Source organism: Sylvia atricapilla, chromosome 2 (assembly GCF_009819655.1).
Source record: "Sylvia atricapilla isolate bSylAtr1 chromosome 2, bSylAtr1.pri, whole genome shotgun sequence".
Taxonomy (NCBI): Eukaryota; Metazoa; Chordata; class Aves; order Passeriformes; family Sylviidae; genus Sylvia; species Sylvia atricapilla.
Window position 1 is genome coordinate 46,476,282 of NC_089141.1, and position 135,363 is coordinate 46,611,644.

Below are 135,363 nucleotides of genomic sequence, written 5' to 3' on the forward strand. Positions count from 1 at the left end.
TTTCCATCCAGCAGGGCAAATCAAGTGTCAAACTCTTCAGTGTATTATCAGACCAACGTACAGGCTGACCCTGCAAAGACTTAGCTTTAATCTTTTTGGGCTGCTAGTATCCACTTTACTCCAATCAAAGTAGAAGAGAAGCATATGCATGAGCTTTAGCAAGGCTGGGAAATGTGGGATTAAGAGCTACTGCTTTTGTTTTGGCAAATACACAAACCACAAAACAAAGCACACAAGGAAAAAAGCACACATCTTTTATCAATCCCCCTGCCCCAGTTTTCCGCCCACCTCACACCACAACAGAAATGCTCTTCCAAGGGCAGAACTCTGACAATTGGTGGGAAAATTCAGGCAAACTGTTCTATCCACTTTCTGCAGGAGCCATTTTGGCATGCTTTAAATGCCAGGCAGTATTTAAGGATTTGCTTGGACCTGTGCATGCATGCATCTTCTTCACCTTAACAAAAGAGAACTCTGCATACTTTGTTACAGAACCTCACCAAATACTTTAAGTAGATGTTTCTGGATTTTCAGGTATTGGTTCTGTATTCAGTACCTGGCTACTCTTTCGAACCAGGACTACATCTCATGCATTCTTTTTTTCATTTCTTTTTCAAAATCAATGCATTTGAAAGACTTGTTTAACTAACTGAGCCTGTCCTGTCTCAGACCATTTCTTTTTCTTGTGCTGTCACAGCCATTTCCCATCTAAGTCTGGGTTACCTGGGTGGCAGCATTTTGGAAAAGGGAAGTCTATCACATTTTTGTCTTTTTAAAGAAAAAGGTCTGTGTCACTACAGTTTCTCATTTACCCACCACACTGCAGAGCAGAAGGAAAAGCCCCCTCCCAAGATGCATTTTGATAGTGAGCACATAATGGTGTCACCTCATTTCCCAGCACCTCAAGGGGTATGTGCATGCTCTCTGCTACCAGTAAATGAAGACTGCAAAATCTCACTGTAGGAGCACAGGGCTCCTGTGAGGGACACAAGGGTGTGACACAGCTGCGCATTTGCAACTGCTCATGCTCACATTCCTGTTCAACAGAAAAAAGATTTCCAGGTCACTTATGAAGTGAAAAGAAAACAAATACTGAAGTGATAAATCCCATTAGCGTTTTCCAGCAGGCTTTGTGCCCCTCCTTTTTGTAAAATAAGTAAAATGGAGTCCTTACTTAATTTCCAGATTAAGAGATACTATTAAAAGCAGTTCAGACCCAATTACAACCCTTGAAACACCACTGAAATGCACTACAATATTCTTTTATTTAGTTTACAGAAGTGTCTATCAGTACAGGTTGCAGAAAGAAAATGTTTAGTGCTATTTACAATTTGTTTTAAAACTCTGCTCTATACAAATTTAATTCTGATCAGTATGAACAATATTTTTGTAAATCTACTGCATATAAAGCATTTCATCAAAGCAGTAACAATGAATAAAATAACCTGTTTACATTTGAATGATGCCAATCATTCGAAAAAACGATTACACAGAACATCTGTAAGAGTTGTGGACACTTAAGTACAGAACACAATGTCAACCTGTGACTCAGTTTTTTAAAGGCTAAAGCTATTTATATGGAATATTGTTCTATTATACTACACGCCAATCTATATTTAACTTCTATAGTTATGTATTTTATAAGATTTTTATTAAATATATTCTACACATATTTGTAATTTCACCCAGGAAGAATTCCTCCCCAGTGAAAAAATATAAAATCTTTTATATTTTTTAATTTTTATTTATTTTTATTTTTACAGGTTTAGATGAAACTAGCTCATGCTTTAGTGCTGTGCAAATTTCTTTAGCATATCAACATTTAAATTATTGATATGAAATAAAAGAATGGCATCCTTTTCAATTATGTATGCCTTCAAAAATCAGCTTCTGATTTTAATACCATTGCAAGCACTAATACCAAATGCAGATTACGTAAAGAAACAAAACTAGTACTATGGCAGAGGTTTTTCTTTTTGCTTTTTAAATTTTAATAATTCTTTTGAAATCTCTAATGAGTAAGCATGACACTGGAGTCTAAGGTACAGATGAGAAAAATGACTGAAAAACACCAATTGCCAATATTCAAATACATAAAATTGATTAGTAAATGATGTTTTCTAACGTTTATGCACAATAATAAAAGCCTATGAACTACAGGAAACTACCCCTCCCATATTAAGGCTAGGAAATGCACTCTCTGCACTTGTTTGTGCTGTCTGAATAAGCACTCAACTAACACACGATTGGAGTGCACACAGTAACAAAAAAATCAGTTTCATCAGCCCTCTACAGAGTGCTTTTAAATTACAGGCACATAGTATTTTTTCTTTGTTGCAATGAAAATATATATAGTTAGACTTGGTTTAGTTAGTATTCTGTGCCAGTTTGGCCACCGAGGTTGACTTAGGTAGAATTGAATTAACAGTTTTTCCTTTGATTTGGCCATAAGTGAGATTTGTTTTTATTAATATACTATTTTCCAGTGTTGCATTATATATTGTGGATTACTAGATGTCTCAAATATTGTTAGAGATTGTTGATGAGAAATATACTGTCAACCATATTTAGTGCAAATTGCATCTAGAAAGCTTGACTGGTTAGATCCGGTTAATGTAGATTTTTCTAGTAGCAAAAAGATTCCTGCTATGGAAAAGAACACAAACCTTTCTGGAGATTGAATTCTTTCAAGAAGTGATGTACTGTAAGATTATTCAACAAACAAAAAGGAAGAATTGAAAAAAATAAAGCAATTAAAGTGTTCATAGATCTTTCACTTTTTTAAAAAAAACGACTAATGAGACAGCGTTCGTGTATTATTTCAGTTCCATGGATTTACAGACAGGCTCTTCCTACAGGTGTTTGAAGCAAGGTAGGGCCTCTTCTATTCCAGCAGCATGAAAGACAAAGACTATATTACATCACACTTAGCAGGTAAAGCTAACAGGGTTTACAGGATTACACAGCAATTGCTTTCTCCAGTTTTTTCACGGTTCCTTTGACCTGCAAAGAAGACAGAAGTTTTACTTACATTCTATTTCTAAAGCAATGAGGCTGTGTTGTGAGAGTATGCTTAATACAAGTCTGTTCTTAATTATTTCCAGTAAGAAAATATTTATTGTTCTACACATGTATACATAACTGAAAAATAAATCAGGAGTTTTCACAATAAAAACAAACTTTTAAGGACTAAGTTTCTGCACTAGATAAAAATGCTAAACCAGAAAGCTATTTTCTTAGTTTTCTACAAACACATACAAAAGCATTCCATTACCTTCTTCACAGAAGAGCACAAGGACTTGACTTTTCTCGACTATGAAATACTCAAAAAGGCTGTAAGAGACCTGACCACTTTGCCATGTACTCAAGTAAGAAACTCCTCTATTGCCCAGCCTACCTTGAGAGTTTGGTTCTGGCAGTGTCTCTCTAGCCACCAAATGCATCACTGTTGTTTTGCCAAAAGGAAGTTTTAATGCTGCAAAAGGAGAAAGGGAGAGTTATTAACACATTATATTAGCCGTTTTTTCTCCAAAATACCCAGTTGAAACGAATTATAATTGCATTAGCACCCGTTCAAAAGTTCATACTGTTAGGTTTCAACTGCTTACTGGTTGAAGTTTGGTAAAACAGGGATTCAAGGCATGACAACAGTCACTTAGAACACTGCATTCTTAAAGACATGATACTCCTTCAAGAAACTTAGCCTTTCTCTTTTGAGTAAAAACTGAAGTGGGCCTTCAGGCCAAGACTTAAGTGTTAAGCACTCTTTAATGACAAGGATGCAAAGAAGCTACTAATGCAACCACCAAATTGTTATTTGTGAGATATCAAAACACTGGGCCTCTACTGCAAAACAGATTTTCCTAAAACATATTTTGATCCATGACACAGATTTTTCAAAATACAAAATGTCTGCATCTTGCCTTTTAATAATGATCTGTAACATCAGCTGCATGTGAAAAATATCACATTTAAAGTAGTAGTTCTCACAATGCTGCCTTTGTGAGCTTTAGCAACACAAAATTCTTACAAATGGTGCCTTCCACAATTCATTCTGATTGTGTCTGAAGCTAAAATGATATTTTTTACATTCCAATTTAAGTATACAAATACAATGTATACTTAGAGTATCTTCCTTGATTGTTTTTCTGAGAAATAGAAGGCAAAGATGATCGAAGTTCTGTCCTTCCCATCTTATAGTGGAAAAGAAAGTCAGTGATAAATTGAACAAGAATTTAATCCTTAATACACAAAAAATTCTGATTTGAGTAGACTTTGTCCTATCAAACTCAAATTACAGCCTTTATTTTCACATACAATGGCATTTTAAGTGAAATGGCATTTTAAGTGAATAAATTAAACAGGAATGGCCAATAAGCCTGAAAGCAACTGAAGCAAAAAATGCCTCTCTGTTTTAATCACTACAGTACAGATTAAAGACTCACTAATAAAAAGCCTCACTACAACACCGCTATTAAATCATGTTCGTTGCCTACATATTTATTTTTAAAAATGCAAATTATGATTAAAACACAGTTTCAAACACAGCTTTAGGCACACAAAGTGATACAGAACTGCTCAAGATTCTTTGAAGCAGCTGTACTTTGGGAAAAGCCATCGGAATGGAAAGGCAAATCTGAAAGTTGCTTAGTTTACTTGAAGCACTGCCTGTGCCTGCAGCTAGAAGCTATTGATAGCTTGAAGTCTGACAAAGATAATGTATTTTGGGTACTTGATACCATGATACAACTGAAAATTCCAAATGACTGTTCAGATGCTCATTGCAAACTCCACGGAAAAGGACTGTCTTCACAACATAAACTCTTGACTTACAAAATAATCACATTAGAAACATCTTTCATAATATCAACACAATTCAGGAGATTAGTGAGTTGTGGAGATTAACTATTTACAGTAACCAAGTAGATCTATGCTAATATTTATATTAATTAATTCCAGCTAGTAGTTTGCATAGTTTGCACAAATTCTTGCTAGAGATTTCCAGTTTCTTGCTTCGAGCACCTAAGCAGCCTAACCTAAACTCAGTAATCCTTTCTTGCTCTTATCTTTGTGCTCTCATCCGTTTCTCACACTTTAACCGAAATTGTATTTAAATGCTTTCCCAAGCACTCAAATCCATTGTTTTTCTGTATTTTCTATTGTCAGAACTTACTTTTCACCCCCTTTTGGAATGTGGATGGCACATGGTGATTTGACTTCCCTTCCCAAGTGAATAAGGAAGCAAATGCTGCTGATTACCATTATCTACCAAGAAATTGAGCACTGTTGATTATGTATTACTTCCCCAATTAATATTATTTGAAATGCAAACTGCAGAACAAATATTTAGCCAAAGGATTAAATTTCCTGTTGGAAGCTGAACAACAGACTTTGCCTTGCTAGTCAACTCCCCAGCCCTCTGCACAGGCAGGACACAACAAAACAGTGTGGCTCAAGCACTGCAGGCAAAAGCAGTGCAGCTTTACAGAGGTGTCTGTTCTACACTGCTTCCAGTGCCATTAGCTCTGCTGTTCCTGTAGTGACAGGCCATTCAGAGGAAGTATCAAAAGGGATGATTTCTTGAAAATAAAGTTTTTCACTCTAAAGCACTTCTTCCTATCAAGTTCTCATTTTTGAGGCATCTTAAGTTTATAGGAGTCTCAAATTCAAAAGCCACTACACAGACATGTAAGGTAAAAGTGAATAAAAATGGACTCCAGCTAAAAAAGAAAACAGCAAACTGTTTCCTTGGGAACTTCTGTTTCACTGGATGATAAGGCGATTTTCAGGAGGTCCAAGTTCCAGTCAATATTTCCTAGTCACCTCAAGCAAATATAACACTAAGTGTTATAACTCAGTCAAAGAAAACTTCAGCTAGAAAAGCTTAATGAAAGTGTATTATAATAGTATAAGAAATATAACACAAATATTGTGTTTAGTAAGAAACCTCCACCTCCCTTTTAAAGGTAACTAGTTCACTTAAGGTTACCTCTAATGAACAACATAAACTGAAGGAAGAGCCTTTCAGGCTGTTTCATGAATTCTTGTTCCTCTTTCAGCTGTGTAAACTTACTCCTGATAACTTCATTAGTGCTGAAGTTAAGCCAATGTTTAAGGGATTCTTTTTCTTAAAACAATACAGCAACAAAAATATTTTTGAAAAACACTAATATACATGTAAGATCCTTGGGGTAAAACATGATGATTAAATCGCAACGCATGAATGATTAAGAACGAACTAAAATGCCCTGAACCCAAGTAAGTGTTCAAAATTCATAGACCTAAGTTAATGCAAGAGTTAGCAGCATGCAGCTATTATTTTTCAGCTTAACTCATTAAATAATATATCATATATATTAAACAAATATTCAACATTTTTTCAGATTTAGACAAATGTCACTAAAGGGAAAAAATGCTGGTGGTAGAGAGCAACACTCAGAAGAATGGCAAAATAAATCCCAGTTAGCTATCCTTGCCTGGAAATGTAGGGTAAGACTAGCATCTTTAATTGCAGAGATGATCCAAGACTTAACATTTGTCTTTCAATTCTACTCCAACTGCTACTAGCTGCACTCACTGTCACCTGGTAAAAATACAAATTAAAGAGTAAATAAAAATTGTGGAGTTCTTCCAGCTGAGCTGCCAATGATCTTGTTTGTATATATATAGAAGCATTAAAGATTTATATATGTGGAGAGTAAATCTATAAGTACATCATTAGGCAACACTGGGAATGGTAGAAAGTGAATCAATAGCTATATCATCCCAGTTAATTCTTCATGGAACATCATCATAAGCAGTCCGGAAATATTATTTTCAGATTCCTCTTAACTTCAAAAACAATTAATTGGTGATTTTATATTCTATTCTATTCTCCTTTCTGTACTGCATTCAAGTACCAAACCATAAATAATTGGAACATACAAAGCAGAAGCATTAATTTGTTTTTAAATTGGCACAGAACGGAGAGTCTCATATTGTTTAGTCATTGATACCCTGATAATCCCATTGGCAAATGCTACCTACAAAATGCTCCTACAAAAGGAGAGATGACTTAACAAATGTGTGTCACACCTCTATCGAGGGTTCCCACCAAAATGTGTACTTGAGGGGAAACAGTTGCCACGAGGGGGCACAGTTGAATTGCATTTCCTTAGCAAACGAAGTGAAGCCATTTACTGTTGTTTTCGCATAACTATGCAATTGTATCCCTGGGAGAGCACTGGACAGCAAGAATGCTTCCCCTCATTCTCATTCATAGGGTGTCTTCCTGCGTTGCACTAAGATTTAAAGTATTGTTTGACCAATTATCATAAAGTTTACCGAGCATTTTAAAATGCTTCAGATATTTATTAAGTAGTTTGTCCTGCAAATGCAGTGTAAGAGAGGTGGAACAAAATATTCAGTTTAGAAAGACAACAAATAAAAGCAGCACTACAGTCTCTTTGTGTGAGAGGAGACTTGACTTAGCAGGTGGTACCTCACAAAGTTCACAGCTCGTGGTAACAAGATGGAAAAATATGCAATAAAGTATAATGTCACTCTATGCACAAGAAAACCAGTTTAAAGCAGGCCATCCTGTGATCTTGAACAGTAAAGTAGTACTCACAGAACTGTAAATATCCCCTTTGCCTAACTGTAACATGTATAATGAAAATTATTTTCATACCTCCTAATGTCACATTGCCATGAAGAAACCTCCCTTGATAAATAAGCCGCAAGATATTTGGACTGCTGACTTGCTCTTCTTCCCAATCTGAAGAGAGAGAATTTCCACGGTTACATTGTAATAAAAACATCTTTTGTTATTTCTCTCACCTTTACTAAAGAAGAAAATTGGGAACAGGACTCCTTTTCATAAAACACTAAAGAGAGAACTCAGGCTGAAGGTACAGGAAGATAATTCAAGGCCAGCACTGCTGAAGTCTTCTTGAATTTACCATTTGACACTGGGCATTGAAAGAGGTAATTTTATGTCTGCAAGTATAAATATTACTGATGTCACAGACTGCAGGATATATTTAGCACATACACAAGTCCTAAAATATTTCATACATGCAAATTGCTTCCTGATTCTTGATATCCAGGCCATTCTGAAGTTTCCCAAGCCATACTTCTCGTCACCAGCTAATTGACTAACTGGAGCTGTTCTCCAGCAACGGGAAGCCGCCACACACAGAGCGAGCGCGCATGTGATGGGTCACTTGAAACAGGACTCCGAGATCACAGCGCTGAAAAAAAAGCTCCGGAGGCAGCTCAGCGCCGTTCGATGATGGCCAGATCCAACCAGTTCCATGTCTGGAGGGGGCAGTGACCTGAGCAGCCCCTGACTGCCACCATAGAGCAGGAACAGAGACTCTCTCAGAGCAGACACCCACCAATACATTTTAAGGAGCTTCTCAAAGGCCCACCCGTGAACGTTTTTATGTGGCAAACAGTGGTTCAAAAAAACCAAGCCCGTGTTTTCCTATAATGCTTAAGCCATCATAAATAAATTATAAGCTTAAATGGTCTTTTCCTACTCTTTTTCCATTCCCTGTCACAATGTGAAGAACAAATAAATATGCACTCTGCTTTCAGAACAAGTATCATAAAGCCTTGAATGTTGAATTCAAATGGTCTCTCTGGGAATACAGTGTCTTCTGTTTCTTAGATGACCAGATATCTGGCAACAGTTGTTCACAAATGTTCTCTCTTTCTGTTTTTGTAGTGTTTATATAGCAAAATGAATATTCAGCAAGGGATCAGGACAAGCCACAGAAACCAACCTGTTCACTGGGAACATACAATTAACATACAGGCAATAGCAACTGGCACCACAAAAGGAGAAGAACTGAAAAGGGTAGAAGGGGAAGCATTTCAGACAAAAGCCACAGCTGCAGAGTGTATGGAGAGGCATCTGGTGCAAAAAGCAATCGGGCAGAGACTGGGCATCAGGAGCCATCTCAGCCCCAGACCACAGCAGGAGCAGGGCTGGTACCAACCGAACCTGCAACACTCCCAGGTGCTCCCATGTGCCTGGGTTATAAGATTAGATCAAATTAGGCAACCAAAGCTATTTGAATTTCAAGTATTTCCACTTAAGGTCTGATTCAATTGTCTTGCAATTCAAGCACATGCCTGTTCTGCTGTGCTGTGAAGTGGGCTACATCAAGGATCTGAACTATCACACTGCTACCATAACAGTTTTGTTTTGGTTTTTTTCACTCCATACAGTCTGAACTCCACTATAGTGGCTGTAAAGAGGAGAAATTCAGCCAGTTGACAGTGCCATAATGATGTAAAACCACAACCAAAAGAAGACAGACTAGATTTTGGCACAGGTATTTTCTCACTGTTAAGCTGCCAAGTTACCCATCCTTTTAATTTCTGCTTCTTGGCTGGAAGTCTGAAACATTTCTTTCTGACATGAATTCAAATTTTAATTTCCACTGATGACTAAATGAGCCAAGGACTCACTGAACCTACCTTTTTTTTTTTTTTTTTTTTTTTTTAAAGTTCAGATAATTGCTGTACAAGAAAGCAGTTAACATTACTGAGAAGAAAATGGGGAGGGGAAGAAGAGAACAGGTAACCTATCTAGATTATATGCATTTAAATAAATTTGGCATTTTCTACTGCAAGTTGAGAGATCCTTAATTAACAACTGTATTGCCAAAAGAGGTGGGGAGAGGTTTGCCTTAATCCTGCCAGCATGTGATGGAGGTTATTTCATTCCTTTTTTTCCCCACAAGATCATGATAAGTCAAAATGGTGGTAAAAACAACTGTAACATCTCTGTTTCAAGGCACTTTAGTCTTTATCAAGACTTCTCAGTCCTGAGGCAAAGAGGAGCACTCTCAGTCTGAAAACAGCTAATGGGCTAATGTTTGTGAAAATCTATATGCTATTCTGAAGTGAATTTTTTTTTATTTTAAATTGAGACTGTTCTTCTTTGCAAAAGCAATTAAATATTCATCAAAATTTAGAGCACTCCCTCAGGACAGCAGGTATTTGAACTGAGGTTTCCATGTCTGGTTCTACTTTTTATTTTAAAGAAGAGACTTTAAAGTCTGGGTTTCTTCCCAGAATCTGCAACTTTCAAGCTTTTCACAAGACTGCAGATATGACATCACATGTTCACAGGCATAAACTTGAGTAAGAAAAAAAATCCAGTTTTGCCTCTACCATTTCAGATGAATGTACACAAAAGAACATTTGGTTATGTCAACTACATTACAGGCACACATTAAAATAAGTACAGCATAGATGCTATGTTAACCTATTTTTTAAAGCCTGTTATTTACATTTGTATCTAATACTTCAGAAGATTTAAAACCTCCTCCTTCATTACATATTTTACTAAAGACATAATACTGTATCCCAGCAAATGAAACAGCAAACTGAACTTTTTTCCTGACCTCAAGGACCAGCTTAAGGCCTAAAATACCGATTATCACCATTAACTTTTTGGCATAAACTATCATTCACCATATGTCTTTGACAAAGGCACCACAGAAACAGATAGTGCAATGTTTTAATTTGTCTAAATAGTAGTCTTTTTAACATCAAAACAGTAACCTAAATGAAGTCCTGTACTAAAAGAAGCATTTTCTTTCATCGTATGTAATGCTATGTCTGTGTTTTGGCTATTTTCCCATGAAATCATAGTCGGGGAGAACAGAAGCACTTTGTTTTGGGGAACTATTCACATATGTGAATACACATCTCAAGTTCTTAAGTCTATTTTCCAGAGCCAGTATTCCTGTATGACACCAAGTATATTTATACAAACAACATCAGTCTTCTGATGTCTCTTAAAATGGGATTTTATATAGTTTTTCTTCCTTGAAAATTATCACTAATTACAGGTTCTTTCCAAGATAAGGCAGTAAGGAGAAAGTACTTCAGACTCAATTTCACTAATGCATTCCTGTGACTTCCCATGTTTTATTTTAGCTGTCCTCACATAAGAGGTTTTATACCTCCAGCATTTCCTCACACTTACTAGATCCTCTAACACGATCGATAAAGAAAAGTGTCTAAAGATAGGAGAAAAAAAGTACTTCAATTTGAGGAAGCAAATTTTTGAAATAAAGTAGGAAACAATCCTGACATCTAAAAATCTGCCCAACTGAAGGAACTGTGAAAAAGAAGGCAGGACACTTGTATTTCTATATAAATCTTTGTCCAGATAGTGAATAAACATACTTAATTTGAATGTTGAGCAAGAGATCAGTTTACTGACACTTTAGTCTGAAAATACAGGGAAGGTCTTTACTCACCAGTTAAAAAGCCAAAGCCACACTGCTACTCACCCATTGGCCAGTTGTCATACACATGTTTTGCAATATCTGCAGCAGAGTCATTTGGCGAAAACAGGAACTCTTTTGTTTTCCCGCTTACCAAGATGAGGCGCAAATTTATCTGGAAAAAACCCAAAACATCAGCGTTAGGAAAGCTCACAGAGACTACTTAAATTATTTATTTTTTACAGTTACTAAACTGTTGTTGGTTTTGGAATATTGATCCAAATTATTTGAGGAAACAGTTTAATATGTTAACATATGTTAAAAAGAGGGTCAAAGAGGTCAATAAAATGTTGTTCACATACCCATAATCTGGGAAGATTAAATTCTAACAGCTGGTATTTTTGATTATAAACACCAGAAGATTCTGTTAGTGATTGAATCAACTGTGCCAGTAAAAAATAGCTTTCAATAAGGTAGAAACATACTCTAGCAGTGACACATAAGCAACATAGCTCCTGAACAAAGAGGAAAAATATAAACCTGAAAAATTAATTTAAACAGAGAGAATTAAAATATCAAAATCTGCACCTGAATAGCCTGTGAGATTTAATAAAAGCCCTAGAAGGGTCCCTCCCAATCTCAGCCAGTGCCTCTTCTACAAAACACCAGGAGTCAGACAGCATCCTTCCTTGCTCCCAGCCGCCACAAAGGTGCTTCCTGAATCCCTCTGCCAGTCTTCTGAATCCAAAACTTTGTCTGGGACTGTTTCTCACCACCCACAAAGTGAGGTCCACACACAACACAGTAATAACATCACCCCATAATGTTTTCTTTCATTAATCTCCTCCATATAACCACCGGCACCTTAAGCCATAATTTTCCTCTTTTCTATTTGCAAATTACTGAATAGAATTTCTTTTCCATATAGCATTAAAATAATACATATAAAGAGCTCACTATGACATTATTTACAATGCAAAAGAGATTAAATTTTGGCTCCTCGAGCGACCGGTAGCAAGGTCACAAAACATATTTGGGTAGCTAGCACTCAGCAATGCCCATGGCAAGCAGGAGTCTAGCTGCTGTTGTACTTTGACCTACAAGCCCACATTTCATCAAGTTTCAGAGAAACTTTAGCAGACTAACTGCTTAGATACTTTCTTCCAAGTCACACTCTCAAACTGTGGCTCTCCCTTTAGGTAAGTTGCAACAAAGATGTCTTTGCTGGAATTCAGTAAACTGTTTTCTACATCAAATATCAAGTGAAAAATTTACAGCAATGTCCAAGTCTTCCAGACTTTTTGAAAAAAACTCAGTGTATCATAGCCACTGAACATAAGAGCCCTGCCTCAGCTGCCTACTATCCACTTATTTCAGAAGCTCTTTAGACAGATCATCTATTCCCTCTTGAATGCTTTGGCTTGTATTCATCCTACCTATCTTTAAGCACCTAATGGAGGTATCCAAATTACAATCTCTATCATCCAGCACACTTCAAGGTCAATGAAGGAAATGACCCTTCCTAAAAGCAATTCAGGGTCTATTTCAAAGTGTAGCAAATATAAAAAGAGTGAGCATAAAAGGCTAGGTTCTCCTCCCTGTCCTCCTACTAACACCCTTTGGAAAATACAAGTTCTCCCATTAGCCCAGGAAAGCAGCCAAGTGGTAGTTGTCTCGGAGAAAGCACCACAGCCACTCAAGGGACATCACTGCATACCAGGAAATCACAAAAAACTTGAAAGAGAGAAACTGATGGAAGGCTGTTTAGTCAAAGACAATTCTTCATAAAATTCAGAATACATTTCGCTATACACAATAAAGTTTTGTTTTCTTTGAAATTTCCAAAATGTTTAAGGAATTGTTTTCAAACTTCAGTAATATTTAGCAGAAAAACAGATCAAGTTCTACTGTTCCTGTTCACTCCAAAAACCTGACTTCTGTGATGAAACTACACCTTCAAAAAGTTGGACTCTATACAGGTGTTGTTTTCCTTACATTGTGTTTCAGTTTCAGTATTTTGCCTCCCTTTACTGTCTCCACCTGTGTAGGTATAGACAACACCCACATATACAGTTTCTTTAGCTGGGCTACCCTAGATAAGCCCTTTAAGCTTTCTCTAGTGAGACACTTATTTCTCTTTTCATCCTAGGAGCCTGTCTCTGCACAATTTCTTCTGGAAAAGCAATTTTCTCCTCAAACAAACGACAGTTTCTGAGGCATGCTACATGATGTCTCACCAGATGCTTGTACAACGCCATCAGCAATTTCCTCTGTCTACTGGAAACATCTTCTGCGACTGTGTCCCAAGAGCACATTTACCTTCTTCATAACTGCACCATGCTGTTTGCTCAGATACTCTGCACCCTCTTCTACTTTGATCCTTTCAATTATTCAACTTCCAAACTTTTTATCTTGGCTGTATCACCCTAAAACACACGGCTCCAAATTTCATCTCAATCCTATAACTCCAGCCCTCAGAGAGAAAGGAGGCTAGGTGTAAAGAAGTATTCTGCATCGCAAAGATGTTTCAGATTCCCCCCACGTCTGGGCACTGCACCTAACAAACCCCCTAAAGTTGTTATTCTCTGTACACTACAAGCACTTTTCAAACTTATGTCATCCATGAATTCTAGCAGCAAGACATCTTTACACTTACCTTTGTCATTAAATGAATCAGGAAACATCAAAATTGATTTGACAATTGTTTCATAATGAATTCAATAACAAGCTCTCTCTGAGCTGCCTCCCCACCCTCCCTCCTCCCTCAGCTAGGTCCTTTTTTTGAGGCTCACAGACACACAGTTTCTCTAATACTTTTTAATTTCTCCTGTTTAACCACCAGTTTGCAAAATAGCACCACATTAGTTACTAAGTATATTTTCAGAGGACAGTATAAAAATGTGCGCATAGAAAGTAAGTTCTTTTCATCAATTTGCCATGCTCCAGCTTTTGGAAGTGGGGTGTACTGCATTTGATTCCACTCTCTATATACCTCATTATTTTTAATGATTTTTTTTTAGCATTAATGCACCTCCTTACAATATCAACATACTCCAAAAATTTAGGAAGTTCTGACCACATCACAAACTGCTACTTGTGCTTGGAATCGGCTGCCTGTTTAAAAGAACAAATCAACCCCAAATTTTCAGCACCAGTGCCTACCTTAGCTTCTTGACCAGCAGCCCTTCTGCCTCTCATTCCAATTCTCCATATCCATCTCCTATACTCTAACTGGCTCACAAGACACCTCCCTTAGCTTCCTCCCTCTGTCTAAGGAGTTCCCAAACTCAGAATTTATTTAGTTTATCAAAAAATTTATTTTGCTTCATCTGTGTGTAGTTCAGCAGTGGTGAGGATTATCTGTTTGAAGACCATAGCACTTTCATAGGCAGTAGACATAACACCAAAACATCCACCCCCTAGAACTACCTGGTTTGGATCCTACAAGGAGTTGACTAAAACAACCCCCAAAAGATTAGCCCTGGCCAGCACTTAAAAGTACGATTATGGCACTGCATTAACACAGAAGTGAAATTATTATTCTTCTTCTACCATAACATTTCTTTTTATTCTCACTACTGAGTCACCAGACACACTAAGGTGATTACAGAAAGGAGATGAATATCACTAAAAAAATAACGAAAACTAACTTGGCTTCCTGGAACATTTGATTAAATCATACCTCTGCAGTAAATACACACCATTAAAATCAATATAAGGAATATGAGGGTGGGAAAAAAAGTGAAAAATGCTAGATCCTTCTTTCCTCCTACCTCCCTAAGCTGGATAATGTTCTTGTTGCTAAAGAGCATTTCTTATAGCCATACTATGAAATCTAAAAGGCACATTGAGATAAGATAATAAAACACAGGATGGATATTTTAATTAAAAAAAATTATCACATATCAGCAGAAGCCCAAAATGAATTCTCAAGTCAGTGAAGCAGTCAAGATGTTACATCAAGTGCAAGGAAATAGCTGTTCTAATGAAAGGTTCAAGTATTTTCTTATTTATAGTACAGCATGCCACCTACACATTCAGTTTGCATGTTTGTTTCTCTCTCTCTATATATATATATATTTATGTTTCTTAATCTTCGCTTGAAGGAATCTTAGTCTTGAGTTGTGTATCACACTACCCTAAAGGCTTTGAAGCAAATAATCCCAAAACTTGTCTCTAAATTTAAAGTCCAATTTCATTTCCCTCAAGAATACTGATAAATTTAACAACTTGCAACTGCTGTACTACTCAGTCTTGCAAACAAACTATGGGGGATCTGAAAAAATATTTCTGGCAAAATTCTAGAAGCCTCAGAACTAAAAGAAGAAAGAGAAAAAGTAAGAGCATAAGTGTATACACAAATACTCAAAGTGCAGAAAAAAGTCTTGTTTAGGTAGAGGAATTTTGACACAAAAACATCAAATTTTTACTTTTCAAGTTAAGAAAAAATTCTTAGTAATCTTATCTATCCTGTATCCTATTTCCTACATTTAAAGCTGCCAAGCAGGTTATATTGGTATTCCTTGTATGCTCAAAACCCCTCCACTTATTCCTGTCAAGTGTCTTGGTCACAAAAGACTTTTGCAATTCTTATGGTCCTGACAAGTTTGGCCTTCAACTGAGGATGCTACAACCACTGTCCTGACTATGGTTTTTCTTTTTTTCACAGTACCAAAGGCAGTTCCAGCCTTTTGCTACAGCAAAGCGATAGGGATCATATCCTCACACTTCTGCATTGTAGTACCAACGGCAACATTACTACTGAAAGCAGTCAAGGGCAGCCAGAGTATCAGAAGAAGGATTAAATACAATTTGCAGACTACATCCCCTCTGTACAGTTATGTAATAGCACATTCTGTTTGTGATCTTGAGCATGCAAACCCTCTCCCTCCCACCCCAATCTCATAATCACAGCTTCAGTAACTACCCCATCAGTTGCACTGCATACCAAATAAAAATTTTCAGTGTAGATTACATTCTGCAAACAATAACAACATACCCCACCACCAAACAGAAAACCATCCAAAAATAAAATCATATTTCTGAAAAGATTATAGTAACAACTGTGACTACAATTTTTGGAAGAGAAATATGCTGACATAGAGTAAGCTGTGTTTTCTTTGGTCTAGGCATCTGCTAAGTTTGTCCATTCTTTAAGGCATGCTTACAAAATGTCTTAGTGCCACAGTGCTTCTACTTTCACAGCTAATGTTAAATAACTTAGAAGTCACTGTAACATCAATAAACATTGTGTAGGTTGGAAATCTCATTTTCTTAATGTTTAAGTGACTCCTCATCTATGCAGTTCAACAAGCTAGTTGGTTATCAATTTTATGCTCCAGTAGCAGCTTAAGATTGCTCCCCAACTTACAATTAAAATGCAAAGAAGGAAAAGTGTCATATCACTACATCATATACAGTCCCAAGTTTAAACTAACTGCTTTTCTTTAGCCATTTTAAGATTGAAATATATACACTAAACAATTTTTTCCCTCAACATCCAATACACTTACTTTCTTGTTCAAGTTCATTATTGTAAGAAGTAAGTTGGTTCTGTAAAAACACTATAAAATTTCCTGATGACTCTAGGCCAAAGAAAACCTGCCAGCCCCACTTTAGTGACTGAATTCCACCAGATTTACATACGAGGTTGAACCAAGCAGAAATAACAGTCTAAGCATCACAGCAGCATCACACAGGCCAAATCAGCAGGGACCTGCAGACCCTGGACACCAGGTCACTCTTGGAATGCATCCACCTGAATATAATGAAGAACTTCAGTTTTTACATGCCCTAGAAGGTAGAACCTGAGCTGTTCCATTTAGTGCTTTCTTCTCATTCCCAGCTTAAGTTTACTCTTGAATACTTTACACTCACTGATGCCATATGCGCATCATGCTTTAGTCAAAAAAATCTTGGGGTTTTGATGGGTTTCTGCAGGCAATGATACACTTGGCTAAAATTAACAAGCAAAGGTTTTCCTCATTAAAAGGCTGGCCCTTGGTGAGAACACTGTCTTCTGAATTTCTGAAACACATCCATAGAGACTAAGGTAGGGTTGGTAGGCATGGAGGGAACCTATTAGCAGCCTTCCCATGCCTAAGGACCTCTTTACTGAGGTCCAAGACAAAAGACCAACAATGGTCAATAAATGGAAACAAGGGACTCTGAACTGTAATCAGGTAAAAAGTTTTCACCCTGAGTATCTCAAAACACTGGTCATGCAGATATGCTCTGGAAGCTCTTTCCTTGTGGATTTTCAAGGTCCAACCAACAAAGCCCCAAGCAATCTAGTCTGAATTCAGTGGTGACCCTGCTTCCAGCAGGAGTTTGGGCTAGAAAATCGCTCAACGTCCATTCCAAAGTGAACAATTCCACAATCCACTTTAATACATACTTGCTTCAGTTTTGTTTCAATTTTCTTAAGCATGCATAATTAGAATGATATACAGTATTTCAGAAATTTCTAAAATGATACTAGAACGTCCTAAAATTGACTGCAAAAACCTCTCCATTTTCAATTACAAACATCACAACTGTTTTACATTTGTAATGCAGTAATCTCACAATGCCCTTCTCTAACTCAGTTGTTTCTATGACAAACTTTCAAGCTTGCATTTCAAAATACAGCTTTTAGCCACCTGTGGGAACTGACAGTGGTCAGAAAATAGATTTTTAGGCTTCAAGCACTAGGTTGGGCCTGTGGGAAAGCCAAGTACGTAACTCTCACTCTGGCTTGGGAAATCATAAGGAGGAATCTAAACAATCCTTGTAGATATCCCTTTTCCTGACCTCTAGTGTTTTTCTAACTCATTGTTTACTTCTAAGAAACAGTCAAGAGGTGATGCTCTAAACGACCAATCATACTGACTGTACTGAAACACTGTATAAAAGAGTCTGTCTTTCAATAAATCTTTGCTATAAGACCTCCAAAGCAACCAGTTCACATTGTTATTTGAGCCATCCCAAATTGCAACAATAGCCACCCATAATGCACAGGATATTTTTATTTTAATTCAATTAATTCTGTTCCAATTAATTCAGTCTTTGAGATAATCCCATCTCCACATAACACCACAATCATCTTTTATACTATACATCATCAACAAATGTCATCAGCATACTGATTTTCCTTGTCCTAGTGGCATACACAAAAACATTACAAAGACAGCTGATCCCAAAATTATCTTTAAGGAATCCCACTAAGCATATCTGACAGCCTGACATTACATCCTGAACACTGTACCTGACCGTTTTCTCCACCTAAGTCATACACCAAATCAAACCCTGCTTTCCCTAACTGATTTCTTCCTACGCAACATCAACTACTCACTGAAGTCCAGGCAGATCATACCTCTTCTGCATTTCCCTCATGTGGAAAACACTCTCCTAGAGAAAATTGGCTGATGAATCTGTCATGATCTAATTTGGATAAATAAAAATCATGAATTTTATTCCATTATTTCTTCTACGCTCCTTCTCAGCATCCTTCCCGAGATGGTTACTCATCTGTCAAGTTCAAAATCTCTCTTCACATCTTTTCACTCATCTAGCACGCATATATTTTATAACTTAATTTCTTCAACCTGAAGAAGCATCAAGCATGCAAATTCCTCAGATATGGTCCTTATTACTAACTCAGTACATTTAGTTTAATCAGTATCTGCCTCCTTGAAATCCAAAGCCTTTACATACACGCCTGCTTTGTTCACTTTTCCATTTGATTTTAACTGTATCAGCTCATGGTCATTGAAACTAAATGATTTTCCCAAGCAGCCTTCTGAAGACTTCCAGAACTTTCTGGGAATTTGAGACACATTTAGAATAATAATATGAGCTCCTTCTCAGCCAAGAAACTAACTGGTAGAGGGACTGAAATGCCCAAGGTAAGAAAGTTAGAGAGCAAAAGTTTAAATTTGTACCAAACTGTGCAAGCATTTTCAGTGAGAGAGAAGAGATCCTTCATCCCAAACTCTTCTTCAAGATTAGCTTGGTAAAATAAATAAAACTACAGTTTCTCATGAATCACACTTCTAGACACTTATTTGCACCAGATACAGAAATACAGGTAACTTAGCCACACTTCCTCAATTGAAGTTTTGCCTAAAATTTATACTTGGCAACACTCAGAACCCCTGTATTTAGCTGTGCTTTACATCTACAGCACCTTGCAACACCTGTAATAAATTTCCTTTGTATCATGAAAAAGACATGTCAATACATGGAAAATGAGAAGAAACATAAATTGTTCACATGAATGAACAAAGCTCTGTAGTTTCATTGCCAGCTGCAATGAAACACTCCTTCAAAGCCACACCACTTGTGAAAGTAGGGCAATCCCAACACGACACCAGGTAAATGTGGCAGCACCCTGCGTCACTCTGTTCAAGGCTAAGGTGAACTTCACACCCGCTCCAATGACACACTCACCTTTAGATTACTACAAAGTGAAACAAATATGGTTTTACATGCAACTGCTTTCTCAAACAAGGAATGGCTAAGGCAGCTTTGCACTGCTAAAATTTAGTAACTTTCAGAAACTTGAAATGAAAAGAAAGAGAAAACCAAAGAAGAGCATAAATAAATTTTATTTAAAAGGGAGAAAAAAGCAAAATTCTACGGGCATTTAACTCAGTAGCTATGATAGAACTAGCTGTTTCTATGGAAACCATGTCACTCTCAAACTTAAAATCCTAGTGCTTGGTCACATTTCATCCATTTCCTCACTTCAGTTCAAGTAACACAGGAACAATGGCAATATCCTCCCATGAGTTCCAGGGTTGGGTTTTCAGAAGAAATATCTAGGAAACACTGTTCTTCAAAATAAATTAATATAGCCACTGTGATAAATAACCAGCAAAATACAATGGATTTTAGTCAAGTTTACATACTGTTTCCTTTACTATCCTTACTATTTGCATTCCTGAAACAATTCTGGATTGGTTTGGTTTTTGGGGTTTTGTGGAGAGGGATGATGTAAACAGCACACTAACGTGTCTGCTGGAGCTAATTAAGAACTACGACTTTTCACTGAAAATCAATTTTAACAAGTCATTAAAACCAGAAGAATAACTTTTTCTTCCAACATACTGGTTCTATTAGCAAAAAAATTTTTCATGATTTAATGAAATAAGACTCTACCACAGAATATTTGTGTCCCAGCAGCACAAGAAAACTGAGGCACTACTTTACCTGAAATAAGGCAAGTGATCAAGTACCTGGTGGTCTTCTCAGCTGAAGCGGAATTTTGGCTACTGTATCCCAAGTATACACTTGAGTCATAAACTGTCTTCTGCTGCCCCCCAGGAGAATTCACTCTGACAGAGATGACTCAAAGACCTACTCTGATTACTCATTAGCCATGGTCAGGGCAGTTTACCCTGAACATGTTATAATTGTCTTAGTCCATCGTGATCCTAATGTGCAAATTACAAGACACAGAAGACCTTTAACTTGTCTTTAACACATGCCAGAAGACCAGGAGACTTAATATAAATAGGTAGTAAAAAATGCAGAAAGTAAGCCATGTGGCATTCAAGTTTGCTATTTTCAAAGTTCATCCTTCCAACTCAGTGTTGGAATAAGTGTACTTTCACTGAGAAACAAAGTGACTAAAACACAAAACGGAGAACTTGAGATACTCAGATTAACATGAAATTTTGGTAGAGACCATTTTAGCAATCAGTATATCACACTGAGCCAGTTAATTCCAAACACCGGAGTGGGAACAGCAGTAAAATTGTATCAAATGTCAATGCCCACAAGGGAAGTTCATGCTTGCAGGCTGAACAAGTTAGCTCTAGTCAGCACAGCCACAGTAAGGTAGTTTGGAAACTACCGTGGTTTACAGCTCCTCTTCTCAGGAGGGACTCATAAAACAGGAATCAGGAATCAGGACATCCTGCTGTGACATATCCTGGGGTCCCTGGCCTGTAGTACATGGAGTTAGTGCTGAAGCTCCAACACAGGCATTTGTATGCCTTCTTCAGAACTTACATATAATAATAGCAGAGAAGAGTATTTCAGGGTTTCTTTCTGAAGTGGGAAAGAGTATGAGTAGGAGAGAGGGAAGAAGGTGTCTGTTTCTATATTTTCAATCTGTCTCCCTAAAAATATCTTTTAATGACACACATCCCAATGTTTGACTCCAGAATTTAAAAGTGAAATCAGTGTGTACCATCTTGTGTAACCATTCCACAATCTCTTCTCAAGAGCTGCCCTTGGATAAGCCCAACACCTTGTTTCCATCCTCTCCTATTAAGCTGATATTTGAAGCTTAGAAACCCACCCCACAAATATGACTGATGATAATTCTAGTCGCTTAAATTTGGATTTAATTCTGATGGAACTCAGTAATTGTTCTAATGTGTTCTGTAGAGAGAATATTTATGCATTATTTTAAAATATTATTTAGGACAGTTCAATGGCATCTTTTAAAAGACTGATGCATCACCACCAAATCTGTGAACACTGATGTTGTGCAATGCCTAACAACTCCAATTTGAAAGTGAATACTACTTGTGCTGCTAACAAAGGAGAACATACAATTCCATGGAGCCAGTTCCATACAGAGATACTTTTTCCAAGTGCAAGTGGCAGATAGATGCTCCCTATCCCTTCATAGTCACAAATCAATTATTTTTTTTACCTTTAACCAACTTTGTAGGGGTCAATTTGATTTAACCATGTATTTAGAAGATTACCTAGATTGAAAGGTATTACAGTTTCATAACCCACAGAGGTCAGACCATAGACAAAAGTCAAAGTAGTCTTCCAGTTATAGCCTGGATGAAAATAAACATCAGCTTCAATTTGACCAAAACTGAAACTCTTTGGGGGGAAAAAAGTGAACACAAAGAAAACATTAAAAGTGCCTGAAAAAAAAATGGACATTTCAAGCGAGCAGCTATTTACTGGAGCAATCAAAATAATTATAATCGTAAGCAGCACATATTCATGGATACCATCTAGTTCCACATCCTAATTTTCAGGAGAAAAGTTTGCGAGTTTTTTAATGTTTTTTGTTTGTTTATAAATGAAGTTTTAAAACATGATTTTTCATATTAAGTTACCTAAACATAATGAAGATGCATTGGGCTCTCTGCATTCCTGAGCTAGACTTTATTGCAGATGTCCAACTGCTCCTCCCTTTACTGCCACTTTCTACCACATGAGACAGGAACACCAACTAAGGGTCACTTCAGTGTACATTCAGGTTCATGAACATATACATAAAAAGGCACAAGTAACTAGCCAACTCAGAAAATCTCTTGGGAAATCTATAAATAAGAGGGGGGGAAAAAAGCATTTATTAAAAAAAAAAAAAAAAAAAAAAAAAAAAAAAAAAAAAAAAGAAACTTACATAAAAATCACCCTGCTGTCCTGGAAATGAATGATCTACTCCTTACATATAAGAGCAAAAAGATTCATGAGATCTTATTCATGAAGATTATAGCATGAGATTATTCTTTTCCTCAAAAAGAAACTGATCTCCAATGCAAAGCCTATATTTAAAATGTGGTACTCTTCAGGCCCCTAAAAAGGGACAATGACAACCAAGTACTAAAATAGCCTGATTTGGAGAAGAAAAAAAATACAAAAGCTAGGAAACAACCCGACCTTCTGAATCCAATTTTATTCACTCTTTTCTCTTGCAATTACTGTTGCATTATATGTTATTTAATACAGTTTACTGTGCAGTACAGAAAACACCACACTGTGACTAAGTCTGAGACTATAGCTAAAATAAATACTCTTTGCCATTTAAACTAAACACAGCTTGACAAAATCTTAGGGAAAAAAAGTTACTCCATGAAGACAAATAAAGAGTGACACAGTTCTGTGGAAGTCCCCTCATATCAACTCGGAGCTATTAATAAGTACATTGCGTGCATTAAAAAAAAAAAACTTCCCTAGGATTTTTCAGGACCTACATCCCAATGGAAATACCAGCAATATGAGGTCAAACTTGCAGCTTCTCACTTCAGAGTCACACTGGGACTCTGCTGACAGGTCCTTTAACTTGGTCAGCACCAAAGTATAAATTTTTTCAGGCCTTGAGAGTGTATGTCAAAAACAAGATGGAAAAAAAATCTTAAAAATCCTTTAAAACATGGAAGAGGCAAAGAGTTGCACCTTGACTTAGAGATGTATTTCAGATCACTTGGGTGGGCATACCATAAAATTAAGTTTTTATTAATAGCTACCAGTTCCTAGGTTCTCTGGGCTTCCTGTGTATCACGGCAGTCAGCCAAAGTTTTGCCATTCCGAAGCACTATAAATCACTGAGCTGTGATAATTAAAGGCAAGACACAGAGCATTATATATTTTTGTCTTTGATGCAAAATATAGTTCATATGTTAATCAAAATGGATGTTTCAGTGACCAGAAAGCTCACTTAATCTAGCAAAACCAAGCAACTCAGATATGAATAAGAATACCTTTTCTAATTGTTTTCCTCCTAAAATAGCCCAGAGAAGACACTGAATTATGTGATAAAAATCAAGGATTTTGATGCTGATGCCAAGTTATTCACAATACAACTCTTCAAGAGCAAACAGCTTGACTTTGACCTCTGCCTGAACACACTTTCTTTCCTTTTTTTTCCTTCCTCAATGAGTTGCCTTTAATGTCCAACAAAAATTTAAGCCATGTTTATAGAAAGCTTACATGTTTTTCTTCTATTTAAACATTATGGCACTAATGCATCCCCAAGCTAAGTTTGCTGAAGTCAACTGAGTGAAGTTAATGGAATGACATTACAAATAAAGCCTGATCCAGTTATTTGCTGTGCTCTGCATTCACTGTTGAATTCTAAAAGGCACAGCCAGTCAAGTGCTTGTGTTGTTTCAACCAGCTGTCAGTCTAAGAGTAATTCTTATCCTGTTTCCATCATGGAGAGCACTAGCACATCCAGAATGCCTTTTAATGACTTAAAGAGTTAAAGCTGCCCTTTCATTTTGGTCTCCTCCTTTTCCAGAATTGGTAACACTTCTATAGAGTCAGAAACATACAATTTACCAGCTGTTACCTTACCACTCAGCTTCCCTGGATGATGGAGTTCCTGATGCAGCATCCCTTTATGACTACCCTATGGCTTTGTGAAGTAATTGCCACCACACTAGGCAAGTCCTTCCAAAGCAGACTATGTCTACTAGGCAAGGTACCTTAACCTTTTTCATACACACAAGAGTTTCCTTCAAAGAAAACCAGATTATAGTGAAGATGAAAAAAAAAAAATCATTTATAAGAAAAGCTTTTCTATCATCATGTCTTATATGCCCATTCTACACAAAAGGCATCAAATTACATAAAAATGCTTTGTTCCACCTCTTCAGAAAAATCCATCTTCATACAAATAGCACAAATTTAAGACCCAATTGATATTCAGACATCTTCTAAGTATAAATATCCTCTTGGTCTACGATCTCACTAAATCCTTACCACGAGGAGACAACAGTGATGCCTTCTTGAAGGCAATACAGTCTTTTAATCAGTAGTGATTATAAGCAACACCAGTCACGGCTCTCAGTTCTTACTGCATCAACAACTACATTATAACAAGCCATCTGCTCTGTGTCAAAGCAGTGAGTAAGGTTGGCTTCTGTGAATCTGGGGCAACATGTGTTCTAGCTTGCATCTTAATTATGGTTTACAAAACACTATGTACGGACAACCACAGAGGTATATCATTGACAGCTCCCCAAGTAGCTATGATTCCTACCTTTAAAGCAAAAAGGAATTAGTATTACTTCCCTGAACAAATTTGTTTGAATCTATATACATAGGCATTGGGAGAATACATAGTTGAATATGCTTTTCTTCTCATGCATTGTGACTTTTGCTAGAACGAAATAATTTTAGACCTAAGTCATATTCCAGAATTCTAAATTTGCCTGTCCTCATGTTTCTGCACATGCGATTAATACAGCTAGCACACAGTACTCACCACTTTCACATGTCCAAGTCCTCCAAGACCCGGAGATGACCCAGTCAGAGATGACCTGACTCTCTCCTCATTTTTGTTTCTTGTGTACTCAGGCTGTTAAATTCTTTAGGATAGCTATTTGTTATGCTTGACATATAATATTATTTTCAGGCCACAGGACAGACACTGATTTAAAATTAAGAGTGTTTTAATAATAGTTCCACAAATGCTATGATAGGTTTCAAAGACCCTCTAACCCTCTGTTTTCATTAAGGAAAAGGCCTGACAGTTTAGAGTGATAGCATCAACTGACCATGTTATGAAAAATCTTACTGGCACCACTGGTTGTACCTAGATATAGCTAGAGAAGAATGATCGCCCAATTACTAAACTTTTGTATTTATCTCAAGTGAAGCATTACTTCGATGTTACGAGAAACAGAATAACTTCTCACAGAAACTAACAAGCCAGGAAGTTGTCTTTCTTATTGGGGTTCAACATGTTCAACTCAAGAGTTGTGGACAAACGTCCATGTCAGCAACAACGACCAATCTTTAACGCAAATAGTTTACATATATATAAAGGCATCTTTTCATTAGAGGGAAGAAAGATGCTATAGTTTTGCACTGCCTGTCATGACATAATAAAGTTAATGGAACCATGCTTTGGAGAGAAGAGGATAAGAATAGAATTTAGCAAGCTCTCTTGGTCAGGAGACACAACATCCATTATTATAAATATGTTTTTAGGGAAATATGTATGTATATTGGCCGAATGTCAATTCTGTACATACAACCTGAGACTAACAGTGTTATGGTTCAAAAGTTTTCAGTTAACAGGCAAATTATTTTCTAGCTAATTAACAAGTCAAAATTACAGCGCAATAGTAGCATTGTAGCTTTAACTACTTCTTAAAAGGGTCTGGCACATACACACAAGACGGTCTAGGAAAATACAGCTGCTCTGTAGGAAGAGAATGAAGGTCCACATAGTCAGATCTATTCCATTCTTCCCTATCAGTTTGGGAGACAAATAATTATACAAAGCTGAAAGGAAGATCTGGCATTTAGAAAGAAAAGTGTATTTGTCATACAAAACAGCTGTCAAGAAAACTATTGTCTAAATTTATGCAAGGCTTGGGCGACTATTCAGCAGAGAGTCAATCAGCATCAACCTGCGACAAGCAATACTGTCCCTTACTGGTGCCAGACACAGCTATGGCATCATCTGCTTTTCACATTCCCATTCTCATTCAGAAATTACTTTTCAGCAAATATAATGAATTCCCATGTGCATATAACTATTCCATTGATTATTTCAACAAGTAAGACTTGCAACAAACAGCCCATCGATCATACCAAATCAGTGTTATACAAACACGATGCAGTATTTACACAACAAATCAAGGCTCTGAGAAGCTGAATAAGCAAGCATATATGCTGGATACTGTCTAGGATCTAAACATCACCACATTACACAAACATTCAATCTTGTCATCTCAGGAACACATTTGTTAGTGTGTCAGCTATCTGACAGGTGAGTACCATGTGAGACAGTCCAGTTCTGTTTTAATCTGTACTGTAAGTGATGCTCAAAAACTTTTTTTAAATTCAAGATTTTTTAATAAAGCTTGGAACCACTATAAAGCAACAAGACAAGGCAGTGCAGAGAGGAAGAAGGAAGGAAATGTAGAAGTGGAACAAGATGACAGCTACAAAAACTTGTAGAACCTGGAAACTGTCTCCTTGGGAAAAAACCAAAACAAACAAATCAAAGCAAAACACAAACAGAAAATAACTACAAACAAAAGCCCCACAAAAACCCAAACCCAACTCAATTCCAGGCTGCAAAGAACACAGGAATAACATCAGCAAGGGAAACAGAACAGCAGCAAAAGGACAAAAATCAAGAAGAATGGTGATGAAGAGCATAGAACAAAACTGATGGACACCAGCTACAAACTCTGTAAAGCTATCTGAAGCCTATGAGGCTCTAAGCCAGGAAAAGTAACTGGCCACAAATATTCACAGCCAGGAAATGAAAAATAAGTAAAATCAAGGTAATAATCAATTGACTCTCCTGAGTTGCAAACCTTTCCAAAAAAGTAGGTGAATACACCTAACATGATATTCCCCAAATTAAAGCTTGGCCAAAGTACCTCTGAGGCAAATGTTTAGAAACTTCTAATAAAGTATCAAAGTTTATATTCTATCCTAGCAAAAACATATTTCACATTTTAATAACTGCAGCACAAAGAATTGTAACAGACCATAAGCAAAACCCCTCTCTTCAAAAGCCGTGGTATTTTGCACCTTTCCAATACATGCCTCAAAGGTAGGATTAAAAAGCTTAATTAGTTTTTTATGCAAGTACTGAATCAGCTGATCATATTCACCTTCCTCCCCAAGTGCGTCATCAGGGTACTATTTGCTCTCTGAAGGAGAGACCATTATCATCATTACCTGCCAACAGTCAAATCTCAAAAGCCTTGGAGTCATCTCAAAACAACATAGGAAAAGTCACATTATTGCTCTGTGTTATACAGCACAGACCTTGCACTCTTGTACCCATCCACACTCTGGAAAGGAGAACACACCTGGTCTCCATAATCCATCTTCCTTTCTTTACATGGGAATAAAATGGACTTCTTCCATAAGAAATTAAAATCTTTACATTAATGTATGAAACGTTACTTACATTACACACATTTATATACATTCTACCAAGAAATACAGTGTATTAACAAAACAGAACCAATCTTCAACACACAAGAAGATGGAAACAAGAATAAGCCTTCATAAAAGATAAGTCTCCATCAGGATATGATCTGAAACTTCAAAACAGGAGTGCACGTAAGAGAATAAATAAATAAAGAAGTGACCAGTGTTGCTAAAACCCACTAGTTTTCTAAGCATTACACATACACTGAGTCAATCTGGTTGCATTGCAAGAAAAATAACTCACATGCAATGTCACTGTGAAAAATTAAGATAAACTATCCACAGAATTTAGTTTCACTAATAGTGAGAATATTAATACATACAATATTAATAATTTGTGCTTTCACAAAGAAAATTGAGGCAGTATTTCAATCCTACATTCTAGAATGCTTGTCAGGTCACAAGTTTAAACTTCTTTTAAATTTCTGAGATATTCCTTTGCAACTCAAATATTATCAACATTTTTACAGAAGTCACCTCTAACTTTCCCCATTCAAAATTCTGCCAAATAAACAACAGTAAAGTCCATATACCAGTAAGCAGTTCCATAATTATTATTTATATTATTACTGCTCAGTATTAATTCTACCTGTGAAGAATATAAACTTGCAGATGGAGCCTTATTTTATCACAGACCTATTCTGGATATCTCAGAGAAAGGGGTAAAATTTTTATGGAAAGTCTCATTTTCATAGTGCCATTCATCAAGAATGTTTTCCTGCCTTCAATGACTAGTTTTGCTCTTGAAAATTAACAGCCCTGTTTGATGTAAATCAAGACAATCATTTTCATGATGATTTTTACTAAATTACATCTTTTGTCTCATTAAAACAATCTAGTAAATTCCACTGAAAACTTACCTTGCACATCCTCTGTGTTTTTAAATCTGACCATTAATCTCTAGACAATTTATATGGTTATTAACTCTTACAGCATTTTCCCATCTTTTTCTTACCTCAAAAGGGGGATTAAGCATGTTGTTCATACCCAAAAAGGAAGTAATTCAGTACATGGCATAGCAGCTAATTTTGGTCTATTTTTGAAACATTGTATTTAATCAAGAAAAAGTAACCTTTCACCCCCAAAACAGCATTTTTACTCTTGCATATACATGAACTTCTCACTTCTCTTCAAATTTAAGGGTTAATAACAATTCACAGCTACTCAGACTCCATTATCTTCTCAGTTAATGTTTAATAGTTAACTTAATTCATAATATGGTATTTCCACATATAGATAAAGTTGAAGTCAAATACAAGTGCACTAAGGTGCACACTGGGAGGTTTGAAAAAACATTAACTTTGATCTTTCTTTAAATAGTGATAATCATTACCAAAAAGTCCCATGCACATACATACAGAGAAAACACATTTCTAAAGAAGTCTGCAAATTGCAACATAAACCCAAATGTTTCTTCCCTACTAATTAATTCTTTTGTGGTTTGGTAACAAAGGAACTTGCACAGAGGGAAGGAAGCAAAATTACTATAGGGACATAAATCAAAAGAGTATTTCACCCTCCTGTGCTTCACAAGCTACATTCAGAGACACTCATCAGTTAAAGACTTCCAAACTTTCCAAAGGAAAACACAACAGTAAATAATACTTCCTTGTTATAATACTGTTTGTTTCATCAAGGAAGGAAGTGTTAACTGACATTAAAACCACAAGAGACAAAGTCATTATGACTCTTTAATTATTATTTTTTCCCCTCTCTTACCAAACTAAGCTCTGTATGGATGCTGAGTGTCCAACTGATGCTGATTTAACAGGAGAAGTTACAAGTGAGGCCTCTAGATCATTTCCATGTGCTTGTAGGTGCAAGGTGACCTGAAGTTTGACTTGCAGCTCCCCAGGCTGCTGCTTCTGCTGCCTCCTAACAACAGGCTGAAGCCAGAGTCTCCTACAGAGCTGTTACGGCTCTGTAGAAAAGCATTAAGAAGAAAACCAAAGAGAAATATTAAAGATGACAAGCTGCTAAATGGACCCCCTTCCATTCCCTTCTGTCTCTCCAAAACCACACACAGGCTGTCATATGATTTGTCTCCTGCACATAAACGAGTGCAGACAGAAACACTAGGAAATACATATGGGGGAAAATTATCCTATAGGCAAATCAGCAAGATTAACAGCTGGAAGCATAAGTTCATGACAACAGGCCAAAGGCATAAGCTTCAAATTGAGAAAGGTTTCTATTCCCATTTGAAAACTGTGCTGTACCTGTGCACACTTGAAATAGCTTTAGTTAGACATAATGTCCCTGGAAAGGGGAGTAAAAGTACCACCCTCAGTACACACTCTTAGTTGGAGTGTAAGAGAAAGAAAACATATATTTTTTACCCGTTCAAAAACTGCTTCCACAGGCAGCAATTCAATGTGCAGAGAATGGAGCTAAACAATCAGCTTCCGAAATTAACAGATTTTAAAGACCTTATGACTTCTGGTCCAGAGTGCTTAGTAAGGACAACAATTTCTAGTCTAGTCTTTCCAACAGTATTTCAAGAACTTCAGTATATTTTTGTGGGAGCTTCTTTTTTTTTTTTTTTCTTTTTTTTTTTTTTTTTGACACTTAAAAAGTGTGCTCTAGCATAGGAATTCTATTACTAACCAAAATGCTTTCCCCTTTGCCCATGATTCAAGTATGAAAGCAGTACAAAACACAGAACAAATATTTAGTTTCTTGAAATAACACTGATTGCTTCCCTTTCGAGAAAAGCATTAAGTGCTCGTGAATACATATCTTTTTAGAGATTAGATACTTCTATGTAAAATACAGGGTTAGAGTTGCTTGGGTTTTTAAACGGCCGCAGTTATTTTAACTGCTTCAGAAACAACACAATTACATTTTCTTTTGTATAAAACTGCAGGTTGTACATTGACTCCAATCTTTCCAGAAAAACATTTTTCAAGGCAAATAGGCCCACATTCACTGCATTACTAGCACATACAATGCTAGCAGCAAAGAGATAGTTAAAACTGTCTGAGTTTTTCCATTGAAACCTTCTGCACTGATCACATTTAATATTCTGAGACTTCCACCTGTGACACTGAGATTTTCTACACTAGTTTTCACTTAAGACTGGGCTTGCTCTGTATGTCCAGAAGGAGGGCCGGAATTAACTAACTGCTTCTGTAAAAGGCAAAGAAACAAGGGAAAAGGAGAAACACTTCCACTTATTTTTTAAAAAGCAACTTTTAAAATTTAAATTAAAGTTTGAAACAACTGTATTAACACAAATGGAAAGGAACCTAAAGGTCCAGTGGTAATGTTCAAGTGACGTGTACCACGTGCTCTACCCTGCTCTTATAAGACCCCACATGAGTACTGCCTACAGTTCTGCTATCCCCAACAGAAGGACATGGAGCTGTTGGAGCATGTCCAGAGGAGAGCCACAAAATTGATAAGAGGCCTGGAGCACCTCCCTCATGAAGACAGGCTGGGAAAGTTGGGGCTGTTCTGCCTGGAGAAGAGGAGGTTGTGTAGAGAGACTTCACAGCAACATTCCAGCATCTGAAAGGGGCCTACAGGGAAGCTGGAGAGGGACACTTCATCAGGAAATTATAGGACAAGGAGTTATGTATTCCAACTGAAAGAGGGGACACTTAAATTAGAGATTAGGGGGAAAATAATTCTACTGTGAGGGTAGTCAGACACTGGCACAGGTTGCCCAGAGAAGCTGTGAATGTCCCAACCCTGGCAGTGTTCAAGGCCAGGTTGGATAAAGCCTTGAGCAGCCTGGTCTGTTGGGAGGTGTCCCTGCCCATGGCAGGGGGTTGGGACTGGATCATCTTTAATGTCTATTCCAATCCCTTAATGTTTATTATCTAACATAGATACCTTCTAACTCAAGCAAAGAAAATCAATCTATTTTGTTATCTAGGAAACTGTATCAGAACACAACATTGAGTCTTTCCTGAAAGAGTTACATTTTAAAGGGAAGCTTTGCAACAAGTCATCCTTTGCAGATGTCATTTCAGCTGACAGTTTTCTGGTAATTAATTCATTGGCCCACATTGCTGTCTATAGTTTAGGCTTATTTCATAGCTCACAGATGCAACTAGATGAAGAAGTAGATACTATTCAAAAGACAAAGCATCCACAACAATACAGGTAAGTATGTAACACTGAGGAAATCTTTCTATAAGCATTCCATACCATATTCAGCTTCCCTCAGGAATCATCCTATACAATCAGCTTTACTTTTTCTAGGTGGTTGAGTTCTTGCTCCTTGGGAAAAACAGTATAAATCACTAGAAAACATGGATTACAGCACCTTTCCTGTTCGACTGGAACTTGTCAAGAAGCCAAAAACCAATTTACTCCCAGAAGGTGAACAAAACTAGCAAGAAACCACTCTGATGACTGTTCAATCCCTAGTCATCTGCTGTGATCCTGGATGCTTTTTGCTCTCTCCACCTCCTACAATACTTCAGCTTCCTATCAATTTTCTTACTTATTTTCCTAACTTTTCCCCCTTTCAGCACAGCACTGTTTTCTCATTATCTGCACCCTCATTAAGGTACCTTAAGGTGACTCATTTGTGTTCACACATTTATTTGACATTATACATTGAAGCACTTTCCCTCAATTTAGTCATGTACATATGTGACGGTTCATTTCATCTGCAGGTATCTTAGCCTCAGCATAATCCCAAGTAAGCTTGTGTTTTGCCTTCAAACTCTTTCCTACTTGTACTTATACTATTGTCTCATTTTTCTGACTGCTGTAAGTAGCTGCTGGCCAGGACTCACTCAGGAGCACCTAACAATTTTCATTCGCCCCTTACAAACATAGACAGACACTGTCCACCTTTTCCTTACTTGTCTGTATCACAGTATTGCCTAGAAATCCAAGTCTAGCACACTTAACTGTTACCAAAATAAACAAGCTGTCCGTTTTAACTCCAGGCTGACAAAAAAGTACAAAACCCCTACAGACAAACCACAAAGACAGCACCACTGACTATTATTATGCTCAGTGGTCTTAGAATAACACCTGTGCGTTGTCAAGATCCTTGCGGAAATTTGCAAAAGATGTTCAAGAAGAAGGAAAAAATGGAAAATATTAGTTTTGCAATAGACATATACAATGGTCTTTTTGAACAGAATGAGCAATATGGGATAAAGGTCAAGATGTACTCACTGGATCATTAAGTGCACGTGCAGCTGCTAGTGAGAGACAAACAATCCAGCAGCAAACAGAAGTGCATATATTGCTTATCAAAGATAAGCGATCTCTTTTTTCATGAACCAGGGAAGACAGAGACAGTGAATGGACATATTAAGAATGCAAACATTACATGTATTATCTTTGCAGATCATTCTGAAAGCTTATAAAATGAGTCAGAGAAAAGAATACTGCAGCAACCAGAAAGAAAAAGGAGAACCTGGATAGTACAAGCTGTAGGGACAAGAAAATGTAAGTTACTTAGAGCTGCTACGAAAGAAGGATCTGAAAGCTTTAGATGAAGATCTTATTAAGGACTTTCAATCACGCCCAATCAAAAATGCCACCATATTACAGGGCCAAGTGATGACCAGAAAGCTGATGCTGCTCATGTAACCAGAACAGAGGTAAAGGGAACAGCTTTAGGCCCAGTTCTTGTCAACCTGATAAAAGATGTATCAGAGGGGCAGAGATTTTAGCTACACCAAAAGACAAGCCTGGACTAGAGGCTTTCACACAAACCTGGCAGCAGATGGTTCTCTGTGAACAAGGAAGTGCTTGGGAAAGTTATAGCAAGGAGACACAGCAAAGATGGGTACACAAACACAACTGAGCAAAGTACCAAGGACAGTGTGTTTTGAAACCTCTACAAGACAGCCTGGAGTGAAAGAGTTTGAGCCATCCAAAGCAATAAAAACACTGCAGAGAAAAAAAAAAAAAAAGGAGAAAGAGAGAAAATATTGTTACAGTATCCCTGAGAGACAGACTTCCTGAAATGCACTAAAACTCCAAGGATGTAATTATGTAATTTATTGACAATAGCGAAATATATACATACATCTCATTTAGAGGTTAGTAATAAGTGTATTATTTAATGAATATTGGACAGAGATATAAGATGTAGTTGAAGATAACATTTCTCTCTAGGATTTACAGGCATTAGAGTGGGTACAGAAGTTGGAACAAGAAGTTTTAAGCCTTTTTGAGTTGTTCCTAGCTGGACAAAAACAATTGCAAATTGTACCAGATAAAATTGCAATTCCACCTTCAGGAAAGTACTACAGTACTTGTATTAACACAACAGAAGACATTGTCTGAAGTATATTTTAAGATGTTTCAAGGAAGTGATTAATACATACACAGCCTTCCAGGACCTAAAAGCCAGAGATTTTTAAAAAGAAAAAAAAAATTAAAAAGGCTCCAGAAGAAGCAACTACATATGGAACACAACACAAAAAGGCAGCATCCCTGTCAAGGTGGGTTTCCAGAAATAAAATATGGCAAACCATCTGGATACAAGAAGAAGGTATTCCAGATTCAATCTTAATGTAAATCAGCTGTAACTCTCTCTTTCATTTCTGTAATTGTCTTCTTTACATCATTTATGCTTCTTATTTGAAATATTATAAATAAAGTAAAGGGAGTTAAATTTTATCTAAACCTAGATTTAAGTAAAAATAATTTCAAAGTAAACCTGAACATTAGGGATGTGAAGCAAGCTTACAAGTGAGTCAAAAAATTTCACACAGATGAACACAAAAGTAAAAACAAGGAAAAACTATGCCACCAGTATTCCCTCATCCCTTAATTCAAAACCTTTGCTGTTCCCATTTATGACCACTGTCATTCGCTCAGTATTATTCTCTCACCCTTTTAATTCAGTAAAAAGCCTGGCTTCAGCTTTTAGACAGCCTCCTTTTAGATAGTAAGGTCTCCCCAAAGCCAGCTTTTCTCCAGGCTGAAGAAGACCTGTTTCCCCAGCCTCTCCTCACGGAAGTGCTCCACCTCAGTGCTCTCTGCTGAACATGCTGCAGTTGATGGAAAGCTGGTGGTTCCTCTTTCAGTGCAGTACAGGAAACAATGTTCAAAGCTGGCCACGGTACTCCTGATGCAGTCTACTGAGTGCCAAGTAAAGGTGAATGCTCACTTCCCCTAATTCCCTGGTTATGCTCCTCCTGGTATCAGCTGGGTGCTGTCAGCCTTCACTCCTACCAAGATGCTCTGGCAGCTCATGTCTGGCTGCCAGACAGTCAGTCCCCAACATGGATCACTTCTAGAGGTCAGTCCACCCTGAGTGCAAGACACCTGCTCTTGCTGAATTTTCTGAAGTTCCTGTTGGTCCCTTCCCTTAGCTGACTGGATCCCTCTGCAACTCAAGCAGGTCAACTGCACTTGCAGTTTGGTGTTCACAAGGCAGGAGTGTCTCCTCTTTCAGGTCACTGACAAAAGATATTAAATAATCTAGTCCAACAACAGAGCCCTGTGGGTCTGCTTGCACCCAACCTGCAGGATGGAAACCAGCTATTTGGTAAAGCCTCTAAAGTTTAATGATCCAACCATGAGTTCCCTGTTTAACCAACCCGCCCTATGGGCACTTTTCTTCATTTTCCCCATTCCTGGGATGGACTACCTCTGTGCTTAGAGGAATTAGAATCTGCAAAAAGCCCTGATGAAGAAGGTTCAGACAAGGGAAGCTTCAGTAGTTTGGCAAGGGGAATGGCACAGCTTCCAGCTGGCACTGTAGGATGCTGCAGTCTACAGGATCTCCACCATTATCTAATTAAAAAAAAAAAATCCTTCTGTTTCTTCTCCTACCATATGTCTGTCTACAGAATACCTGAATTAACATCATTTCCCCCACAATACCAGGGATGTTAGAACTTTCAGGCCCAGCAAAAGTACAGGAAGAAAGGCAGGCCTTAGAATATTTTCAATTGTTGGTATATAAACCTATTTATAAATTATTCTCATTTTATTCATAATCCTCCCTTGGCACTGAGAATTAAATGTACATTTAATATACCAGCCCTTGGATCTCTTTAGAAAGAAAAACATATTGCAGGAAATAAATATCTGTTCAGAAAGTAATTTAGGATTTGAAGGTATTTTTTGTGCTTTTTTATGATTTCTTCCTCTAACTATTATGACTATGAAAAGGTCATTTTTAATTCATTAAAACAGCATGAACTTTTCTCTTCATGGCCCATATTTGAAGGGAGGAAGAAAAATCCCATTATGTCATGCTCATTAAAATTAAGATATTAAGAAGCATCACTTTCCTAGAATATTACCCAAACTGTTTACAAAGCTTTAGAGGGTGGTTCAGGCATATTCTTAGATCTTAATTTTATTTCCAGTACTGAAATTCTTACTTTGAGTGACAGGCATGTATTTTTTTTCCCCTATATCTGAAAGGATCAAAACAGCCAGCAGGTATAAGCAGTCACTCACATTCCTTTGATATGCAAATGCTATAAACATGCTTTTCTTCACTGAGTCACTGCCTGTTCACACCTGGAATTGGAATGAGAGAGCAACACGAACACACACGAGCAATGACGGAGTGAAAACTACCCAGTATTAGGTCACACCACCTAAAATACTACACAACCTGCTGCAAGGATGGCACCGCTTGACAGCATTCAGATGAAGGTATTGTACATATAATGTGACATTATCCTGAGGGGCACAGCTCCCAGTGGCCCTGCAGGATTAAAATGCTGTGTTTTATCCCTTCAGAAAATGGAAAGGCTTCTCAGAAATAAAGCCAGGGCAATAGACACTGAAATGAAAAGGTTGTTATGTACAAATGGCAAGGTACAGCAACAGCGTGGACATTCAGGTGCAGCACAGGACAGTGAAACACACATCACATGTTTGACCAGACAGGGACAAGATCACTAACTGAGGCCCCTTTCTTAGCTGATAACAAAAGCAAAGAGCAATACTCTGATCCAGATCTCCCTCTTTTCCAGTAATTAGTACTAAATTCCACCAGAATGCATAGTTCAGAGATGACAACTCTTGCAACATCTGTTTTCAAAATTTATGAAACACGTGCAATAAAGCATTTCAGAGAACAACTTAAAACACAATTTCCACATTTTTCAGTACCACTGACACCATTTACATTAAACAAGGTATTTGCTGGTTCCTTTTTCCCCTTTGTTTCTTTCAGTAGTCTGAATGCTTAAAATAAAGTTTAAAACAAAACCAAAAGCAAGGAAGCAACCAAACGAAAACACTTTTCAACACATTAAATGAAGTATATAAGTGAACAAAACATAGGTTACTATATATGCAAGGAACAAAAGCTTAACTTCTGACCCAGATGACTGGATGGGAGAACATAACATTGTGCATACACTTTTAAAGCACTTTTCCCTGTTACAACCAGCAAAAAGAGAATAAACTTTTCCTTGTTTATTGTTTTTTGCCTCACAAAAATCTGATCAACTGCTCCTCTCCAAAACTGCACACACACAATAGCCTGTTTAGCATTTGGGAAGAATTCTTTTCTTTGTTTCTATTAAGCTATCTAGTTTCAATTGAAGTGTCTTGCTATTTTTAAGTCCCTCTTCACTCAAAAAAATAAATTTACTTTCTCTTTCCTACTTCTACCCAAGTAGCTGAGATTGCCTTTTTGGTTGGCATTTCAGGTAAACTTGATTTTCAATACAAATCTCTACAATCCCAACCATTCAATCTTTAGATGAGAGAAAACATTTAAATGAAGCAAGGAATGCAGAATGGTAGGCTATTATGGTAAAACTTCAGAGTTATACCTTCAAGCTCCTATGTACAGGCAAACTCCTTATCTGCTACAGATGCCAAGTCAATCACATATGGACTTTAAAATACAAGGAATTCTGATGTGGTTTGGTTTCCAAGAGCAAAGGTATCTAAGAGCATTTTTACTACCTCGATGGTGGCAAGCTGAAGCAAGGGAAATTCCCACTGCCCATGCAGATACAAACTTCCCAGGGAAGGCAGGTTAAGCCCTGGCCCTAAGAGGCAGCAGAATCAGCATATTTGGACACAGCCACCACTCAAATGCAAAAGGCTCAAGCAGCATGATCTAAGTCTGAGGTTATCCCTGCTCTGTAGCACCATCATAGCTACCCATGCTTTGGCCTACACACTTTCAGAGGTCTCTTCTGATCTTAAGACTCAATCATCTATAAATATAGATTTTCTTATTTTTATTTATCATTTGTATTAAATACATTGCATGTATCAAAGCACTGGTAAACTGAATAGAGCTTCAAAGTTTGTGTTTGGCAGCCTCACCAACAGATTTAAGCCCAGCTAGTAAGTTCTAGAAAAACGATTTATTATGAGTCTAGAAGTATATCTCTGCATAACAAACTCTGACTTACGAATTTTCTATGAGACTCCAAGCATTAAAAAGAAAAAAAAAAATCTTTTATTCTACCTTAACATTTTATACTACTACTTCACTACTACATCTGATAGCTGAAGGGCTAAACAAACAAACAAAAATTTACAGGAATAGGTGAACACCCCCAATGCCTCCCACACATGTGCACATTACAGTTTTATTAAAACCCATGTCCTCTCTCAGACCAATGGATTTCCATTGCTACAGATTCCTCACTGTTCCTCTGACTTACTTCCTCCCTGCTCGCCCAAAACAGAACCTGTTGGGAGATTGTCTGATAAATATGGCACCATGAGAAGAGACTGAGTAAATATTGTATTGAAAAGGTATTAAAATGAAAGAAGTTTATTTCCTAAATTCTCTTTTTGGTTATTCCATTCCATCAGAACTCTACAATAGCAATAACTACCTAAAATGAAGACTATTTAGATACTCATGCACCTTTCACTATTAATATATTCAGTTCATGAGATTAAAAAAATGAGAAGAGTGCTTCTGTTTTGCCTGACAAGCAACTAATCCTTTAAGCTATGTTCACTGCTATGATCCGACTTGGAGACTGGCATTGTCTCAGAACAGTGCTGGTTACATAAATGTAAGCAGGCTTGGATCTCTAACATTCAGCTTGCTGGTCTTTTCACTATGAGTGCTCATTCTCTGTTACCTCTCATGAGATAACATAGGCTATCAATAAAAGGCATGCCCCCACTCTCTTCCCTTTGCTGGGGTCAGATTTAATGACCTACTATCACCAGATGAGTGGGTTTAAGTTGGACCTACGGAAAAGCTTTGGGGGAATTTCTGGTAGATTACTGTTCCCTCAAATCACTCACTGGTTAACTCCTCTTGGAGTAGTAGGACCTCCAACTAAACCCTACTATAAGGATATGGTGGAAATATGGTCAGTGGAGGGCAAGTGTTACACGGTTAATCATGTACAGACATAATGACTAGATTGGAAGGTAGAGGGAGAAACAGAGCTTACAGCACAGTTCCGTCTGCTGGTTCATGTGGAGATGTTCAAAACACACCCAGATGTGTTCCTGTACAACCTGCACAAGGTGGCCCTGCTTTGGCTGCGGGCTGGACTAGATGATCTCCAGAGGTTCTCAGTTTGGCTGTCCACTTGCCAAGAAAACAGATAAATGGACCATCTTGCAATCATCTTACTCTGGTTTTAGCTACAAAGCTGACAGTAAGATTTTGAAGACAAGGGCTGGGGCAAAGGAGATTTTAAAAGCATAGATTTGAGGTCCTTGATCTTCCTAGAATAAGCCTCTGATGAGCTGGGCCAATAAAGTTAAGCCAAAGCAAACCATGTACAAACAGTAGAGACTGGATGCAATTAATTCTCAAGTTCAGTTTATCCAACTCACATATGCATAAACCCCCCCCACCCCCGGTATTTCAAGTATTTTGATACCATAGCTTGATTAGTAGTCCAGCTGTACTCCATACAATAACAACGAATTCTTGTTTTCATTTCACTTGCATGCACACTTTGGAGAAACAGCAAAATGCTGCTCCATCAAGCTGCACACAGACAGTGCTGCTGCTCCGGGAACATCAAACTCTGAAGCTGGACAGGGCAAGAATATATGGGGTATTCATACATAACACTGAATTGAGAGGTTCCATGCTTTTAAGTGGTGCAAACATGTCTAGCTAACACAGAGATGAAGAATGAACAAACGAGGACTGCCTTCTTTCCCAGCACAACAGTCTCATCCTGACTGAACAGAGTGAGCCAATGAAAGAAGCTTTGCCACTCCAAGTGATCAGACACAGCACACAATGTATTTCAGGGAAATCCAAATAAGAAAATACAGTGCATTGTCTCAGGTAGTTTGCCTTATTCTGCAATTTAAAGAGATCAAAATTCCTATGGAAGTCAGAAAATTAACTTCTAAAGCTATGTTTTAAAGCCAGCTCTAAATTGCAGTCAGGAAGAAGTTTTTAATTCTAAACCATTTGCTACAATTCATTATTTTTTTCCTGAATACAGGTTGTTTCGCTGCAAACTAAGCAACAGAATAGAATGATTACCTGACCTGCAATAACCTTCTTTCCAGGCTTTTGTAAATACTGACTTCTTTCCTTGTCTCATCATCCCTTATATAAATTATAATCAAGTACACAAACAGCACAATGCTAAAATCTGCCAGGTCACCCTGACACCATTACAGAATAGATCTTTTTTATGGTGGAGACAACACTCAAAACCAGAGAAGAATTTCAGCAAACTCTAGTGGTCTAAACGACCATCCCAAGACACTGATGCAAAGGAAAATAACGTTACAAAGAGCTGTATCATCTCCCAGGGTCAGATAACGCAAGGAGAGCGCTGCAGATTAGGCGAACGCCACGTGGGCTGGATGTCAATAGGATTAGAGCGGGCTGTGGCTGCCGCGAGCACAGACGGGCTCGCACACGGGTCTGTCTCCTCCTGCGGGGCAGCTCCAGCCCTCAGCGGGAGAAGATGAAAGCACAAACCAGAGGAGTGCAACAGGGGAAAGGCTTCAAATACATTCCCCAGCCAGAGACTAAATATAAGGAAGTGTCAGACAAACTAGGGGAGTTTTAGATGAAAATAAAAAAGCTTTTTGTCAACTCACAGAAAGCCTACTGTGTTATTCTTAAATGCACGCCTCCATCCAGGCAACATTATAAAATGGACAGCTGGCTAAACCCATCCAGAAAAAAAAAAAATAAGCTTCTGGTGTATTTAACAGATGGTGACACAGGTTATGAAATTGGTCTTTGCTTCTGTCTCCAAATATTATTTTTAACATAATTGAGATCTAATATTTGAACATCCTTAGAATAATTCTCAGATGAAACAAAACTAAGCACTTACTGGAGTGGTACATGTGTATATAGATTATAGCCTATTCCACATTTCTGTTATCCGAGAAAAAAAAAAAAAAACAAAAACAGTGCTCACAAAAGTGAGGAGTTTAGGGTGACTTTCTTGTACCTAAATATTATACTGCTTAAAAAAACTACAATCAATCAATTTTCCCCTCATTTATATAACTATCAAGTTGCCTGCATAGATGTTCTAGATTGTAATGCCATGCAACCACATGCAACTTTCACAGAGAAAAGAATAATGCTGTTGTCTTTGGTTTATATGACAGGATTTCAGGAGAAAAAGAGATTTAATTTTTTATAAATAACAAAGATCATTCCCTTCTATTCCTTCATAAATTGAAGTCTTAACCTTTTCAGATGGTAGAGGAAAATATGAAGGTATCCTCTCAAAAAACATTGATTTAAATTAGGGGTTTTTCTTAGACTTGCAAATAAACATCTGTCAATCCTGTGAACTCAATCAGCAAATTTATGGCCACAAAAAATAAGCTCAGTTTGGGCTCAAGCTTAAGTAGCACAGTCCCACATTTCATCAATTTGAAAGGAAAGCGAAACACAGAATATAACTACATAACTGCAATTCTTTATTCTAATGTTTAAACCTCTATTTTTACATGTCCAAGTAATAAATTCACTCATTTACAATGACTTGACCATCCTTAAAAAAGAAATACAAATACATACTAGAGGAGGTTTAGACTGGATTGCAGGAAAAGTTCTTCACTGAAAGGGCTGCCAAGCATTGGAACAGGCTGCCCAGAGAAGTGCTGGAGTCACCATCCTTGGACATATTTAAAAGATGTGTAGATGTGGTGCTTGGGGACATGGTTTAGTGGAGGCCTTGGCAGTGCTGGGTGAACAGCTGAACTTGACCTTACATATGTATTCCAACTTAATGTATTCCATGATTCTATAATTATCAGACTTCCAAAATTCAAATGCCTACCACTACAGGTTGGGCAGTCAATTCTCCCCAGATATGTAGCATTCTGATGCCACAAATGTGCAAGATCCTTACTCCAGAGCCCACATCAATTATGTAGGCTGACCTCTTCAATATGTTACATTGGGTGAAACATTCTCTTCACATTAAAATGAAACCCTAAACATTTAATAAAATATTGTGCACATTCTATTAACAGACATGTAACTCCTAAACATAAGATAATTTATTCATCATCACTCTTCAAAGAGAAGGAAATAAAATTAAACATAGACATACACATGCAGGGATTTGGCAGTTTAATGTTTTCCAAAGCATGGAAATCCAGAACTATGTCACAGCTTTATATTACAGATCATTTTCAGCTTAGTTTGAACAATTAAAAAGTCATTTAAACAAATCTGCCTGCATTCAACAATTATGATACACACACCATCAAACCGAGGCTCTATGTGTAACAGCCCACATATCCACTAAAGAAAAGGGATGGAGTTGAACAAACATATTTGTCGGCTGATAGTTCCTTCCTCCTTTGTAATTTAAAATGATTAAAAAAAAAATCCAACTCTTCAGGTCAAGTATTATTTCCAGAGTTCCTGATCTATCAATTCTTTGTCAATTTTTCATTGACCACTTAGTAATAGAATCTGGCCACACAAAAGAAGTCTGCTAGGAACAAACTACAAAGTTTACTTTTGGCAAAGGAAAGAAGACTATATTTGGATATATATCTATTTGCAAAGTAACCACATAAAGATTCCTCTACATGAAGGTCCTCAAAACACAAAGAAGCATATAAGCAAAATAACTTTCATGACAATTTACACTGGAAAGGTTTCATTTATGACAATTAGATTTCTACCTCAACTTAAAAATGCAAACCATAACCAGTAACAACAAAACACACCACACATACAAAACTGATGTTTCAAAACTTAAATTCAGACAGAAGTGTTAATATGAAACACACTAGAAAGGCTTCACTCAATCTGTAAGCTAATCTTCAGCAGTACACATGTATCAAAAGCTGCCCTCCAAAATATAAATGGAAAATACATTCATCAAAATGTAAGCTGAAATTTATTCCAGTATCCAACAGGAGAAATTACATTGAATTGCTAGGGCAATGATAACAAGCTTCTCTGCATTTATATCTTATATAATGCCAAAGAATCCTCATTATTTAATTATGTAAGCATAATTTTTCAACCCACTCATATTCATTTCTGCTCCGAGGATATGAAATATCATGCAAACATTTCAGGCCAAATGTCAAGAGAGACCTGTCAAGCTTCAAGCAGTAAGCCTCTTTCTTTTAATCTAATATAAAAACTCTGAAACCAATCCATATCTTTCTTTGCAGGATTCCATTATAAAAAGTTCAGTTATTAAAACAACATAGCATTGGCATAGGCAGTGTTCTTTCTCTCCTGCTCCACAAGTGTGATTACACACCTAAGCAAAAACATACCACGTTTCTGCTGTGATTTTTAGGACAGACCATTCAAGTCCAATTTTTTACAACAGATTATGATAAGAATGGATAACGCTCTCTAAAAATTTTCAGAATTAGCCCAAATTAAATTAACCCAATTTTCATTTGATAATTTACATTACATTTAAATGTACTGTAAAAATGAGTATAAAATTTATTTTTCTTCTTTTTAAGAGACCGTGTGCAACAGATTAGATGGGATCACACTTAGCAAAGACCTGCAACCATACTGTACCTACTTCACTACCACAAGAGCTGCACAGTATTTCCATGTTGTAGTTAGGAGAAGATCTGCTACACTCAAATGGCAGCTATGTATTTTGAATCCCAGAAATTTTGTTCTTTTGCAGTGTTCACATCTGTAGATGTGAGAGTTTTCTGTAGGAAATAATAAAACTGGCAGAACTGTGATTACCTGCAAATTGAGCCATTTAATGATTTTGAAACACTACTTAATGAATTTAAGCTAGGAAAAGCCAACCTACAAAAATCGATATGAAAGGATTGGAAACGAGGTTTTACAAGGCCCCAAGAGCTCAAAAGAATTACCTAAATATATACCTCTAGTGCTATTTCCAGGTGTTGTGAAATATTCCCTTTGTACAGAGCAGCTGCATCTCCTGCAGGGCATGTGTCATTGCTGCCTGCCCTTTCTGGCCATCCTGGGAACACTGGCATGTGCACACTGGCACTGGATGCCATGTTTAGGCAACTGAATCATGTGCTTGAAGCTTTATTGCTGTAAAGCCTGTATTTGGTAAGGTAAGATTTACTTTTGCCAGAAGGTGAGATAATGTTTATATGGACAGTTCTCAACAGTTTTTCCACCCAACGAAGTAACACACACTGCTTTTCTGTCTCCACTCAGCAGCAATACTGACAATACAAATATGAAGTGATGGATTTGGATATGTTTGTGTCTGGAAGGCAGAGGAACAGCAAGGGTGTTCTTCATCAGAAATCTGTTATCATCTGACACACTAAAAGCTTAATGAAATGGAATTTAATCACTCCAAGTACAACCTATGCATGGTAAGAGAAATTCATTAAAATTCCTTGACTGTTTCTTGCAGCCCGTTGTGCTTGTACAGCAAATTACTGTCCATAAATAAGCCTGATGGCTTTCACACTGGTATGTTCTGTACCTTTATCACTACATGACTGTGTAATCATGATTTGTCTTTCCCTTTTACTCCTTTCAGCTGCTACCTCCACCCATCCTAGAAACTGCTACAGTATTCCAAAATGCCTACATTGACAAGTGACTGCCATCTTATCCAGCCACCCAGCAAGAACAACTTTGAAGCAATTCAAAAGACTTCCCTTCCCTATCCCAATGGCTCCAAAGACACTCTGAGGGGTTAGCCAATACAGCTTCTAACAGAGCACCATAAAACAACTGCTGGCTTTATCCAAAAGTTAAACACAGGACAAAAATACAAGAGTACTATATTTTTGGATTTTGAGTAAGTGATTTTTGCATAGAAAATTTTAAAATGCTACAACAAAGAGTTATGTGCCTTCCTAAAAACTGGTTCCCTTTTTTTTGGAACATGTTACAATCTGATTTTACAGGAAAACTATGATTTGATACAAAACACAGCAGAAAACCCTGTGTTCATTCAAGAATAATTCTCTGTCTTCCATTTCCTGCGGGACAACACCTAGCTGAAGAAAAGAAAAAACAACTTCAAAACTGTACTGACAGAGGCATTAACTACACCAATTTTCTTACCCTCTGGTCTTCATTTCTATATGCTAAGAATTACAAGATAAAACAAGAAGCTTCTTTATTTTTTTCCTTTCCTGAAGAGAACAATAAAGGGCAACAAAATCACCTCCAAACCGCAAGCTCATTATAAATAAAATACATAACCTAGGACACTTATTTAAGCATCAGACTCAGGACAGACATGCAGGAGCAGAATCAAGTATGAAAGGCAGCAAACTATTTACCTACTTTCTGCCTTATCTGGCACTACTCAGCACACTGAATTATTCACTTTGGTGCTTGTCTGTTGGTTGTGGGCTTTTTTAAGCTGACTTTGAAATTTACCAAGCAGCACATTTGGAGATAAAGGCACTGACTGATAATCATTCTGTGTTCTATGCTTAGGGCAAGCTGTCTTTCCTACATTTCATTTCCTGAAAAAAAAATTAATACAGAATTTAAAGGAGATAATTTAAGAATAAAACTAAATCCCCATGTCCTTGAACACTGGGAACTACTCTGGAGTTTTTTTCTTCTCCTGAGATTGTTCCAGATTTAAACTGAGGGAATGCTACTTAAATAGTAGGAACATGGAAATTGACAGATATATTAAGTCAATATTTGACAATTGAGAGCTCAAAATTACTGCTTAATTGAAAGATCAACAAAAACACATCAACAAAACCATGTGATTCTCAAAGAGTAAGAGTAGAAAGAAACATTAACATAACCCTAAAACCCAGTTTCCTCATATGCACTAGCCTCAAAACTTGCTTTTTACAACTCAACAAATACATTTAACAAATTAGAAAATTCCATTTAACAAAATACATTTAACAAAATATAGTTACAACCTTTCTCCAAATGTTCTTGGGAGCATTTCTCAATGTATAAATATTTCATTGTATTTTGCCGGATTTTAATTAACTCGCTGTCCACAAGTCTTTTGAAATAAACCCTTCACATCAGCACAGAGCACACTGCCTTAACTGAAATGCTGGTAAAGTTATGCTCTGAACAACCGAGACTGACAGGCACAGAAGGTGCACCAGAGCAGAGCTGGCTTGAGAAATTTCAATGGAATTTGACAGGAATATGAAATGTCATTTAAAAAAACAAACCACAAAAAAATACAAGAAAGTCTTGATATTGTTTGAATTTTTTTTACTCACTCCAATGCAAACGGTAAGATTTTATTCCCTGTGGCTCTGCTGCAGAGTTATCTAGCATAAGAGTATATTTGAATGAAACTACATTTCCACAACATCCGCCATTTTTTGTATAGAACAACCTTCTTCTCAAAAACAGATGGATTTTTATTAAGTCTTGTTAAGAATACTAGTATCACAGGAAGGCTGAAGATTAAGATATATCTTCCAAGGAAAGTTTGAACAGTGCAGGAAGATAAGACACTGATCCAGTCTCTGAACAATGAGGAGGTGCTGAATAAGGGGAGGGGCAAAAGGACGCGGTTCTGGAAGTAGAGACAATGATGCATTTCCACCACAGGATGGATTAATATTGTTGAACAGTCAGATATTTCACATCGGTTGTACTTCATTTAACAAGTCAAGGGAGTTCCCCCAATATGAGGCTTCCATGTGTGACATGGCACTGTGGTACACACACCACACTCACAGCAGCAGAACACACAAGCTACAATTGAAAGCCACAAAATCTGTACTGAAAGACAGTCTCAGCTTAAAAATGCCAGACTCTTTGTAGAGAGATATTTCAGTCTTCATAGTTAATTCAGGGACAGTTATAGCTGCACTTCTGGAGTCCACCCCCACCAAAAGTTCACCCTTAAAAACTTTCCACTCCTTACTCCTGCAGTGAAGTGCAAGGAGCACACATATGCTGGAATCATCAAGTGCCTGCATGAGAATGCTGGAACAAGAAGCATTGTGCAACTGCACTGCAGCTCTCCATGGGGATTTCCCTGGCTATCCCTTGAACCACTTCTCCCTTCCTAGTGAGAAGAAACAATTCAAAAGTGATCCTCTCCAAATTCAAACGATTTTGCAAATACCTGCTGCCACTTTCACCAGACCTCATCACAACCCTGCTCACAGTTTACCAAGCATTCCACTCACTACAATGGCTATTTTGAACCTCCAAATATTTTAAACATATGTAATTAGGAAAAAAAAATTATCTTTTTGCAGACTTATATGAAATCTTGATTTACCCAAAAATATACTGGCCAGATGCAGTAAGCAGACAGAAATCAAACACAGTTGCAGTTTCTCTTTATTTAGAGCTCCTAGCTATCTTGCCATTAGTTATGAAAACGAGATCCTCAAAAAAAAGTCAAATATCTCAGTAACAAACTCTTGTCATGGTGCCAGACTTTACCTATTGCACTCAAAAACCTCAGTCTTATGTCTAGAACACTAGAAATACCCACTAGCATAATCTTTTTTTTTCTTAGATAAAAGCTTCCCTTCCTACTTTTCTGAGATTGAAATGAACTTGCATAGAGCTAGCCTTACACAAAATACTTAAAAGACCTTTAAATTATACAGGTGGTATCTAAAACACCATTTCTTGGAAATCCACAGCATGAAAAATACACATTACTGCACCTTTTGGTACAAAACCTTCGAATATTCATGTCAAACATTACTCAACTTAAGTGCTGTAATATGGGTAGTAGAAGTTACTAATTTTGTGTTGGACTTCATGTTAATATCATTACCACCAAACCATATGGACTCAGCAAATGTGGATTTATTCCCCACATGTAAAATATTTTAATAAAGCTTTCTGCAAGTTTGGGGTTGATTGCCAAAAAATATACCTATACAAGTATGCAAAGTATAAATCACTATGACTTGCAAGCCCAGTAGAGTTTGTTCACATCACAGACCAATAACCTGGATTCAGAAGTCAGAGATAAATTTTCACTGTCACACCACACAACTGTCATGATGCACAGATTAAAAACAAATTCACAGGCAAAATGACATAAATATTCAGATGTAATTTGCCCTAAGTAATGAGTTGTGCATCAAATACAACCACCAAGCACTATTCCAAGAATTAACTTTATTTTGATGTTACTGCCCATACATATGAGAATTCTATAAATAAAAGAAAATACTACAACCAGGTATTCCAGACTTTAAAAGCACACAGAGGCTTCTAGTCACTCTTTTACAGCATATAAAAGGTAAGCATGTCTTAAAAAAAATCTTGTGTAATATTTAATCTTCAAAGAAATACTGAAAAGAAATGCTATTTTAGAAGAACTATTTTATAGTAATGTAATTTATAGTAAGTTTTCTGACACTTACTAGTATATGCCACATATATTCACATATAGATTGGCACTAATCTACTTTTAAGAAGAGAATCCTGAATTTAAAACCTCAGCTATACGAAAGATTTTTGACTAGCATTGCACTTTGCTATTTTATCATTATTCCATTATTTCTCTACATTAAAAACCATATGTCAGATTCTGGGGGCAAATTAGTTAGTACCATTACCACCTAAAGCATACATTAAGTATCAGAAACATATTATGGCGATGTGGATCTCTGTCAAACCACAGAGCATTACAACATCACAACTTTGCTGAGGAGATACCAACCAATGCTACAGTATATGGCTGTGAAGTACTCTTCTTTTTGAGATGAAATACACTGCTCTTTTCAGTCTCAAAGAAGAACACATTTAGCTTCCTTCTGTTTATTTTGAAATTGGTATCCCGGTTTTATCAAGTGCCGGAGATAATTTCTTGTGCAACATGAAACAGTTAATATTGCATCATGAAGACCTCAGAGGAGCTTACAGAGGAACTCAAGACTACCTCTAAAAAAAAAAAAAAAAAAAAAAAAAAAAAAAAAAGGAGTGTTTCATGTCCATCCAAACTGCCTATAGAGTCACAGACTAAAATCCAGACCCTCAGCTGCAGCTAAAAAGCACCCCAGGATAAGATCACCTTTGTTCCTCAGCAGTGGTCCAAACCCTTGACAAAAATCAGAACAGCCCTGAGACAGACCAAAACCATCACAGCAGGTAGACACCAACACAAACACTTCCAGTTTATATCCCTTGTGTGAACATCAAATATTATTTTGGCACCTCCATCCCACTAAGGCACAGGTTCCTTGTTAGGTAGTAGTAAAACAAACCTACCAAACTCCTAAACAGAATCTCTGGTTTTACTTGGCTAATTTCTATGGGATACATAAAACTCAAGGAGTTTCTTGCTTGCTTCTGTCTCCATAACAACAGTGTCATGGAATAAAATCTCGGCTAAACTCTGCCACAAGCCTTCCTTTTAACTCTAAACTGAATCTCCCAAATCACTTTAAGTAAGCAGCCAAACCAAAACAAACCCACAAATGTAATTCTGTCACTGGCAAGCTCTTTTCAAATTTCTTTACAGAAAGTCAGAAAAAAATCTCCAAGATGCTGATGGCAGTGTCAGAATTGTGCAATCTGCCAAATCTTCATTTTACATGAAGTTTCTATCTGTGGAAAACGTACACTATTTTTTTAATCACATTTTACCAGACATGAGGAGTCTTACTACAAATTGAGAGCAGGCCTTCACTGTGGATGGTTTACAAGCAGCAATAAATTTATCCTCTGTCACAGAGCTAAACACAATCCCAGTTAGTGACCACAAAATACACCAAATTTCCACAAATATATAAGAGCTGTCAGCTGCAACATATACATATTTCTGCAGAACTGTACTTTTCAGGCTTAACAAAGCTACAATAAAGACAGTCTTAACTTTTTCTTTAAGTTTTGCTCTCAAAACCAAACAGATTTCCTAAATAATTTATCTACACTGTTAGAAAGCTTTTATAGCAACTTTTCTCCTGCTTCAAATTTTTTTTTAGATATTGAAGTGCACGATGCTATATGCAGAACTTCAACTGATATCTCAGCAATCTTTCTTTCACCAACTCTTACAAAGTCTTGATTACCCATGGCTTTTTTCCCTCAATCCTTCCTTACAATCAGTGTTTCAACACTTGTATAACTGTGACTTTATATTTGTCTGGAAATATACCAAATGAAAAATGTTTCAGTCATTGTTTTAAGATGTTCTGCAACATATGTCTAACTGGAGCTGTCAAAAATGAAAGACTTGCCTTCTAGAAGAAATTACAGAATAATTGTTAGCAATAACTAAATTCCAAAAGACAGATCTCTAAATTATGTGAAAACTGGTAAAGATTTAGGGTCTCAAAGTTTAGATTTTATACTGGCATAATGAAATTAAAGTTTTTCATTGACATGCTGCGGATTTTCCAATGCTTCTAAAACGAAAACAACACAGTCATGTTCCTTTAATAATTACAATGAGCTAAAGTTTACCTGTGCAAGATTGTTTCAGGAAAGGCTTGCTACTTTAGTAGGCTCAATCAATTGCTGTGAGAACAGACTTAATGTGAAAAAGAATACTGATCATCAGTAATGTCTTTCACCATGTTCAGAATAAGAGATAACCAACCTAGTGGATCCAATACTGTACTCGGAAGAAACTGAAAATAAACTGAATTATCTCTTTTACATAAAACCACAAGAATGATTACTCACAATCCAGATCCACACTTCTGGATTCCTGCATGCCAGTGTAGCACTCACAGGCTGAGTCAGAACTGAGGTCTCCATTCTGCTCACTACTATTATATAAGCAGCTATAGAGACATCTCCAAAAGTTTACAATCTGAGTTTTACTGAGTAACAAAGCTGACTGACCAGAAGTACAAAACAAATAAATCCCACTGACTGCAAATACTGTGACCATGACTTTCAACATTCAAGAAGTTATACCTAGGAGGAACTTTCAACAAAAAAAAAAAGTAGTAAAGCCTGCCTTTGGTCATTTTGTTTATAGCATCATGAAAGTATCTTTTACCAAGACTGCTGCAAGGACCACACTGAGACAGCCTAAGTTCCTACTGCAACCTTAAGCCAAACCAAGGAAACAAGATGTGCGCTTCAAATGATCAAAAGTTTAGGTTTAGACACTACAAAGCAGTCACAAGCTCCATGGTGAAACACTGACTACAGACACCGGACACTGTCCCTAATTCCACACCTGAGAGGAGCAGTTTGTCCCCATTCAGGCCCTGACTGACCTGTCCAGTTACAAGATGATATCTGCTAATTTTTTAACATGCAGAATTGAGCATTCCTGCTGCAGATATGATCATTTTCCTACACTCACATATACTCAGCATTTGGTTTTTTGCCTCTCACTCCTGCTGGAACCTGCCAGCAGCTACTTCCCAACACAGGAGGAGTTAAATCTCTGCCAGTATACATCCCCTTCAGTATTTTATGAAGTTAGACAACAAAAGCAGAAAGGAAACAGTTCAGGTAATGACAACAACAAGGGTGTTGTGGCAGGGAGGAAGCTTACACTTCCATCTGAAGTACAGGGCTGCACCACAGGCCAGTGTAAGGATCAATCCAACCACAGGTTACAGCTGCTCATCCCCAATGAAAAGGAGATGAAGGTCACATAAACTTTGTTTCAGAATACAGCAGATGTATTAGTATGTTACAAAATTTCTGCTACAGTGCCACATCCAAAGAAGTCAGTTGTTGCTAAAATGTTTCTTTCTTGTTGTCAGATACTTTAAATCTGTGGAAAAAAAAAAAAAAAAAAAAAAAAAAAAAGGCAGGTGGGGGAAATGAAAAATACAAATAATTTTGGAGTATACCTAAACAGAGACACACTGGAAGATGAGCTTTAGTAAGTTTATCCCTGGCCACTGCTTCAGATAACAGAGAAAGAAGTTCTTCATTTCATTACAAGAAGCACTGCAATATGCTACAAAGGCTCAACTGGCTTATATACTGGCTCAATACATACGCAGTCAGAAAGAAGCTTTTCCAAGCTCTTCTTTCCAACTCAGATCCCACCTCCAATTCCTTCTCCAAGAGGAGAAAAACAAACTCAAAACAAACATTGAGAATGGTAAAAGACAGGCTACTCATTAATGTTACAATCAGCTAACAATTGTGAAAAAAATCAAAAAAGGGAAGGAAAGAATACCCATACAGAAAAAGTCGATTAGCTGTTTTTATAACAGAATGTAATAAATTAGAACTTTCAGCATATGGAGGATACAAAAATACGGAGAAATAATCATATTCCTATTACTACAAAAACATTAGGGGCTAACTTAAGACTATTATGCACAGAGGCTACTAGGAATACAATAATTTTCAAATCCACAAAAACGACCTACTGAAGGCAAATGGAAAAGCAGTTAAATCAGAAGAACAGAGATGCAGGACTTCTAGCATTTTGTTCTGATACATTCAAATGCATAAGTGAACAAATTATTTTTTATATTCCAAGTGTATTATACTGCTACCGCACCTATTCTTCTTAAATGAAATAAAAATTTTAGACTGAATGATGGACAACAAAACTCAGCTGCCATACAACCAACTATTCCTTTTAGTCTCTCATATCTGAACCTAATTCTTGGATGCCAAAATTCCCTTACAGATGTAGCATCAGTTTCTGTCCATCCTTTTCCGCTATTAGCCTCCATTAATATGTACTAAAAAGGAATTTCCTATATATCGTCAACTATTCATCAAAAATATTAAATTATATTAAATTTCCAAAAACAGAAGACGCACATACACATTTCCACTAAAGATGCTGACTCTAACAAGGAGTGAACTGAGCAGGGTTTCTAGTTGTTATTCTTCTTCCACCTACTGTCCCCTTTTAACATTGACCACATATAACCATTTTAGACCATATACTCCATGCTCTTCTATGTCTGCAAATGTCTTGCACCAAACATTCCATTTCCTTAAAAATAATCTCTCCCATACCACCTACATCTCTTAAGTATAGCATGTGGATTGAAGAGCTGTGCACATTAAAATTAAAACCTTTAATTGTTTGGTAGATTCCAACATTTTGCTGCTTACCAAACGCAGAAAAAGCCAATAAACCAACAAGAAAACAAACCAACAATGAAAACCCTACCATGAGCCAAAAGCATCACCCTCTGTTACTGCTCAGACAGAAAAAGAACTGGATCTCCTTGAGGGCATGCAAAGAACTGCCCAGAAAGAAAGTGCTGGCAGAGCCTTTTCATACCAACATAAAACACACTGACTACAGGAAACGGTGGACACTGTTAATACTTTTTTAGTCATGCAGGCAGCTTTCTGTGGTCTCCTAAAACCCCTGAAGAACTCTAAGAAGTATCACAGGAACACAGGATACAGACAGGAAGTTATCATCAGACATCCCAGATCCTGATGATAACTCCACCAAAATAAAGGAGATTATTCAGCTGAGTAAGAACTTGTTGACTGAGCATAAGTTTTTCGTAGCTTGCTTTAAAATTGTCAGCTAGAATGTTTAAACAAATACCAAACCATTTTCATCCAAAAAGACAATGTGATTAATTTTACAAGTCCATAAACCACTGCATGTCTATTTATCATTACAAAAGAACTAGAACTTGCAAACAGCCCTGCTGTTACTCACAGTCAAACCCTAACTGCTACCAAATGGTAAAACTGATAAATTACCTGATTAAATTACTGAACATAATCAGAGGTGCCCTGCTGCCACTACAGTCATCAGTGCTGATTTGAAAAATTGAGCAAAATTAAGCTCTAGAAATGCAGTTTTGTCTTCAAGAAGTGCCCTAGACACATCTAGGCCTAATAAAGTTAATGAAACTACTCAGGTAGAGAGGTCAGTATTAGCAGGTTTCATTCCAGGAGTGGAGTTTTAAGCCATAAGTAGCACACATTGCTAAGGAATAATGCACCACAAACTTACAACACGCAGAACGTGGTGTGTCACTATCCAATTTATTAGTGGAATGCAAATGATAAAGCACTGTGTTAATTATTTAAGAAGTGATGTTGAAATGGTTAGCTGGTAAAAACTGCTGTAGTTCTGGAAACAAGTCAATTCAATGTCAGAGAACAGGAGACTGGGTCAAATTATGTCCACTTAGAAATACAAAGCTTACTGGAAATCAAATAATTTACTATGAATTTATGCATAGCAAATCATTCCCAAAGCTGGGGACAGGAAGACAAATTAACACATTTTTAAGAAGCAGCAATTATAAAATTATTATTATTATGAGCAGGTTAGTTCATGAATCTGACATAAACAGTTTCAAACATTATTATTATAATAGTTATGTAATTCACAGCAGATTTACTAAGTATAATGGAGTCTTCATAAAATGACACTCCATCACACTGCTGCCAGCTCCTACAGAAATGGGAAATCAATTTTTTGCAAATGCAAATTACACAGTGGGTGGGTAAGAGAAATGCAAACTGCAAAATCCTACGCTAAATAAAAACATATATAAACATGGTGACAGCCGGGTAAGGGCTCCTCTTCAAATAGCTAAGGAATGGCAATCTCATTTTCCTGCCTGAACAAACTCCTTTCCAATATGGAGGATGGTGACAAAAGGAGAACAAAAATGAGTTTTCAAGCGATCTTTTAATAAAGTAATATTTATTAGTTGTAATTAATAACTGGAACATCTACAGCACACTTCAAACTTTCAGAGGGAAACTGCATCTAATAATGTACAAACTAAGAGAAAAATGATCCCATGACAGGCCAGAAAACATGTATTTATTTAGTTAAATTCTACCGACATTGGTAACATCTTCATTCAAATGTTTTTGTAATGACTCAGTATTTAAACATCACTATATATAACAAGCTTCTTCCTGATTTGAATAAACAGAGCAGCACTAGGCCCAGCTATCCCCAGCAGGGGTATTCTCATTACATTGTAACAACAGAAGGAAATAGTTTTCATAGGAAAAAAAAAATTGTATTTTGCCTATCTTAAAATCTGTGTACTTGGTAGAAAAAAGCTTTACCAGCCTAGTGGCAGCACCGGGACTCCCAGGCCAGGCCCTAGGAGGAGCACGGAGGTGGCAGATCAGCCCAGGGTGACAAGGAGGAGGACTGTGTCACACTCAAGGGACTCCTCCAGGCAACTGAAAAAGCAGCACTGAGAGATTTGCACCTAATCCTCCACGGCCCAGGCAAGGATTTCTGTGATATAACGCTAGACAGCCACGTGCAGGAGAGAAGGGGGTTCTAACAGTCAGAGAGAGAGAGACACTAAAAAGAAATACGTGAAAACTGATAGCTGAGGAGCTTATTGCCTCTGAGTTTAAATCCTTTCATCGCTCCTTTCATCCAGGGGAGGCAAAATTTATTTATAGTATTTGAGAAAGGAGAGGGAAGAAAAGAAAAAACCTGTAAGCTTATAACTTGCTGTTTGATCATCCTTTGTATCTTACTGCTTCTGCTTTTTTTGGTCAAAATTCACTCATTGTGAGTGCTGTACAAAAGCTGTGAAGGATATACAGAAAGCAAGCAGCTAAACAGATACCATTATTTCAACAGCCCAGTTGTCATACATATCCCAATTAACTGTACATCAATAAATTAAACAAGGGCTACTCGGTTTTATTATTCTTACTACCGCGGCAATGTTTTACCCCCAAAACGGAACTTCATCTTGAAATTTAAAGTTAAAAAAAAAAAAAAGCATAGACAAGTCCTCGGCTTTTGGGGAGGAAGAAAAGTACCTTTAAATGTGAACAGCCGTGTGGAGATACGGCTGAAAATATTCTGCTGTAAGAATAAAGAATTAACATACCAAGCTGCAGCTACAAGTTTGTGGGTGTTTTTTCCGATTAAGTGACTTATGAAAATATATCCTGATTTATGGAAATACACACAAATGGAGAAAGTCGTGCTGAACGGAAGATTACCTAGCAGACCTGATTCACCCTACCTCCTCATGATCTGCTATACCTTCCTGTTTTAAATGTACCGAGCCGAGTATCCAATACAAGCTGAAGTACAGTCCGCCATAAGAAGTACTAGGAGTGCCCTTGAAAAATGTCCAGATTGCAGCTAGTGCACAAAGGACCTCGCCATGAAAATAAAGCGCATGAAAATTTCTCTCTCGCTCTTGAGCCGGCAGCAAGTGAAGAGATTAACTTCCCACCAACATCGGAAGACAGCGTTGGCAAGACACAAGCCAAGTTTAAGAGGTTTAGAAAAAAAGGAAAAAAAGAAAAAAAAAAAAAAAAAGAAAAAAAAAAAAAAAAGGAAAGAAAGAAATGGGAGAAATGGGGAATGGGTCGAGCAACTCATCCCGAATGCTCTGCTTTGTGTTTATCTCCCCCCAAAAATTGCTCGACGGAGCTGAAGAGCAGTGCTACACGAGCCAAGCGTGAGCACTCAGGTACTGACTGCCATAGGTAAGGGAGTCTCGCATCCCCCTTCCCTCACTATACGGGAGGCGACGCTGCAGATCTCCCACTCCACCACCAAAAGGCGAAGCAGAACCAGCATCTGGGGCGGGAGGGGGACGGTAATTAACTGGGAACTTTATGTTCCTTAAATATGCAACCAAGACCTTTTTTTCTTCCCACGCCCCTCTTCTTTCCATGTTCTCTGTCAAAATTAGGCTCAAATAAACGTTATTCTAAATAAAACTATTAGATGAACAGTACAACACTCACCATATCAGCTGGAACGCTGCTGGACATTTTGATGTTACCCTAAACGGCTTAAAATCAACTTAAAAAAAGAAAAAAAAAAAAAAAAAAAAAAAAAAAGGCAGCACCAAGAGCAGCCCGCCGGAGATCTTCAAGATGCAAAACCGGTGTCAGTATCGCAGGCAGCAGCTTCCAGGTCCCCTACGCGAAAGAGGTGCCCGACAAGCAGTGGGGAAGGCGGCCGGCTGAGGAGCAGGAATATCCAGGGGCAGCGGCGCCGGGCTGGACCGGAGGAGCCAGCGGGAGACCAGAGATGGCAGCAGATCCCTGTCAGCGGCGGCAGCAGCAGCACCAGCGGTGCCAGGTAGACCAGGCAGCAGGACTACACCGCCACATGAGCTGCGTGCGGGCTTTTTCCCCCCTTCTCGCCCTCTGCCTTCTCTCCCAGCCCCGACAAATGACGACGGGATGATTCACAGGGGATAATAGTGCGTCCAAGTCACCTCCTCAGTCGGCGCAGGCGACCCGGGCGCGCAGGCAGGAGCTGGCGGCTGCCCTGGGCGGCGGGGCAGGGAGGCGGGAGGGCCGGGGTGGGCCCGGGGCCGCTGGGGAGGACGCCGGGCTGCGGCCCCCCCTAGGCGGTGTGCGGCATCCAACAGCGCCCGCCGGGGACGCGGGCCGGGCAGGGAAGGGAAGGGAGGGAGGGCGCTCGGAGGGGAGAGCCCTCCCCCGCGGCGCTCGGAGGGGGCCGGGGGGCGTTCGACGGCGGCCGCCTCCCGCAGCCTCAGCTCTCCGCTCGCATCGCCGCCGCCTCCTCAGCCCGCCCTCCCTCCCTCCCCCGCCTCGTCCGCCGGCGGCTCCGGCCGCTCCCCGAGAGCCGCGCTGCGAGCCGGAGGGGCCGCTCCTTCAGCGCGATCCTCGCCCGCAGCCGCCCCCTGTCATCTTCGGCTCAAGCCAACATGGCGCCCGCCGAGCCGAGCGAGGGGACGCGGCAGGGGAGACGCGGACCCTCCGCCGCCGCCTCCGCCGCCCCCGCTCCCGCCGCGTCACACGCCGCCGCCCCGCGCGGCACCATGGGGCTTGTAGGCGGCCGGGGCCGGCCGCTGCCGGGGCGGGGCCGCCCGCCCTCCGAGGGACCGGGTCCGGCGCGGCTGCGCCTCGGGCCCGCAGCGGCACCGGGGCGGCACCGGCGGGCCTCCGCGGCTGCGGCGGCGCCGCTTCCCCCGCGGGCTGCAGAGACGCCCCGAGCGCCGCATGGATCGGGGCTTTCCCCCCACGGGCGCTGCCGCTCCTCTCCCAGCCGCTGCCTCCCACAGCGGAGGAGACACGTTCCCGGCGTGTGGGCCCTCGCTGTCCTCTTCGACGGCGTCCAACCGGGAAAAAAAATTACCGTAGAATGTGAAGGGTTTGGAATGGAGCTTAAAGATCATCTAGTCCTAACCCACCCTGCCACTACAACAGGTTGCTCAAAGCCTTATCCAATCTGGCCTTGAACATTGCCAGGACTGGAGCATCTACAGCCTGCCTGAACAGCCTTTCCCAGTGCTTCACTAAAGTCAAGAATTTCTTCCGAATATCTATATTTTCCCTCTTTATGTTTTTACCCATTACTCCTTATCTTTTTACCCGTTGTCCTATCATTACAGATCCTGACAGGAATCCCTCTACACATTGCCTGTAGATATGCTACATTTTCATGTTATTGTTTTAATTGTTTTGCACCCCAGATCTTCAAGTCTGGGCCTGTACATCATCACATTTTTGTATTTCTCATTCTCACATTATTTTCTAGGTTCTTCTTGAGGATTTTTTAAAATTAATTATTTAAATTTTTTGTTTCTTTGTTTCCCAGGCTCTGTAGTTTTAACAATGAAGAAAAGCTCCTGTAAGATTCATGGTGCAAAAAATGACTGCCACCGTGGAAGCACCCAGATAAAGGGATCTCTCTCATATCAAATGCTGCTTCAAAAGCCACCTTGCTTCCTGAAGAGCTCTGCATTTTGTTATGGACACAAGCTATCAGAAAGCATGTGTGCAATTGGTTTTTTATCCCTTATTCCAGGCAGCTTCTGGAGACCAACATTCAACAAATAAAGACAGTGCCTGATGAAAAGTGCACTGCAGCTCAAATACACAAAAAAAAAACCAACAAGGCACTTGTCTTCTGAAGAAATGAGTTGGCCTTTTGAGAGGGGTGTAGATAGGCACATTCACATACCTATACTGTAAAACTGTCCAAGAAAAAAAAATAAATCAAGAAAATCAAGCAGATGGTGACAGATGGTTCCTTTGTGGACAAATCTCATGTAAAACCACAGGAAATTAGGACAGAATTGTTCCCTTTAATTCTAAAAGTTTGACTCTGCTTTTCCTCTTTAGGACTTCATACTGCAAAGGCAACCCCTGGCAAGGCACTTTATAATTCTTTACTTTGTACTCTGCCCCAAAATAGTACAAACCCTCTGACTTCAGAAGATAGATCTGACAGCAAGCAGTTTGATGCCTGGGAAAAGAGTTGGGGGCCAAGAGAAGTGGCTCTACATGTGTGATCTCTGTGAGGATTCTGTGCTGCCACATTGCATGACTTTAGGTGTCACTCCCTCTCTTGTCAGCCAAATTTGCTTAGATCGTATGTTTTTGGGAGTCAGTGAGAGCCCCAGTCTCAGTCAGGCCTTCTAGACGCCAACCGGATACAAGTCTTGTGTTTATGGGAGTAATAGCAAGTTGGTGAAGCACTGCTTACTCCCTCTCCAGCTGGGTATCCTTGAGGGACAGAGAAAGTATGAGAGGAGAGTCAAAGAGATGAGACTTGAAAGATGACTCTCTATTTCAAACATTATGAATTCTTGGTTATCTGTGACTTGCTGATTGAATCAGTGACAGACTAAGGAATTATAAAAAAACTTTCTTAGTAGAGTTTATACTTAGAACCTTACTAATGTGGGCTTTTCCCTGAAAAACAATCAAACAAACAAAACCCCCCAAGAAACTTACATACAACAGCTTAAATGTATTCAGGATTGTAAGATCTGTTCCAAGGCCATCCTGCGGACCAGCCCATCACTCTTCTCAGACAGCAGCCCTTTACAGGTGCCTCGAAGTGATCCAGGTAATTTAGGAAGTGCCGTGCCCATTCCTTTCCCACTAGCACTCTCACAGCAGGAGCAAGAGAACTGGCAGCACAACTGCTTTGCAGACATTGCACATCACAGCTGTCTCTTGATGTAAACTGAAACTGGTGGCAGCACAATTATGTCCTCGGCCACTCTGTGACTGCTGAGGTGCTCTCCTGCTGCAAGCAGGCAATGCACACAGTAGGGCCTGGTAATCCTTTGCAGCTCACAGGGTGGATTGCCAAAGATTATGTGGAAATAACCTTCCACTGAACATCCAGAAGTCCATGTGCCCAAGCAAGTCAGGCAAGTAAGGACAGCAGCAAGCACAGGCAAACTGGACAAGGGGTCAGCAAGGCATGCAGGCAGCAGGGCACATCCACTGCACTGGAGGTGGCTCTTTTTAATGTTCAGATGGAGGAACTCTTCTGTGGTGCACAATGATAAACATGTCCAAAGGACACAACTACAGGAAAGAAACCAGCATGATTCTATGGGCTTTGCTTTTTTGCATCTATTTTAGCCGTCCATTAAGAGGAAAGATCGTGTGTTGGTGAAGCAGTGGGGTACAGGAGGAGTCAGGAGTCCTGACTACTTTGAGTCTTTTCTGCTTTTTGTATGCAGTCAACTTGGTCAGCTTTTCTGCCAAGTGTTGTATAAATGCATATCAGCTCCTCTCCTTGGTACACAGCTGTACTGACCAAAAGAAGTCAATTACCTTTTTAATTATTATTATGATTGGCATTTGCTATTTGAATCTACAGTTATGACTGCTGGCCAGAGTGCCCTAGTATTAGACACAGCATAGTATAAATACATGTCGTGTCCTGTCCTGAAAGGTTCATAGTGCTGGGTTCACTCAACAGCTGATATTTATGTCACATTTGAATGATTATTTTTCCCCTGGCTCTTACCTGTGATAACCAAACACAAATGAATGAAGGATCTGGTACGACTGGTACATGCTGGAGATCATTTCAGGGTGACTGTGTGATGGGCAAATAAGAAGAGCTGCTGAACTATGATCATGGTAGAAGTTGCACTACATATGATGACAGGGGTAAAATCTATCAGATTTTTTTGTAGAGGTGAGGTCATAGAAATGCAGGGTGGTCAAATATAAAACAGAAAAATTATCTTTTCTCTTTGGCATGTATTAAGAAATGCTGTTATGATAGTATTCATTTCACATCTGCAGAGAGGAAATGAGAGTTGTGGTCAGCAGTAGTTGTCTGGATCAAGGGACCCGGCAAAAGCATAACCACAGGCTAAGTCTGGGATCAGCTTGCAAGTAAATCCCAAGCAAGTGCTACAGGCATACACATCTGAAAACAAATCTTTCCCACATCTAAAAATCAAGGAAAAAGGGGGAAATGCTGTTCCAGAGGAATGCTTGCAACACAGAAAGCTTAAAAGGCTATTCCGGTTTTGGGGCCTAGTCCTGTATTCAGATGCACAAACCTTATTTCCATTAAGTCTCCATTGCAGAACGGTAATTTGGATTTGGACATCCAGACACAAAACCATTCATCATCACTACTTTGGCAATTTATGGGGGAAATTGACAAAGTACGCAACTGATATTTCATTCTTTATTTGAAAACTATGACATGACACAAGTAGAATTTGGCCATTCTGTATTCCCTTAGAGAAGAATTCTGCCAGGTATCAGTCTACAAGTAGACTGGGCTGCAGATTAAGTGTTTCATGGCCATCAGTACTAGTTGAAAGCTGACTCTGTTCTGAGACGTGCTTAATAGGAATAAAAGGTCTGTTATACTAAATCAGATTAGTAGTCCAGCCAATGTGATATCCTGTCTCCAGCAGTGGCCAGCATCAAATGCTTCAGAGAAGGACACACAGACCCCCACAGTGGACAATCACATTATAATCATCTTATTTGCTAAGTTTCCACTGCTGCCAAGGCTGCCAGAGAGGCTGGTTTATGCCCTGGAGCACAAAACTTCATGTAATTTATAGCCTTAATGGCAGCATAACCCACTGTTAACACGTGAGACTGATTGCCATTTTTCAGAAGAGCAGCACTCTCTCCCGAGTGTTGTTATTGCTGGGGTTGGAGACCACATCGAGCCTACATCCCACGACTGACATCAAAAGGTTTCAACCCAGTACTGTGCTCCAGTGTTTTCCCTTTGAGGCAGGCTGTGAACAGGAGCATCTTCAGGAGAGGTAACATGCCATCAGGAAATTTTCTTTTAAGGTGATTTTTGATTTGCCTCCAGATTTTCAGAACACCCTGAGAAGGTGAAAGGCTCCCAAGACAAAGGGTTTAATTCTTTGGGGTTTGGCCGTGGGACAGATAAGGATTCTTTCCCTCCCTGGCAGCCACAGCCGCAAGATATCCAAGGCAGCAAGAAACACACCGGGTTACTTAACAGGATACTTTTAATACCTTTGTAGAAACATGTGGCCTTCGTTTATTTAACTCTTACAGAGCCAAGTTTGCATTCAACTCGGTATGACTCAGTCACACTGAATTCAGGCACCTTACAAAGAAGTGTTCAGGCAAAAAGCTGCACAAGAAATGAGGGCTGGATCCCACAGAGTGCTTGCCACCCACTGTCTGCCTGTATGCACAGCTGGTTTCTCATTCTGGCTGCTGCAAAAAACTATTTTCTGTGTTCAGATATTTTATTTTTTTTACTAAACTGACTTCTTTCCCCTTGGAAGGACATTGATTGTTGCCTGTTTGCTGCTCCTGTGTCAAGGCAAACCAGCATGTGGGTCCTATCAGCCTCTCCGTCAATGCCAGCAGGCTTCTGGGAACAGCGTTCCTCAGATCCACACCTTTCTCTGAGCCAGCAGGAAGGCAACAGAAGGACCTCTGAGAGTTTGTAGCATTTAGAATACACACTGCCAGGCAGAATCATGGTTTATTTATCTATTTTTTAAGTTACTCATCAGATTGATCTTGCAAGGAAATAAAAACACACAGCCAGTTTAAACCAACTCACATTGTACCTCTGAATGCCCCAATTTGCGTTAAGGGTTTATTTTCCCCCCTCACATCTGCAGTGCCTGTGTACAAACAGAAGACGATAGGAAACAACTGAGTGATACTGAGTGCCCGAGGTTATTCCTGACCTTCCTGATGCAGCTGAACCATGCAGGAACCATGCTCTGCCAATCTAGTGGGCGTTGCTGAGGTATGGCATAGTGGTGTTACACTTACTGATGTCACAGATTATGTCAGGTAACTCCTAAGAGCAGGGGTCAGGACTGATAGAAGAGGGTACAAAGGTGGAATAAGTTCCTAAGCCTGTTATAAAGAGTATTCAAATTTAAATTTTAGAGAGTTCTGGAGGTGATTTAATTATCCATGTATCTAGGAATAAACAGATACATCTGTCCAGTTCATACAGAAAAATAACCCTGAAAACAGTTGGAAAAGGTCCCTTATTTATAATCTATAAGAAACAGGAAGGAGAAATTTTAGCAGAAAAGCTTCCACACTCAATCAGCTTCCTGAGAGCGGGGGGGAACTAGGGGAAACATTGAGGTAATGCCACAGCTCTGAACTTGAAACTTGAATTTAACAAAACATAGGAGTATAATGCTCTTTAATATCAGGAAATTAATATGTAGAAATGAAGAAGTCCTACACAACTGATTGTAAGGGTTACGGTGTCAAAAATTATTAAAATTTTCCAGAGAAGAGGGAGGTCAGAGATCATGAAAAGTGCCATATCAAATTAAATGACAGCTCTGCAGAAAAAGGAACAAGAATCTGTGGCTTTGGGGAATGACTGTTGCAAAATTCAATGCTGCAAAAGAAATTGTCAGAAAAAAAATGGAGAAAAATGTATGGTTAGAGTTCAAGAGAAAACAGTAGAAGGGCACCAGGTATCAGTCTCAGACCGATCAAGGATGTAAAAGGAGAATGGCTTTGTAAAACTGTTAAACATGACGGCTAAAGCTCAGATTGCTTGTTGGTGCTACCAGGATCCCAGCTATTGTTTGTGCCTTACATGAGCCACAGCAGCCCAAGACTGAGTGAACCTATTTTATATAACCTATATTAGTTGTGCAGAGCCAGAATCAGTGGGGACCCTGGGGTACCAACTGTGTTTTATCATCCCTCTGTCCTGCTGACTGCAGCAGGTTATTTTTTACACTAATAGGCACCTAAGTTAATTTTTATTTTTTTTTACTTAAGGGTCTCCAGTGGGCAGCTAAACATTAGTGAGCTCCCATTATCGCTCACATTTACTATCTATAAAAGAAATACTAAAAATACTAAATTGAAGTAAGAAATCATTTTTGCTTTGAATTTCATGTCTGTTATCTGTACTACATTTGAGCTATTCAGTTTGTTTTTTTTTTTAAATTAAGGACCTTCATATGCCTGTAATTTCAGGCTGTTACGTAAATGCATGTGTATATATACTTAAACATATGTTTATAAAGCTCTCAATCTATATGCACACATACATATTAATACTCTGAACACTTTTTAAATTAGCTGAAGCACTCAGATAGATTACATGCAAATCTAATTGTATACTTCTTGAACTGAAACAAAAACCCAACTCAGAATCTGCACTGACTTAATTGTTGTTTACATAAGTTATGTGAATGTAATATCATATTTTATTTGCCTTATTTTCTCTCATTCATTAGTCTTTAGATCAGAAACAATATCTGAATGAAGCAGTGTCTAGAAATGCTATTTTTAATTGGCTAAAGAGATTTGTTGACCTCTGGTAACTGGTTACTGTTGTTGGGGAGACTCTCCATGAGTGGTGGTGCATTGTTTAAACATAACGGGACAATAGTCTCATGTCATCCATAGGATATGGAGACACCACAGTTTTGTGTTTCTTTTACTTTATTACTATACATGCAAGGCACAATCAACAAAGACTTCCTGAGGATGAATGTTGTCAGTATATGAAACACTGAATAACTGCTTTTTGTTTTGATGAATGGTTCCCTTTCTTTCAGATTTAAAGGGGAAAATACAGAAAAAAGTAGTAGCTCTGAGGAATGGAGTCTTGAAGACAGGATTTTTTTTTTTAACAGGCTTTGGGCTGCATTAAGTTCTTACAATATTTTCTGTGACCTTGACTCCATTGATACAACCTAAATGATTTGAGGCTTACAATACAATGTTAGAGACTGGGCAAATTAATAGGAAGCTGAATTCCATGTTACTTCCAAGCCCACAGTCACTTGGGTGCTGAATGTTGCCAGGGTTGGGATTGATTTTTTGTTTCTGTTTTCACTTTTGCTCATCATGAGCATGAAACCCAAGAGAGCCTGATTTCATTCTAGCTTCCCTTTCTCATTCCAGTCCCAAGGCCTCCATGGACAGTAATAGGTATTTGTGTTGCAGAGACCACTGCTCCTGAAATAGCCAGCACTAGAGGTCTTCTAACTGGTTTACTGTCAGCAAAAGAATCTGAAAGACCAAGTGGACAGGTTTTACCATGTTTGAGTTTGTTCTATGGATGTGTAGTTGTTCTGGAAGAGCTTGATTTGTTTTTAATAATCTTAGTTGCATTAATCTATTAAGATTATTTTAATGAAAAGTTCAACAAAAGGAGGCTTTGTCAGACATCAGTGTCACTGCTCGCTTATGTTGTGTCTGTCACTGGCAGTGGGCTGGTGCCTTGGGTGCCAGCTGCAGGCACAACAGATAGATAAGGAGCAATAGTGTCAATTCTTGTCCCTGCACAAAAACTTAGCCACATTTTCAGATTCCCTCTAGCATAACTCTAAGGGTGGGACTCAACACATCTAAATCTAGTCCTCTAAAAATACTGGATATCATATCTAAGCTACATTTGCAGCCTCCATCTGTCATCAGTGGAGCAAGGTACATCCATCACTTGGACCTCTTAAATAAGATTCTTGACTTCCTTCTCTTGACCATTTAAAACACCTTTAGAAGTCTAGATGCCTAATTTTTATACAGCTGAAGATAACATTTGTGAATTCTCTCCAATCTCTCTCATTTCTCCCCACCAGCATGGTGTTTTCTCCTCCTCACTCTGCTCAGCTGGAAAGTTAACCATGGTTTGATGCTCAGGGCTGTTCCACACTAACCTGCCCAGACAGTGGCATTGTCCATACTCCAGAGTGCTGAGATCCAATACCAGGGAGGCTGCAAACATTGATGCAGGACCTTCAGCATGAAGCTAGAGTACCACCATGGCTGGGTCAGCGGGCACAGGCTGAAGGAATTACCTAAAAGAGGCAGAACTGGTTACATACTTAAGCAGGTGCACAAACTTTGGCAGGATCAAGGCTTAAATAACAATCACCTCAAGGCAAGAAAATGTTCTTCTTTTGTTTCCTTTGCAGCACAGCACTTTCTATTGTCACTTAATTAATTCAGTTTTCAGACTGATGAATGATGGAGTAACTTTGGAAGTGTTACAATCATGGCATCACTTGAAACGCCTCAGTGTTCTCTCAGAGAGAGGTGAGAAGTTTATGGGCTGCCTGTCCTGCTAAATGAGGCTACTCAGTGATCACAGCATGTGCTCTGCAATCTGCAACATCAAGTCCTTGGGGTGCAGCCTGGCTGCTATTAAACTGTATGGGCAGAGTCCCATTACCCAGGCGAGAGTTGCATCAGGTCTGAAAACCTTTCATTTTTCCAGGAAGATCCTTATGTAGGACACCGAGGACACAGTGAGGGAGCTGATTGTTAAAGGTTTGTTGAAAAAGAACAAGAAGAAGACATGAAAGCTTGGAGAAAATATGCCTAGATCTCTTTTTCTTCATAGCTTTAATATGGCATGTAATACGTGTATGCTTCCTAGTTCAATGCTGCAGATTTCTCTGTAGATGCAGCAAGAGGCAGTTCTCTAAGCAGAGACTGGTTACAAAGAATATTAGAGTATTTTCAGGGTATTAAAAATGCCACCAAACAAAGATCTTGTTCACTCACCCTGCCCTTTCTGTGACAAATGACTGCAGTAAAAGTGAACTCCTGCTTTTCCTTATTTATGAAACACCTCTTCCCTTTTGTATGAAAAACTAATATTCCTGTGCTTTAGAAAGTGTATAAGTGGCAGTTGAGAGAGCGGGTGAAAGCTGTGCATTAGAGTGGTGGAACAAGGCAAGTACTGAAAAACAAAAAGCTTTTCAGATTTCTTTTTTCCCTAAAAGAAAAGGAATGAAAACTCTCATCAGACTGAATTGTTCTACTCCTGATTACTGTGTGTAGCATGATGAAACAAAATACATTTCCATTTTAGCTTTTGCAGCCAATATATGCCTGCAAACCTTTTGATAAAGAACGAATTTTCAAAGCAGCACATTCCTGTAGGCTGTCAGTGATCCAGCAGAGCTCTCACGCTGCTTTGACTTTTCCTCCTCCCAAGAGTATCAGACCTTTACAATTCTTTCTAGAATCCTAGCAAATTTAATAATATAGGCAAACTTCTCCACAGATTGATTTTGGATTTACAAGGCTCCTGGCTGTTTGCTTGCAGAGATGTAACCAAGAGGCAGAACCCACACATCAGTCTTGACAAAAACAACCTCATTTACACAAAATAGATTTTACTCTTCAACCTCTTCACAACTGAAACTGGCAATGTATCACACATAGCCATAAACATTTCTTCAGGAAGGAACTGGTCTCAAATAAGCCAGTTTAAATGAGATCAGCAAAGCCATCTCCAGTAATACCATCTGGTGACTCTTAATCACATTTGAGTTTAGAATATTGAAAATATGAGTCAGGTTAAAAAAGACATGGGAAAAACAGTGTGAGCAGAGAAGTGCAAGAGTATTAACTAAGAGTAGCTTGCAGGCTGAAGAATGGAGAACAGCAATAAAGAGGAACATGTAGCAAAGCAATTTATAAACTCAGGGACTAAGGCAATACTTTTTCATTAAAATGCAGCCATTTACCAACACCACCCTGCCCATTCTAACATCTGATTTTGGCTTAGTCCTTATGTGCTGCCCAGGTACTGAGACAGGTGCAGAGGTGAAAGATCAGTGCAGAGCTAAGCATTATGTGTTTGCCATGACTGAACTGTCCCTCCCCTGCCTGGTGAACCACAGCAGCAGTGTGTGCCTCCTGAAAGTACATGAGAACCCACGAGCCATCATTGTGTCAACTGTATTTTCTACGCCACTGGCAATATTTTGTAGAATTTGAACTTTTGTGTGTGAAGTGGTGGGGGTTTTTTTTCCCCACATTTGTTTTTTCTTTTCTGCAGTTGAACCCTTAAATAAATAATGGCCTCTCACAACTTGTATCAAGAATAAAAAGAAGGTGGCTGACGCCTGTACTGGTTTGAAGAAACAATGTAAACAGTTTGGTTATGAATTCTTCTGCAAAGCAATTTTGTTTTGTTTTGTTTTTCTGCTAGCATGCATTGTTAGATTCAGTTTCATTTCACTGTCTGCAATGCCATTTCTTCTCCACAATAAGCATCCAACTGATGCATCACAGGCCTGCTGTATCAGGGAATGTTGACAAATAAATGAATGTGCTGATTTCTTTGGCATTTAAGCCTTTTATTCAACCCTCTAAGCTAAAGACAGGTGATTATTTAAAATGGATTTATATAGTAGCAAATATAAATAAGCACTTAAAGTGAGAGTAGATATAAGATTTCTATAGATTTGGAAGTTATTATAAAAAGAAATATAAAAGGTGAGAGCAGTTTTCCCATTTTAAAAATACTTTCCAATTAGTTTAACAGAATTTGATGCAATGTTTTACAGCTTGATGGATAAGTAGCGGAAGAGTTCAGGCAGCATGTGTCTAATCTTGTTCTGAATACTTTGTGTTCTTTAAGCAGGTAGCAGAGTATGCATCTGTCTCTTCATCACTGACCTCCATTCTCACACTCTTTTTTTCCATCTTCAGGCAAAATATTTTTGCACATGCTTAATCCCAAGAACATATTTAATCCCAGGATCTTTATGCTTGGAAACTAACCACAAATTTCAGTACTTTGTTGGCCTGTGCTGAGACTCACAGGGACACATCCTGTAGGAATCCATCTACCCCTTGGAAAGTCTGTGCTGTGTGCTCTGTGTGTGGGACTGACTTCTGCTGGCCAAGGGTGGGGAGATGACATCCCCTCCCTGTGCCCATAAGGCAACCATCGGGTCGTGTACTGTGTGACCTTGAAAATCAGGCTTAAGCACCTGCTCAGGCGACTAAATTCAGGAAATTAGTGAACTGTTCAGGTGGTCTGTTCTAAATATCAAGCTCAAGTGGTTAGTCTGCTTGTTAGATCTGTAGTGTGGCAGGTCTGGGTGCAGGTCTGGTTTTTTTCTCACATTTTTCAGGCTGAGTCCTGGCTTTGCAGCTGTGGAGAACAAGGACTCTGAAACACTCCTTGCCCTTTTCTCACACAGTAGGTGACCAGATCTGTGAGAAGTTCGATGGGGATAGTCTCCTCCCATCTGTTACATTAACTCACTATCAGAATTTGTGTAAGGTAAAGCAATTTATGATGGATGCTTTTGTCATGTACTGAATCACTTAAATCCGCTTGAGAGAGTCTGGCCATCCACTTTCTTCTACTGGGAACAGCAATCTTCAGCTCTTCTGCAGCCAAGGAAAAGTAATGATCAGAGAAGTGAACATAAAAAAATACATGTATGAATATATATATTTATAAAAGTATATATGTGTGTGCGTGAGTAAAGTCAGTTGTTTCTTTTCCCCACATCTATTGCCTGAGAGTGCTATTACCTGGTACTTGGCCCTCAGGACATTTTACATGGTTACAGAGTTAATTGGTATGTTTAGTAGGGTCTTCTAGTGATGGACATTTGGGGTATTTTTGTTAAGATTTAGTTAGTTTTATGAGTGCTCTCACTCATACAGAATCAAATATACATGTGCAAATAAAGCAAGGAAGAATATAGTTACCTTTATGATTAATTTGATTGACAAAGTATGGGAATAGAGAGTTTCTTTTTCTTTGCACAGGACATATTTGTTGTTCTTCAAGCACTTTTGTGAGCAAATGAATATGTTAAATTAGGTCTTGTAGAGACTTGTTGGCAAGTGCATGAGGAAGGTTGTTTCCAGCTCTGCAAGGACAACTTCTTTTGTTAATCTACCAAATTAAGTATTGGGTAGAGTTTTTTAATGAACAAATGGCAGAGGAATGCCAAGACTCTATTCTTTTACCCTCCTGCTCTCAGGTCTGTGACCACCCTCTCTTTCCTGAGGGGGAACCAGAATTCTATGCTCTGCGGAATCAGTGCAAACCTTTTCTGACATACGAGCCTGTCTCACATCAAACACCTCCCTTGGAAAATACTGACACACGTTAGAGAAAAAAAAAACAAACCAAGCCAGAAAAAAAACCCCATCTGTTAGTTTCTTAACAGGTTTCACATTTGTTTCAAGCATGCTGGTCAAAAAAACACACCCCAACAACATAATCAGTTCCTCACCTCAGAGAAAAGTCTTCTCCATCAACTTTGAACACTTTGGAGTGGATTCTCCTCAAAGCCATCTGAACGGCTGGTTTTTTACCTTAAGATTCAAAATGAATCACAAAAAAAGGCAGGAGTGGAGGGCAAGCCATCCCATCTACTCTGGCAGCTGTTTTCAGAAGGGTGAACTATATTTTGGCAACCCATCTCTTCTCTGACCAGACAGGCTGCCAACATGGCTGGCTTGATTAGATGCCTGATTCCTGAAAAGCTAAATTTAAGAGGTAAGAATCCCAACCTTAAATGTTTCATCTGAAGACAAAATGAGTGGCTACAGGTCGCCCAACAGAGTTTATTGCTCTTTTTCCAAAAATCCAAGCACTTCGTGTCGTGCCAGCTCAGTTTTAAAGACTGGTTGCCTTTCAGTTGAGATGTGGTACTGTGGTATTCCTGCTGCTGGATCATTCCAGCTTTGCAGATAGTGCAAAAAAAGGAAAAATACTCCCTCCAGCTGCACATTGAGCAGTGACAAGCCTCAGCCTGAGAACAACAGAGTGCTCAAGTGATTTTGACCAGTACGTCTGAATAAAGAATCTTCATAATGTTTGAACAACAAAACACTTTACTGCTCTTAGAAGAACAAACCACATTGCACACAGTAGAAAAGCAAGTTATTACTGTTGCTAGAACACAGTGATATCTCATCAAGGGATCCATGTCTTACCTTTTCCAGCATTAATCACTGGAAATTCTCGCTGTACCAATAAGTTTTTACTTGTACACAGTGAAAATAATAGTCTCACCTATACACAGTGAAGTCAGAGAGAAGGCAATGGTGCAGAGCCACAGGTAGCTTTTATATCCTGTATAGGAAATCTGGCAATGTATCCTTATACAGAAGCTAAAATACTCTGCTTGAAAATAAAGACAGTAACACTCAAAAGCCACTTCTGGTACCATTGTATTTACTGCTTCTCACTTTGAAACCAGAAAGCGCTTGTGCCTTTTAAAAACTCAAACACATAGAAAGCAGAAAACATAATGACTTAATTTTGTAATAAGATGTAGGCACAGGAACCCATGAGGATTTTCTTCCTGATGTTGAACTTCACATCTCACACCCAGAGAAGACACATGCTGGCTTTGGCTCCCAGCACTGTCCCCAAATGCCTTCTGGCTAGGAGAGGAAAAAGCCTTCTCTGGTTACCTTCAGACCTGTCCTTGGACTGCAGAAAGAGAGGGAAAGGACAAATCTGTGTTTGCATCAGGAAAATACTCTTGTCTGAGTCCCTTGCTATAAAGTGAGTGCACAGCGCTACAGGCAATGCTAGGGTTTCCTTCAGCCAAAATGTGTCTGCAAAACCATTCCTCTCTCTGGAGACAGCAGCAGAAGGTCCATTGCTGCTCCTACGCTCCTCCAGGGATGCTCTATAAAACAGAGAAAGAAACATCGTGCAAAGTAAATATTACCCACTCATCTTTGCATGCACCATGAAAATCATCCATTTCTGCTCATGGATGAAACAAAATCTCATGGATTTGATGAAGAGCAAAGAAAGAAAATGTAGGAGTACCCAGAGACTGTATCTGTAGACACCATGCTTCTGGAGACATGATCATAAAGCTGCTCTCCTCCTTGCTTATTTGCAGAGCACATTAAGTTCTACTGCAGCCAGCTCAAAGCACGCTGTATCTGTATCTGGATGGACTTACTAGTGTACCAGTCTTCACACTTACAGTCATGAGCCCAGATATCCTCATCTTTACCCTAATTCCTCCCAATACACCTGTGCAAGGGAGGGGAGAAACTACTTCTTTCAGAAGAATAATTGGGCTAAGCCCAAAGGTGAATGCTGGTTTAATGTGAGCACTATTTCACACAGAGTCAGGAAGAAAATGATCCTCAAGGCCTAAAAAATTCTTTAATCTCTGCTGCTGGAACTACCTGTATGTTTAGGAGTGACTCCTTGCCTTGTCAGAGCTGGACTTCATTCAGGAAAACAAATCACTTTTTTTTATTCCAGCAGCATTCCACTCCAATACCAAAATCTTTGCAGAGATATGCTCCTCTCTTGAGTTTTATCTTTGCATGTGGCAGAGCTTGTGCAGAGAGGCCAAGGACACGGCCATCGGGCAGAAAAACATCAGTGTACTGAGGTGCTGCATGAGAGCACCCAATGTAGGTTTCCTCTATTACCCACAGAAAAGAGGTTCCAGGCTATCCTGGCTGCCAGAGCCAGGCAGGATAGCCAGGGCAAGGGCATGGAGGAGGTTCAGACCAGAGCTTCAGCCATGCAAACAGAGGCAAGAAGCTCTTTGCTGAAAGTCATTTCCCCTCTTTCAGCATCGCCGGTTCCTGACATGTCACCATATGCCTTGTTTGCAGCACTGAGGAACGGAATCTGATGGAGGTGATTTCCTTACATTTCTGGATCCTTTCAAGCCTGAACAAAAGACTTACTACTTCTGACATTGGATTCCTGTGTCTGATGAACCCCTGACTTCCCCTACTTGAATAAGTAGTTTAATTCATAGCGGAGCTCATTTCAGTTGGTGGTGTTGAAGTGTTGTCATCACAGCATCATTCACCACAGGATAGCAAGGTGACCAGGAAAAATTGAAATTAATAGTGCTTTCATATGGCCTTCCTAGAAGAGTGTGAATGAAAAGAAGCCATAATTGTAGAGGAAAAATTGCAATGTCTGTATGGAAGGGATTCATTCTGCCATGTGCTCTCTGGATCATTATATTTGCTTTCCACCACCACCATCACTCTTTTACCATCAGATAGTAACTTTCCAGTAATCTGTTCTCCATTGACATTTCACCTCTATTTCATTGGCTCAGACAACTTGAAGTGACTTGGATAACATTTAGTGAAAGAAAATAGCCTGAATCAGATCAAACATTCTTTTCTTTGATGGAACACTTAGAAGCAAACCAAAAAAAAAAAAAAAAAATTAAATCTATGGTTAGTATCATATGTTCTTAATTTTGTCGGGTTACTGAATTACAGGGACTGCAAAAGGAGATATTATATAAATCCTATGTGAACATATGGCATTTTTTTCCCCTTCTGAGACTGCAGGCTGAATCTATGCAATCCTGTTAACAAAATGAGCCTTGTCGTTTGAGGAGTAGTGCTTAATGACAGTTGTCAGTCATCACTAGGTACCACACTCAAGGGACATCTTGATATGCCTGTGACAGATTAGATATTGTCTGGAGAGGGTTGTGCAGCAGCTATAAGAAAGCCTAGTGGGGAGGAAATGAGGATTTTTAAAAAAAGAGTGAGGAAATCAGATACAGCTTTTCCAGCCCCTGATCTCTGGAGCAGATGATTCTTCTGCTCAGGTACGGGCTCTGGGTGTCTGAAGCTAATGGATGGGTGGGAGATGACTGCTGCTCTGGTTTGACTTCAGTCACCCAGAATTGCAGCCTCGTTGTGATCAGACCTGGAGAGATGAAAACTCTCTTTACCCCCTGAATAGTTTGCCATATAATGGGCTTTCCTTCCCATTCTTCATAGTCTTTTGCACTGAGGGCAAATGTACTCAGCACAGGTATGTCTGAGGCAGAAAGAGACTGAAATCATTTGGCAGTTGTGACTTTCACTGTCAGTAGCAGGAGGTAGTGGAGGGAGATTACTGCCCATCCTTGCGCCCTGGAGGGGACCTGCTTGGTGCCAGCAGAGGTTCAGGAGCTGGCAGAGAACCCTGCCCCCAGTGCCAGAAGGCAGCCCCATGGCTCCCAGCTCAGGTCTGCCTGTGGGGATTGCCTCCCAAACTGCTCTTTGTCTCACTTGTCCTTGTTAATTTGCCATGTGGAAAGATGCAAAAGACCAAAGAGATGCAGAGGTCAGCTTAGGAGTCTGTGCACACACTGGTCTCATGAAGATGTGCTCTGTATCCATGAATTACCAGAGACTGAGCCTGTCAACCAGAGAAAAGGCTTTTCATGCATTTCTAGCAATAGCCACAAGGTCATTCCACATGGGTACGGGCAGCAGGAGGGAGGATTTGGAGCCTCTGCTGCAAAAGTCCTTTATCTTTTTCTCAGCCAAGGGTCAAGTGAGATTGCAGAGCAAGAAAAACAAATGGGACACCAGCCCCAGGAGACCTGATGCAGGAGACCAGTGGAGGCTGCCGAGACAGCAGGTTGTAGCACACGTAATGCTGCTCACATAAAGCTGAGCAGTGAAACTGCAGCACTCTGGGGCCTGTAAAACTGCTCCCTGCTGCCTTGCCGGGACAGCAGTGATGATGGATTACACTGGCTGCACTCTGCAGGATGCCTAGCCACAGGAACATTGCCTGCTCCCTGCTCCAGGGTACTGCTGGTATCTCAGGAGGCTGCAGCCAGCATCTCCCACATTGAGCTGTTCCCCAGGGACCAGCCCTCTGCTTACATCAGCTTTCTTCTCTTGTAAAGTCAGTCATCTTGAGGATTCATAAAGTGCAACATGCCCCATTTAATACCTTCAGTCTTGATCTTCATGTCCAGAAAAGCAGATATGAACAGACACACTACAGAACAATAAAAGTTGTATAAAAAGAAAGTAAATAAGTGACCTTGAATTGTGGAGGAAGCAAGAGAAAATCCAAGGTTTAAAGTTAATTAGCCCTTGAACTGTCAGGCCCAATTACTTCCAGCAGGCTCTGACATTTCAAAGATTAATTAGGGAGTTTGTTGTCATGTCTTACAGAGGACCACCATTATGCCAGAGAAAACCTACCTGCCTTCTGCACACAATGTCTTGAAATTTTGCGAAAACTAATTGGTGACCTTTTATAAATCTTTCTGATTATTATATCCGTTTTGAGGAATACATTCTATTTATATGCTGAAATAAATCTGGCAGCTTTGAAAGGAAGGTTTAACTCCCTGGATGATGATTTTAAAAATTTCTAGCTCCTGAGTAAAAAGTCCTTATATTCCTCTGCCTCTTTCATGACACTCTTGTTGCATCTAGCATAGATTATGTTGTGGTGCTGTACCCAGTATGTATCAGTTATTTAGCACGTTTACTCCCAAGCAGATCTGTGCAGGTTACTGTGTACCTGTCACTGAAATCAGCCTCCTGAATGATTTCTGAGCAGCAGAAATGCAGCTTCACAAATCTGAGTCAGCAGCAGCCTCCTCCAGCAGCAAAAGCAAGCCATCTCCTGGGCTGGACCAGCAAGGACATAGCTGGCAGAGCAGGAGATGGGATCCTCACACTCCTCTGTGGAGTTCATAGGCCTGGTGCAATTTGGTGCCCCCAGTTCCAAAGACACACTGGAAAATAGGAGAGGATGCAGTGCATGGCTATGATAGTGCTTAACAAGTTGGAAAATCTAGTCTAAGACCCTGTTTTCAAGGGAAAGTCACAGCAGGTAATCACCAGAAGCTCCAGCCTTTTTCTGGTATGATGCGTTTGTTACCTTTGTTCTTCCCCAGGACAGACCAGCTTCCTGCAGAGCTGGAGGGAGAGGCCATGTGCTGAGATTTCTGCTCACCAGTGCAGTCAGCTCTGCAGCTATGGACCAGGATTCTACCTGCAAGTCTGTCTATCTCACACCACTTAAAATGTTGTTGTGAGCTGCTTAGCAGCTAAAAAGCCCTTCCTGGCTCACAACAAACGAAGATTGAATCTTCAACATAGTGAATCATGGATAGGGTCCTTCAGAAAAATTGGAACAGAAAAAAAAACAACAAAAGAAAGGAAAAGGAAATGAAGTCCCATTTTAGACACAAAATGGTTTCTGGCTTACAGCCATGCAGATATTTTTATCATGCCCATCAATACAGTCTCTGTGCACAGCAACTGACTGATCTGTGACTCTCTATTCATGCTTCCATCTCTCTCCCAATGACCAGAGGGTGTCTTTAAAGGAATAATTTGGTCATAACTATTTTTATTTTCCTTTATCATCAGGGGATATTCATGTGAAAGCTGAGCTCTGGAGAGGTGGGACCTCTTGCCAGAGAAGTGGTAGATGTCCCATATCTGGAAACATTCAAGGTCATGTTGGATGGGTCCATCCTCTGAGCAACCTGATCTAGTTGATGTCATCCCTGTTCATTGTAGAGGGGTTTGGACTACATGGCCTTTAAAGGTCACTTCCAGCCCAAACTATTCTATGATTCTTTTGGAAGGTGGTTGTTTCTGTGGTCCTTTGGATGTCCATGGGAGGGGGCATTCCAAGGCCTTGGCTGAGCATATGCAGAAGCCAGTTTCCTGCAGCCTCTCCCCTCAGCCCCAGCACAGTGAGCTCAGGGGCTGCTGGGGAATGTGCTGCCTAATCCATGCCACCAAGATGAGAGTTACCAGTGAGCTCTCTGACCTCAGCCAGCTGAGGTACATGCCTACAAACTAGTGCAGCTGCTAGGCAAGGTCCTGAGGAGGTTAAGGCTAGGACTCATCCTAATCTCCTTCAGCCATCTCAAAATTAAACAGCTAAGCCAAGCTGAGAACCTGTATTTTAAATTGTTCTTTTTAGTAAGTTCTCCCAAAAAGCACTTCATCTCATCCCAAGATATGTGGGATGATCATTTGTAGAGAGAACCTGTGGTATTCGTAGGGCCTGGCCCCAGAGCTCAGGGGATGATTCTGACCCAGATTTTCTCTCTCTCCAGGAGTTTGATCTTTAAAACCCTAAACCAGAAGTGCTTTGCTCTCCTAGTGACCCATTCAAGGTCACAGAGTTGGCAACCAGACCAGGAAACTCTGTGCCTCAGCCACAAGCCTGTTTTTGCTCACGTGCATTTCTAACCATTTTCAAACCTACCAGGAACAGATAAGAAGAAAAACAAAGAAAAAACAAAAACAAAAACAAAAACAAAAACAAAAACAAAACAAAAAAAAAAACAAAACCCACAACCCCCCCCAAAAAAGGGAAAAAAAAAAAAAAAGAAAAAACCAACCAAACAAACAAAAAAAGCCTGAGATTCCATATGCCTTCTAATCTTCTGTACCATCAGTGCCATGATCATAAATTCCCACTGGAACCAACCCAAGGATGGTTTTCCATTTCATCCTTCAAGGTCTATTTTTTTAAAAGCCAAGAGGAAAACTAGTTCCTCTACAGAAAACAGTTAATCATTAATGGTACATGCAAAACATAACATGCTTGACCTTTTGACATGGTAGGAGCAGCATGCAAGTGGAGATGACAGGATGTGTCAGCTTATGCTCCTCCCAGACAAATCTGCCTCACTATGGGAAGGGAGGAATTGAAATCTTTATCACCTGAGCTTAGTAAGGATGTTGCTTTTGAAAGGGAGCAACTGGTTATTTTAAGGCTGCTAGCTTGTAGCCACTTCAGTAATTCTGCCTAATAAATGCAAAGTCATTCATGCTTTGTGGTTGATGTCCAGCATCAGATGGAGAAGTGCTTAGTCAGCCTTATTTTGCTGACTCACTGACTCAGCTTTTGGAGGCACAGCCCGTCTTCCCTCGGCAGTGCTTTGCAGGGTGAAATGTAGGAGCTGGCAGGCAAGCAGGCTGGGATCAGCATCCAGGATGCTTCTCTGCCACCTCACCGGCACTCAGAGATGCTGTGTAAGAGATGTGTTCCTGGATCCTCTTGGAGTCTGACCCAAGGCACCGAGTACCCTCAGCTCCTCAGGTCAGTATGTTTGGAAGATTGCACATTCAGCCATTTATTTCCCGGGAATAAACGGGGCAGCTTTACTTCATTATGTTTGCAAGAACAGATCTTTAGAGAAAATCAGTATTAATAAATGTATTTTGTAAATTCACCCATCAAGTGCTTTGCAGCCCTGGGCTCACCCATACCTAAAAAAAATATATCAAAAATCGAACAGAGAAAAAAATTCAAAAGAAATAGAAAAGCAGACGTTTTTCTTGGTTTCCCTGTCCAGGGCATTGAGAGTGGCGATGCCATCTGCTGGCGACAGAAAGCCGGGTCCCCTCGCGTCCCCGCAGCTTGTACTGCATAGCCTTTAGTGTCAGTGTGATGATTTTTAAAACTGGGGTGCTCAGCCATGGACAGGATGGGGTGTACCTGTACGAGGCTGCGGAGTGTGATGCTCAGCCGTTTGTGTGACAGGTGATCCCCACGGGAATGACAAACCCCTTGGGAAGCAGAGGTCTGTACAAGTGCTGTCACAAGGTGTAAGAGGGTAATGCTGTGTGTCTGGGTTTGGTAGGAAAGGGAGGATGCTGGGCAGGAGGATGCGCTTTTTGCCCAGGCAGTTCCACAGGCACTGTGGTGATGTATCCCAAATTTCTCCCTCTATGAGCCCCTAACATATGGCTTTGCATTAGTAGCAGCTGAGGTCCCCTGTGGTAACGCAGGTCCCAAGGAATGATACAAAGAGAAACTCAGAGACAAGCACAGGAGCAGGGACTGGAAATTATGAACCTCCTGCCCTACCAGGTCGGCTGCCCACTCAGCAGCGTAATCACTCTCTCCCCGCTCCTGTGTCTAGCTGCCTTAGCAGAGGGAAGCAATTTCAACAGCCACATAAGCCCTTCCCTGACCTTACAAAACATGTCCAACCAGGCAAGAAATGTTTCTGAGATGTTCACAGGAGGTGTAAAGCTTATTCCTGTACATCTGCACAAGCTGTGCTGGAAGTGAAGGTGGGTAGCATGTCTGTGCCCGGGGCCTTCCTGTCCTGTGGGCCCACCTTCTCCTCCAGTCTCCCAAAGACCACAGGAACCATACGATGTGCTCTCTGGACACCAGATGATTTTGGCCAGAGGAGCCAGTGCTGCTTTAGAGTTCATATGCCTGTGCATTATTTGTTGTAACACACTCATAGGGTCAGAGCTGGGTCTGAACAGGCTGCACCTCTCATCTTGCTGGGGGAGGGCTTGGTTGTGTCTCTCACCCAAATGTTTTGACCAGAGTGTATTGCTAAAAACTGTAGGTAAGTGTAAGAGGTAGGCTTGGAGAGGCAAATACAGTAATTGTAGAGATAAGGAAGATTGGACCCGGTTCAGTTTGCAATGCCTTGGCACCTAGAGTCTTCCCAAAGCCTATGCAGTGCACTGTGAGCTGTAGCTGTGGGCCAGGCACACTCTGGCACAGCAAACGCGTTGCAGCCTCTTCTTCAGGGTAAATAGTTCTGAAAGAAAGATTGGATGGTAAAGCGAAAGGAAGAAACCTTTTTTCTGCAATACAAAAAATCTGTAGCCAAACTGCCAGCCTCTAGGCAAGACTAGGAACCCTTGAGAGGGCTGTCCAGGGACTGTCATCTGTGGTGGAAGCTGAAAACAATCCTGCGTCATTCTTCCAGACTTCTTGGAAGAGGCCTTCACCTTGAAGGGGTGCTTTGCACTGAACACCACAGAGCAGAATGAGAGGGAAGGAAAGAGTGGGGTGGCGGAGGCAGGGAAGCAGGCAGCCCTGTGCAGCCAGTGGCCACAGTGCCACCAGGCTCTTCTGCTGGGTTGTAAATGGAACAGCAGGGGATCTGGAGCATGAGACTCCAGCACAGGACAGAGGGCAGGCACCCACTGAGTGACTCCCACATGCTGTGCCGGGTGCCTGAACCCTCACGGCAGGGCTATGTGTGCCCCTGGCCGCCAGCCTGCTGCTTTTCACAATGGCATTGAGACAGCTTGAGTGTTCTGAGCTCCTGGAGCTCTGGGAGCTGAATGCCTGGTTCTGCCCTTGCCAGCACCCTCCCAGGATCATGATGGCACAGAGGAACAGGAAGAGAAGAGCAGTGTTTCATGCCTGGGCAGAGACCAGCTGATCACAAGAGGAAGCATTAAAAAATAGCTTCTGATTTTAAATACCCTCCAACAACTTCTTACTGCCCTTTCTCACTGGTATGGCTGGGATTAATGACAACAGGCTCCTCCCTGGCAGCTGAGATAGCTGCTCAGAAAAGTGAGAGGGAGTGTGTCAGGTGGTGACAGCTTCTGCCAGGGCAGGCAGGCTGTGGCTTGGGCACTCGGTGAAGACAACCACTTAAGCTTTCTGTGAAACAGCATCTAAGCTGTGACTTCTGCAAAAAGCTGTGTTGAGGGCTGGAGTGTGGTGGCAGCCAGGCTGCTCCTGTGCCATACGTGCACTGGAGCTGGGATGGCAGGTCAGCTGCTCCAGAGACCACTATCAGTATGGGATTTGGCCAGCAGTCAACCTGCTACACTGGCTGTTAATTCTGATTGAAAGATACCCTACATAAAGTCATAAGATAGAAAATGGGGACAGGAGAGGGGGCATGAACTGTTTAATTCCTTGCCTAACTCAGCTAAGGAAGCTGCAAAGAAGAACTTGCCCTTCTTGGCCGTTTGCCCCAAGGCTGTGTGCAGCTGGGGAAAGAAGAAGTGAAAGGAAGAACCTCCTGCTTGGGTACTAGGGGGAAGCATGGTGCTGACAGAATGCAAAGCTTAAGTCTGCAGCAACCAGGCCAAAAATGCACGCAGTAGGTAAGAGCCCTAAGGCAGTCCTGCCTAACTGTACATGCAATGAGAACATACAGTGCCAAGGGGATCTGAGCTAATTGCCCTTCTAGCCTGCACTCTGACCCTGGGCAAGTCTCTTCACCTCTGTGCTCTGTGTTGGTCTGCTCAGATTTCAAAACCTCCAAGCTCTCCCCACACATTTGACACAGTGCCTTGGACTGCTGCAATCCCACTGATATTGAACTGGTGGTGAGGTCTTTCGTAATGTCCATCAGACCTGACTAAGCAAGCCAAGCCCCTTATAACCTAACTCTCCTTGAAATGTTTTGTTTTGTACAGCTCTTTCTGTAAAGTAACTCCTCATTGTGGCGTAAGAGACCTGAAAAATCTGACTCAGGATTCAGGAGCTCCAGAAACTGAATCCCTCAAATCCTGATGATCTTACTTCATCATGTCTTGGAAGCCAGGCCATATTTCTTTGCTAGAGGTAAGTTGGTTGTTGAAAAAAAGTCAGATCTCAGTTATTATTTAGTACCAATTAATTTAATTCCTCAGTGTTTTATTGGTTATTTTCTCCTTTGTCATCCTCCTCTTGGTTTGTATAAATGAATGTCTGGAAGGACTCTCGCTCCCTTTTGATTAATGTGCTTATTAGCTGCCCTCATCTCACCCACTTTCTGAACGGTTCTGAGTTCATTTAAAAGAAAACACAGTATTTTATTTGGTTGTGGTGGGTTGACCCTGGCTAGATGCCAGGTGTCCACCAAAGCCATTCTGTCATTTCCCTCCTCAGCTGGGCAGGGAAGTGAAAATGTAATGAAAAGCTTGTGGGTTGAGGTAAGGGCAGGGAGAGATCACTCACTAATTACTGTCACGGGCAAAACAGGCTTGACTTGGGAAAATTAGTTCAATTTATTACCAATAAAATCAAAACAGGATAATGAGAAATATTTCCAAATCTTAAAAACACCTTCCCCCCACACGTTGCTGCTTCCCAGGGTCAACTTTACTCCCAAATTCTCTACCTCCTTCCCCCAGTTACACAGAGGGACAGGGAGTAGGGGCTGTGTTCAAATCATCATACCTGGTTTCTGCCACTCCTTCCTCCTCAGAGTGGGGGAGTGCTCACACTCCTCCCCTGCTCCAGCATGGCGTCTCTCCCAAAGGAGACAGTCCTCCATAAACTTCTTCAGTGTCCTTCCCACAAGCTGCAATTCTTCACAATCTGCTCCAGCATGGGTGCAATCTTTCAGAAACAGGCTGCTCCAGCATGGGTCCCCAGTGGGGTCACAGCTCCTGCCTGCTCCGAGTGTAAGCTCCTCTCTCCATGGAGCCACAGGTCCTGCTGGGAACCTGCTCCAGCATGGGTTTTCCACAGGGTCACGGCCTCCTGTGGGCTTCCACCTGCTGTGGTGTGGGGTCCTCTGTGGGTTGCAGATGGATATCTGCTCCCTCAGGGAGCGCCATGGGCTGCAGTGGAATCTCCGCTCCAGCTCCCAGAGCACCTTCTCCCCCTCCTTCTTCACTGACCTTGGTGCCCGCAGGGCTGCTCCTCTCACACATTCTCACTTCTATCTGGCTGCAGTTGCAGCATTTTTCCACCCCATCTCTGACCTGCTCTCGCAGAGGGGCTACCACTCTGGCTGGCAGGCTTGGCTCTGGCCAAGGTCTATCAAGCAGCAGGTCTATCCTAGAGCTGGCTCTCCCTGGCTCTGGTAGACATGCGGCATCTTCTCAGAGAAGCCCTGTAGCCCTTCTCTGTAGCCATGAAAACCCCACACATCAGTTTATAAATAAATGTATCTAGTGGTATATAATCTCTATGGATGTAAATAATGTGTCTTATACCACTTCATGAAAAGATGAGTCATATTCTGCTGGCACACTGTAAAAGGTGTTACCCAGCCTAGCCTAGGCCTTGGTGTGCAGCACATTGAGCCTGGAGGACACACTGGCTGTCCTGAGTCCTGGAGGCTCCTTCCACCTGGGCAGAGCCTTGTGGGCTCCAGCAGATGAGCTCCTGCAGCTCTGGCAGGCTCTTTCCCAGCAGACCTGCCCATCTCCCTGCAGGTACTGCCATGCTTCCGAGGCTAGAGCAGCCCTCAGAGGTCAGAGCAAACCCCAGCACTGGCATACAGTAAAAAACCAAGCAACTCCTGTCATGTAAACCAGGTGGAGGGTGTGGAAAACCCTGGCATGGCCAACCTCTTCGGAACTTTTTCTTTCCAAACCAGCAATAACATCATGGAATTCATGAGGCTATCCCAGCTCTGAGAAACCCCTCATTAGTAGGAAGGACAAATAAATATTTACACTCTGCCAGTGACAAAAATCATCAGCAGAGATGGATACAGCTGAATTGACATGGACATGCCATTCTTGCTGCTGATAACCAGGGAATATGTGGGGTCACTACAGACTCCTCCAACAGCTGTATCTGGGACACCAGAAATCCTAGGGCCAGGGTGAGCAGGCTACCAGACCTTTATACCAGTTGTCAATAAAAAACCAGATTTAAACTGAGGAGAGTTGGAGGAAAAATCTTATGGGTGGGCAGGAAACTCTTCTCTCTGGGAGTCTGCTGGCCTGGAGGTGGCCACCAGTCCCAGCCAGGGCTTCAGGCTGATCTTTGAGGTCTCTGGGTCCTTGCTGCATCCCTGCTGCCATTTCTCTACTCACACCCTCGACAACTTCAGGGGCTGCATGGCTCACTAGGGTTTCCCAGCTGCAATGTGTCTGGTAGCTGCTTCGTCTGGGCTTTGTCCCCACTTGCTCCTCTTTGTTAATGAGCCCAGCATGGCTTCCAGTGTTGCAAACTGCCCAGCCCTGGCTCTACTACATTATTTTCACCCGTGAGACTCATTTCTTCTTAGGGTAAAGAGTGAAATTCCCAGTACTAATTCTTCTGGATTTCTTCCCCTCTGTGAAAGGAGATCAATTGATGTTATTGTCTGATAGACATTGCAGGCATCATCAGTGTCCAGGATATGGTTTCAGCCAGAAGTTTATCCTGGGGATCCCTGCAGACTGCCAACCCAGTGACTGGTTGCTCAGTGCTGTAAGCAGATGGTGCTCTGCTCCACAATTCCCTTGTTGGAGGGGCCACTGCTGGAATCAGTGACTCCTACATACAAACAGATCTGGGCTGCAGCTCACCAAAGGGTTTTCAGCCTCCACAACTGCCTGGGGAGCTCAGGGACTTCACAAGACATCACTTCATTGATGAGAGATATTCCCTTCTAGCCTGAGATGTTGTGGAGACAGGTTGTAATTTTTTTTCTTTTCTGATGACAGAATTTACCTTAAATAGCCATCCCTACCCTCTCAGGGATTTGCAGCAGGCAGTGACAGCTCCTCTTGGCTTTTCTTTGGGTCCATCACAAACACCAGGTTTCTTCTTAAAGCAGTCTCCTTTTCCTTGGTCAACTGGTTCTCCTGGTACTGATTCTTTGTGGGGCACTTTGCCCTTGTAACCAACAGCAGTGTTTGTGCAGTGCCAGAGCACTGCCTGAACTGCACGGACACAGAGGGGTGCCGAACAATATTGACTTCCTTGCTTGGTTTTCTCATGGGTTGGGCCTCATAATCCCGTAACCTGATCATTGTTATTGGCAAATGGGCCTCTGGGCACTCTTTCAGGTGAGGTGCTGACAACCAGGACCACAAACTCTAACATATTTATCTTTCCAGGACAAGCAAATAGAGCTTGCCTTATTTCCAAAGCATTTCCCTAGACATCTCCCAAAAATTTGTAAAAATGAGGGGTTTTGGCCAGATTTATATTCTCTTGGGAATTTATGCAGAAAATTGTTCTACATCTGCTCCAGGACAAGCTCTGTTAAGTTACTCCAACTATTTATTTTGGTGTAAATATTGGCATGCTAACCTCCAGGTCTGTGCCCTTTTCTCCCCTGACTTTAGTTCAATATACCTTGTGGGCTTTGCGATCATTTGGGAGAAGTTTTGAGGCACAACTTCGGTTTCTGGCAAGTCTCTTAAACTGTTGTGTCCCTAATGTCCCACGAAGAACCAGATCAGCCTTGGACTGGTTCAGCAGGAGGTCTCTGACAAGTGCAACCCAGACTGCTGGGAGGAAGCTAAAGGACCAACAAAAGCAGTTGTTAACCTCAGTGCTTGGTGTAGTGCATCCAATGGAAACTTACTTCAACAATCCTATTTACTGAGAAGGAGGCAAAATAACCTCCCTTTTGTACTGCAGAGATTTGCTTGATTGCTAGAAAAAATCAAACCATGATTGCAGGTGAGAAGTGTCTTGATCTGAGGGAAAGATTATCAGATGGAAGTAGGAAAACCTTATTGTTTGAGAAAATTATCCCAGCTCATGGGAAGGCAGAATCAATGGCTGTGTTTTCTTTACTTATTTCTTCTTTTAAAATCTTTTACAGATAAGATCTGCATCTCATCCCCAGTGCTAAACTCAGGGGGTATTGGTTGAGACCTTCTCCACACCTGTCACAGTGAGAGCTCTTGGAAGCAGCTCTTGGAAGGGTTTTGTTTGGTGCACAGTGAGTCCAGGGCCATCAGTGACCACTGGGCTCCTGGCAGGGGGTCTTCTGGAGATGAAGGTGGAGTAGACAGAACCCCTTCCCAGGACATGCTTCACAGGTCACAAAAAGCAGCTCTGCTGTCATCTCTGCAGTCCAAAATGCCTGTGGGACCCTGGATCTGCTGTTTGGGGACCCACATTCAGTAAGGTGACACCTTCTTGCATTCAGCCAAAGTATTCATTTCACAATATCATGGGGGAATATAATTTTGGGTTTGGTTTTAGAGTAATAGTCAAGGACCAATTTAGGTGTACTTCTTCTGGAACAACTGCATCTGTATATGTCCACATTTGGGCAAGGCTTACACTGCTATAAATCTGTATTACCCCATTGAGCAGAACAGAATAGAACTATATTTTACACTACAGATGTAACTAGGAGGAGGGCCTGGCTGGATGATTAGTGTCTTTGCTCAATTCACACTTTAATGGCACCAGATTTCTTGCTGAGCTCTGTCACAGAGGCCAAACACCTTGACTCCTCTCAACCTGAGCATCTGAAAATTGAGCAACCTCAGCTGAAATTCACCTCATGCAGCATCATCCCTCTTCTGTAAGTCATCCTGTGTCTATCCCTGGTTAGCACAGAAAAACAGGCACAGGGAGAGCGTTGGCTCAGTGACTGGGCACTGATCCTGGCGGCACAAGAAACACAGATGTTTGTCTGAGGCTGAAGGAAACTTTCATATGGTGCATGTTCAAGAAACTCTACCTCAAGACCAGAGGTCGTGCTTGAAAATTGTGACTGTGGGGTTTATCTCAGGTCCCCTCACCGTGGCCCCTGGGAACTCTATGGGAAGCATACAAACCATCAGACAGAGGACATGAAACGTAAGGAAAAAGAAACATGGATCAAAACTGAATATAACTGCTCTTTTCTCAGTTAAGGAATCATGCTGATTACTCCAGTGCTCTTGGCCTGCTGGTATTTTAATTAGAGGGTCCTATGAGCACGTTGCACTTAATGTGTATCAAACACCCCAGCCAGGAATGCAGGCAGCAGAGACAGGAACACTCAGGGATGAAGTGCCTCTTAATGAGTTTTCCTGTTTAAACAAAACCATGTACTCGCTAAACACCGCTACGGAAGGAGGCAGCGGCCCCTGGCAAGCCAGCCTACCTGCGGCACGCTCTCGGCGCATGTTTGCTCAGTGGGTTTGAGGAGTGTACTGAGTGTGTTGACACTATAAAGCCATGTCCACTCCGTGTGTATGCCCTGCCAGGCAGGAGGAAGGGCTGCCCATCTAATGGCTGGCCTCAGAGTTGCTCTAACCCAGGGCGTTGTTTTTTCTTCGCAAACCGCTGGCGCTTGGAAGAACTGGATTAGTTCCCAGGCAAATTTAGAAAGAAATTAAGTTCTGCCACCAATCAAAGATCCAATCACAAAGCAAACATAGGCAAAAGTACTCGAGGGGAAAACAAAGGCCTTGTGTGGCAGCTCACAAGCCCTGCCTGATTGCAGAGAGACATCACTACCCAGAGAGATTCTGTGGCTGATCCGCAGCACCCAAAACAGTATCTGGGTGTCAGGGGAGTCACAAAAAACTGCCTGTGGACAGAAGCCACATTCTCTCTCTTCCTGCATGGAGGCAAAACCTTGTTACCAGGTTTAAGAGTCTTACTTACCCAACACATTCAATATCATCTCGCTTTTGGGACAAATCTAAGTAAAGGCAGGATATCCAACCGTCAGTATCTGTCCATTTCCTTCCCATGATGAAGTTGACATTAAATCCTGCTATTTAAAAAAAAAATCATGTATGTGGCAATTTCCTTATTTTTATTAAATTTTCCTTATTTTGTTATGGTGCATGCTTCATGCTGACCTGTCCCAGACGCTCACCTGGTTACTCCCAAAATCTTCATCCTGCTTGTAAACACTGAGACTTTAAAACCACAGAAACTAGACGTCTTTCACAAAGTCTTTGAAGCCTGACCTTCAGGACTTGGAGTTTCAAGCTTTCTTCTTTCACATAGAAGAGAGAAAGAAGAAGATGTAATAGAAAGTTGCAATGCTGCTAAAGCTGCACAACTGCAGCATCTTGGTCCTTAACAAAAGCTCCAGATACTGGAATTCAAGATGAAATAAATCAGATTGACAACATTGTATTAAAAGCACTAAATACATTTTCACTCTTATTATGCTATTTCTCTCTGTGTGACTGCACTTGTGATGACAAGTCCTGCTGTTTAGATAAGGATCCAGGCTTTGAAGCCAGGACTTGAATTAGGTTTTGGTGTCTTTTCCTTCGTAGGGAACTCCGCCTGTTTGGTTTGTCTCTTTTCACATTGAAAAGAAATATCCTCAAACCAGGCAAGCTCCACTTTTCCCCCAGATCTCTTTCAATTCCAGCTCGTTCTGGTTCAGTGCCTCTTTATGCCATCCAAAGCATTGCCTGCAATACAAAGAACAGAAAAAGAGAAATCCATTCAATTAAAAAATGACATAAAATAAAAAGTGCTTTGGCTGGCACTGTTCTCACTGTCTGACTCTTGTGAGTTTGTTAACTTCAAGGATTATTAACAGAAAATTCATTTCTTATTCCTACACAGGTTTCATCTGCAGTTTGTGGAGGCTTGGGGTGGTTTTTTCCTAGTTTGGAAATGTTTTCTCTTGTCTGTGTACACTGATAAATTCCCATTACATCTCCTGAGTAAAAGCAATGTCTCCACTGAAAGAAAAGCCATGGTGCTCTGTGAAGTCTTCACTAAGGCAGAGGGACCCTTTCTCTGGATTTTGCTTTCTATTCATCATGAGGATTCCCCGGCTGCTCTGGAGCTCCTGATTTTTGCTAAACCTGGTAAAGTGTCTGTTGGAGGAATCAGTATGCATATGGGCATTTCTCCAAAGCTGCCTGCTTCAGCATAGAGCAAATTAAATTCAGTGTCAGTCCCAGGGCTGCTTCCCTCAGGGCCCTTTGAAAACCCCAGCTTTTAAGTCCTGCTTCAGCCTTGCAGTGGTTTCCTGTAAAGCTTAACAAGCTTAATTTGTTTGGTTTTCTTTCCTTTTTTTCCCAGCCTTAATTTGTCTCGCAACACTGTCTTCGGCATATACCAAAAATCTGTTTCAAGCAAAAAATGTGGCAATATAATATGAACACACAGAGACTCCTAAAGCGGTCCTTCCTTAAAGTCTCCCAAAATTTGTACCTGTTTAGTAAATGGAGGTGGGGGAAGTTTCATGAGGTGGCCTTGTAGGGTTCTGAGCGGGGGTTGGCGGATAATAACATTTAGGTGTGGGGTTATGGCTTTGGTGGTGTTAGGATAACCACTGAGAGATGGGAGAAGAGGAACCTGCAGATCTCCAGCTGAAGAGGGGTGAGAAGTGAGCAAAGGGGGCGAAAGGGCATAAACCCTGGGCAATGATATGGCCACCACAGCAGAGGTGGGATCAGCCAGGGGCTTGGGATAATCCTCACCCTACACTGGGCTTGTGCGCAGCAGCGCACGAGGAGTTTATGAATATAATTCCAGCGAGGATGTGTCTGAAGTGTAAGCACAGGCAATTTTCCTAATTAGAGGAAGTTCATTTAAACATGGAGATGAGCCAGAGCTAATCTCTGCGTCCGGTTACCACTGTGCCTGGGAAATGCCGGCGCCTCCAGGCTTGAGCAGGGCTGCGGACCGAGCAGCCCCATCTGTCGCCGGGCCACACCCGGGGCCGGACACAGCGCGACACGGAGGAGGGGACAAGGCGTGAGAGGCAGGGCAAGGCTTTACCCTCCGTCAGCTCTGGGCACACAGGTACCGGTACGGAAACGCCCACCCATTTCCCCAAAAAAATGGAAATATAAGGGGAGCTGTGCTGTTTCGCCACTGAAAAAAAAGGGAAATGCAGGTTTGCAACATCTCTCCAGCTCCTCGTGGTGAAGGGCGACATGGAAACTGAACCAGTCTCTGATGTGCTGGGTGAGGAGGAGGAGGGCTGGGTCAAAAGAAGAGGTGACAGCCTCCCCACCAGTGGCTTTTTCCAGCTGAAACACCTCACCTCTGATGGAAAAACTGAATTGATTCAGGGTGCTAAGAAAATTGCGGGTTAGTAGCGGAAGCAAGAAGCTCAGGTAAGGGGCTGATGAAGAAGAACCTTTGATTTCAGATGGCTAAAAGGCCATCCAGGGAAAGCCTAAGGTACAGTACAGAGGAAGCCACAAACAATTACAGAGAAAAGAGCTGCAGACAAAGGCATGAGGATACCACCAGCTCTCAAATGCTGCATCTGCAGAGATCTCCTTTCACAGATCAATAAAAAAGATGCAGAGAAAAAGAAAAGAGAAGAAAAAAATCCACATTTTTTAGTGAATACTTCTTGAAGGATCAGCTCTTGGCTGTTATTACCTGATGCCAGTCCTCTATGAAATTGCCCCCCTTCTATTCACTGCCAATCAGTAGCCACTGACCCAAGTTTAATTTTCTGTTATTTCATGTTATTTTTATTTTGGTAGTGAGAGGTGGCAGGACTGCCACTGTGCTGTGCAGTGAGAGGCAGCCTGTGAGCAGAGGACATTAGGGCCCATGGTGGGAAAGAGGCTGACTGCCTCCATTTCACAGACACTGGCCACAATTTGTGTGCAGTAACAAAGTCTGGAAATGGACTAAAAGATGACTCCAGGCTTCCCCACAACAGGTCTTTTGCACTTTTGCTCACCAAGGCAGAGCAAAACTTTATTTTCTCTCTTCTTCCACACCAGCATCTCTCCTAGTAGGACCCTTTAAATCCTTTCATGCTTTTAATAGCCTTTGCATTTAACTTTGCATTTGAACCTATATAAGTACATATATATATATGTAAGTGTGGGTGTAGCTGCTGGCCCCCTGGGCTCGGCCCACGGCTCACGGCGTAGTCCCACTGTGCAGGCTCAGGGCAGGGTCTCTACCTGGATGTCTCTAAGGCCTTTGATGCAGTCCTTCACACCATTCTTGACTCTAAGCAGGAAAGATACTGTATAGACTCTTAGATGGATAAGGAATTGGCTGGATGGCTCTGTCCAATAAGTTATGCCCAGATGAAAAGAATTAAAGAGAGGCATCCCTCAAGGGTCAATACTGGGACCAATACTATTTAGTATCTTCATCAGTGACACAGGCAGTGTGATTGAGGGCACCCTCTGTGAGTTTGCAGACCACCAAGCTGAACTGTGTGGTTAATATGTTGGAGGGAAGGGATGCCATCCAGGGGGACTTGGACAGGCTTGAAGAGTGCACCTAAGGGACTCTCATGAGCTTCAACAAGACCGAGTACAAGGCACTGCACCTGGATCAGGACAGCCTCTGGTACCAACATAGGCTGGGGGATGAATGCATCAAGAGCAGCCTTGTAGAGGACTTGAGGATCCAGGTGGGTGAAAACTGGGCCTGACCCAGAAATGTGTTATTGCAGCCCAGAAAGCAAACTATATCCTGGGCTGCACCCAAAGCAGAGTGGGCAGAAGGGGAGGGAGAGGATTCTTCCCTTCTACTCCTCTCTGGTGAGACCCCACCTGGAGGGCTGCATCCAGCTCTGGGACCTCCAGTACAAGAAATACATGGACCTACTTGAGTGGGCCCAGAGTAGGGCCACAAAAATGATCAGAAGGATGGAACAGCCAAAGAAAGGCTGAGAGAGTTTGGGTTGTGCCTTCCCTGGAGAAGGGAAGGCTCTGGAGAGACCTAACCGTGGCCTTTCAGTACTAAAAGTGTATTTGTAAGAATAATAGGGAGAAGGTTTTCACCATGGACAGGATTAAGGGTAACAGTTTTAAACTGAGAGAGTAAGTTTAGATTGGATGTGAGGAAGAGACTCTCACTGTGATAGAGGTGAGACAATGGTACATGTTGCCCAGGGGAGCTATGGATGTCCACACCTGGTAAGAGCAAGAGCTGGGGCACAAGGACCTGTAGAGGCTCTTTTTTGCCCTGGAGAGCCATCCCTGCAGCACTGAGCTGTGCTGGAGCCTGAGCTGTGCTGCACACTCAGGGCTGCTCTGGCCCCTACAGATTCAGAAAGTGGCTCCTCTCTTTAGCTTTCATAGGGAGATGGTGCTAATTTTATGGACTGCCAAGACTGACATTTCTCTGACCATTTGTCAAAAGCACCACAGCAAAAATAGTACCATTAAAAATGGATCTTACCTGTGACTTGAAACTGAAAGCCATTATGTGGGCTAGCTCTAAAATTTATGCCTTAATATTGTGAGATGGGTTTATAAAGGAGCTCCATTCCAGGTTCCCATTTTCATCTCTTCATGCAGCCAGCCCTGAAGGATTACAAGCACTTTTCTGACAGGCTCTCACTTTACACCATCTCTTACTCATCCCTAAAAATCACCAAGTGAGTTTTCCAATGTCCCATTAGTCACCTAAGGACACTATTCATGCTGCAGTTCATTACTTTCAGTTTAAGGAAGATCTGTGGCACATGGTAGCTAAAGTTTGATTAAAAATCCTTTATTTCTGAAGAAAAAATCCAGGCCCCTAATAATATTTATTAACAATTTTTAAATTTGTCATTTTACCAGCTGGGTACCCTCAGCATACTCAGGTTCAGGTACTCGTGCACAGGATGGCAGCTGGCCACAATCTGTGCACTCATGATTTCCAAAGGCTCTGCATACACCACCAGCAAAACCAGGGGGTTTATTCCCAAGGACACACATGTCTGGACTTGTCATGTTTCCAGGCCCTCTGGAGAGGAAGGATAGTCTGTAAACTCCCTTGGTGAGCCAGCAGGGGAGGCCAAGCAGCGAGAGCCCTTTGCCCTGCATTGGTGCCTCTCTCCTGCCTTGGGATGCACGCACTGCAAATGCCCAGTGACTCCTCCAGTGCCTGCATTAGACTCTTCTTACATTTGATTGTTTCCAAATTATTAACATGCCTAGTACTCTGTGCTGTGGCTTTGTCTGAAGTCTTTTCCTTTGATCTACATCGCCTTTGAAACTCTGCCTGTGTGTGTGGGCAAGCCAGGCTGCTTTCTGCAAACCACCACCCTGCAGGGAGGTATTTCTCTGGCTGAAACCAGTGCAAAAGGTCCTGCAAGCCCTCCGGAGCTCAGGACACAAACTGATGCACTGTTTTAATGTCAGGGTAGTTTTTTTTAAGAGCCTGGACATTTGCCTATGTCTCACAAGGTGTGAGGCATCTCCTGCAGTCATCAGCAGCAGGTGAGAACATCAACACATCCTCAGAGGCCCACAGCATCTCCAGTATTAGATCCATCTGTTGCTGCTGCTGGTTTATACCCTTTAAGTATAAATTCAAGTTGGTTAACACCCTTCAAGTGCCACACAAGAAAGCTCAAGCATCATCACTGCACACATTTGTATTGCAAAAATGCACATCTTGTGCCAGACCAGCAGCTGCGTTGCCCAAAAATCTGTCTGTGAAGGCATGTCTCCTTCTGGAGGAGTTTCAGAAAAGGGATGTGCCAGAGCAATCTTACACATGGTGTGTAGTTGAACCTTCCAACACAAAGTCATTTTAAGACATTATGAGGCTGGGGTTTGAAGGCGGGCTTTGGCATGAAGGGTGGATGGATCATTGTTTCCCCGTCTTGACCCTAAATTCTGGAATGTGTCAAAGAACAAAACACAGGCATAGGAAAGCACTAACTATGACTCTTAGCCAATCCAGTCGACCAGCTGATTACCTGTTGATGAGCAATTTAGTTTGAGTTGAATTGTATGCTCTGGAAGTCTGGCTCTCAGGGAGATAATTAACCCAAGTATCTGCCCTCTGATGGGGCCCAGCACGCTGGTGTGTGTGTGGTGTCCATCCACGAGCATCCCACCAGCTGGCAGGCAGCAGGCTGCTGCAGGAAATGTCCTGACTGCTGTGCAGGGAAGCAGAGAGTCCTGGATGCTGAGCATGAGGAATATCCATACTGCTCGTCTTCTCATGTCACAGCACTTTTGAAACGCCAGTTAATAGGGACTGTTTCAAGAATGCTTTTAAATCAGAAAAAAACCTGTGTTTCAGCCATGTGCTGAACTTGATTGATTTGAGGGGAAGCTTGGATAGCCAACACTCCCTGGCATTAACATGAACTGGCTGGGGCCCCAAGCTATCCCAATTTTATTTACTGAAGTCTTTATCTTTTGTGTCCAGTTTATATTTAGGCCTGGTTGTGCAAGGCTGTCCCATGCTGCTGGGCATGCACTCATTTCCTCTGACACTAATGGCAGTGCTCACATGAGGGAGGACTCACTAAGGTGAGCAAAAAGTGGCATCTGGGCTTCTGTGAGAAAAAGCAAAGTTTCCAAAAAGGCAAAGGCCTTCCTCCTCTTGGATGTTTTGGCTGGGCTCACATTGTAGCAATCACAAGGTCTGGTGGAGGCTCCATTTTAGCAGGACATTGTGCAACCAAAGGAGGAGGTAATTCTAGCTCTGGTGGGAAGCCCCGCTTCTTTAAATTCCTAACACTTCAATACTTCCTTAAATGCTTCTGGTTTGATCTTTGATAAAATGTCAGAACAGGTATTTCTTTGCTGTGTGAATTTTTTGTGCCTTGATCTTGCTCTTCCAAAGCAAAAGGAGATGGCATGTCATAAACGTAACTGCAACAAGAATTACACAAGAGTTACTAGCAATATTGCTTAAAAATCAGTAGCACTGGGGCACGTGCCAGGAGCCAAGCAGTTGGTAATTCTGGACCGAACAAGGCTTTATATTGTTTTCATCCAGGATCTACAGGAGCAAATCAAGTTTACATAGACAAAGATCACATCCTCACATGCTGTAAAGTGCAAACAGTATTTGCTGGCAGAAATAGCTGGCAGAGCTTTGTGGACACAAAGATGGATTATTAATTAGGAAAGGATATTTCTGCTGTTATGAGATCGTATATTTTGGGGCGGAGAGACGGTGCATAACAAAACCAGGGACTGAGCTCACTTCCACCTTGTGAAGCAGTATAAGGTCCCAGCAGAGCCGAAGCCTTCTCCACCCTCTGTCCATCACCCATTCTGGAGCAGGTCTGCTCCCTGAGCATTACCCTTGTCTGCCAGTAAACACATGGCTGCTTGCAGCTTCAGCGTCTGAAACCACCACTCGACTGCCAAGATTTCTCAATGCAGCTCCTCAGAGGCATGTCTAGCTATGCAGTTTCCTTTACTTAATGCAAAAAGAAAGAAAGGGTGGGGAAAAAAGATGATTATCAGTCAGATCTACATGTCCTACATCTCTATGGCAACCATGTGTGGTTTGGCAATGGCACAGGTACATCCAGGAACTCTCTTAACAGCATCCACCTCAAACCAGCAGCCTGCAAACAGTGCTGGAAATCTGTCTGGCGCCCTGACAATAAAGCACAGGAACTGGAGGGCCAGCACAGAATTACCCTCACAGGGAATTTTGATGTCTTTACTGGAGGGCAGTCAGGCATGAGTCACGATGTGCCTCGCACAGCACATGACATCAAAGCAACCACGTTCCCCCTTTGGGTGAAGGAGCACCTGTGGTCAGACGGCACCCCAGTGACTTAGTGAGCGTGTACCAGCTTTGGGGTGACATGAGGGATCCAATGAGCAAGAAAAGGTGCAGATATGAGGCGCAGGTTTTGCCACACTCGTATTTTTATGTAACCAATCAGGTCTCAAAATGTGGCCAAATGATTCCCACTCCACAGTTTTGGTCCAAGCTGTGATGGGAGAGCAGAATGCATAGGACATCAGCCACCAGCAAGAAGCCACATCAGTGGGCATGAGTTTGTTGTATCTTGAGGAAAAAGCAAAGGGCAAAAAGAGGTGAAGTTTTTGAACTAACTGGTTGGGATATCCACCAGATGCTGTAGAGGCTGTACTCCTCCTGGCCAGCACAAGCCAGGGGTGCCATAGCCCAGCCAGATTTCCAGCAGTGTCAGAGCTGTGAAGGTGGTGGCAAGCAGTGGAATAGTTTAAATGAGAGAATGTTTTGAAGGTGCTTTGCACAACAGGGGGTTCAGCTCCCAAAATGAGGGGCTAAGCATGGGCGAAGCTCTCCAAGGGACTTCTGTCCCAGCAGCACCATGTCTCTCTCCACCTCCTGCCCTCCACCTCCTTCCAGAGCTATCCCTATTAGGATGGCCACTTCCCAGGCTGGGTCCTCTGATGGTCCATGGGGCAGGAACCTGAACTTTGGGGCAAAAGCATAAAGGTCTAACACTTCCCATCCTAGCAGACTGGCTAGGTTTTTTCCACTTAAGCCTTAGGAGATCCTTGACTTGAATGGGACCTGAACTTGTTAAACATCTCCAATGAATATTTGTCCATACTTTTCTCTGAGGCTGAATATCTTTGCAATATCATGTCCCCTTCCTCCTTCCTCATTTCTCAAGTCATGCTCTTAGTTTTATTCTAAGCAAATACAGGGTTTAGGCTTCTTGAGAAGTCAAATATTTAATGAACTCTCTCAGTGATGGTATTTTCCCTACAAACTCTGTGACTAACACATCATTTCTTGTTTAGAGCTCTGCTAAGTGGGGGGTGAGGCCTGGCCACCCATGGGGCCACATCAACCAGAGAGTACACAGGACATGGAGGGAAATGAGAATTCCCCTCTACGCAGTACCCATGGGGCTGCATCTAGGGGACTGTGGTAGGGAGAGGTCCTAATGCGGTTTTTGGGGGCATCTAGTGCTATTCTCCATTTCCTAAAGGGAATTACAGGGAAGAAAGAGGCAGGCTCTTCCCAGAGATGCACACTGAAAGGACCAAGGCAATGGTCACATGCTGCGACAAGAGAAAATCTGGTTCGTTGAAAGGAAAATATCTTGCTGCAAGGTTGGTCAAACACTGGCACAGGTTGCCCAGTGAGGAGCTGGGATCTCCATCCCTGGAAAAACTCATAACCGGAGTCCTGAATATCTGGTCTATCTTTGGAGCTGGCCATGGCTTGGGTTCCTTCTCCCTGAAATTATCCTGTGACTCTGCAATTCTATTATACACATTTTAAAAAGGACGGGAAAATTAAAAAGAAGAGTAAAGAAAAAGAGTTGTTTCTGTTTAACTTCTGATGGCAGTAAAGAATAAAGCAGCAGGCTTAAGCACAGCTCTGAAATGATTCAGTCTGATGAGTCTGCTGATAGTTATGTCTGAGAAAAATACAAACAGCAAAACGCAGCTAAACACTGTTTATTCTAAACCTAACATAGGATTTCTCCTTTTTTTATCCCCTTATGAAATTTTCAAATTCACACAGGACTCTTCTTCCCCCTTAATGCACACAAATCAAATACAGATTTTGCTTTGCTGTGTGAAAGTGGAGAGCTGGAGCTGCCTGATTTAAAGCTGCCAAAGCTCCCTCAGGATGGCAAGGTGGCCATTTTATTTCCTTCAGCTTGAAATAAAGCCCTCTTTTTAAAGCTCTCGTTTGATTCTGGTGATACTTGATCTCTGGTATTCTCAAGAACTAGAGCCTTATCACTACAAAGGTAGTGCAGATAAAAGGCTTGACACCCACCCTCTATGAGGCCTTTTGCCAGGAGAGCCAGAGGCACAGCTCCCTGCAAGGCGGCTTTTTTATTCCCACTGCTTTGCTGCAAACTCCCCTGGTGCTTTTTTGTGCCCCAGGTCCTTGGGCTGCTTGCACTGGGTGGAAGTTCCACTCACAGCAGCCTTTTCCACTAGTTTCTTTCTTGAAATTGCTCAGGTGTCTGATTGAGATTAAATTCTCCCTCTCTCCCTCAAAGGCTATTGGTCACTGAATCATGCAGGAAGGGGTGTTTCTGGCCGTTATAATCTCTTTGGAAACCCAAGAGTTACTCAAGCAGAGCATATACTATTTTGCAGGCATAAGGTGCTCTCCCCCAGGTGGGCAATTCCACCCTGCAGCTCCATCATCATTAAACTGAGAGAAATCACCCATTTGGGCACAACTGACCTGGGTCAGACAGAGGCATAGACAGAGGTTCATCTCTGTTGAACTGGCCCAGGAGGTGGCATGGGGTTGCACCAACCACAAGGGAACAGCCAGTCTCTGATGGGACACAGTGAACCTCTCAGCTTTCAATGAACAGGTTCCCACCAGCAGAGTGTGATTATTCCAGATAAACTTTTTGTATCAGAGGACTGTGGCATTTCTGGCTGGTTGGAAAAAGCCCCAGAGATCCAGTCAGCCTCCTGCCAAGCACAAACCCAGGGAGCCCTGTCTGTCCCGCAGCAGAGATTCTCCCAACACCACGCACTTCAGCAGCCACGCTGGTGAGTTGGCACCGGCACAGCACAAATGCCAGCAGCCCCTTACCACCACGTGAAAGGCACAGGCCTGGGAGTAAGCTGGGACTCAAAGTGAGGAGGAGGTCGAGGTGACTGAACCCCAGAATCACCTCCCAACAGATCCCACATTGTGGATCTCCATGAAAATTGCAGATGGCAAGATGATGGCATGGTGAGATCAGCTGTCCCATACCAGGTGTGCTTCACTCACAGCTTCTTCCAGAGACCACCTGAGGCAGCAACTGGAGACATGGACACTTAGGCATATCCTCTCGGAGCCTACAACTTCAGTGAAAGCTCAAACTGCTCTTGCGGCAGTTCCCACTGGCTGCTCTCTGCTACTTCTCCAAAGCAGTGCTCATCAGGTCCTGCAAACTCCCACAAGATTTTAGGCACCAAACCCGCTGAAGAGTAGCAGAGGAAACTAAAAGGGAACCTGGAAGTCTCTTTCATGTGGAGCTAGAAAGACAAAACAGTGGGTTTAAGGAACAAAGTGTAAAACAAAGTAACTTGCAGCTGCCAAGACGAATCTCCTGTGTGTTGCCTGAAAGTAATCCTTTAGGCATGACACTCTTCTGTCACAGGAAAGGAGTCACTCTCTTGCACATGATCGACAACAGTGACGAAAGATTAGGAAGGAAGAGAGCTATCACGGTGACAAGCTGTATTCATATGACACTGCAGCACAGACCCAGATGAGGCAAAAATAGCATCATGATTGTCTGGACAGATCAAAGGATGATCAGGAACTCAGAGGGGTAGTTTTCAAGGCAAATTAAGAGGTATCTCTGCAACACCCATGCCTTGTTTCCATGCCATGCAGGTGATGCTGTCTCTCATGGCTGGTGACAGAGCATTCCCATGGAACTCAGGTGCCAGGGCTGGCACATGGCATTGGGAGAAACATCACAGAGGTTCACAAGCCACTGTCCCATGCCAGGCAGGATGCTCTTCAAGGGTCACTGGAGCACCAGCGACCTCCCAAGGGGACCCCTGCCCAAGGATTGGGTCAGCTAGGCATGCATGTGGAAATGGTTACAGCAGCTCAGGCAGAGCAGGTGCCCTGTGAGTCATGGCTGGGTGGGGAGCAAAGCGTTTCCGCTCCTCAGCGACAGCCCTGCCGGGGCACAGGTGGGTGGGAGGTACACAGGGCACTGCCATCTCCAGATCCAAGGGCCTGGCAGCTGCTCCATGACAGTGTCTTGTTGCAAAGGGGCCAGCCTAGAAGTGGCCTCTGATCTTGAGCTCTTCAGACTGGTGGGGTTTGCTTCCAGCCTCTGTGCTGAGGGACCTGTGCTGTGAAAAACAGACTATTCCTACACACTCCCATTGTTTCTCTTTCAGTCTTTCCCTCTGTCAAATTGAGAACAAATCCAGGACTAAGGTAAGGACACCAGCATCTCCCAAAAGTGATGAACTGGGGAGAAACCTGAGCAGTACCCACATTTTGCATGGGATATATAAATGTATGGAGAGAGACCCAACCCCAGGAGGTTTCTCTGCAGGAACTGGCAGCATCCAGGACAAGGTGCTCGTGTCTTTTGTCCTGCTCCCATCAGCTGCAGCCTGGACTGCTGGCACAGCCCCTGGCTGAGCTGCTGGGGCAGGGCCAGGAGAGCTAGTTTCACAAGCCATGGGCTGTGCCTTCACTCCAGGCACAGCCTTTATCAGAGCTTCTCCCAAATCCTCTGGGATGCCATATCCTGTATAATCAAGAGGCTGGAGCAAGCCCCTGGTCCAGCATCCCACCTGTGTGTCACAGGACGGGTATTGAGCCCAGGTGACCAGCTGTTCTCCAAAATTCTCTTGCACAGAAAAGCCACTCAGGTTATCTATTTATAGATAATTATAATACATAATTATCTAGAATTATATATTATTGACATGTTTGAGCATTGCCTCGACACCTGAGGAGATTTTATTGATCACTAGGTAGTAGTGTGGAGTCAATCTGCCAACCTTTATCCCCATGCCTCCCTTAAAAACAATGCTCAGGGAACCTGCCTTATATTTCCATTTTTGCCTCTTTTTCACAGACATACACACAGAGCAATTATGGCACACAGGGAAACAACAGTAAGAAGTATATTTAGCAAACCTGTCCTCTCCTCACCTTGAATTCTGTGTGGAGTTTGATCACAGAAACATGAAAAAGATATTAAACTACTGTTGAGCATCCAAAGCAGGGCAATGGTAAAGGGCCTGGAGGGGAAGCTGGATAAGGAGTAGCTGAAGTCCCTTGGTCTGTTCAGCCTGGAGGAGAGTGCAGGGAGAGCTCATTGCAGCTACAGCTTCCTCGTGAGGGGAAGAGGAGGGGCAGGCACTGATCTCTTCTCTGTGGTGACAGTGACAGGACTTGAGGGAATGACCTTAAGTTGTGTCAGGGGAGGTTTAGGTTGGATATTAGGAAAAGGTTCTTCACCCAGAGGGTGGTTGGGCACTGGAACAGGCTCCCCAGGATGTGGTCACAGCACCAAGCCTGACAGAATCCACAAAATGTTTAGACAGTGCTTGCAAACACATGGTGTGACTCTTGGGGACGGTGCTGTGCAGGGCTAAGGGTTTACTTCAATGATCCTTGTGGTTCCCTTCCAACTCAGCATATTCTGTGATTCTTTTTTTAACTGCAGGGTTGTATTTTAAGCCAGGTATTACAAGGCTTACTTACCACCTTATTTTTGATGGTAAAGAGAGTGGAAGGGCCCAAATGACTCATCTCATCGGCCAGCAGAAAGCCAAACCACTGCTCCTCCCTCCTCAGCTCCGGCGGGCAGCCCTGGCTCCCTCAGACACCGTGCTGTTCACGCTCCCTCTGCCAGGGACATTTGAGCTCAGCAAAATACCAGTGTGTGTGAGGAAAAAACATCCTCAGTGCCAACAGAGGAGTGCACACGTGAGGATGTGTTTGTGGGCACACAGACACATCTCCCTGCGATCAGGGACACGTTTCTGTGACACAACAGGCAGTGACTTGGCTGTCCAGCTGCAGCCCAGTGACTGGCTTCCCAAGGGGCTTTCATAGAATCAGTGTGTCCCCACTCAGCAAAAGGCAGATGCTGGGAAGAAGGCAAACCCCTACTGTAAGGGACCCACTTGCCCTTTTCCCCTTACCCTGGAATGGTGCCATGGTGAGGGGCTTGCCCAAACGCACACTGGAGTTAGTAACAATTCAGATTTTACAAAGTCCAGCGTTGTGCTTTCTACTAAGAGAGGTTTAAGCTGTAATCTTCCTTTGCCAGCTCCCGTGTACAGATCAAAGGGCAGGATACCATACTGGCTTTTTTGGATGAAAGATACTTTAAAAAGTAAAGCAGCGTTTATTCCTGACCCCTTTCCACCCTGGTTTGAAATGAAGGATTGCACCAGGCTCACTGGCAGCCAGGCTGGCACAGCAGCTTCCCCCAGAGAGAGATTTTACCACATGACATGTGTCTGCAGGCATGGGAGGAACAGTGATAGCATCAGCTGAGATAAGAGGAGAGAAGCTGTTATCCTTGCAGCCTGGAGGACAGGAGAAGAGGCTGCTGAAAAATTCCAGCTCCAAGGGCCCAAAACCCTAAACAGTCATGTAGTGGATTATTTTGGAATAAATATGCACATGCCACTCCCAGCACTCAGTTACTTTCCGTCATCAAACTGAAACAGAGTAGGTTTGGATTAAATATTACGAAAATTCTTTATGGTGAGGGAGTGAGGAACTATCACAGGTTGCCCAGAGAAGCTTTGGGTGCCCCATCCCTGTAAGTGTTTAAGGCCAGTTGGATGGACATCTGAGCAATCTGGTCTAGTGGAAGGAATTCCTGTCCATGGCAGAGGGCTTAGATGTGAATTAGGTAATCTTCAAGGTCCCTTCCAATGCAAACCATTCTATGCTTCTAGAGTTCTATGATCCTTAGCAGTGAGGCTGTGCTGGGGCTGTTCCATGTGCATCCGCAGGTCAACCACACACCACAAATTCCTCCTGGAGACAAGTACAGTCCAGCCACTGTGGCAAGCAGAATGGCCTCCTCTAAAACAAACCAGTGCAGCCTCCCACAGGAAGAGTCTCTTACTCTCTCTCTGCCTCATCCCAAAATAGCAGGAATAAGCGTGACCCAAGGCAAGCAGATGTTAGCAGCCTGGAAAGACTCTGTGCTCAGATAAGCAGGTTGGGAGCAGCAATGGGAGCTGGTGCTGTGAAGCTGAGAGGGTTGCAGAAAGGGTTGTGAATTTAAGTCCATGCCAAGTATTTCCATGTGAAATATTTATTGTTCTGCCTGGCAGCCTTGCTCATGGAGAGAAATAAGACACCATCACTGGAGAGAGGACTGCCCACTTTAAGCATAAACTGTGCCCAACTTATCCTCTCTGGGTTCTTCCAGATTTGCCTGGGAAACCTCTCAGAGGGGAAAAAAAAAAAAATTTCTGTCAAATGCACCCGTTGAGGCAATTTTTGGCTCAATTTGGCTGCACAGTTCTTGATGCAAATGCAGGTGAGGTGAGGTCTCTGCTCATGCTCTCAGTGACTGCTGCTGTGGGCAGCACACTCTGAGCTTCCAGCCTTCTTCCCTGTGGATATGCATGTGCATGGGGAGCTTGCTTCTTCTCTGCTCCTCTCTGAAGTCAATTTTTACCTTACTGGCCTACCTCAGCCAAATGCAGCAGCAGGGCAAAGGCGACCCAGGCAACCAGTTTTGTACAAACCCAATAAAAACAGCCCCCAAAATAAGGCAGAATGCCCTCTGTGCTGAGGAAAGCATATAAAAAGCTGGCATCAGTGCAACATCAGGAAACCCAGGTGAACACGATCGCTTAGGCAAGCATAATATGATGGGGGAGGCTGTGGGCTGACCCTAACTTCCATGGAAAAGGTTTCGCCTGATAAACGTGCTGAGAACTGCAAATCCCCATGCATGCTGTGTTCCCAGCCTGTTTCAAGGCCAGGAATTAGGCCAGCTTTGCAGGCAAAGCCATGAGGACACTGGGGAGCTGTCAGCCCAGCAGATGATTTAATAGACCAGCAACACCACAAGAAGGGCCAGGGCCAGGCTGGGGCACAGCAGCCTCTCTTGTGGTGGCACAGCCTCACCCTGGCTCTGTGCTAAGCCCGGACCACTGCAGCCCACGCACAGCCCTGTGCCTGAGCCACGGCAGCAGACAGAGCATCTGCCACTGCCCTGGCCAGCTTGTCAAGGACTGCGGGGCACGGGTCCAATGGGAACAGTTTTATTTCCCAGTCTGGAGAGGCTTTTCTCCATTTGGAAGAAGACTATCAGCCTTTTCTGACCTTCTTCCAAGGGACAGATGTTTTTGCTCTACCACTCATTCACTGCTGAGGCTCCAGGCTATAGCTACCACTATTTATTTTAGTTTTGGATTCAGTTCCACAGCAGTGGTCCCTGGCTAAGTTAGGCTGTTTAATTAGTTATTAAAATGGAAACACTTTTGTTTGGATCACATCTCCTACCTACATTTTGGAACACATCCACTAATAGTAGACACTACTCAGACAAGCATTTATTACTCTGCCTTGAATAGAGTAAATAATTTTGGCAAGTCAACCTTTCTCTTTGGATTTGCCAGGCATCCCTCTCACATTTGCTTTCAGGAGGGTACAGCTGCCAAAGGCAAGGCAGCTGGACCAGGCAGAGTACTCTGTCACCCCAACAACAGCAGCATTCCACCCAGCATTACAAGAGGATATAGGGTTGCTCCATCTCTTTGGGGTGATGGTTTGCTCTGAAAGCCTGATTAAGTGCTTGTGGAGGTATCTAGTGGCAGGATTTCCTGTTTATGTTGCCCTACACCTTGTTATTAGGATCACACCTCTGCTGAACGTGTGCCCTCACCCTGCAGCTCTGTTCGAGTGGGGCGGGAGGAGGTGGTTTGGGAAGGTGAGTCAGGAAAATGCTGGGGGCAATGGCTCTAAGCTGGATGACAGAGAGGAGAAACCATGTGGGAGCAGCGGCACCGAGCTGTGAGGGGACAGACCACAGCATGCCTCCTCTGCCCTGGGTAAACTTGCCAATTTACTTTCCATCTACACCCCAGGTGGAAGTAAGAATCCACCATGCATTCATCTGGGATTTGTTGTGGCACGGGGTACCCAGGAGATGCCAGAAACACAGACAAACCCTTAAGGGTCTCAGGCTGCTTTTCTCAGCTGCTTTTTTTTGTCCTCTCATGCATTTTACCTTCCAGAACATTCCTTTTCCCAGCAGGACAGGGGCACAGGCTCTGTGCCATGCACGCAGCCTCAGCAGGGTCGTGTCGCCCTGGCCCCATCATTGTGCCATCATATCCTGCACCAAATTAAGCAGTGTCTTACGAGTCAGCTTGACACCAAGAAACCAACTCTGGGTGCCTGACAGAAACAAGTCAGTATTTCAGTGGAGGATGCAAGTGTCACAGATGCTCCAAGGCAGCCTGAGGGAAGCCAGAACAGACCACAGAGTGAATATTTTGGTTTTTTGGTTTTGTGGCAGGCTGGTGATTAACTTGGCCTTTGCATCAAACTAATGAGATGCCTCTGCACAAAGTGATGCCCACATCCCCCTCTGAGGCTTGTGTGGGGCAACGCCTCCCATCACCCAGGCACAACTTGAGCCTTCTTCCTTTAGAGGAAGACTGGTGATTTCTGAGTCCTCAGCATCTATCTAACACTGTTCCTTTCCTTGGCAAGAGGTATTTCCAGCACTGGGATATTTTCCTGGCAGGCAAAATGTGGAAGTACAATTCCAGTATGTGCCAACCCCAGCTACCCAGTGCTCTCACCACTGACATGCATGGTGGGTGGTAGGTGAAACCTCGGATGTTAGGATTAGCTTTTTCAAAGTCCTTCAGAAAAGTTGAAGGTTTGCTGTAAAAAAAGGAGAACACCATCAAAAGAAAGATTTTCTTGTCAGACATGAGTGTTTTCTGCTGCAAAGCAAATAATGAATGCCTCAGGGCTACACCGAGCACCCAAGATTACCCAGTTGTTATTATTTGCATGTTTGGCTGAGGCAAGGGACAAGCAAACCATCTCTGTCTCTGTGCAACCTGCCACACCACCCTGGGAGCAAAATTAGCCACTTATCAGATCTGAAGACTGTGTCCCTGCTAAATGGCTTAATTTGTGCCTGCGTTCAGAAGGGCAGACACAGGGCACATCACCCCATCACTGCCACAGCTATAATCCATTGGAGGTGACATTTCACCAGGTGACAGAGCTGTGGAAAGCCTTAAAGGGCTGATGGGGCTCAGTACCTGCAGAAATTGAAACTCTATGTCTGTCATGCACACCCTCAAAGCTGCAAAGACAGCATGTGAAAAAGGGCCATCTGGCCTCTTGCTCCTTAAAATGCTCATGGCTAAAGTGCTCGTGAGTGTGCACCTCTGGGAGAGCTGGGACGACCCCACTTTTCTGGCATGGAGCCAGGATGTGACTGGGACAAACCACAGGTTCTGGGAGATGGGAAGTCTTATTGGGCCCAGCAGCACTGTCGTGTCCCAAGGCTGAGCACTGCCTCTGCCCTGGCTGGGGTTGCAGGTATCTAACCCTGACAAGCTCTGGTGATACCTCCAGTGGGTACTGCTTTTGTCCTCCTGGTCCCCTCCTCAGACTGTGCCAGCAGAAGCCAGCCCAGGCTCTGGGACTGGAGCTGCTGCCAGGGAGGAGGTGTGGAGAACACTCCGGTGAGTGCTGGTCTGGGTGAGGCAGGAGGGGAATCTCCATCCCCAGCCCCAAGCAAGGCACTGTTACATCCCAGATTTACTGCAGGATGTGGGCCATGTGCAGTCCCAGCTGCCCAAGGAGCTGGCAGGGATGGGGTCCATGCCCTGTGCTGGATTGCACACCCTGCCACAAGGCATGCATGTCCCCAGGCAGGACAAGTGACAAAAGCCAAGGCAGGAGGATGATTCCTCATCCACCATTATGGCCTCCACTGCTCCCATAACCTGTGAGCTGGGCTGGAGCTCCTCATGTGCAGCTGAGCTGTGGCACTGCAGCCAAAGGCCTCCTGTGCCAGAGGTGGCTGCAGGCAGCTCCACAGACAGACAAACGGCCACCTCACTGCAGAGCCAACCCCAAAACGTGCCTGCCAGGCTGCCCTGCAGCCCTGGAAACACCCATTGGTTTGCCATGCACAGCACACAGTGCAAGGCAGTCATGCCCCGCAAAAATGTAAAAAATAAAAGAAGAAAATAAAAGACATCCGTGTTTCAGTAGTTCCCCCTTGGATGTGCTATCAGAAAAAGGGCATTTAGGGTAACAATGGAGTCTTTGGGCAGCTTGGCACTGCACAGGGAGCTGCAGACTAAGCTTCCCTTCTTCCAATTTCCAGGCCAGATGGAGCTCAGGCAGGATGTGATACACCAAGCACCCACTGCAAGATTTTTCCTGGCTTTCTTGGGAAGGGATTACATGGTTGTGGCAGCAGGAAGAGAGCCAACAGGGACCTGTGGCTAGACCATATGGGGCTCCAGGCTCTGGTGTCCTGCTCTGTGCAAGCCCAGAGCTGCCCACAACTCCCTGCTAAGGAGGGCTCTGCTGAAGCTGCAGCCAGCTGTGGAGCCCCCGGTCCTGGCAGCACATGGGTGGCCTCAGCTCATCTGCAGTGCTGATCCTGCCCAGGGAGCTGTGAGGAAAGCTGCTTAGTGGAGGCGACGCTCGGGTGTCTCTGGAGCTGGGCCCTGGCAGCTGCCCCAGCTGCCTTCATGTGGCAGGATGGCAGCAGCAGAGCAAGCAGCAGTGACAGCTGCTCTCTTTGCTTTGGGGATGCTGTGCCGCTCTGCCTCTGGGCTTGCCACCTCACTGTTTTTAGTGGATTAGTTCCATTTCCTCAAACTGAAGCCCTGGCAGGACAAAGCAGGCTCTTGTTGCCCCTCTTCAGAGTTGAGCAAGAAGAGTCTCATCCACCATGAGTGGTAGACCACCAAGTCCACACTCCAGGCACAGAAGTATTCCTGTAGGGTCACCAAAGCTTTCCACCACGGCAGCAAAGCAATTTTTAAGCTTTTAATTTCAAGAAATGAAGTGTCTGTGTGGAGTATACCTGGTCTCTCTCCCTGTTACACCTCCACCATGGCTTTTGCTAAATGGCAAAGGGCTGCCATTGCAGGGAACACTGCCTCACCCTTCCTCATAGCTCTGTCCTCATCTGCCTCTCCAGGGAAGGGCTTCTTGTAGCCAGCAGGTTGGTCAGGCTGACCCCAATATCCCTGGCATCCTAATGTGGGCAATTTCTGTTATGGCCGGGCTCTGTCCAACCCCAGGAATGTCTCAATAATTGCACAGAGAACAGCTGCTAGTTTACTCATTCATCCAAAAGCTGAATTTATGGAGAGGCTCCACAGTCCATGGCAGTGTCAGTGTCAGGTCAGGACTGTGCAGGGTCACTCAGAGGGACACACCGGGCAGGTGAGGATGACAATCCATACTGGATCACAGCACTGTTGCACTGAAGCCTTCAAACTTGACACATTAAGAGGAAGAGAGGGCATCTTGCAGGGAGTGCTGATCCCTTAGTTAAGCACTGAAGATGTTGCTAAGTGTACTGCTTACTGTCAGGCCTTGAGGGAGGGAATGTTGCCAAAAAGGTGTTGTAGGAACATCAAAAACTGCTCCCTGCATAAGCTAAGAATCAATAACACTTGGGGAAGGGAAGAAGGGAAGATCTTCTGAGAAAAAGGGGTGGGGTTGTTTCTAGGGGCAGAGTGAAGGGCCAAGCAGCCTTTCCTCCATGACTGCAGAGCCAGGTCCTCAGAAGAAGTTGGCTGCACCACCAGAAAAAGCTGGAGCACCCTGAGTGACAGGGCCTCCTTGGATCTGATCCAATGATAGGCAGGTATCGGCATGGTTTTCTTTAAATTCTACACACCTGTCCCCACTACAAAGTAATTTTATATTTATCCAACATTTATTTACACCCACACAGTGCCTGTCACTGCCCAGGCTCACACCAGGGTCTCCAGGCACCCACTGACAGGACTAACTAAGACTCTGGCAGGCTGTGCTGTCTATCAGCATGAGTATGCACAATAGCTCTCAAAGATTGACACCCCAACGACCTGTCTGTGGCTTTGACATCACTACAAGAAAGCACAGCAGGCTGGAAGGTGTCATTACACAGCGGAGAATTCTCCTGCTAATTTGATGCTTTGTGTACTATGAACATAGGAAGAGCTGGGGATAGGAAAGATGCCTCAGTGTTTCTCCTTGCTTTGGTGGGACTGATCAGCATCATTGCAGGACAGTGAGGGTCACCCGTGGTCTTTCCCCCATAGAAGCCATGCTTTTGAACAACATTTTGAAGGGTTGAATCTCCCTATAAGTGAGGCTGGTTTGCAGTTTTTACTGTTTGAGACCTGAGGGAAAGCTGAATTTATATGGTGCTGCGCAAACAGAAAATAAGAGCTAATCAAAGTACTCTGAAAAACTGATAGGTCAGCATTTTAAACCACTAGTTTCATACTTCAGAGCATGTTTCTAACAGCATGGTACATGATATAACAAATAGTTTTAGGGAAAACAAATACAATATATATTATCAAAGTTGCTTGTGCAGCTTTCACTTAACCTGTGGATTAGGACAATTAATTATGTGGTCGCATACTGGAGATTGGCTGGAATACATGCTCCATCTGTGAAAGGAGAGACAATGCTCTGGGAACATGTCTGGGCTGTGCACAGGAAAGGCTGCTGTCTGACAGATAACTACCTGTGTGATGCAGTTGAGAAGGAAAGAAGGGAAAGAGGAACAGTGACTTGCTAAAATGACAGGCTGAAGGAGCTGATGGCCCTATCAGAGAATGGGGATCTACCCTTGCTGAACTTGTGATATTTCTGTTTCTACCACCAGGCCATCAACCATCAACATCATGTGATTTCCCTGTCTCCCAGACACCCAGAAAGTATGGAGAGTGATGTGTGATTTTGAGGCAGGCTAGGCATGCAGAGCTGCACCAAAACGTGCTCTGCACACTACAAGTGTCCTGCCCTGAACACCCCAGAGGAGATGGGCAGACTGACCCCAGCCCCCTCCTCTCACAGCTGAGGGGGAAAGTGTGCCTGTGCCTGCAAGGGAGCAGAGGAGACAGCGTCAGCAGCAGCTGCAAATTGCTGCCACAGGAACACCATTAGAGAAGCACCTGGGAGGAGTTTAACCCTTATAAAGCCTGTGCAGGGAATACCTGGATGCACACAATGAAGCCACGAACTGGAGGTGGATAATAAAGGCAAAAAGAGGGTAAGTGAAGGGAATGAAGGCTCCAGACCTACAGCTGATGCAGGAAAGGATGCCAGGTTAGAGAGGGACCTGGAGTGACCGGCACTGCTGGCCATGCTCAGCTTGCTTCTCCTCTCCTGGCACTTCCCTCCTCCTGAAAACCCTCATCCCAGGCCTGTGAGCAAACTGGTGTGTCATGGTGCAATTACAAGCTGTCAACCTGTGTCACCCAGAGGTGGGTGGGAATTAAGGCTCCACTGACATCTAGCATTTTTTCTCATTTTTGACAGTCTGACTAGTTTCAGAGTCATTTGGTGTCTTCTTGCATTCTCTTTTTTGGGCTTGGGTGTTATCATTATTACTACAATAACATTACATTTATGCACATTTCTGTTTGATTAAGCATCAAATAGTAAATACCCACATGTAGAAGTCACAACAAGAAGAAATCCAGGGATTTTAGGTCTCTAGCTGGCCCTGGAGCAAAAAGCACGTGACCCAGGACCTTCACCTTAGAAGAACGCTTGAATTCTGGATATGATGATCAGAGAATTGCCTCTGGCAAAGCCAAGAGAAACAGTTTGCTCCCTGGTTCCACTGTCCTTTAGGTTCCTGCAGCAATCATCTTCCTTCCTCTCTTTACTCACCTGCTGTTTGTAGCTTAACAGTTGTGTTAACGTGTGAGGCATGAATAGAATATGTATTTAGGCAACCTCTTAGGCATTTGAGGATGTTTCAGAGGCAGTAAGATACGTGAGCACCACCATCAGCAATGCTCACCAAGGCAATACTTGACAATGATCAAGATTTCTCTTTTTGGGCAAGTTATAATTCTGCATCCTGTACTCAGGATGGCACCTTGATTTAGGAAGTTATTTGCACCTTTGCACCTGCCACCTGGGCTGGAGCAACTCTCTGTGGTCATATTCAGCAGACAGTTTCAATGGAAGTGCTCTCTGGTGCAAGGGGGTAAGCCAAGGGCACACAGGTGGATCAGTGTCACCAGATATAAGGTGGTGGTGATGGCACAGCTTTGGTGGCAAGTGCTCACTTCTGGGTGCAGGGAGACAAGGAGCAAGGGCACAAGGGTGAGAATGCAAGTGTCCCCTCCATGCTGCAAACAGATCACAAGGGAGCCCCTGATCCTGGGGAAGGTGCCCACCTACGCTAGTGGGAATTGCAAGTTGTTCCATGTGGGGCAGGGGCAGCGAGGGAGGGCACAACAGAAGGAAGCACTCAAAGACACAGGAGGTGTCTCACCGTGATTGCTGCTGGAGTGGAAGTCATTCTGGGACACAGTGCACACCCATGGGCTGTCCCAGCCTCAGCAACTGGGTCCTGAGCACTGCTTCATTTTTTTGGTTGGTTTACGTTTCTCCCAAACCACTGCGGTGACAGAACCAGACTTGAAAACCTCAGCTCACCACAAGTGAGATCTCCAATGCAAGGCTACCCTGACCAGGGCAAGGGACGGATGTCACCATCAGGAGGAACCACAAGGGTAGGAGAGTTTGGGTGGACCTGGCTACTTGTGAAAGAGCAGGTTTGAGTTCTGGTCTGTGAGAGCAAACTGGCTTTGCCAGGCAGGGACAGCTCTGGCTTGGCACAATTTCAGCTCTTTCAGAACCATTCCCCAGAGGAGAAAATATATTACTTTTCTTTGTGACTGGAGATGTAACTTCCCTGTCCCCTCCAGAGCAGAAGCTTTGCAAGAGGAAGGTCTCCAGACCTGAGATGCACAGGAGCTATTCTGGTCCACTGAATGGGGCTAGAGCATGCTCTCATCCTCAAGTGGCTTTCTACCCTGCTTGTTGCCCCAGCACATCCCATGGTGATTTTGCCTTCCAGAAGCAGCAGGCATTTCCTCGGGGTCCAACCCAGGAAACACTTAACATGTTATGTCTGAAGCCCATCAACAGGCTTAGTTAAGCCCTGAGGTGCCTGGGTCAGGGCCTGTTTGTGTACCATACACACGGTCTTCTTCCGCAGCTGTCACAGGAAGGGCATAACTTCACATCACTTATTATTTGAACACCAATTTGTAACATAACAGGAAGAGCCAAACAGGGGCACCTCGTGCCAGCTGCTCCGAGGAGGAATTTGAAGCAAACTTGCCCATTTTGTGCCAGCATGATGGCTCAGGGGTGCTGTGGAGGTGCTTTGCTCTATGCTGCAGTGTGCAGCTGCTGCTTGCAGGGCTCAGGGAGGGCCACTGGTGACCATCTGTGCACACGTGCAGGCAGCAAATATAGGAGCTCACCTACGAGAAAATATGCAGAGACATTAAACCCAGGAGCTTTTCATCACCCCGGTCAGACCAGTCCCAGCCTGACTAACAGGAGGCCAAGCCTATATTTACTGCAATTTATATAAATCAAGAGAGATCCCATGAAAGACAGCCAACCAACCTAATTGCTCTAGGGACAAATTCCTTCTGACACATACATCTGATAACATCAATTACTTCCCAAGCAGACTGATTCAAATGCTGTGGGTGTTTCCAGAGGTGATAAACATTATGGGAGGAGGCTGGGCTGAGGCTGAAACACACTGGCAAAGGTATGGACCTGTAAGGAACAACATCTATCAGAGACCGTACACTCACAGGCAACAGAGACCCTAGAATTTGCTGTTCACATCTCCCTGCACACCACAGGCCAAAAAAAGCTTCCAGCATCTTATAATAAAATTCAGACTTACTGTTAAAAAAATTTGAAGCTAGGCTGTGCTAAGGCACACTGCTGCATCAAAACCTCCTGCAATAGCAGGGAATATGCTGAATGAGAAATGCTTGAAACTGTGGAGACTGTTCCGTGACAGCCCCCCTCAACAAATCCATGCCGCTCTCCAGCCAGGTGCTAGGTGCTCAGGTGAGGGCAGGCTGGGCAGGTCAGCAGGAGGCCAGGCAGTGCCGGAGGAGAGGTGGACGACACTGCAGCCATTACTATTCATTGCCACACACAGAGCAAACCTCCCAGCTGCTAGGGATTCCTCTGCACCTCCGCCTGCCCCTCAGGAGCTGTGGCTACCTGGGTGGAACTCTGCAGGAGAAGCTGGTCCGGGTGAGCTCAGACAACTGGAGCGGCACAGCTGAGCACTCTGCAGTCTCAGGTGACTTTGTGCCCGAGCTGCTCAAGCCCTTACTGCTGGTGTTGCTTGGCAGGAATGAGCTCTGTGGCTGTGCAACACAGGCTCCTCTCCATCGGATGGTGGTCACCTCAATCTCCGCCCTGAGCCAGGGACAGCGTCCCCATCTCCTTGGGCAGGCAGTGGCTTGTGCCCAGCCTGCTGGAAGGTGGCTTGGCCTCTCAGAGCTGGCCCAGGCTTGGAGTCCTGCACTGTGCCCCCACACTCATTAAGAATAATTGTTGTTTTTCCATGGTTTCCCAGTTCCAAGGGTCTGAAATAATATGTCATAGCCTGCCAGTGTGGTGCCTTCTCATAGCAGTGGGCGCCAAGGGTGTGTTTTGTGTGCCCCGGGGTGCAGCAGAAGGGCTTTGGAGGGCATCCAAGGGTAAGAATGCTTGTAGGACTGCAGCTCTAGAGGACCATTAGGATAATTGGGAGGAATTTGCAGCAGGCTCAGGAGGCACATTTCCTATCAGCAGGGTGCAACTGGGGGGAGGCGGGAGGGGAGGGTTGCAGGGAAGATAGCCTTCATTTACAGTTGCATTGTAGAGCTAAGAGCAGCTTCTCTGTGGACCTCTGCAGCTGCTGCTCATCCCAGTCTCACTCCTGGGAGGAAAAAGAGGTATGAACGGGGAGGAGGAGAAAGACTGGCAGGAGTTCAGAGAACTTAATTGTAAGGCGAGAAAGAATGAAGCAGGACAAAAGTGAAAAGTAAATAAAGTCAGTAGAAAGCAGCAACTGCAGAACACTTAAATGAATTTGTAAATATTGGAAAAAAGAAGGAAAGAGTTGTTGTTAGAGCAGAAAGGAAGCTCCAGACCTACAAAAACTCTCTCATGTCTGTGAGAAGTAGAGCTCAAAGTGAAAACAACACTGACCCTACTCCTACTCTTGGAAATGCTGCAGGAAACCACCTCACTGTGAGGAGCAGCTGTAACTGAGAATGGACAAGCTTCAGGTGGGAAGGACCTGTGTTCTCCAGTTTTTGCTAGGAGCTGAAGAACCTACAGTCAGCCACGGAAACGGAGGGAGAGGCATCTAAAGGTAATTGGTTGTGATTTGAAAGAACTAAATATAAATCCTGGGGGAAGACCTCAGCAAGCAGCACGTCTCTCCAGGGGACGCTGACTCAAGCAGAAGTGGCATGACGCAGATGAACAGAGAGGCAAGACTGTCCTGAGCAGAAATCTCATTACAGCTACTTAGCTATTCCTGCTAAACTGCCTCCTATTTACTGCCCCAAGGGCTTAAGCAAGAACATTAAGAATGAGATTAAGAAAGCAGAAATGTAGGCTGAATGTCTGAAAAAATTTCCCTGACACAGCAGGATGAGCCAAGCATGTCCACAGAGATCCCTGCCTGGCTGACAGAGTGGAAACACGCACAGTCCTGCAGCAGCGACTTCTCCAGCCCCAGCCAAAACTGCCCGGGGATGTTTCCCACCTGCAGGGCACCTCGGGGCTCCTGTTGGACTGGGGAATTGCAGATGCAAGCTCCCCCAGGGCATCTTGTGGGCAGGGATGCTCCCACTAGCTGGGTTATTGCCCCCCGACTGGGTCAGTTGCCCACTTGCCACTCGCCCTTGCTAGGGGTGGGGAGCAGCCCTCACATCTTGGGGCTCAGGGTGGGGATTCCACCTGAAGGAAGGAAGAGCTCTGACCTGCATCTCACTGCCTCGGAGAGGATGTGCAACGTCCCACAAGTCTCTGAGCAGAGGGGTGAGCCTGAAGCACTTTATATTTTTCTTTGTGGTAGCCTTTCAGCTGCTCCCACAGCCCCCAGGAGCACTGAGGCTCACACAGGACTGTGCTGTAGCAGCAAAACTTCAGCGTGTGCTCACCCAACCAGCAGTTTCCCATCGCTCACCCAGTTCTGCTTTCTGGTCCTCTTCAAAACAGACAAACTAATTAGAAAATGAAAAAACACTGGGGCCCAAGCCTTGCTAATGGACAGCAAAGCCTTCCTCCCTCTCCTGTCCCCACTGCCACCCTCTCCCGCAGCAGTACCTGCACCGACTGCAGGAAACCTTTGCTGCTGGCAGTGCAGCTGGAGGCTGACCTGTGCTGTCTGTCCTGTCATTTGCTTCTCTGGCACAGGCTTCTGTGTTGGTAATTGTGCATGTAGTGGGATCCACAGGGTTACCCTCAGCTGCTAGCCCTAGTAAAGGGCCAGATGGGTGACAGCACGGCTGAGTGAGGAGTCTGGCACCCACAGAAAATGTCACACAGTGTGTATCAGTGCCTCCCTATGGTGGGAAGTGGCTACAAATACTTGCTTTTATAGACAAGAGTTGAGTAACAAGTGCATAAATAATAGCATCTTTGATCATCTTTCCACCAATCCTGCTATCGCAGGGTTGCCATCTAGGCAGAAAGTTAGTTATCTCTGGGATGGGAAGTGCAGCTTCCAGGACAAGGACATTTTTCAGAAATCCAAGGGGACAGGGAAGTAGTTGCAGCCAGGTTTAGGTGGATAATTCTCCCATGCAATCTGAGTAACTAGGCTGGAGAAGGCTGAATATCTGTGAGGTCTGAAGAGGGGAGCAAATCTCTAACTCTCATTTAGACATCCCTGCACTGAAGCTTTTAAGCAGATGCTCAGCTTCACTCATGAGTTCAGGTTCCAGACCAGCAAAAACCACTTGTGGTTCACAGTCATGGCAAGATCCCATGCCAGCTGTCACCAAACCCCAGCCACAGAGGCTGTCAGCAGCTGATGGAGCTTCACCATGCAGGAGATAACAGTAATTCTTCCTTCTCAAAAGAATTGTGTCCTGAAGACATGTTTTCAGCAGTTGATATAGGTCTCTTCTGACAGGACCTGGACCCAGATCTCCACTGCCAGGGATCTTCTAACACACAACAAGGGAAAACTGCCTTGGATGTGAAAATCCTGGTTCTGCAGCATTTCTTGAAATTGCCAGACTGGAAAACACAGGCCTCAAGGCCCAGGAGCTGGAGTGGGGACATCATTCTCTTTCAGGCTCTATGCTCATTGCCTTCTTGTCTTGGGCAAAACAACAATCCCATGTTTGTTTTTTTTTTTTTTTTTTTTTTGCCACTTCAGATCCAGAATAACAACGTAAATTCTTCAGAAAAAAAAATCATCTTTTAACAGTGTCCTGCTTTACAAAGATAAGAGCCTCATTTTTAGCTCCTGTTTGAATTGCTAAATAATTACTTACTTCTAGGCACTTTTAATTAGAACTCTGCTGTATTGCTAGTTATGTTGAAAACAGTTAATATTGAAATCACTCAATCTACAGTTTCCTGAAAGCAGCAACCACTGCTGCATTTAGTACTCCAATCCCAAACCATCCTGGAAGAGTTATTTTTATTTGTACACTTCAGTGATCACTGGTAATTCTGCAGCTCAAATCAACATAATGCTTTTTCCATTCCCCAAAATGACACCAAAGTATTTGTGAGAATTGTAGTTGTCCAACCAAATTATCATCAATCACATTAAATTAGAAAGCATGTTCCACTTTAATCATCTTTTTTGTTCCAAGTAGAGCAAAAGAACACAGTTCCTATTCTTTCCTGCTAACATTCCCAGAGTGCACTTCCCATCCCCTCTATTCCTGCTGTTGATGCTCTGCAGGCACCCCCAGATTTGGGCACTTTCCTTTGTGGATGACAAGAATTTGGAGAGGTGATGTCATTGCCCAGCCAGCACCCAGTGGAGCAGACACCCAGGACTGCAATGGAGAGAAAACAGAAGGAAAACAAAGTTCAGTAGAAGAAAGTCTCCTGCACAGAGATGCTACCACATGCTATAGTGGACCTGAGATCTTCAGGGGATGCTGCGGTTGAATATCTCACCCAGGCATCCCTGTGCATCCTGGCTCAGCAGTGCTCCTGCCCCTCTGCTCTTCCACAGCCCACAGGCACTGTGGCAGGGGCTGCCTTTTGCTGTGCCTGGCCTTCCTGGTTTGACTCATCACTTATTGTAAGTGAAAACTGCATTTCCAGAACTCTCCCTGTATAGCCACTGCCTGGAATTGTGCACAGCTGGAGATCATACTCATCTGGGCACTAAAAGGCCTGTTATTTTTCACATGGTATCTCATTCCAGCCTCTCTGCCATTTACATGGAAAGAGGCTTTACAGAAAACCTGTGGTAACACTGCATCCTTGTGTCAGGTGAAGTTAAATAGCAATGCAACTTCAAAATACAGTTTATAGTCAGAGCTATCCCCTGCACACACCTGGGATGGATGGATACAGCATCACCCACAGCATCCTTGGGAAATACCTTGGGAAGGCCTAGGAGGAAAATCCAGACAGAGCTGGGGCTTTGTCCTTCTGCTCTTGGCCATAGGGAGTAAACAAACTCAGATTCTGGAGTACCCCGGTAACGTGTGAGCCGTCAGGACCAGCTCTGCCAACTCAGCCGCTGCCTTCAGTGCCGACCACAGGAGACAACAGCATTGTCACCTGCTGGATACTCTGCCACCCGCCTGCAGTTGATGTAGCTTCTGCAGCACTGAGCCTCCAGACCCCCAAAATGCCAACAGTGATGTGGGGTAAGTGTGAAGGAATTCATCACCTCTGCTTTCTCTGGCGCTCACCAGCAATGAACCGTCACCAAACCGACTGCTGAAGGCACCAGCGTGACATCCCCAATTCTCCTCTGGGACAAAGGATGAGATTTGCTTTCACAGCTAGGATTTAAATATGCTTTTAAAATTCTGTTTCAGAGACTGTCGTTCTTAGATCCGACTAAGCCAGATCTCCTCTGCCGGGAGCAGAAATGGCTGGGGACGACACAGACCTATCAGAAACCCAGAAGTGTAAGGAGCAATCCAGGGACACCGGAGCATCTGAAACCAGCACTGGGCACCTCCGTTCTCTCACCCTCTCCACTCATTGCAGGCGCTCCAGCACCTACCGCTCAACTTTCCCCGCTCATGGCACAGCGGACGGCCGAGCCGGGGAAAGCCAGGCAGAAACACCACTCCCGCGCACTTCCACGGGCACACGCGGCCCGGAAGGGAGCCCTGCTGAGAGGACGGGGGAGCTGTGCGGCGGGAGGCCGCAGAGGGCAGCTGCACCCTGCCCAACGCCGGGAATGCCGCGCCGGGAGCGGCCGCCCGGGCCCGGGGCCGCGCACGGCACCGCCGCAGACCGCTGCCCTGCCCGCCGCCTCCGCGCAGCGCCGAGCCTGGGGATCTCAGCAGGGAATCTCCGCAGGGAATCTCGGGGGCTGCGCGGCGAAATGCTGCGGCACATCATGTCTTTCGTGGTCCGGCTGCCCGGCGAGGGCTCGGTTTGCTCCTTGAGGCGCCCCCGGTGAAGCTGCTGCCTTTCTGCAGAAGGATGGGCCTGGGCAGGTGTCAGCGCCTGTGCCGGGGCCGGACCGAAGGGTGAGCGACAGATGCCGTCCTCATGCCGGCCCTGATGGGGATGGTTGAAGGTTTCCTGGGAAAAGTCCATGCAGCCAGAAATGGGGTGAAGGCCCTTCACCCTCGGCACTGTGGTGGGCTCACCCTGCCGCAGGGGAGGCTGTCCCTCTGCTCCCCTGCCCAAACACTCACTGCCTCATGTAGTTGAGGGAGTGAGCTGGCACAGGAGCACGCCATGCATCACAGAGGGATAAGGAAGGGCACAGCCTTGTTAGAGATGCATTTCTGCAAATCATCCCTCGGTAAATAGATCAGAGGAGCCCCCAGCTCGTACATAAACATCAATCGAAGTGGGGTGAGAGGAAGAAATTTTATCTCAGAAATAATTTATAGTCCTTCTTTCCCGATAGCTTTGGCCCAGGCAATTAGGTGATCCACATCTGTGCGTGGCAAAAAGACCTTGGACTGGAAATGCTTGCTGTCTTCAGCAGTAATGTTGTTATCTTCCCAAAGGCTAAGGTGTACTGCCGGACCATCTTCTGTCACAAGCATTTTCTTCTCCTCTTTCCCTAAAGTCAGCAGTGGGATTTACATCCTGGCTTTTGCCACACTTTATCTGTGTGTGGGATAAAACAATCATGCAGCAAACAGCAACCACAACCATGATGTTTCCATCTGCAACATACAGTGCTGGTGAAGGCTGGTGGGGACAGCTCGTGTTTCCAAACCGAAAAGTCAGCAGGAGAAGCGGACCCTGGGAAAAAATAATTAACCATGATAATTAATTAGGAAATCACCATGGCAATTTACACTTCCAAGGTAGAAAACACACCTGCAGCTCACTTCATGGCACTTCCCCATGTTCCTATGAAAATATGTGGGAAGGACACACCGATCTTCCCAAGGTGCTGTGCACACCAGTGGGACCAGAGATATGTCACACACATGTTCCAGGGCCACAGGGAATTCCAGGTGCATCACAGCACGAGCAAGCTGGTGCAGTCCCTTCTTCAGCCACAGGACCGGAGACTTCCTAATTTGTACAAGGACACCAGCACTGAGTTCAGCAATCAAACATGACACCAGTTCTTGGCACCAACCCACTGCTGTGGTGGCTCTGCCAGAGTGGGCAGTTGCCTGGTGGTGGCCAATGACACCATGGAATGAGTGTCTCCTGTGTGCCAGGGAGATGTGGCTCCCACAGCTGGGCTGGCCAGGTGAGCCAAGGTTGGCTGCTTCCTCTGGTTAGTGATATTATCTTGCATTTTGAAGCCGCGAGCCCAGGCAGGGATGGGCCCAGGCCATGGCACATTCCTGTGCTCGGCCCACAGAAATTCACTGCCTTCTATGTGGACATGGACAGCGAGTTAGGGCATCAAGATCTGACAGAGCCCCAGGCAGGGTGGTTGCCCTGTTGTTTGTTCTGCTTTACCAGCCACAGGCACCGACAGGGACAGACCAGACGATGGACCAGACCACGACACATCCCCATCTCCTCCCTTCACAGCCACTCAGCCAACTCTGCAGCTTTTGACAAAGCCTAAGGGCAAAAAGAACACAAGAGCCCCAGTCCGCACTGCACCATGCTCCCACAGGCAGCTGGAGGCTCCCCACAGCCACAGACAAGGGGGAGCCAGCCTTCGTAGTGTTCAAAAATGGTGTTTGTGGCACTTGGGGAAATGGCCTTGTGGTGAAAGTGCAGTGATGGTTAATGGCCGGACTCCATGATCTTAGAGGCCTTTTCCAACCTTAACAATTCTATGATACCATGATTCTACAACACAACATTCCCAGTCTTCATTTACCTGACACTACTCATTGACTGTGACATAAATTCATATTCAGCTCAGGTTCTCTGAGTGATTTTCAACGAATAAACTATTTACGAATAAATGTAACCCATTGTATATACAATGAATTTTCTTGGCATATACACCTGGTTTGCAGTTCTCTCTTAAGCATGCATTTCCTCAAATGAAAACTTGGAATTATGGTATAAAAGAATCCAAAATTTTATAGTGCAAATCACTACTGTAGCTGTAATTATTTTTCACTATTCATAGTAACATTGTTAAAACAGGAAGATTTCAGAACAAAGTGATTCTCAACTTAGACTATATTACAGGATGGTCTGGGGGCATTTTAGCAAAGAAAGTATGACAAGTCACATTCTGATTTATTTTTCCACTTCAGCTGTGTTCTCATTTCTGTTATAGTATTAAAACTTGTTTAACTTTTTGTGGTTTAAAATGAAATGTAAATATTGTAATGTAATATTTTGTTATCTTGCATATTCTGGACTAACTTGAGAAATCAAGGCTCTTCTCTGTGCAGAGGATGTAAGTAAATCAACTATTTTACAAATTAATTTCTTATCAGAAATACAGATTCTATAAATCTCAGGACAACTAAATGCCAGTGCTTTTGTCAGCCCCGTAGTTGCAAAAAGTGTTTCCTGATGTTCAGGCAGAGCCTCCTGTTCCTGTTTGTGCCCATTGCCTCAAGTTTGTGGGCAAATGATTTCTGGACATGGTGGCAAGGGTTGGCTTCTGCTGAGCAGAGCTGCCAGGATGTTTCACACACGGTGTCACACACATGGTAGTTTACTCAGAAAGTAAACAGGAAGGAAAGCAAGGAGTCCTCCCTGGCAGAAAAAGCCCTGCAGGGTGAAATGTCACAATCCCATCCCTGAGGCGAGGGGAGCTCGGATCCTCTTGAAGACTTGTTGCACATCCTGAAAGCAAAACCGAGGCAGCCAGAGATGCTCCCTTGGCCATGGCACACTCATCTTGCCTGGGCACCTGCCCACTATTGCCATCCCACACACATTTCTGTTTCACTGTCCTTCAGCTTTTCTGTTCATGCATTTTTGCCACCACGGGCCATGAATCAAAAACCTTTTGTGGTTTTAGAGGGATTCACTCCACAGGAACCAAGCTGCTTCTGCATGGACATCACAGCCCACGGACTGAGCAAAGAGTGACTCTCCATGAGTCATCCAGCTCTTCTCCCACAGAGAAGCAGCTCGCTCTTGCTTATGGCCGGAGGTGCCTGCGTCTCCAGCAGGAGGTGGGAAAAAGGGAGTTTTTAGCTCTCAAGTGTAAAACAAATGTTCAATAAGTAGAATCACTTTTTAGCCATGAAAAAGCAGTGTTCAAGTCACTGGTGCCCTGGAGCTATTTACTTGGCTACAAAACCGGTGGGTGTAGAACAAGGCAGCTCCTGAGTTTTGTTGTGCACGCTGCAGGATTTTGCTTGAGCACTTTGGGTGTCTGTCTGGATGGCTTTTAAAATAAGCGTGAGGTGCAGGCAATGCTGTGGGGACCACTGTGAATGGGGCAGCTCAAACTCAGCCCTTCCAAGCCTCAGAGAACGATCTGCTGGTGAGGTAGGACATACAAATGGGTAAAGTTGTTGGTACCGGACTTGTCCAGTGCTATCTCCCCCCATTTCCCTAATTAAATTGCCTCAAATTAATTAACAGCTCAGCCCCTTCCAGTGCCTCTTCCCTGCACCCTCTGGACCAGTGTGCTGCTGAGAAGGCGCATCAGTAATGCCTTTCTGAGATAGAAAAAATTGCTGTCGAATCATAGAACACTAGCGCTTGTTGTGGTTTTCACAGGAACAAGTCAAAATGCACCTACACTAGACAGAAATTGGAATATTCCTTCACATATCCTGTCAGCTGGACACTCTCCAGCTACATCCTTGTCAGCATTGTAAGCATGGTAGGCAGCATTCTGTGGAACTAGACCTCAGTGTTCCACATGCTTCATCCATGCTGAGCATGCTTAATCTAATCTAATTTCTTCCAGGGGATGCCCCAGCACTTCCCTGGATGGGATGATGCCAGATCCTTGCCCAGAGGTGGCAGTGATGTGTTTGGCAGCATTCACTCCAGGACAACCTCCTGTCACCTCCTGGGGAATTCCCCTGTTGCCTTTGAGTCCCTGTAGACCCTTAGGTCTCTACCCTAAGCCCGCAGAGCTCCACAACCTTTCCCACATCATCATCCCAGCACAGAAGTTTAAGGGAAAATGCCATGGCTGGGCCTTGGCAGGGACAGCTTGGACTCATTTGGATATGATTCTGGTGCATTTGAGTGGCTGTTTGGTCTGTATCTCTCTCCAGAGTTGAGCACAGCCAACAGGATACACCTTCTTCCTCCCCTCCACTCCATGCCATGAGGGCCTGTCTAGTCTGAAACCTCATTAGTCTAATTTAGAGGTTATTTTGTGAGAAAGACTGACCCATGCCAAAACTAACACAGGAAAAGAATCATCATCTGTTTCCTCTTTAGGAAGTGCTATTGCTATGCCAAAACCATGCCCCAAACCCCTAATGTTTGATCCAAGGCACTCTCCAATAACAATAAAACCACTTATGGTGCACTCCTAGCCTAGTCCAGCCAGCAGGTAGGGAGCACCTAGTGCTTTGGGAGGGATTTGCTTGGGAAACACTACTTTGGGACACCCCATGTTTGTGAATAATTGCTGTGCAAAACCAAATGTTCCAGAGGAGCATTTTGTGGTACCAGCATCATTATCCAGTAAACTTGCAGATCCATCCAGTACCTTCATAGAAAACCAGGCTGAATAACCACCTCTGAAGAAACCAGTACCGAGCAAGTTGGCTGATTAAGTAAAATAAAAATGGTTTTAGTCCTAAACTTATTTATTCAGAATTCAGTCCTTTTGTTTCCACAGAATAGGAGTGTCATGTGGGAGTTGCTTGGGTATACATATGCCCAGCCTTCTAGTGAGAGGGTGCCAAGAATTTCAACACGGAATGTAAAACACAAAATAAACTTAAAAAAAAAACCAACAACACAACTAAACAAAATTTCAACAAAATAGAAAAATTAAAAAGGAAATAGAAAGAAACCAGTGTGAAAAAAAAACCCAAACAACAAATCCTGGAGCAGGTCAAGGAGCTGTGATACTGAACCAGGTCTCACAGCTGAGTACCCAGCACCTAGTGGAGGGTGCTGCCTGATTTGGTGTGAGAACCCAGGGAAGGGGCACAGATAACAGCGACAGGGTCAAGGTGGTCGTGGGGTTTGCTGCTTCTGCCCATGCACTTGCAAGCATGCAGGGTGGTACCTGCAAGGGAGAAGATGACACCTACCAAAAAAAAAAAAAATAAAAAAATTGTGACTCTGCCAAAGTCAGCCTGGGTCTGTGAATAATTCTGACCTGCCTGGGCTGTGCCACCCAAAACAGCCCCACTCTGGTTGCAGTCTTTGGCAGAGAAGGGACTCGCACACAAGTGTTTCCACTGTGTTGGCAGGAGGCACCCAGCTGAGCAGGTGGGGCAGCTTCTCCAGCCAAGCAAATGATATTGCTTCATTCAGGGAACAGCCTCTGTATTCAGCCCATGCCTGCCTGGCTGGGATCACTCAGGGCATGGCAGGGCCAACCCAGCAGGGCAAACAGGAGAACTGCAAGCAGACCTAAGGAGGCAGCCCAGAGCCCTGCCCGTGCCCAGCACTTGGGAGCCTCCGGGGTGCCCTGCAGTCTGTATCAGACCCCTAGCTGCTAGCAGTGCTCAGGGATGCTGCCAGACAGAGGGTTACCCACCCCAGCCTCCAAAGGGCCACAGCTGGCTGAGCCCTGAGCAGAGCCTTGCTGGCAAAGACTTGCAGTGGAGTGGGAAGAGACGAAAGGGAGGTGGGGTCTGGTGTCAGGAGGGCATGGTGAGAATGGTTTATTCCTGAAGGCTTTGCTGCAGGCACCAGAAGATTCCCCTGGTTATGAGAAAGATGTGCTGGCAGCAAAGAGATTAATTCTGAGCAGCCTGTGTCATGGGAAAAAATATCACTGAAATGTGTCAAGGCTTATGGCTAATATCTGGATTTTGAATCTCACAATATAAATACAGTGTTTCTCTAATTTACTACCACATTAAACATATAAACCAACAACTTATTGTTTCATAATCTCTCCTGGGGGAGGTTTGGCTGTTGCAGGGTCCTGCAGGAGTATGCAGTGAATGTTGGAGGTTAGTCCAAGAATCTTATTGTGAGAGTTCTTGGTGAGATGGAACTCCAGCAACAATTGCTGCTCCCCAGGAAATGCAGCTTCACACTGCTATGGCTTCACACTGCTATCTGAAGAAGAAATGGGGTGCTGGATGGAAAATGCTGTCCAAGAGCAACACACCCATGAAGCCTGCAGCTCTGCTGGTCCTGCAGTTTGCTGGGTCCCAGCAAAGCTTGGAGCCACTCTTCTGGGTTTTCTTCCATGCCCATAGTGAACTCTTCTTTGGCCAACAACCTCTCTTGGCCTCCTGTTCCCTTGATTCTCATTCCACAGAAATGTCTCCATTTCTCAAAAACTCGTCCCTTTGCCCAGCAGCTTTCAAAGGACCTCTGGGACTTTTTCTTCTCTTGTTTTTTCCGTTCAATCCCATTTCTTCAGCAATTGTGTGGTACTTAATGCAAATATCTTCATAGGTCAAGTCACTTTCAGGTGTTGAGTTGTTGGAGATGAAAGAAGAAATAAGTTGTTCAGTCTGTTCAGTTTCTATGGCAGCAAGAGAGAGGTTTTTTATTAGGCTTTGCTTTCAAGACACTGCTTCCAGAGCAGTTCCTAGGCTCTGGCAATCAGCAGTCCCTGTGTGACCTGTGGCTTGAGTACCTGCCACACCCACGGAAACACCGCTGATGTAGTTGGCTGGCTGCTTTCATCTCAGGAGATCCGTATGGAGCAGAAGCCCCAGGGTCTGAAGTGCTGCTGAGCGGCAGTTCAGGGGAGAATAAGAAAACTTGGTGAAGACAGTCTAGTGGCTGAACTAAATGAACTAACATCTGTCCTCCCTCAACAGTCTCAAGGTCAGAGGACACTGGCTCCATCCCTAGGATCTAAAGCTGAAAGACTGAACTTTTTACACAGACATGAGATACAGAACAAGAGGTGAAGCACTGTAATTCTTCATGACATTACACAGGGCTGGAAAGCCATAATCATATGTTTTAAATCCAGGAGGAGCTTCGCAAAGGGTGGAACAATTTCTGTCAGTAACATTTCATTTAATATACCTTGAAACAAGCTCAAAACTGCTTTTCCATCAGTTGCTGTTAACAATGATGAAAGTGTGTCCAGGGGTCACCAGCCAATGCTGCTTTGCTAGGAGTCCTGGGGGACACAGAGCCTTCCCTGGAAACTGCCTGTTCCTGCATAGTGGTTTATCTGGACACTTGTACGTATCCTCCAAAAAGGGTTTTGGAATGTCCACAGCACGAGTGTTTGGACCACTCATATGTCGTGCTGACAGAGCACAATATTTTTAGGTGTACTTCGGCATTCTTGGCTTTATTCTCCATCTTACTGCACTAATAGGCCAATTAGGTTTTCTCCTTGACCAAAACACAGGATGCCTTTAAGAATCAAATAGCAATGTGCTCTTCCCTCTTTGATAGCAGGGAAAAGCTTTTCTGAAGTTTTGTGAGGCAGTATGTAATGTGGTAGCTGGGCCTGGAGGAGAAGGAGGCACTGCTAGCACAGGAGAAAGAGTTCAGCAAACAAAATGATGGATACCATTTAGGAGAAATGTGAGGGGCTTTGGGAAGGTGTCTGGAATCAGGAGAATGGAAGAAAAAAATGAGGAGAGAATGGACTCACATGGATGCCTTTGGTAGCCCAGCCAGGGCAAATCAAGCTGAGATGTTGCTTTTCCACCAAGGTGAACACTTTTTTTTCCACAGGACACATAACCACTTCAGCTCCCCAGGATGAAAAAAATGACTCTGAAAGAGCAGAAGTTCAGGTAGTGGCACATGGCATCAAGGATTGGACTTCCCTCTCTAGCTTTAGCCATATAAAACTTTGATTCCTGATCCCATGAAGGCAGTATATTGCCTCATTGCTGAGCTTGGTCCTCACAGGGACTTGGTTCCTTCCAGATATGTTGAGCCATGTGGAGTCTTACGGTACACCTGTAATCAAACCCCCCAAAATGGGCTGTTTCCACTGGCCAAGTCTAAGATGGTTGTCCCTCTAATCTCCAGATTAGACTCCCACTCTGTAGCCAGTAGAGCAGACAGTAAACTCCAAATACCGTCATCAACACTATCAACTCACCAGTCTTAACACACACCTCAGGATGAGCTGAATCCTCCAAGGGGAGCCACACCACCTTCCACAAAGGGGAAGAGCCCAGTGAGCCAGCTGGGCTCCAGCCCTGATTCCAAGACCTGAAGTGAGCTGACATGACTCCCACCTCTCACATGACCCCCATCTGGCCAATGATGCTCATTAGTCTCATCTTTACCACTGCCAACGACCTGAGCACTAATTAGGATCACAGCCAAGAGTTCACAACTATGGAATTCCCAGGTTGGTCCAGGTCTGTCTCCAGGGTCTTGGTGCAGCTGCTGCCTCTGTGAGAGCTCCCATCAGTGCTCCTGGAGCATCTCTGGTCAAAGCCATTACTAGCACAGCCCTCCTTCAGCCCCTTTGTGCATTGCCCCTGTCCAGGGTGAAATTCTGCTCCATGAACTAGAATTGCACTGTTTTCTTTAACAAAAGTGATGCTGCATGGAGACGAAATTTTATCCTATTCCTATGCCAATAGGCCGCCTGCATAGCCCTCATTTCAAGGGATCGTGGGTTTATCCTTGCTGCCATTGCCCTGCAGGTTACTTCAAGTGTGTCAGAGAATGACAGAATAACTCAGGTCAGAATAACTCTGGAAGTCATCAGGTACCAGCCCAGCTGTAAATAGGATTAGTTACAGCGTGCTGATCAGGACCATGATGAATTTTAACACCTCCAAGGATAGAGACATGACCACCTCTCTGGGCAGCCTCTGCTAGTGTTTGACCACTCTCACAGTGCCATCCTGATGCCTTATCTCTACACAGAATTTCCTGTGCTGTCTCTTGTCCTTTCACTATGTATGTCCTGTAAAGGTCTGGATTCATATTTTGTATTACCTCTCACAGGGTAGATGCAGGCAAAAACTGGATCTTTCCTTTGCCTTCTCCTCATATGGCTGAATAGCTCAGGTCTCTTACCATCTCCTGGTGCATCAGTGTGCACCAGCCATCTTGGTGACCTCCACCAGGCTCTGTCTAGTCAATCCCTCAACAACTGTCTCTACACACCAGTGCTCCTCTCCTTGGCTTTGCTTCGTCCCCTGGGGAAAGGACACCCTCCCACATCTGTCCAACAAGAAGCACACGCAGCAAGCACAGGACTGACAGTGCCCTCAATGTCCAGGTTCCTTGAGCCCAGACACCAGGGGTCGAAAACCCAAACCAGCAGGTAACCAAGGGAGAAAAATACATTTTGTCACTCGCATTCTGAGGACAGAAGCAGTGCAACAGGGTTTGCAGCAGCACAAACAAAAAAACCAGGATGGATTGAAACATCTTATCATCCCCCAAGATTGTTAAATCTGTTTTACAAATAGCAATGAGGAAGAAGGAGACATGGGAACTATCTCACAGCAAGCCTTCAAAGATCAGGAGACCTGACCATTGGCACAGGGCATGTTACCCTTGAGATGCTTCTGGGAATCCCTCAAAGATTTTAGAATTGGGGTCAGGTCACTGTCTCTTATACAGGAAGATGAGGCTTATGCTGAGGATGTGTACTGAAAATGTATTTGCAAATAACACAGTGACTCTGCATTCAGCAAGTGTCACCAGGCATGGGAACTAAGGAAAAACCCTCCTGCCTGTGAAAGATTTTGAATGCAGAAGAGAGTATAGAGAGTACAAAGGGTTGTGGGTGCCTTCCCATGTGTGGAGCTGTGATGATATCTCACACTTTGCAGGGCAGATCTACCCACAGCCAGCTGTGGGCTGTGCCTGGAAAAGATCAGAGCTTGCCTCTCATCTCAGAGAGCCTGGGGGTACAATTTAGCTGTGGTCTCCAGGCTCAGCCGTGTGATCCCAGAGTCACTCACCCTCCCCGGGGCTGCCCTGGCACTTTGTGGCGCCCGGAGCACAGCCTGCCCGCCACGCAGGAACCTTCACAGCAGCAGAGCCTTGCAATTCGGCTCTGAAGTGGAAGAAACTGTTTTCTCAGCATTTTATTTCAACTAATGTGTCTAGGCTAGTATCACAGTGTGCTATTAATCCTGCCCTGGTTTGTAATTCTGCTTTCATGTTGGCTCCATTTATCTCTTTTTAATACCGCTATCTGGCCTTCTGGTTCTCAAATGTGGGGTCTATTTTTTTTGTCTGCTGCAGCAGAATGAGCTAATTTGGTCCTTCAGTGCATAAGCAACAGGACTGTGAAGTGGAATAGAAGGCGATTTTATCTCTGTGTATGTCCTTGGTCAGGTTGACACGAGAATACTGCATCCTGCTGAGGTGCCATATTTAAAAGAGCACATCAAAAAATTGGAGCGGGTAAAGAAAAGAGACATAAAAATGGTTTGAGAGCTGAAGAAAATCACTTCCAGGGAGAGACTTCTAGAGGTCAGCCTCTGTAACTTGTCAGAAGGAAAACTGAGAAGTGATCTGATGATGTGTATGAGTACATGTGTGGAGAGAAAATAGGGGATGCTAAGAGGGCACTAAAATTTAGTCTGAAAAAGGCCTACAGATAGACAGTGATGGGCACTGGAGAAATGCTGAGCTGAATTAGAAATCAGGCACACTTTTAACCATAAGGGCATTAACCTTCTGGAGAAAATTGCACAGCGAGTGATGGATACTACACTTCTTAAAGTGTTTGAGACAACTAATGGCTGCTAATTCCACATGTCAGGATAGAGGCAGGTTACCTAGTGGGTGGAAATTTAGGTGAGTTAACCCAGATGCAGTCTGGAAGGGAACAGAATATACATTCACAAAAACTAGAATTTTGTTTTATATGCCTTTTCTTCCTGTTGCCCGTCATGTCCTTGGACAAAATTCTTGTGGTGGGGGGCAGCTCAGTTCATAAAGCATTAACAACCTATAGACAGGCCAAGTAGTCACTTTAAGGCTGGGGGGGATATAGGCAGGGAGAGCTGGGGTGTGAGGATGTGTGCTGTGAGGCTGCTGCCATGGGAGCACCTTTAGGACTGTGGAGCATGGGGGTGAATGCCAGGAGCCCAGCTAGCCCCAGCCCCTGCAGCTCGGTGTGTAAAAATGTCACCAGACTCCTGAAATGGAACTTCTCCCTCTGCCTCTGTTGGTGGGTACCAGCAGCAACTCCATGAAGCAGAGCTTATAAATCCATGTTTTTCGTGTACAGGAGAAGTGGGAAAAGGCTGTAAAGCCCAAATTGTGGCTGAACTCATCAGAACTAGGACCAGATAATCACTTAGTCCATTTTCCTGCTCACAGGCAGGATGGCTCCTCTTCCAGTGCTGTTTGTTGGGAACAATTTTTAGTCCAGACACATCATGCTGGAATGGTGTCTCCACAACACGCCCAATTTTTTGCTGTAAGGATGTTTGCATTTTTTTCCCTTGATGTTTAACACAAATATCCCATATGTTACCTTGACCCTGTTTCCCTCTGCTTTCCCCACAGTGAACACCAAGAATGGTATATCCTCTCCCTCTTCAAAAATTTTTAGGTTTTTGAACATCTTTTGAAACTAGCTTTAAAAATAGACTTTTTATAAAAATGTCAAGTTAACCTCCCTGAAAGTTTTCCTTTTAAAAACTGTAGTGACACTCATTCTGAGCACCTTGCTCCACAGACTATGTTTCTTTTCACCTCTTCTATTCCTCACTGCCTTTCTGTGGATGCACTCAGATCCCTCATGTTCTCAAAACCACAATGCCAGCACGGGTAACAGATGCCCAGGGGATGATTTCCCAGAAGACAGGAAACCCTTTCTTCCACCCAGAGAACAGGATGCTGGTCCCTCATACCCAGCTGGTGATGCCCTGAGACACCCAGACCCTTCCCTGCACTGCTGTGGCTGCTCAGGTCATTTCCCTGTCCTGCACATACACAGTTCATAAATATATCCCAAATTATGCAACTCGTCTTTAGTAAACATGGACCTTTTAAAAGACTCCTACACGTCTGCATCAGAAAAACAACACGTCAGAAAGCCGCAAAGAGAAACTTCCAATTAAGCACACTTTGTAAATCATCTGCGGTTTCTAAACAAGCCTGGTGCATCACATTCCTCTTGGTTTTCCTCGTGATGGATGTTTGCAGTCAGCACTTTGTACACAAACCTTTGCAGTGGCTTTAAAGCTGGAGCTGCTCTGAGCAAGAGGCGCGTGCCTGAGCCCAGCCCCAAGGCCAGGAGCTGCATCCAGCCCCCAGCTATGGCTGCTAGATGCACAAACAGAAAGCTGCTGGGCATGTAAAGCGACTGCTGAGCTGTTCCAGCTCTTAAAACTTCCTCAAGGGGCTTATGAATCTTGAAAGCAGTTTGAGCCCTTTCTTTCCCTGACAATTTCTTACTCTCCTAAAGGACATTTCTACAGATGGCTGCATTTGGGAGGTTTCTGTTGGATCAAGGAGTCAAGTGGTCTTCAAGAATTCAGATTTCAGCAGGACTCTGAATCCCTTCCAGCTGAGCTCTTACGTCGTGCAGCCTCTGTGCTTCTTAAGAAATTTCAGTATTTATCAATCCAGTGTGGGTACCACATCCCAAGAACCCTAAATCAAAGGGATTATAAACTCCATGTCCATAGCATAAAAACACTGTTTGAGGGATTTGTGCCAGCTGAGCAAGTGGGTTCTGCACACTCAACACCTGCAAATTCCTATCTGTACAGGAAAACTACATGGAAAACTCCAAGGCTTAAATAAAAAACAAGGCTTAAGTGTAAATTTGTAATGAGTCCTGAGAGACTGAAGGAGACACTGGAACACTTGTTTCATGGCATGCTAAATTAATTCTTAAGGAAAAAACTAGTTTGACTCAAGGTTAAAACTGAAGCTGAAGAGCAGAGCTTACTGGAGACACAAAGGTCCAGCTCTGTGCAGTGTAGCAACAGCAGCTGGAAAATCCTGGTGGGACTAGAAAGCCTTCAGGAAGCTGAGCCAGGAGATGTTGCACCATCTCTCTTTGTGAGCAGATGGAAATAGTCCCAACCCACAAAGAGCAGGCTGCCTGTGCTCCCAAATGCCCATGCCCCACAGCACCCCAGCTGAGTCTGGGAGCTGCCCAGCCAAACTGCAAAGTATCCCATGGGGTCTGGACAGCTTCCTTCAGCAAAGGCTGTGTTTGACCTTAGCCCTTGGAAGACACCATCTCTAGGGCTGCTAACAAGCATCAGGGACAGCAACAAGCTCAGTACGTCCTGGCTGCACCCATCATGGGATGGATTTCCTACCACTGCTCTTGCCTTTTCCTTTGCCCAAGTTGGTTTTTCTCACTGGTGTCCCCAGTTTCTTGTTCAGGCTGGGGCTGTCATTCCTGTGCCTGTCCAGCACCTTGCACAACACAGGACTCTGAAAAGATGCAGTGCCCACAGGAAGATCAATGGCTTTAGCAATACCTTTCATGGGATCCTCTGTCCCATCCCTTGAGAAGAGTGTTAGCAAAACTCACAGCTATGAGAAATCATAATTTAACCACCAAAGCCATATAAACTATGAGTCTATTCCAAACTCATACCCCTAAAGCATCCATGGATGCTCTCTTGGGCAGCTGCATCATTGTCCCTGGACTAGTTTCAGCAGCAGGAATTCCTACCACCAATCTCTTCCTCATCCTGTCCCATGATTGTGTTCAACACCATCTCAAGTAAGTTGACTCTCCTTTGGGGAGCTGTGTGGTGGGCTCTGACACAACCTTGTTCCTGTGCTCCTGTCCTTTACCAAACCTGGCCAGGCATTTTTTCTTAAGTGTGACAGGGGTTTTTTGTCTTCTTAAAACTACCTTGCACCATTAGAGGAAAAGACTGGCTGGGCAGCCTGCAGATAACTTCTCTCAAAAGGACTGAGAGTTGAAACAAGGTATAAAATATCTCTGGTTGGAAGAAGTCTTTGAGAGGTAGAGCTGCTGGGTCTCTAATGGGAGACAAAGCCTTTGCACTCCCACAGTGACCAAGCAGCAAAGCTGTGGTTGTCTACACACGGCCACGGTGCGCTGCTGGCACATCCTGAGTCCCAGCAGAGCAACACGACAGAAAACCCACAAAAGAGCCCTGTCACTGAGGAGCAGAAGAGCAACAGTTTTATTCCCACCTTGGCTGCAAGAGCCACCACCAGATATGAAGAGAATCTCTTGAACAGACTCAGTCTAAGTGGGTTCACTTTTTGCATAACAGGGTTTCTGGTGCCAAATGTTTAACAGCATTTTGGGAGCCTCCTTTGAGAGGCTGCAGTTTGGTTTTGCATCTGGACAGCTCAAGAACAAGGAGCATGCACTGGAGAGTCCTGTACCAGTAGGGTCCTGATACTCAGAGTGACCGGGTACTCACAGCACTGGGGACCTGAGTGTGAGTGCCTGGGCTCCAAGAGTAAGGCAGAGGCAGGGACACTGGCAGAAGGCGTTGCTATCCATCCTGTCCCTCCACACTCACATTCATCCTGGTTACTGGTGGCCATGGACTCCTGGAGTGTGTTAGCTGGTCCCAAATATTTTCTTCCCCTTTGTCTGGGCAGCATCCAAACATCCACAAAAGTGCTGTGGTCTCCAACCATGTGGGTGCATGTAGCTGCATCCCCTGCAAACAGAATATCCACATCTTTTCTATCACTGCTGTCTGGAGAGCTCCTGCATCTTCCACCACCTCCCTGTGTATCCCACTGCCTGTGAACACCTTAGTTATCTAATGAGGCCTGTCTGCTCTGTAATAATAATATACCCAAATCTTCTGCCCTCCTGCAGGTCATAAAACCAAATACTTGCTTTATTTTGCTTGATTACAGGAATATACCATGACAGCAATTTCTTTTCTTCTTTGCCTTACTGGGTAACTTGCTATGTGTGCCTCATGGACTCACCATCTATGCTCCTGATGATCTGTGTTAAATAAAGAACAGCCTCAGTCAGAAAGGAAGGGTCTTGAGGAGGATCCAGTTTATACAAGAGCCTGTAGGAGTTTATACAGTAACAAAGCACAAGGTGCTGCTTTATATGGTGAGTCTATAAAAGCATTCAGGGGTCTACATAAATATCAGGGAGTGAGAAATATTTTTTTAGACAGGGCTATCAGCACAAGAGCAGATGGATACAAATCAAGTGAGAACTTAGATTGGAAACAAGTTCCAAATCATCTGTGAGAAAACAAAACATCTGGATATGCCAAAGAGATGTAAAAGGCTTCCTGGGTTACAGGCTCCACTCCATCTTAAAACTGATTAGTTTGTCATTTGTCCCTTTGTTCTAAAATAAGTTTCCTACTTTTCTCCCATCCACATCTATATTGCAAGACGGAGGGAATGCTGTTCCCTCTCCTCACCACTGATTTCCCTTGCCCGGACTGGGGGGCACACAGAGCTGCAGCCCAGCATCCCATCCTACCCCAACACTGCCTGAGCTCCTCCCCAGCCTTTTGTGCAATTTGCTCCCACAGGCTTCACCCGGGGTTGTGTTTTGCAAAAGCACAGCTGCCTTGGCAGGTGAAGGAGGGGAGCCTGGACAGAGTGCCAAGCATTTGCTTAAGCTGGGCCATTCCCAGTTTAAATAAGTCTGAATTCCCAGGGTCTAGGGAGGGAGGCTGACCTGGCAGTGCCACCGGTGTGTGGCTGGCAGCCCGAGGGAAGGGGCCGATTGCCTGCCTCATTCCCCTGAGCTGAGCACACAGATCCTTCAGGCAGGGGAGGAGCGGGCTCTTTGCTTCTCAGCAAGAGCAAAGGAGTCTGGTGCCCCAGCACCGTGGCAGAAATGTCTAATTAGATACAACAGAGGGACAGATCTGCATACTCAGGGACCTTTCTACACAAGTATAATTTAGGGAAAGCCAAATATTTATTTTAAATGGCTGTGCCATATGCTGATGAAATGCTAATCTGCACAGAAGAAAATACACTGTAAATAAACTCCCCAGAAGCACCTCACATTCACTGAGCTTCATCTTTCTGAGCAAACTAACAAGTAGAAGATAAAATCAACACCATCCATTCCAGACTCTCTTCCATAAGAAATTCAGGCAAGCTTAGGATGACATGGACCAGTGCTTTTCAGATCATGATCTGTAGCCCACAGGAGTACCTCTTAGAAGTCTGCAAAAGAAAAACAAACTTGCTCTAATTAAAGAAAAACAAACTTGCTCTATTTAATTCACAATACAGAGACCTTCAATCTCAGTACAAAAAATGCTAGGGGGCTGCAAATCAAAAGCAACTGAAAAATACTACTCCCTACTTTAGGGTTGGGGACTGGGAGTAGGAGGGGAGATTTTGTCTCCTCCACTGACCCCAGGACCTTCCACCTCCCTCCCCATCTTTCTGCCATCTCAACTCTCCATAAGCATTTGCAGCATCTCTTCTTGCACACCAAATTATACCCAGCACAACAAAGCCCCAGGACCCTACAGAAATACACCACTATTAACATTGCCTTATTCTCCTAACCCTCCAAACACACCTCCAGTCCCACCACATGCCAAAGCAAGAAGACATTTCAAGACACGCAGCAAGCTTTAGAAAGTCCACTTTGATTATCTAAAAGGCAGCTTTTGTAGCAGCAGTAAAATTTGGCCCCTGGACATTGGCATGTATTAAAGTAGCAAGGCTGGGTGATGAAATCTATTGGCAGTGCCTGCAATTGGTTTCCTTTGAGCCACTTCCACTCTCTTACATAGGTTCTCCTCACTGGTGAAGACAAAGACCCACACACTTATCAATATGCATGTTGTGGTGTTGTCAGCATCTCCTTGAGGGTATTCCCCACTTGTTCTTGGTTGTGTTTATAAACCCTTTTTTAAACCCTTATTTATAAACGTGCAGAGTTGCTATGGTTTCTGTTCCTACCAGTCCAATTGGTATTCTGTGCACTTCTTCTCACCTTCACCATTTGGGTGACCTTTCCTTCCCAAGTAAGATCTCATGCCACCAGCCTGTTCAGTCAGATATCACACAACACACTGTGCCAGAACACCAACCATCAAGCAAAAGAGGGCTCTGTGGAACCAAATCATCTGCAAAGGCTGTCTGAGACGGATAAACAATAGTAATTATTTCAAAACAAATTGGAAACAGAAAGCACAGCCCAGCAGTGCAACTGCCAGACAAAAAGAAAGCCACAAAAAGAAGAAATTGCAGTCTCTATGTCTTGAGTACTCTGTATCTTCCTCTAGGCAAATATTTTTCTACCTTTCTGCTCTCCAAAGTCAAGTTCAAAAAATTCTTAATTCCAAGACATTTTCTTTTACCTTAGTTCGATGATGTATGCAAGGGGCTGCTTACAAATGAGAGCAATAGAGTTGCAAACTGGCAGTAAGAATTTATCTTTTGTCAAACAAATATTCCAAACACTATATTCAAGTGAGTTTGCACAAAGCTATACTGTACAGCCAGATAGGTAGGCAGGATGCATGATGAGTTCTCCAAAGTGAACATCCTGGGAATAGGTTCAGTTGCTCATGTACCAACCTGATCATGGCATCTCTAAATCCTAACACTGAACAAATACCCCATGGCTTCCCCCTAACTCTGAGAAAATGTTCCTACTGCCAACAAAGAAATCACAAAAAAGACAAAAGCCAGGAAACAGAGCTGGACATGATACAACCCTAACTCTGCCGTGCAGTAGGAGTGGGAACATCCCCACATTTTGCCACTTCATAACAACGCCAGAACTTCCTGTGTGGCACCTCCTTGGCTGCTGAGGTAAATTTTCTTGCATTGGGCAACCAAGACATTTATCCCATCTGCTTTTAATGCTAGCTGGGCCCGTCTAAAGAAGAGGAAAGTTGTCTGAATGTTTCCAAGACCCCTACATTGCAGACATGTGTAGAAGCATAGCACTTCAGCTGAACAAAAGACAGCTCTGTACTGCAGAAAAGAGACTCCTCTATTAGAGGTACTGAACCACCATGTATGTGGTAAGTGGGTCAAGAATGGGTCACAACCAGCACACAGGACCAGGCAGACTCAGAAGGCAGAGAGGGTGAAATGTTCCTGTGCTGTGGGATGCAGAAGCACCACTTGCTCACTTGCTGCTGCAGCTCTGTTAGCTGTGGTGTGTGCGGCAGCTGGGCTCTGAACACAGGAGACTGAGGCATCCACAGCAATGGCCAACCTTTCACACAGTGCTCTGGTGAAACCCTTCACACGTGCAGGGAAATGGCTGAGTGAGACATTCTCTGAACTGCACCATCACCCTGCCTTTGCTATCACCAGCAGTCTGCTTTATTCCATCAGAGCACTACTGAGCCTACTCTTGTCCATTTGGCTCCACTCTGCACCACAGTGCTGCCTGGTGGACGGACAGCTCTCACAGAGGGGCTCAGCTGCTGCCCTGT

The 135,363-nt window shown here is 42.9% G+C and overlaps 1 protein-coding gene across 1 annotated transcript; it reads right to left on the reverse strand.

The window, feature by feature from the left end:
- Window positions 1-1,246: 1,246 nt before the first annotated feature.
- Window positions 1,247-57,771, reverse strand: UBL3 (ubiquitin like 3). Its single transcript, XM_066313136.1, has 5 exons — window positions 56,794-57,771; window positions 11,298-11,406; window positions 7,670-7,756; window positions 3,398-3,475; window positions 1,247-3,003 (listed from the first exon to the last, which is right to left on the reverse strand). The coding sequence occupies exons 1-5, from the start codon at window positions 56,818-56,820 to the stop codon at window positions 2,951-2,953; spliced, it is 354 nt and encodes a 117-aa protein (XP_066169233.1). The 5' UTR covers window positions 56,821-57,771; the 3' UTR covers window positions 1,247-2,950.
- Between the last annotated feature and the right edge of the window lie 77,592 nt (window positions 57,772-135,363).

Coding starts and splice junctions, on each gene's coding strand:
- UBL3 (XM_066313136.1), bottom strand. CDS start 56,820: ATGTCCAGCAGCGTTCCAGCTGATATG. Junction 11,407..56,793: donor GCAGCGTTCCAGCTGATATG/GTGAGTGTTGTA, acceptor GGTTTTTTCCAG/ATAAATTTGCGCCTCATCTT. Junction 7,757..11,297: donor GTATGACAACTGGCCAATGG/GTGAGTAGCAGT, acceptor CTCTCTCTTCAG/ATTGGGAAGAAGAGCAAGTC.